The 144,179-nt window shown below is 41.1% G+C and overlaps 3 protein-coding genes and 1 long non-coding RNA gene across 8 annotated transcripts in view; 2 read left to right on the top strand and 2 right to left on the bottom strand.

Annotated features, from left to right (window-relative positions):
* fgf1a (fibroblast growth factor 1a) overlaps positions 1-5,572 on the bottom strand; it is a 5,945-nt gene extending 373 nt beyond the window's left edge. The window contains 3 exon segments of the mRNA NM_001200701.1: positions 1-258; positions 1,903-2,006; positions 5,395-5,572. The exon segment at positions 1-258 is cut by the window's left edge and continues 373 nt beyond it. Coding sequence (NP_001187630.1) covers positions 67-258; positions 1,903-2,006; positions 5,395-5,566 — 468 coding nt within the window. The 5' untranslated portion in view covers positions 5,567-5,572 and the 3' untranslated portion in view covers positions 1-66.
* On the top strand, positions 5,470-7,181 carry LOC108274679 (uncharacterized). The gene is made up of 3 exons (XR_001814522.3): positions 5,470-5,595; positions 6,196-6,279; positions 6,372-7,181. It is a non-coding gene; the product is annotated as an uncharacterized LOC108274679 (long non-coding RNA).
* A 3,200-nt stretch (positions 7,182-10,381) lies between these two features.
* Positions 10,382-58,990, bottom strand: nr3c1 (nuclear receptor subfamily 3, group C, member 1 (glucocorticoid receptor)). 5 transcript variants are annotated; one of them, XM_053685906.1, is made up of 10 exons: positions 58,611-58,990; positions 55,483-55,573; positions 53,068-54,203; positions 26,941-27,104; positions 25,354-25,470; positions 23,624-23,902; positions 20,446-20,590; positions 19,848-19,978; positions 17,692-17,849; positions 10,382-13,617 (listed from the first exon to the last, which is right to left on the bottom strand). In XM_053685906.1, the coding sequence occupies exons 3-10, from the start codon at positions 54,192-54,194 to the stop codon at positions 13,465-13,467; spliced, it is 2,274 nt and encodes a 757-aa protein (XP_053541881.1). In that variant the 5' UTR covers positions 54,195-54,203; positions 55,483-55,573; positions 58,611-58,990; the 3' UTR covers positions 10,382-13,464. The 5 variants fall into 5 exon arrangements, with proteins under 5 accessions (XP_053541881.1, XP_017341094.1, XP_053541882.1 ...); XM_017485605.3 differs by lacking the exon at positions 55,483-55,573; XM_053685907.1 differs by lacking the exons at positions 53,068-54,203; positions 55,483-55,573; positions 58,611-58,990 and adding exons at positions 42,341-42,484; positions 43,446-43,880.
* Positions 58,991-87,485: 28,495 nt separating this feature from the next.
* Positions 87,486-120,496, top strand: kctd16a (potassium channel tetramerization domain containing 16a). The gene is made up of 2 exons (XM_017484749.3): positions 87,486-88,731; positions 119,258-120,496. The coding sequence occupies exons 1-2, from the start codon at positions 87,933-87,935 to the stop codon at positions 119,713-119,715; spliced, it is 1,257 nt and encodes a 418-aa protein (XP_017340238.1). The 5' UTR covers positions 87,486-87,932; the 3' UTR covers positions 119,716-120,496.
* The last annotated feature ends 23,683 nt before the right edge of the window (positions 120,497-144,179 follow it).

Raw genomic sequence — 144,179 nt, 5'->3', positions numbered from 1 at the left:
ACAGCTGTGTCACAGGAAATAAGCGTCTCTATATATTTTGTGTGACTGTTCAAGCACATTTTAGTCTTATCCTTGCTCCACCTGCCGAGGTAGAAAGAAAATGGCCTTCTGTCCAATGTGTGTCCTCGAGCCTCGCTTTGGTTTCCCATTCTTTTTGATTCCAAGATACCAGTCTGGGCCGTACTTCTGGGATTTGTACGTGTTGTAGTGATTCTCCTCCATCTTCTCCAGGAAGTAACTTTCATCTGTTACCGACAACTGCAAAATGCACACACACGCAATTAGGCAGATTTTATCATCATCCCAGTGGTTCTGTGTATAATGATTTATTTAGCTGCCACCTTGTGATCTACAGATGGGTGACCAATTAAAGGAAAACCAACATGAAGTGTCTTAGTAAAGTGTTGAGCCACCACAAGCCAAAGGAATGGCTTTTTTTTATTTTATTTTTATTTTTTTGAAAGTCATTCAGGATGTATATTTCTTTCAATTACTTTCAGCGGGGGAAATAAGTATGGAACGCGTCAAGAAATCTTTTAGTAAATATATGTCCGTTGAGGGTATTTACATGAAATTTTCACCAGACATCAGTATTAACTCAAAAAATCCGGAAATATAAAGAGTTCACAACATTAAAGACCATGAATGAAGTTGTGTGTAATAAAGTGGAATGACACAGGAAAAAGGTGTTGAACACGCTAACTAAAATGTATTTAATACTTAGTGGAGAAGCCTTTGTTTGTAATGACGCTTCAAGACACTTCCTGTATGAAGAAATTAATGGGCCGCGGTATCCAGGTGTGATTTTGACCCGTTCTTCTAAACATATTGTCTTTAAATCTTGTTCAGGTGATCGACTGGGCCGTTCTAACACCCTGATGTTTTTTCTCTGAAACCAGTTGAGAGTTTCCTTTGCTGTATGCTTTGGATCGTTGTCCTGCTGGAAGTCCACCCACGTCTCACCTTCATCATCCTGGTGGATGGCAGCAGATTCTTCTCAAGAATCTCCCGTCTGCCAGTACCATGTGATGAAAAACAGCCCCACACCATGATGCTTCCACCTCCAAACTTCCCTGTTGGTGTAGTGTTTTTAGGGTGATGTGCAGTGCCTTTTCTTCTCCAAACACGGTGTGTAGTATGACAGACAAAAAGTTAAATTTTGCTCTCGTCTGACCAGACCACACTCTCCCAGTATTTCATAGGCTTGTCCAAATGAGTTGTAGTAAACTTTAAACGAGCTTCGACATGCCTTTTCTTTAGTAATGGAGTCCTGTGGGATGAGCGTGAGCAGTGGAGTGCACGTCCTATTGTTTTCTCTGTGACGATGGCACCTGCTGTCTCCGAGTGTTTCTGGAGCTCTTTCCGAGTGGTCCTTGGCTCTTGGGTACTCTTCTGACTATTCTTCTGACTCCCTGCTCAGAAATCTTGCGAGGAGCTCCTGTGCGTGGCCGGTTGATGACGGCGTGATGTCGCTTCCACTTTACTAACCCAGCTGATATTAATTTGCACAGATAGGGGGTATAATCACTTACGGATTTCAGCTGGTTCCTTGCTTTGGAGAACTGCTTTTTTTTTTAAGCGTGTTAAGTTTTTTCCTGTGCCATTCCACTTTATTACACATAACTTTATTTATGGACTTGAATGTTGTGAACTCTTTATATTTCCAGATTTCTCGAGTTAATACTGAAGTCTGGTGAAAATTTCTGGTTCAATACTTATTTCCCACACTGTATTTGTATCAAGCACTACACCTTCACTCATGTTTCTCCACTTATTTATTCCGGTTTTTTGTTTCATTTGTCACACTTGGGTATATTGGTAGGTTTACCTGATAGTAATTGCCGTTACAGTTACAGAGTAGGTGCATCAGCTTCGGGTATGATTTGTAGATAATGCACTTACTGATCCATACAGCTTGCCATCCTCACTCATAGAGAGGAAGCGTTTGGCCTCTGTTCCCTCGATGACCACCACTCCGGCGCTCACGGATTTAATCCGCAACACACCTTTAAAAACACACAGGAGGTTGTGTTTACTCAATACTACCATGGCACCCACGATGGTTTGTTTTAAGACTGTAAATTTGCGCATAATATTGCTGGTTCTATTTCAAATTTTATGGAGTTTAGACAGCTGGAATTCAGTGCATTCAAGAACGCCTACTTTTTTGGTCCTGATATTTTAATATGAATAACAACACTGGTATTTCTTTGAGTTTTAACTATCTCTTCTTTATTTGGATTATGTAAAGCCTGGCCTCATGAGTAGTGATGAGCTTCATGGCTCATCTCCTAACTACCCATTTAGCTGAATTAAATCTTACCATTTAAAAAATCTGTAAGTCTGTGAGAATTCTCCATTTAGCCCTTTGGTGCCAGTTGCAGATCTATGCTCTAAAGGGAACAGTGAATGGAGGGAATGTATATGTTTAGATTCCAAGTCTAAAAACAACTAGGTTCAGCTAATCACTAAACCCTGACCCTGGGGTTTAAATTGCCAAAACACACAGTGTCTAGTTTCCAAGAATCACAGCAGAAAAGGTTGCTGCTGTATTACATCCCGTTCCAAAACCATGGGCATTAATATTGAGTTCTCCTTTTCCTGTAAGAAGCTCCACTCTTCTGGGAAGGCTTTCCATTACATTTTGGAGCATGGCTGTAGGGATTTGTGATCATTCAACCAGTAGAGCACAAGATGTCTGGCAAGAAGGCCTGGCGTGAAGTTGCTGTTCCAGTTCATTGAGGTCAGGGCTCTGGTCTTCCAGTCCCATCTGGTCAAACCATGCTTTCATGGAGCTCGCTTTGTACACAGGGTCACGGTCATGCTGAAACCGGATTGGGCCTCTTAGTTCCAGTGAAGGGAAACTGTAATGCTACATCATACGAAGACGTCCTATACAATCGTGTGCTTCCAAACAGTTTGGGGAAGAACCAGGTGTGGGTGTGATGTTCAGGTGTCCGCATATGTTTGACCATATTGTTTAAAACGGAGCAGTTTGAGGGTAAATTTGCCCGATAATGTCAATCAGTGGTGCTGGGATATGAACTCACAACGTTCTGATCTTAACTACGTTTTGTGCTAATCAATTAATTCAATGTTTGGTCATCCAGTTTTATCTGAATTTCTGAGAAGGCCCTGGCTGCACCCTGGAGAACGGGGTGGAGATGCATTTTTGGCATGGTTACATGTGTCGCTCCGCCCATAACCGATTTCATTGGTTAGTGGCAATGTAATAACGTCGAAGCCTCAGCATGTTCTGATTGGTCTTTTAGTCTGAGGTGCATTCACACACACAGTGACTCACAGCGACAACGTGACTGGAGACCATTCATTTTCACTGTGAACTGCGACTTCTGGAGAGTGACAGCGACCATTGGCGACTGGATGGGGGCGTGTCCAGCGACTTTGAAAGTTGAGAAAGGTTTATGCAAATTTGGAGCGACTTGGTGCAGCGACTACCAATGGGAGTGAAGACAGTAGAGCAAACATTTGATACATTTTCTATCTAGTTAACATTTTTTTTTTTTAGATATTCTGTTTTTATAGTTGATTATTATATCTATTATTTAAAAAAGACCATACTCACATGTAGTGTCTTGCCTTAATCTAATGCTTACTTAAATGGATAAAAATGTTTTCCAATACCAGCCTGCTCTTATTTACTGTGCTGAGCTGCTTTGCTCAATCATGTTCATACTCGCTTAAAACAGAAAAAAAAAAAATGAAAATAGGAAATGATGGAAACTACGCCCAGAATTAAACCTTGAGGATGTGTTAGATAACAGGACACAGCAATGCTGAGATGATGCACCTTCATGCTGAACACATTTCTAGCAAAAAAAAATTCACAAAAATACTCTGCTCTCACGGATATCAAACAATTGCAAATAAAACACAGGTTTATCCAAAAATATCTTGTTAAATATAGGTGTGCAACAATTATTGGCACCCTTTTAGTCAATACGTTGTGCTACCTCTCTTTGCCAAGATAACAGCTCTGAGTCTTCTCCTATAATGGCTGATGAGGGTGGAGAATACATGGCGAGGGATCTGAGAGCGTTCCTCCATACAGAATCGCTCCAGATCCTTCACATTACGAGGTCCACGCTGGTGGACTCTCCTCTTCAGTTCACCCCACAGGTTTTCTATGGGGTTCAGGTCAGGGGACTGGGATGGCCATGGCAGGACCTTGATTTTGTGGTCAGTAAACCATTTTTGTGTTGATTTTGATGTATGTTTTGGATCATTGTCCTGCTGGAAGATCAAACCACGCCCCATTTTAAGCTTTTTGGCAGAGGCAGTCAGGTTTTCATTTAATATCTGTTATATTTGATAGAGTCCATGATGCCATGTATCCTAACAAAATGTCCAGGTCCTCTGGCAGAAAAACAGCCCCAAAACATTAAAGATCCACCAACATATTTAACCGTGAGCTGGAACTCTAGACATCTTTCTTCTGGTGTTTTTCAGTCAGTAGAAAGGTCTCTTTAGTGTCCTAAGTTATTGCAACTCTAACCTTAATCACCTACTGGCTGTAAACTCTTAATGTCTTAAGGACTGTCCCACAGGTGCATGTGCAATAATTGTTTATGGTTCACTGAACAAGCATGAAAAAGATCTGTAAAGCTTATTTGGATTTAACAATATGATCTTTAAAACACAGCCTCCTGAAAAAAGGGACGTTTCTTTTTTTTTCTTTCTGTCCCCCCCTTTTTTTTTTTTTTTTTTTTTTTTTTTTTTTTTTGCTGAGTCCAAATCAGCCAAGTAAATCAGTAAGTGGATTCTTGATTGGAAATGTACTTGTGAATAAACAAACCGACAGTGTATGAACTGTGGGTTGTAGCTTATTAATAACCCATAATATCAAACACAGTTTAATATCACATATGAGTTGTAAGCATACTGCATTTCCTATTGCTACTAACTGCATTTCCTGTGATAGTACTGAGGCGTCCGTGTCATTACATTACCACTAACCAATGAGACCAGTTATGGGCGGAGCGACACGTATAGACCCGCCCAAAGCGTAGCCCCGCCCCGTTCTGCTGGCTGGAGCTTGGAATTTCTTGGAATGCCATGGGGGATTTGAACACATGCCTTCAGCGCCCCCTATCTTCCCCTGAGTGCAGCTGATGACAGTAACCCCCTCCCACTGCCTCAGATTATTAGAAGAAAGTGCGTTTATGTGCAGTCTGAAGAGGAAACATGTTTGTTATAAACACTGCAATTTATGCCACTTATAAATATATAACAACCCGTTTACACAGACATGTTACACTAGACTTTAGTGTGCTGTTTATCTGACACTTATACATGTCTAATCTTAAACACCATCAGGTGTTTCTTACTAGATCTGCCCCAGTTAAGGCTGGGATTAAGGATTAAGGATCTTACTGTAAGGGTCGTGCTCGTCTCTGCTTCCTCTCACTGAGCCCTCGGGGAGAAGCTGCAGGTGGTGACCGCCTTTCATGCAGTACAGCCGGGTCAGCTCTGTGGGCTTCAACCCGCTGAGGTCCAGTTTATCAGAACCGCGGGGGAAATGTGCCACAACTTCCGCCTCCGACATTACTGCGAGTGTGATCCTGAAATCAGCAGGTCAGATCTGATGTCTTATCCACCAACACGTGATAGTGTCGAAATGTCCTGTGTGTGTGTGTGTGTGTGTGTGTGTGGAGGTGGGAGAGCTCCCTCTGACCCCCTCACTCCTCACACTCACAACACGCCTCTGTAATGACACAGAGAGCTTTCTTTCTTTCTTTCTTTCTTTCTTTTTAACTTCTTTTTATTAGTTTGTTTATTTCTTTATTTATTTTTGAACAGATATTGACTTTTACAGAAATCCAGATGTAGCTCCATAGGTGACAGTGGCCAGACATCACTGCTGAATAAACCCCTCAAAACAATAGAAACCCCAAATAGAATTTGTAATGGTTATACTGGGAATTGTATTGGTTTTAATGGAAGCTCTAATGGTGTCCTGTGGGTCTCTACTGGTAATTTGTTTCCAGACTAGAGGATTCCATTAAGGACCTACGATCTTAATACGTCTTACTATGTAATGGAAACCGTTGGGTAATGGCTTTAATGGTTAACAGCTGATGGTTTGTAATGGTATCTGTAGTGGAAACTATTAGAATTTCTGTGATGGTTTCTATTGGTGTTGTTTTATTTTTGTTGTTGTTGTTGTTGTTGCAGGGAAAACCCTGAAAAGAAAACTTGAGAAGAACCGGACTCAAATGTGAACCTCTTCTGGTTGAGACACATCTGGATTATCATTCGGTATACAGTAGAAGTGCAGAGATGTAATGATAAGGAGTCTTTATTGGTCACATATACATTATAACACAGTGAAATTCTTTTTCTTCGAATAGGTTGGGGTCAGAGCGCAGGGTCAGCCATGATACAGCGCCCCCTGGAGCAGAGAGGGTTAAGGGCCTTGCCCAAGGGCCCAACAGTGGCAGCGTGGCGGTGCTGAGGCTTGAACCTCCGACCTTCTGCTCAGTAACCCAGAGCCTTAACCGCAGAGCCACCACTGTTACATTTATTGAAATTGTGGCCTCAGATTCACGTTCCTGGCTGGCAGGAGCTGAATCCGATGTGGATTTCTGCTCCTGTAGTCCATCCGCCTAAAGGTTTGACACGTGCATTCTGCGATGCTTTTCTGCTCACCGTGGTTGTAAAGAGCAGGTATCCGAGTTACTATAGCCTTCCTGTCAAGTCGAACCTGCATTATACTGCTGCCACATCATTGGCTGTTTGGACAGGTGTTTCTCATGAAGTGAGAGTATGTGTATAAGAGTCCTGCGATGAACACAGACCAGGCTTTATAATTACAGCAGAAATGAACAGTATACAAGTGACATTATCCTCTTCTGAAGCAAACTAGTGTCTTGAGAACAACTTGTTTTTGGTAAGCGCAAAAATTTATCCGCGAGACGTACAGTAGGTTGTCGGCCCTTCGACCGGCTCCTTCACGCGAACCTTGCATGTATAAGTCATTTGGGTTTCTTCTTTTCCCTTTGTTGTAGATGTAGGCAATGACATTACTTTTGTTGAGCAATCGAATAAAAAAAAAAAAAAAAAAAAACTTCTATGGAAAACTCGTTTCAACATCCGAGCTGTTTTTTAGTGTGTGTCCGACTCTGTTGTTCGTGTGTTCATGAGGCAGCTTGATAGGGAATGAAACTTCCGCTTGTTGAAGATGTACACAAAGTGTATTACGGGAGGTGATCATCAGTACAAATCTTCTTAATAAAGTGCATGTACATGAGTAACATTAATGCACGTGTATTGGCTTGGTTACACAGAATCATTATTTATCTAGAATTCATACAATGCAGTGCAAAGAAGTGTTGTGTTGTTTTGTTAATTGGATGTTGGAGAAAAATTCACACACTTTGTACAGTTTAGAACAAAAAAAAAAGTCAATATAACTATTGAGGAGTTGAAACAGTTAGCTCTTATAGGTGAGCTACATGATCTGACTCACCGACTATCCACGCTGGAGGGTTGCCAGGTTTATGACGCAAAAGTAAACCAATAAAATGAGCAGTACAAACCAGCCCCAAACTCAAATTCTGCCGTTATTTCTTTTCTGTAACAGTGTAAAGATGCACCGCTGGGGTTGGGGGTTCGTATCCCGCCTCTGCCCTGAGTTTGCATGTGCTTCGAGGGTTTCCTCCAGGTACTCTGGCTTCCTCCCCCAATCCAAATACATACGCTGTAGGCTGACTGGCATCTCTAAATCAACGGTAGAGTGTGAATGTGTGTGCGATTGTGCCCTGCGATGGTCCAGGGTGTCCCCCGTCTCATGCCTGAGTCTGTATGCTTTGGATCGTTGTCCTGCTGGAAGGTCCACCCACGTCTCATCTTCATCATCCTGGTGAACTGCAGCAGATTCTTCTCAAGAATCTCCCGGTAAAGGGCTCCGTTCATCGTTCCTTCAATTATATGAAATCTGCCAGTACCATGTGAAGAAAAACAGCCCCACAGCATGATGCTTCACCTCCACACTTCACTGTTGGTGTAGTGTTTTAAGGGTGATGTGCAGTGCCTTTTCTTCTCCAAACATGGTGTCTAGAATGACAGCCAAAAATCTTTTTATTTCATAGGCTTGTCCAAATGAGTTGTAGTAAACTTTAAACGAGCTTCGACATGCCTTTTCTCTGGTAACGGAGTCTTGTGGGTGAGCGTGAGCAGTGGAGTGCACGTCCTATTGTTTACTCTGTGACGATGGCACCTGCTGCCTCCAAGTGTTTCTGGAGCTCTTTCTGAGTGGTCCTTGGCTCTTGGGCTTCTCTTCTGACTATTTTTCTGACTCCCTGCTCAGAAATCTTGCGAGGAGCTCCTGTGCGTGGCCGGTTGATGACGGAGTGATGTCGCTTCCACTTGCAGATAGACCCCAATGGTGCTTACTGGGGGATTCAGAAGTTTTGAAATACGTCTGTATCCGATTCCATCAATATGTTTCGCAACAATAAGGTTGTGAAGGTTTTGGTAGAGCTCTTCGCTTTTACGCATCATGTGATGTTTCTTGTGTGACACCTTGGTAACAAAAAGCCTTTTTATAGACCTTCAGTTTACTAACCCAGCTGATATTAATTTGCACAGATAGGGGGTATAATTACTTACGGATTTCAGCTGGTTCCTTGCCTTACCTTGCCTTGGAGAACTGCTTTTTCTTACCATGTTCAATACTTTTTTCCTGTTTCATTCCACTTTATTACACACAACTTTATTTATGGACTTTAATGTTGTGAACTCTTTATATTTCCAGATTTCTCGAGTTAATACTGATGTCTGGTGAAAATTTCTGGTTCAATACTTATTTCCCTGACTGTATTTGATGACCTTAATTAAAAAAAGAAATTGTAGCATGTGCAAAAGTTTGGACACTCTACTTAGTCAATACTGAGTAACACCACCTTTGGCAGTTCTCACAACTTGCAAAAGCTTCGTGTAGCCAGCTAGGAGTCTTCCTGTTCTTGTTTAAGGAATTTTCACCCACTCTTCCTTGCAGAATGCTTCTAGGTTTGACCGAGTTATTCTTACGCTGTCTTGCATGCACAGCATATTTAAGATCTACCTACGCATTAAAAATGTCGTTCAAGTCAGGGGACCGTGAGGGCCGTTCAAAAAGGTTCAGATTGCGTTTTGTGAAGTAGTTTTGGATCACTGTCCAGTTACAGAAGCCAAAGCTCTTTCAATCTCTTCTCCAATGTCTTGACCGACTGCATCACGTTCGCTTCCGATATTTACTAGAATCCGTTCTTCCATCTGTGCAGCGTCTGTGTGCAACGTTTCCCCTCGTCACTGGCGTTTCTTTTCTCCAAGCAAACCTTTGGTGTTTGTTTGTGACCCGAGTTCCATTTTTTTACGTCATCAGTCCACACTTGTTTCCAAAATGCCTCTCCCTTATCTAGATGTTGTTTTACACAAAACAGAAGTTGACTATTGGGAGGTGAGGTTCCCTTCTGATGACTCTTCCATGCAGATCATGTTTGTGCAATTAACACCGCAGAATAGAACGATACGCCACCATTCTGCGTCAGCGAAACCTTCCTGCAGGTCGTTAAGTGTAATTCTGGGGGGTTTCGCTATGTGTGTCTGCCAGCATATGAGCAGTTCTACCTGAAAGTTTTCTTGGCCTTCCAAATCTTGCTTTGATTTCCACAGTTCCTCTTAATTGTCATTTATTAATGACATTTACGACATGCAAGACGGGGCGTGCGGTGGCTTAGTGGTTAGCATGTTCGCCTCACACCTCTAGGGTCGGATTCCCACTGCGGTCCTGTGTGTGTGTGGAGTTTGCATGTTCTCCCCGTGCTGTGGGGGTTTCCTCCGGGTAATCCGGTTTCCTTCCCAGTCCAAACACATGCATGGTAGGTTGATTGGCGTGTCTAAAGTGTCCGTAGTGTATGAATGAGTGTGTGAGTGTGTATGTGATTGTGCCCTGCGATGGATTGGCACACTGTCCAGGGTGTACCCCGCCTCGTGCCCGATGCTCCCTGGGATTGGCTCCAGGTTCCCCCGTGACCCTGAAAAGGAGTAAGCGGTATAGAAGATGGCCGCTGCTTAGACGACGTTCAACGCCCCATCGGCGTTGAATGTTAGCACAAGGTTTGCTGAGAGAGAATTTATGATGTGGCACAATCACCACTTCATTTTTTTGTTTTTCTAGCAACTTTAAAACATCTCATGTATTTAATTAGTTAGACGCAGCAGTTCTGTTTACCTCTTCACACTTCAAAAATCGATCAAATTAAGACTGGTCAACAGAAAAATAAATAAATCATTACTTGCAATTAAATGTATAACAATTCGATCGCCGAAAAAAGTCATAACCTCGACGCGCCCCAATAAAACACCACACATCGTCACATCTCTTTGGAAGGCGTTTAATTACAGCCTGACAAACACTGACTTTTCTTTTATAATCTATCATTTTTGTCAGCTACTGAAAAGCTTCAAACAAATGAATGACTGATGAAGTAATTTAACGTGTTTATTACAAAAACCAAAAAACATCCGATCCAGTGAGAGATTTAGTGACCTGCAGGACTTACTGGTATTAAGGCATTAAAACACTGTTGGAACTACAAGCAAGTGTTTCCAAGCCTTAATTCCAGCAACCCCTGCAGGTCACTAAATCTGATCCAGTGATCGATCTATTAACCTGGAAGGTTTACTGGAATTAAGGCTTTAAAACACTGGCTCGTAGTTCCAACAGTAAAAAAAAAAAAAAACAACAACAACAAACAAACCAAACAAAACCACATGTTGTGTAAGGGATGATCATAGAAAGTGCTTTTTGTAAATAAACGTTACGAAAAGATACATTTTTTGGCTAAAGTCGCACCCCGGAATTTTTGGACCGGTGAATTTCAAAATGGCGCTAGAGAGAGACCCATAAACCAGAAGGTGATCGACAGGAGGATGTTTCCAACAGATTTTGAAAGGACTCTTAAAACCTGGTGTAAATAACACGTCCAGTATGGCTGCAATCACACAAAAAGAAGCTTGCGGTACAAACCAACCTGTACCTGCGTATCAGTCGGGCCGGTGTCATTCAAACCGGTAATTTGATGGCACCACCGTTCTAGATAGATCGATGACGTCCGACGTATTGAATTTTTGGCAGACGGATTACACAGGACGCTAGAAAAAGGTGGGGGGAAATGTTCAAACTTTTTAGCAATTTTCCAGTTCTTGGCTGACGGGAGCGGAACCCGATGTGGTCTCGCGGCTGAAGTCGGACACTGAAGCGGATGGGCTACGACGGCCGCACGTTGTGCATTCTGACATGCTTTTCTGCTCACCGTGGTTGTAAAAGCACGGTGACTCGAGTTCCCGTCGCCTCCCGTCAGCTCAAACCAGTCGGACCTCTCTCATCAACGATGCGTTCGACAGCTGAAAAATTCATTCCGTAAAACCATAATCCCCTTCACTACGAGGAACACTTGGCGATATCGTGTAGCTCCGAGGCGTGTTGTCCCGCTGCCCGAAGCGTTCCGTTTCTCCATCTCTGGAGAAACAGCTACAGCTTAAATGGCTCATAGCTTTGATTTCTCATAGCTGGCTGCTGCTGATCCCAGAGAACTCGGTGAACAAAGGGACACTAGGTATAATCGGGTCTTTTTATTCATGTATTAAACATGTAATAAGCTTTAACAGAGGAAAATGAAAATATTCCATCTTTTTTTTTTTTTCCTTTTCCTTTTTCTCCATTTCCTGCTCAGCAGAACTCTTGACAACTGTTAAGACAAGCACAGTTTTACGTGTCGAGAAATCAGGAAGTAATACACATTTTGGCACAGAAAGAGTAGAATACAACAAATACAGGCTTGTAGAAATTCCCCGAGAAGTGAGTATGAGGCTAGCACGTTGCTCGTTATCTGAGAAATGGACTGAGTAAGGTTATAACCACAAGTGTTAGTTAGACTGATTAAACAGCAGAGCGAGGATAACATACACGAGCGGCTAAGGAACAACGGCATTAAGCTGAGACGCGTACTGCGTGTGTGTGTGTGTGTGTGTGTGTGTGAGACTGAGAGAGAGAGCGCGCGAGAGAGCTCTATAATGATTGTACTGTATTTCATTCACTACCGTTCAGTGAGGCGGTCTGTATATGCGGGATGGTTCGTTCATTATTCATGAGTGAAAGTCTGTACTGTTTCGTTTGTATGATTGGCTTTTCCTCCGTAAAATCAGCAACGACAACACAAAAACAAAAAGGACCAAAAGATGAACAGAAATCATAAGCGCGATTCACATTGCATGAATTCATTCCTACACCGGTCGACAAACCACGAAAACAAATCCAACGTGGCAAACACTTAAACACACAAGCTCCACCGCTCGCACACAAACCTGCCGTCTTTCCTGTCTTTTAAAGCGTTTAAAAGGAGTGGAAAAAAAGTGCTTAAAATTGCATTTTAGTCGCGTCCGACGGGCCGACGTGGGAAAGATGTGACTTGCGGATCAGACTCCTAAATGTCCATACCGATAAAGATTTACGTTAGTTCACGCTATATCATCACGGAGCTGCCAGGAACTGAAATACGGCCGTGTCGGGTTCAAAGGAAAATAAAACCGCCAGTGCAAGTGGGTATAAAAATACAATCAAATATAATATCGAACATGATGGATGCAGAACGCTGGGTACGCACTGTTACAGAAAAGAACGGCTAAAATGGGACCAAGCTCAAAAAAAGGCACATATTTTCCCTTTTTGCTATAATCGTATAATTGTGAGATTCAGTAAAGCGGTTAGCAAATCGTGAGCATTACAATAGAAAAAAAAACAAAAAAAAAAAACAACAAAACAAAACAAAAAAAAGATATGTCTTGTGTAAGTACTCAACTTCTCTAATTTCAAGCAACGTCAAAGCTATATCGCTGTACACATTACTGAAATGATTCATTCAGACAAGATGCATATCAGATGACGTAATAAATCTGTATTTGTTTGGACAGAAAATGATGTGAAAATCGAGCGGACTGAGCATCGACAGTGTGCGCTATGGCATCGCTTTTGCTCAAAAAATAAACAAAAAAAATATATAAATCAGACGTTGTGTAGAGATAGCTTTACTACTTATTGTAATGTTGAGAATCAAACACCTGAGACAACATTTATAATATAAGTTGTTTTTTTTTTGTTTGTTTTTTTTTTTTCATCCACTACACTATTATTCTGACCGTAGTCACTGTCTAGTTTTCTGTCGTTTACCCGTCTTTAAACTTGTCCGTCGTTGTTCTGTGCTGGATCTGTTGCATACTGTTCCCCATCCATCCCCGACACCATGTCTCTTCCCCTCACGAGCCCTTCATCCACTGCCCCCGTGTCTCTCCGTCCCTCTGGGTGGTTCGCGAGGAACGCTTGGTGATGTGGTGTAGCTTTAAGGCATGTTGTCCCGCTGCTGGAAAAAAAAAAAAAAGTTTGGGGGTTTTTTCCTCCCCCTTTCATTTCTGGTGAAAGAGCAGCGGCTTGACGCTCCCGGCTTTGATTTTTGGTAGTTGGTTGCTGATGACCTCGGCGAGCATCTCGGGGAACTCCACGCTCAGAGACTTATTCACAAACGTGTAGAAGCAGAAGTTCATCAGTCCACCCACCATCTGGGGAGAGAGACAGGATGAAAGAGAGAGAGACAGGATGAAAGAGAGAGAGACAGGATGAAAGAGAGAGAGACAGGATGAAAGAGAGAGAGACAGGATGAAAGAGAGAGAGACAGGATGAAAGAGAGAGAGACAGGATGAAAGAGAGAGAGACAGGATGAAAGAGAGAGAGAGAGAGAGAGAGAGAATTAGGCGAGGTTGAGACAGAGGCACACTTTCTCCTTCACTGTAATACCTTCCATGACACAAGAGGGAAAAATACCTGGAAAAATTCTCTAAGCTCTTACCGGCGTTTTCCGGCCTATCAGAAACAAACGAATGCAGGTGCGACTGGGGGCGGAGTCACGCACCTACTGCAGTAAAATTCATCTCTGAGCTGGACATGCTCACAAACCAACTACTGCTCTGATCACATCTCACTGGACCATCGTACACACCCGTTCTGCTCATTTACTCTCGTCTACCTCGCCGTCTTATTTTACTGCACTGATGTACAGAATCACTGGAACCTTTCTACGTTTGTCCTACACTGGCACCTAGCACTCCGCCACTTTATTTTTCATTTTTATTGACATTTTATTCCAGCATAATTGTTGTTTTTTGAATTCTCCTTTCTTATGTAATCTGATGCTTTGGCGATATTGTATGTAAACAATCATGTCAGTAGAGTACTTTGAATTGAAATTGAATTAGAGAGAGAATTACAGAGAGAATTAGAGAGAGACACAGAGAGAATTAGAGAGAGAGACAGAGAATTAGAGAGAGACAGAGAGAATTAGAGAGAGACACAGAGAGAATTAGAGAGAGAGAATTAGAGAGAGACACAGAGAGAATTAGAGAGAGAGAATTAGAGAGAGACACAGAGAGAATTAGAGAGAGAGACAGAGAGAATTAGAGAGAGACACATTGAATTGGAGAGAGACACAGAGAGAATTAGAGAGAATTAGAGAGAGAGATAGAGAGAATTAGAGAGAGACACAGAGAGAATTAGAGAGAGAGAATTAGAGAGAGACACAGAGAGAATTAGAGAGAATTAGAGAGAGACACAGAGAGAATTAGAGAGAGAGAATTAGAGAGGAACAGAGAGAATTAGAGAGAGAGAATTAGAGAGAGAGAGAATTAGAGAGGAACGGAAAGAATTAGAGGGAGAGAATTAGAGAGGAACGGAGAGAATTAGATAGAGAGAATTAGAGAGGAACGGAGAGAATTAGAGAGAATTAGAGAGAGACACAGAGAGAATTAGAGAGAGAGAATTAGAGAGGAACTGAGAGAATTAGAGGGAGAGAATTAGAGAGGAACGGAGAGAATTAGAGGGAGAATTAGGAGAGGGAGAATTAGGAGAGGGAGACAGAGAGAATTAGAGAGAGACACAGAGAGAATTAAAGAGAGAGAATTAGAGGGAGAATTAGGAGAGGGAGAATTAGGAGAGGGAGACACAGAGAGAATTAGAGAGAGAGAATTAGAGAGAGAGAGAGACAGAGAGAATTAGACAGAGAGAATTAGAGAGAGACACAGAGAGAATTAGGAGAGAGAGAATTAGGAGAGGGAGAATTAGGAGAGGGAGAATTAGGAGAGGGAGAATTAGGAGAGGGAGACACAGAGAGAATTAGAGAGAGACACACAGAGAGAATTATAAAGAGGGAGAATTAGAAGAGAATTAGAGAGACACAGAATTATAAAGAGAGAGAATTAGAGAGACAGAGAAAGAATAAGAGAGAGAATAATAGAGAGAACGAATAAGAATGAGGGATAAGCAGACAGCTAGAGAATGAAAGTGTGTGTGTGTGTGTGTATTTATGGACTAATCACCTTCTAAATGGTACTGCGGTAACTGCTCATTAAACATGAATAAAAGCGCTGATGTGATCCTCCAATCAGTGATCGAGTCTAAAATACGGCTAATTTGCTCTGAACGTCCCGCTAACGTTTAAAGAATCAATTAAACCGCGTGACTGGTTTATGCTCTGCTGTAATTTCTCCACTAAACCATCAGCGTGTGCTTCACTACCGCTGGCTCCACTTCCTTCGTCAGCTGCCATCTAGTGCTCATCAGCACTAACTACCAAACATCAAGTGTAACAGGGTTATAGTATCAGCACTTCATACAGACTTAACCCAACACATCTTACACATGAACGCTGAGCTCTCACAAAAGTATATATTGCACAGAAAAGTATATTTATAGAGTCGTATATTTCATATCCAGTTAATGTTAATATATAAAAAGTGTATATTATATATTAGCAGTTTGATGTTAATGATGAATGAAATGCTTGTGTTTGTGCTGAGTGAAGGTGAGACTAACAGGAGGATCTTTACAACTCAGTCGATTCATTCTGTTCATATGAATTAATAACATTCACTAAGTTCATAATCTTACTTTAATCTTCAGAATTGAGTTCATGTGTCTGTAATGTTTAGAGTCATGTGTTTTGTGTTTATGAGACCGGTTACTGTGAAACACCTTGATGAAATGGAGAGAATAAAGTATTTATTTACATTTCTTTCAGAATTGTGGAATTAATTATTATTCATTTAGAAGAAGGTATAAAAGGCAGAACTATCGGTATCGGCCGATGTGACTCTGAATAATCGGTTATCGGTATCGGCCGAGAAACTTAGCATCGGGTCGTCTCTACATCACATGCGTGAGAACACTTCACACTTGCTATACTGAAGGATGAATCGTAAACAGTATTGAATAAAAAGACGGTGATGACGACGATAACGGTGAATAAACACAATCTTTTTTAAAATGCTTGACCTTTTAAAGCAGATGAAAAATGTATAGAAATGGCAGAGGCAGCTCAGTGGTTAAGATGTTGGGCTACTGATCAGAAGGCCGTGAGTGCAAAAATCCCAGCACTGCCCCAGTCCCTTAACCCTCAACTACTCGGTTATATAATAATAATAATAATAATAATAATAATAGTTAGATGAACGTAAGGCGCGTTGGAGAAGGGCGTCGATGCCGAATGCCATACGTGTGAATATAGATGGTCCTCCCAGCCCAAATGTACAGTGCTGTGAAAAAGTATCTGCCCCATCCTGATTATTTCAGTTTTTGTGTATATCTCATACTAAATAGTTTCAGATCTTCAAACTAAACACAACATAAAAAAAAAAAAAGTTCTATTTGAGTGCTGATTTGATTGAACAGGGTTTGCAGTAATCAGGTTGCGTCTAGTCCAGCTGAACCCCGTTATGAATGCATGTTCATATATCTGGGGAATTAGTAAATACGGGGGCAAATACATTTTCACACAGGCCCAGTTGGTATAGGGTAACTTTTATGCTTCAATAAATAAGTATCATTTAAAAAAACAAACAAACTGTATTTTGTCTTTACTCAGGTTGCCTTTGTTTTATCTTACGATTTTGTTTTCATTTCTGAAAACATTCAGTATGAGATATGCACAAAAACAGACGAAATCAGGATGGGGGGGGGGGCGAATACTTTTTCACAGCAGTGACATGTTTATTGTCTGACTTTTGCTTATTTATTCCTGCACTGGAGCTTTGAGGGTAATGTTACTTGTCCAGATGCTCGTATACACGCTTGGACTGACATTATTCATCTCATTTCTGAATAATTATGAACGACAGTACGAACTGTCCACATTTAAAAATGTAACTTTGATCTGAAACTATATCAACGTCTTCATGACTTTCAGCTTTCTGTCTTCAAACCGCCGAGATGCAGGCCCTGGGGGGTGATGATCTGATCTCGACCTGCAGCTGTCTTTACATTACCGAGATCAGCTACGTGGTGATGTTTATAGATTAGTGTCTCAGACCACAAGTGACGTTGCTGAAGAAGAGGTCGTGGTTTGAAGACAGATTCTGAGGGAGACAGACTTGTTTTAAACGTTCTCTGCATTAGCCTGGTGCAACACTAAAGAAACAAACACTTCAGACACTAAACATGCCTTGTGCTACATTGTACGTCGATGGAAAGACGGGTTTTGTGCATAACATCGCATCAAAGCTGGGAGGAGACGGATTTCGTATCAGAATTGTATCCCATGCTTTGTGTCTTATTTGTATCTAAGCGCAGAATCGCAGGACTCTTACATCGTGCATGGAGTCCAGTAGCTTAGTGAGCTGGTAGAATCGTTGCCAGTTCTGGCTGGAGTTCTCTTCCCTCCTCACGATGGCTTTTCCCAGTTCTTTAATGTACGACATCCTGATCTCATCGAACACAGCCTGGCTCTTCAGACCGTCCTTTGGCACTGAGGGAGAACGGCAAAGTATTATTTCATATAAATAGGGGTAACTTGTACATTTTAGTGAGCAATGCTTTTGGTTCATCTCCCCAAAAAACAAAACCCAACAACACGTTTTCGGCAATAACTAATCCAGCACAGTTACAGTCGCCTCTCAAAAGGATAAGCCAGCATGAAGATCAGAGAGCTGTCTATGGGAGAAAAGCAAGCCGGTTTGAAGATGAGAAAAGAGGGAAAGTCTATCAGAGGCATTGCATAAGCGTTAGGCGTAGCCAATACAACACTCAGTATGTTTACATGGACAACAATAATCCGATATTAACCTGATTAAGACGATACTCTGATTAAGAAACTAGCATGTAAACAGAGATTATTGATCACCTTAACCCGATTAAAGTCATACTCGTAGTAAACACAAATGGAATTTAGACGTGTGGAGTATTCCTGTTTTAGTCGCATTATGGAAGTGCGTTACAGACACGTACACACCTTAATCACACTATTAACGTCGTGTGGGAGTTTTCACCGCATTTTGCGACATGACACGCACACACACGGCAATATTGAAAGTGTTGAACACACTAACTAAAATGTGTTTAATACTTAGTGGAGAAGCCTTTGTTTGTAATGACGCTTCAAGACACTTCCTGTATGAAGAAATTAATGGGCCGCGGTATCCAGGTGTGATTTTGACCCGTTCTTCTAAACATATTGTCTTTAAATCTTGTGCAGGTGATCGACTGGGCCGTTCTAACACCCTGATTTTTTTTCTCTGAAACCAGTTGAGAGTTTCCTTTGCTGTGTGCTTTGGATCGTTGTCCTGCTGGAAGTCCACCCACGTCTCACCTTCATCATCCTGCTGGATGGCAGCAGATTCTTCTCAAGAATCTCCCGTCTGCCAGTACCATGTGATGAAAAACAGCCCCACACCATGATGCTCCAAACTTCCCTGTTGGTGTAGTGTTTTTAGGGTGATGTGCAGTGCCATTTCTTCTCCAAACACAGTGTGTAGTATGACAGACAAACAGTTCAATTTTGCTCTCGTCTGACCAGACTACACTCTCCCAGTATTTCATAGACCTGTCCAAATGAGTTGTAGTAAACTTTAAACGAGCTTCGACATGCCTTTTCTTCAGTAATGGAGTCTTGCGGGTTGAGCGTGAGCAGTGGAGTGCATTGCCTATGTTCTCTGTGACGATGGCACCTGCTGCCTCCGAGTGTTTCTGGAGCTCTTTCCGAGTGGTCCCTGGCTCTTGGGTACTCTTCTGACTATTCTCCTGACTCCCTGCTCAGAAATCTTGCGAGGAGCTCCTGTGCGTGGCCGGTTGATGACGGCGTGATGTCGCTTCCATCCGATTCCATCAATATGTTTTGGAGATGGAACACCATGATGCTTCCACCTCAGTGGTGATGTGCAGTGCCATTTCTTCTCCAAACATAGTGTGTAGTATGACACAAAAAGTACATGGATAAAAACTATATGAAGTGAATGCATATGACATGTTTATTAATTAATAATACATGGGTGTAAGGAGGAATAAAACTTCAAGACACTGCGTTATTGGAAAGGAATCCATTCCAAGCACCCGCCTCGTATCAGGTCACATCGCACCGTTGATTATTTTCCTATAAAAGCATGCTCCGTCATGTTTAATTCCTTTTTTTTTTTATCAAAGAGTACGGCCCATCATATGTATTTCTTGTCAGTTGTCTGGAAGCATATTTGACTTTTACCAGTCGCTTTAATGATAAATATTTATTTGGAAGTTGTTGGGGTTTTTTTCTGGGTGCAAACGGCACATCTCTTATCTATGAGGTAAGTTTTCTCTCTGTCTAGTTATGTTCCAACACGTATCAGATTAAAAGTTTACAAACTCTGTTGAAATAATCAGACTAGACTTGGTATAACTGCTACACTGTGTCACATGATCCTATAAACAGCGTGTAAACAGCTCTCGGGGTAAGGAGTGAGCCGAGAGGCGTGTGCCGTGGTGGGTTTCTCACCTGTGCTGAGCAGCAGAAGCACCTTCATGCACAGGTACTCCTCATTCGACACCTGCAGTCTCCCAAACTCATTGGAAATCTTCAGCATCTGGGCACACTGGTCTCCCATGTAGGGCATTTTCATCCTCTCCCTGCACACACGTTCACAACAGTTACTCTCCTGCGTTTAACTGCGAGTGCAACAATACTACAATGAAGTTTAAAAATGGAAATGGTTTACTAAAATGGATTATAGAGATTATGTTCAGGGGATTTGGAAATGAATGGAATGAAAGTGTTGATAAAAGCGAACGCGAGTACGACACAAATGGGGAAAAAAATTTATTTCCTGTTCCATTCCCTCCATCTCGTGCCTGAGCATACATACACCTGTCGTCAGAAGGACGTTGCGTGTTTATTTTCATTCTTTAATTATTATATCGGTAATATTCCAGATGTTGGTTATTGAAAAGAAAGGTATTTAGCTATAAAAATTAGACCAAATTAGTTGTTTGTCTTCTCATCTTAATCTCAACACCTAAACTGGCCCTGGATCAGCACAAAAAGGTCATCTACAGTCAGATCAGAGTGCGTCGAGGAGATCAGGAGGTGTACGTACTCATTGATCACCAGGTCTGGGGCGAAACACAGCATGCTGCCGTTACACTGCTGGTAAGATCTCCAGCCCAAACCGAACGACATGAGGAAGAGCCAGGAGGACTGCAGCAGAGTCATCTGATCATCCAGGTGAAGGTTTCGGAAACCTAAAGACAAGCAGGCGTTCATGAGCCGAGGTCGAGCTTTATTCTACTCTGTTTGAATTACAATACAAACTAATACGTGTATACAGAAGTGTGTGGGTTTTGCATCACAAGAGCGGCAATTCCGGTTTCTACCTCCATCACCGAAATGTCATCGCGCCAAAAGCTTCAATTAAACGCCCGTGGATGCGTTCAGCCGATAGGAAGCACCGAACACTGGATATGAGAGCACAGCTACAAACGCAGGACGGGGTCAAATGTTTTTAGTCTACTTCTTAAAGCATACGCAGCACGCCGTGGGCTTGTGTTCTGGTCTAACGTTGCACAGCAGGGCTGCCAGATTGGATTTCACCGAATACTACTGAAATTTTTATAAATACTGAAATATTCAAGGACAAAAACCCACAGTGAAATATTTATGCAGTTGATTTCCAACAGGCACTTTCTGGAGGATGTTTTTTTTTGTCTATAATTTATAATATAATCTATAATCTATAGTTTATAGGACATGTAGTGCACTGGGTCTAAACCACCATTATTTTATTCTCGGCGTGTAGGGAGCATATATAGTGAATAGGCGAGACGTTTAATATTTGGCCAGGTGAAGATGAAAATACACAACGGATCAGACAGGAAATGCAAAACCGAGCTAAATATAGCACGATCAAACATATTTCTATAATGAAATTAAAATACAAATGTATTATAAAGTGCATAGATATGTTTATATTAGACTTTTTTTTTTTTTAACTGAACACATTCAAGTCTCGAGTCTGTTTCTGCTGTTTTCTCCCCCACTTCATTTATTTAAGTGCTTCTAAATTTAGAGAGCTAAAACAACAGCGAACAACAAAGTTACTGCAAACATTATTTCAATTCTAATCCTATTGTGTTTTTATGCCTGAGGTGAACACTGATTGTTAGTTCTAAAACAGAGGAAACGGGACAGAAAAATGCAAATTACGTCCACAGTGTCTAAGGGTTGAGATCATTTTAGCTCGCTTTGGAGATCAGGTTTATCGTTAGCAGTAATAAAGAAGAAATAAAGAACAGTTTAAAGTGCACCTATTATGGATTTTCAGATATTACCTTTCATGTAGTGTGCTATAGAGCTGTTTGTGAACGTAAAAAAAGATTCAAAAATCAAAGCGCAGGACAAACGGAGTTATTGACTCCTAAAAGAAGGAATCGATTCTGAACAGCTGAAACGAGTGATTCCAGACTTTATGACTTTAGCACGTGAACAGAGATTATTGATGACCTTAATCCGACTAGTTTCTTAATCAGAGGATCGTTTTAATCGGGTTAATATCGGATAATTGTTGCCCATGTAAACGTACTGACTGACTCTTAAAAGAAGGAATCGATTCTGAACAGCTGAAACGAGTCGTTAGCGATTCCAGACTTACTTCCTGTACTAATCTACGTAGGTTTGTAACAAAAAGCCCCGCCTCTGGTCTTCATCGGCTGCTCGCTCACAGCGGTAGACCAGTCACAACAGACTGGGACACCTGACCAATCAGAGCAGAGTATGCTCTCTGAAAGGAGGAGTTTAGAACGAATCCTTTAGAACGGATCATTTAACGAGTCGTTTGTGACACTGAAGGGAAAAAGGTAATTCTGTAGTTTAAATTATGAGCACGTTAAAGTGTTTCTTGACCTTGGATGCATGTAAATCCATCGCATGAGAGCTTTAAAACAAAAATGAGGCACATTTCAAAACCATAATAGGTGCACTTTAATGTTGGCGATGGTGGGGTGATTCGTCTTCGCTGTAGCTTTGGCTGTATGTAACTACAGTTAGAAAAACAGATATGTTTTGATTCAGCACGCTGCAAATCTGTCCTCCATGTTATTGTTTTATCTTTTGCACCCCAAGCTGTAAACTGATTGAAAGGTTTAAAATAAATAAATAAATAAATAAATAAATAAAAACCCCACAAACAAAATAAATAATAATAATAATAATAATAAAAAAAACACTTAACGTTGGTGCTTCTCTGAACAGTTGATCTCATTTTGGAGCGTTCCGCTTTTTAAAAGCGCCCACATCCTGTCTGCTATCCAAACGCTTCCCACAGGATGACATGTAAAACGTGCACAGTGGCAGATTGGGGGGGGGGGGGGGGGGGGGGGGGTGCAAACAAAAACGTGTGAAAGTATAAAGTGTGAAAGCGACGTAACAGGAGTCTCAACATTCATACGAAGAACAGGATCATTTCATCTGACCGGGTTTATACACAGTTTGTAATTATGCTCGTGCACTTTGTAGGGGCTGAGATCATTTCTCCAAATTGTTCAGCTCTACACTAAAGTCTCAATGTCCACGCTCAGGCAAATCTCTGCTTAATACTAAATACTAAAAATACCAGATTTAGGTCTTTAAGGGTGGATAATAACACAATAATACAGGGTGTCCCAAAAGTCTCTTAGTTTAAGTCATACTTAGTTTTATATACATTCCAGAGATCCAGAAAGTCTTTGACAAAAGACGAATGTATTGAAATCATTCTCATGGCTGGATCAGGAAGCTGTCGCAAGGCTGCGATGGACTTTAACAGGAAACGTGCCGATCTCATCACACACACACACACACAACACGGCTGCCAAACTTATTGACAAATTCAAAAAGACTTGAAGTGTTGCAAATGGAGAAGTAGACGTCCACGAATATCCACTGCCGAAGGCACAACCGACGTGGTGCTGGCCAACACCGTCCCCTACTGTGTGGAGACTTTTGGGACACCCTGTACAACGGTTACGTTCAAGGTTTTATTTCATTCCATTTTTAATCAATATGTGCACTATATGGTATCAGTAATGACAGTCCTAATCTGGCAGAAGGGACACTTCAGATATTAACCACGGAATCACCTGACTCGGTTTAAAATGCAAGACGCAACACAGTGAGCATCTTTATCCACTGACCCTGGTGATGTGTGAATTTACACTATATTCTCCATCGATCTATGGCGTACGGTCTCGTGTGACTGCTCCTGTATAGGCTGAATAATGAAGTGTACGTGTTGTCCGTACCGGGCAGAGCTTTGGCCCACTTGACAGCGGAGACGAACTGGCGCCCTCCCAGTCTGTTCAGGGTGGTCATGAGCCGCGTGGAGGTGTCTGTGACTGTGCTGTCGTAGCCGGCGTAAATGGTCTCGGGCTCGATGGCTTTGAGCAGTGACAGCATGGTGGGCACCAGCTGCGGCATGGCTTTGGGCACCAGCGAGCGCGCCTCGGGCGCCGGAGGAGGAGTTACCTCGGCCGTGTTCGTCTGCTGTACACCTTTCATCTTCAGCTTCTTGGATTTACGTGCTGGGGGAGGAGATGATTCTCCGTTAGTGTTTTTAAACAGCCGAGTCAGAGTAGATAGTTAGATAAGTCAGTATTAGAAGTCGTATTTTGTGACCTTAGTATGGTAAGGCTCTCTCTGGGTTAAGAATAAATAGGAGATATATAAAACCCTACAATACTAAGTTTACGATTTGTACAAACTGACGGCTTGAGACTTGATCCCTAAAAAAAAAAAAAAGCTTGAACAGAGATAGCCCCTTGCTGCAGAACCAAAAGTCCAGGGGGTGGAGCTGTACTTGATCCAACTCCTCCTATAACCTCTAACCCACACAATGCTGTACAACACAAATCAACACGTTAAACACACATGTCCAGCCTGAAGCACACCCCCACACATGGACTTATGACTCGACTCGCATAGGTAGGAGGAGCTGGGTCAGGTCAGACTCCACCGCATGGACATCTGCTCTGCAGCAAGGTATACCTGTGGCTTCACATGGAGAACTCATGCGATATTTTATCGTCATATACATATATATAGACTTTTACTAAATACTCCTGACATTTCCAGAATATTTAAGACAAAAATCCATTTTTAAATATTTAAGCAGCTGATTTCCAACACGCACTTTCTAGAAGATGTTTTTGTGTGTCTGAATCTACAATTATGTCTTGGACACGTAGTGCACTGGGTCTAAACCACCATTATGCTATACTCAATGTAGCGAGCGCGTACTGTACATATCGCGAATAGGAAAGACGTTTAATATTTAACCTGCTGAAGATGAGCGTACATAACGGGTCAGACAGGAAATGCAAAAATCGAGCTCGATATACGCATTAAGAAATATCTAAACTGTTTATATAATGAAATTATATAAAAACTGTCTCTCGGCAGTTCTCTTGTCTTTAAGACGGTGACACGATTGGCCCCTTTTTGTTCTTTAAGTGACACGAATGTATACTAGAGCTGACAAAAGATATCAAATAACAGCAGATCGTGTATCGTATTATATAAACCCGAGGACATTTCTCGATGTCCTCGTGTTTCACGATGTGTTTTACGATATATAATTTAGCTAATAAACTGTCGGCGAAACAGTGGCAAAAGCAAAATTTAAAAAAAAAATAAAAAATACTTTCATTAATCGCTACAAAGACGAAGATTAAAAAAAAGTTTGTAAAAATAACTACGGCAAATCGATGGCATCTGTTCGGTACTATTTAACTTATATATATATATATATATATATATAAAAGAGTAAAAAAAAAAAAATACATTACCATACCAACGATGTCTCAGAAAAGCATATCATGTGATCAGTTATCACGATATCGATATTATATCGATATATCGCCCGGCCCTAACGTACAGCATAGCACCGCAGCTAATATTCCGTCTGTCTTCGGCGATATAACATCACAGACACATTAATATTCAACGCATACATCATAACACCATGGAGTTTTACCGTCCAGGTTCATGCCGGCCATGAGGCACTTGCGGAAACGGCACGCGGGACAGTTCTTCCTGCGGATTTTGTCGATGATGCAGTCGTTTCGCCCGGCGCACAGATAATTGTGTTGCCCTGTGAGGAGTCGAGGTAAAAATTAGGCAACAAACCAAGTACACTTGTTTAGAATGGACAGATATTGTCGTAAAAAACAACAACAACAACAACAACAACAGCAAAAAATCAGTTATCGGTATCGGCCGATATCACTCGGTTATCATATCAGCGGAGAAATTTAGTATTGGTGCATCAACACATCACACATAAAAGGACAGTTATTTATTTATTTATTTGTGCGTTTTAGAGACACTGCCCACTTTACAAAGCGTTAAATAACAAGTAGTGTTTAATCGATATTATGAAATAAGTATATAAGAAATTTGTGGATGAAATATGCATTTTTGGCATCTACATCCAAATAAGACTCTTCTCTAATAACACGCTGCAGAGATGCATTTTGCGTCTAACAGAGAAGAACAGCACGGTTCAATCAGCAGCCAGAGAATCTCTCTCTCTCACACACACACTTCGACATCGTGCTGGTAATCTCATCTTAACACGATGAGGCTCAGAGAGACGGCGGAGGCAGACATCAGCAGTATTTACTGAGTTTAGTTCCCATCTGCGTTCTGTCCTGAGCGCATGTCTGAACAGAACATGGACCTGTCCCTCAGACAGCCTTCAGAGACAAACACCGCCCTTATTAATGTCCATGTAAAGTCTACGACTTTATTATAATAAACGGATAAAAGACAGCTAAGGCCACGGATTCGGTACAGGGCACGAAATCATGGCAGAAGAAGGAGAGAGAGAAAAAAATATTTTAACGGGTGAACATTTTAACGGAGAAATAAAAAAATGAACGAACGCCATTGTGGTTTAATGTAGATGCCAGAAGATAATATCAAACTCGTCTGAGTGTTGGTGCTAGTGCTGGGTTTGGATGGTTTTCGAGACAGAAACGCAGCACAGATGAACCAGATCGGTAGTTTATCTGAGTGTCACGTCAAACAGGTTAACGTCTCGAAACGAAAACAAAAACAACAACAAAACGGCACAAATTAACAAACGCTATATTATTCATTTTCTGTTTACCCAGGGCACTGATATACGGGTGTAGGTGTAGGTGTGTGTGTGTGTGTAGATGTAGATCCACAGATCTACATCTGAAAAAAACCCCAAAACAATAGAACCCCTCATTACAATTTTAATGGCGTTAATGGTTATAATGGGAATTGTATTGGTTTTAATGGAAACTCTAATGGGGCCCCATGGGTCTCTACTGGTAATGGGTCTAGTGGATTCCATTAAGGACCTACGATCTTAATACGTCTTGCTACGTAATGGAAACCGTTTAGTAATGGTTTGTAATGGTATCTGTAGTGGAAACTATTAGAATTACTGTAATGCTTCTATTGTTTTTTGTTGTTGTTGTTGCTGCAGGGAAAACCCTGAAAGAGAGAGAGAGAGAGAGAGAGAGAGAGAGAGAGAGAGAGAGAGAGAGAGCGAGCAGCGTTACTCGGGCGATGTTAGAGAGCCCCTCACCTTCCACGGCTCTTTTGAAGAAGACCTTGCAGCTGCCGCAGGTGAGAACTCCGTAGTGGCAGCCTGATGCATCATCTGAACACACCAGGCAGATTTTGTGTGTGCCGCTGGCCTTCCCTGTGGCCGAGGATGTGGCGGTGTTGGCCTCGGGCCTGGCAGTCGAGCTAACAAACACACACAGAGAGAGAGAGCGAGAGACAGAGAGAGACAAAGAGGGAGAGAGAGAGAGAGGGACATCATTATTCTTCTCAGGTACGATCAGCCTAGAGGCATGAATTTGATAGTAATTCATTTCAATACCATTTTTGTCTCATGCCATTCAAGTCTTTCTTTCCCCTTTCTTTATTTCTTCTTCTTCTTATTTTTACAATGGGTTAAAGAAGAATACAAATGTAGATCGGTAAAAAAAATAAATAAAAAAAATTGCAAAATGTAGCATCAACTGATATCATAAATAAATAAAGGCAAATAAATAAATTAACAAATTGATAAATACGTAAATACACGAGTAAAACATTTAAAAGCTACATAAATACAAGCAAATCAAAGCAAGCAAATACATAAATAAAATAAAACTTTGTATTCGAGTGTGCAAATAAATAAATGATTAATTAGGCATGTAAATAAACAGTCTTTTAGTGTAGTTAAATCTTTTAAAATTGATTTATTTACGACTGCTTTTACTTGATGACTGATTTTTGTGATTTCATGATGATTATTATTTAATGATTATTAATAACTGAATTGTATTTTATTATGAAGTGTTTTGTTGATACATGCCTATATACTCTTATGTAAAGTGCCTTGAGAGTCCTTTTTAAAGGCGCTATATAAAATAAAATATGTTGTTCTTCTCATTATTATTATATAAGATCCACTTCCACTGCCTTGTACTAGACATTGAGATGTTCCTACAGGGTTGTATTATAAAGATTTAAAACGGACATTTCATGTAATATAAATGTTTCAGATAAAAACACAACTCTCATGATAAAAACGGCACATACCCCAACCCCCAGCTGTTCTCCGCACTCATCGCCTCTCTGCTTTAATCACTTCAAATCAATGACAGAATATCCTCAGCTTTTAATATTGTTCTCATCTTCGTTTATGCTCATCGTCGCACAAACCCGTTCGCTCCGCTGTGAAGGAGAAAACTGTCACTCGCACGGCCTACCGAATCGAGGAGCTGTGAATTAGCTCTGACATCTGGACACGCCAGAGTGTCAAATTCTATCCAAAGGTCACTTTGGAGAAGAAACAGCCATGCTGGTGTTGATGTGGCCAGCAGGGGGCGATGAGAGCCTGCAGCGGGTGAGCTGAGCCCTGCCCTGCAGCCACAGTGGCACAGAACTGACTGCACGAAGCTGCTTCAACAACCAAAAACACCCCCACACACACACACAGAGACAGAGAGAAAGAAAGAGCGTGAGACAGAGAGAAAGAAAGAGCGTGAGCAAGAGAGAGAGAAAGAAAACGAGAGAAAGAGAGAGTGAGAGAAAGAAAGAGAGAGAAGAAGAGATAGAGAAAGAGAGAAAGAGAGAGAGAGAAAGAGAGAGAGATATAAAGAAAAAGAGAGAGAGAGATAGAAAGAGAGAGAAGAAGAGATAGAGAGAAAGAGAGAGAGAGAAAGAGAGAGAGATACAAAGAAAAAGAGAGAGAGAGATAGAAAGAAAGAGAGAGAGAGAGAAAGAAAAAGAGAGAGAGAGAGAGAGACAGAAAGAGAGATACAGAGTGTGAAACGGATGGTGTACGTGCAAATGACGTGCTGCAAAAACAAAGGAAAAAAAGAAGCAGCTGAAGCACACTCTGATATCACAAGATTAAATCTTATATTTATATGTTCACATGCTCAAGTCCTGCAGGTTTGTCTCGTTCGCCACTAAATAAACGCTTCACTGTTTCAGTTTCTATAAAAGTACACCACTGTTCTACGGGCACGCTGTCAGACTCCGCCTCCGACGCTCTGCCCACAGGGAACGTTCCGTCTCCTACCTCTCTTCTAGCCACTAGTTTCACAGTCTTACCTCTCTCACAATCTCACTGCTCCCCCCACACCTGCCCTGTGTGTAGTGGGGGTGTAACACAGTGACACACTCCGCATCTCTGTGGTGCATCAAACACGTGTATCTGTTCAAGTGTAACCATACGCAGAGTTCACATTTGATACCATGTGATATGACATGGCGGTATCATGAGATCAGAATGTAACAAAACAGCTAACTTATACTGGTACGTCTCACGAAGGGGCGTGTCCGCAACTACCACTAGTGTGTAGCGTCCAACTGGATGATGCGACGGCAGCCATAGTGCTCCAGAACTCCCACCACACACCAGCTATTAGTGGAGAGGAGAGAGTGATGTAGCCAGTTCAGAGATGGGGATTATTAAGGGGCCGGGATAGAGAAGGGCCAATGGGGGAATTTCACCAGGACCCCGGGGTTATACCCCTACTCCTTTACGATAAGAGTGCTGGGATTTTTAACGACCACAGAGAGTCAGGACCTCGGTTTAACGTCTCATCTAATACACCAGTATGTTAGTATGCTAGCAACCTGACACGTGACAAAGCACAATGAATACCTGTATTCGGATTTAAACCGGAAGTGGGCGTGGCTTAAACTGGATATTTGTATTTTTATTTCGATATGAACTCCACCACTATTCTTCAGGAAAAAACTTTTTTTGGTGGGGTTTTGGTTGGAGGGATGACGGGAGGTGGGGAACAGTCTAAGAAAGTGTATGAATTCTGGTTCTGAGAGTTCCTCAACTCCAATTCATGATCAGAACTGGTTTTTAATCCTGCCTGTACATATATATTATATATATATATATATATATATATATATATATTTTTGTATCTTCGTACGATATTTTCCATCAAATGTAGCTGGTCCTACTTCCCAAAATATAAACAAACAACTAGTCTAATGTGAACCACCGTCACCCGGACCAGGTAGTTACTAAGGAGGAGTGTCTCAATACTATACTATACTTGATAATAAACGTTATCTGTCGTCATATCGGATCCGCCGCACTCGACTGAAAAGCTCGCGCTTGCTTGAGCAACTCTTTTGTTGGATCCAGCCTCGATGCACACCTCTAGTTTAAACCAGAGGCCATGTTTGTATCTGTGTAGAACACGTTATCTGTTTGTTCTGTATACTACGTATTCATTTCCAGTTACACCCCTACTGTGTATATATGCTCCTGTGTGTGTGTGTGTGTGGGGGGGGGGGGGGGGGGGGGGGCGTTTGAACCCCACCAGATAATGAGCTTTTCACAGCAGGATTGGTCACTGGACTTATAATAAGCTCACAGAATCCACTATTTAAAAGTTATTTAAGTTTTGTTTGAAGCAGTAAGTGGTGAGTCATGAAAGGAAAAAAAAAGTCTAGATCTTATATATGTTCACATCCTCAAGTCCAACGGTTACATAACTGCAGGTTTATTTTCATGGAGCCGTCCGGGGTGTGAGTCAGTCCTGCGATATTTACGCTCTCGCTAGGATTTTAAAGAACGACGGGCAGCGCTTGGTCTAGAATCGTTTCACTTCAGTTCATAGAAACAGATTCATAGAAAAACCAGAACGTTTCTGCAAGCAGGACCGAGAGATCTGTGCACAGCTGATCAATCCCACATACTGATCTCATGGCTCTGAGAAAGATTGGTCTCAAAAGTTTTCACACGGACAGCGGTAATCTAATCACTGACCTTATTCTGAATAAGACAATATTGTGATTAAGGTGTTTACATGAGTCACTTTTAGAATACTCCTTTCATGTTCCCGTGTTACATGTTATAGAACATAGATCGATTAACGGCACGTCATTACGTCCCCGCGTCACGCCGTCCGACGTCCCTCCAGAATTTCATGATTCAACAGACAGTTGGTCTTCGTTATGGGACCGTATACAGTTTTGGGTGTTTCATTTTTAATTTTACGAACGCTTCAAGTGCGGGTATTTATGTGTCATGCCGTACGTGCTAATAGACGACTGCTTGAAGCTGTGGGCTGCGTCCCAAACCCACTATATAGCAACCGAAATACATTTATTTCACCTACTATATACTGTAGTAGGTAAGCACGCGGTTTGGGACGCGGCCGTGCTCTCTCGTTTGTCGTTAAACGTTTGAGCGCTGCCGTGTGTACGTGTCCTGTCACAAAATGCGGTGAAAACTCCCACACAGCATTAATAGTGTGATTAAGGTGTGTACGTGTCTGTAACGCACTTCCACAATGCGACTAAAACAGGAGTACTCCACACGTCTTAATTCCATTTGTGTTTACTACGAGCATGAATTTAGCATGTAAACAGAGATTATTGATGACCTTAATCCGACTAGTTTCTTAATCAGAGGATCGTTTTAATCGGGTTAATATCGGATTATTGTTGCCCATGTAAACCTACTGACTGACTCTCAAAAGAAGGAACCGATTCTCAACAGCTGAAACGATTCGTTAGTGATTCCAGACTTTACTTCCTGTACTAACCTACGTAGGTTTGTAACAAAAAGCCCCGACTCTGGTCTTCATCGGTGGTAGACCGATCACAACAGACTGGGATGTCTGACCAATCAGAGCAGAGTACGCGCTCTGAAAGGAGGAGTTTAGAACGAATCCTTTAGAATGAATCATTTAATGAGTCGTTTGTGACACTGGGGGAAAATGGTAATGCTGCAGTTTAAATTATGAGCACGTTAAAGTGTTTTTTGACCTTGCATGCAAGTAAATCTATTGTATGAGAGCTTTAATACAAAATTAGGGATGTTTCAAAATCATAATAAGTGCACTTTAAGAGTTAAGCAAAAGTCCTTCAAACACATTTAACAAAGTATTAATAAAGTTAATAAACGAGTTTAATAAACGAGTTTTTCCCGGTTGCGTCCTTTGGGAGGAGCGGCTGAGAAGTCCGTTAACGTTTCCATAATTTCGACTCGGCCTGCACAACGTCAATATTGTTATAGCAATAATATGTACATTGTACGTGAGATACTGTAGGTATTACCAGTACTTCAGTTACAACGTTTCTCAGAGTGACAAGTAGCTCGCTGTACCGGACGGTTCATTTTCCCTCTTTTTAAACAAACATACACTTTTTACACTTTTCTAGTCACAAGCTTCAGAATCTAGAAGGCTTCAATCTGATTGGCTCTCCACACTTCTGCGTACGCAAACGTTCATGTGGGAAAATAAACTTCGGAACAGCACAACGCTGAGATTTTCATAGAAACATACTGTCAAATACGGACTGAAATAAAACACAGACTTGTTTAAAAATGAACGAAGATTCTTACTGTGAAAGCACGCAGCTTTTGGCCTGTTTATTCACTACTCTACTGCGAATGCTAGAAATCCGGCTCGCGATACTAGCATTTGGTTAGGGAATTATAAATATCGTGATGTGTTGTAAAAAATGTCTTCAAGTGCTATGATATATTTTTGCCATATCGCCCAACCCAAATTCCGACTCCAGTCAAAATGTTTAAATGTTCAGCAATATACACCGAACGTGTTTCTATCAAAAGCACTGCGAGTTGCCGGTATGGAGATCGAGAAGATCCCGCCGACACACCGCTGAGGAGCCATTGTCTGCTGCTTTCTTGTGTTAGAGTATTGCACTGCAGACTGGGACTGCTAGAACAGGGATTGGCGCTTATAAATAGACCTGCAGCAATAATAAGCGCTGGCTGTATGATGATAGTAAACGGTTATAAATAACACAACCCGTATGGGTGGGGACATTTATCACATACTGAATATGAGTGAACATAGCATTTTAACAGCTAATAATGCTCGCTTTTTACGTGGTCGGAGACCGCTGCCATCTAATACGGCGTGTGAAGGACAGCATGGAAAACAGCCCTGTCCAAAAGTACTGGAACAGTGGGGCTCAAACTAAGAGCAGACTTTCAGGGCTATTCTTATTCAATTAAAGTAAGCTATGCAATCAATCTGGGCAACCAGAAACACCGGTCTGTCACATGTTCTAATAGTTTTGATTACTTGAAGAAAAAAAAACGGTTGGGTGCCAGACAAACAAGTCCGATCCACGGAGGCCCGACCTTGCAACTTATAGGACTTAAAGGATCTGCTGCTATCGTCTTGGTGCCACAGACCACAGCACACCTTCAGAGGTCTTGTAGAGTCCATGCCTCAACGGGTATATGTGTGTGTGTGTGTATATGCACATACACACACACACACACATGTATGAGCAAATTAGTATCAGCTGGGTTAGTAAATTGATGGTCTATAAAAAGGCTTTTCTTTAGGTGTCACACAAGAAACATCACATGATGGGTAAAAGCAAAGAGCTCTTCCAAGACCTTTGCAACCTACATATTGATGGATTTGGATACAGACGTATTTCAAAACTTCTGAATCTTCCAGTAAACACCATTGGGGCCGTTATACGCAAGTGGAAGCAACATCACTCCGTCATCATCTGACCAGGGAGTCAGAAGAATAGTCAGAAGAGTAGCCCAAGAGCCAAGGACCACTCGGAAAGAGCTCCAGAAACACTCGGAGGCGGCAGACGAGAGCAAAATTGAACTTTTTGGCTGTCATTCTAGACACCATGTTTGGAGAAGAAAAGGCACTGCACATCACCCTTAAAACACTACACCAACAGTGAAGTGTGGAGGTGGAAGGATCATGGTGTGGGGCTGTTTTTCATCACATGGTACTGGCAGACTTCATATAATTGAAGGAACAATGAATGGAGCCCTTTACCGACAGATATTTGAGAAGAATCTGCTGCCATCCAGCAGGATGATGAAGATGAGACGTGGGTGGACTTCCAGCAGGACAACGATCCAAAGCATACAGCAAAGGAAACTCTCAAATGGTTTCAGAGGAAGAAAAATCAAGGCGTTAGAACGACCCAGTCGATCACCTGACTCGAATCCAATTAAACAAGATTTAAAGACGATATGTTTAGAAGAACGGGCCGAAATCACACCTGAATACCGCGGCCCATTAACTTCTTCATACAGGAAGCGTCTGGAAGCCGTCAAGTCTTCTCCACTAAGTATTAAATACAACTTCGTTCATGGACTTGTGAATCCTTCATAACTTCCTGAGTTAATACTGATGTCTGGTGAAAATTTCATGTGAATCGTCTCAGTGGAAAAATATTTACTGAAAAAAAAAACGAAGAAAAAAAAAACGTCGACGTGTTCAATACTTATTTCCGCCGCTGCATACACGCAAGGACCTTGCTTATCTTCGGTAAAAATGTACTTTAATCACTTAAACGTTTATAATCTACAAATATATGGCACACGTTTAATTCCCTTGACCTTGTCAGCAGGATTGAAAATCTATCCCCAGCGCTGTTCAGAGCACCATCTGTCTGATCACGTGCCCCGGCGGCAGACGTCAGGGCCTCAACGTGTCTGTGCGCTGGTAGCCACATATCGAACACTGGACATCGTGAAATCTAGGTCAATTACCAATTTCACCGCAGTGTGCTTCGCCAGCGAGACGAAGGCCTGACTCACAGCAATGCTTCTTAGCCTGGTCATGCCTCTGTGTTTGTTTAACTCACAACTGAACTGAACTGCAGCCTTCCATCAATAAGTGAAAAGAAATAGACTGTGTGCAAACTTTCTGCACGGGCAGACATGCCCTTGCAATCTCCGTTTCCCCCACAACACCAGCTGCCTTCATTTCCTCACAAAAGCCAACCATTTGGTAGATCAGATCGTTCTGAGGTGGTGAGAAGCAGACAGGTTTTTTTTTTTTCTTTTTTTCTTTTTAGCAAACCACAAAAACGTGACTTTGCTGAGACAACAACAGCTGAAGCGGTGGCTGTGCTCTGCAACACATCCGACTGTGGAATCTCCCTATTAAACAACCAGCTCCTGTTATGGCTTCAGCTATACTGTAATGCTTATACAACAGACCAATACTGTAACTGTTGATTTCATTTCACAGACCGTTCTTTCGCCTTATGATACGATACAGCCAGGACGGACAGATCACGTTAACTCGGCGTCGTCCGACTGACGCCTGCGAAAGACCTCGAGGTTTTTACCTCCGGTTTATTTTATGACATTTGGCCACACTTTTAATTTCCCGAGCAGGACGATATGACTCACGTTAACGGATTCATAAGCGCGTCATGAGTTCGGAAACTGGTGTACCCTCGAGAGGGATTGTATTTGCGGTCTGGTTTTTTTTTTTCTTTCCACTCTACACATCTCTTCAAGGCGCACTGCACCAGAAACGGAGGAAATGGTTATTCCCTGAGGTTAAAAAAAAAATTAAAATTAGAAACGTCATTGTGTTTTTGCATTTAGTTGGACATCGTTATGATGGGAAATACATCGAGGCTGATGTACAAAGTGCGATTTTGGAAAAATCAGCCATAACAGTAAAACCACTGCAATCAGCCATAACATTAAAACCACCGACAGGTGACGGGTATAACACGGATTATCTCGTTACAATGGCACCGGATAAGAGGTGGGATATATTTATTAGGCAGCAAGTGAACAGTCAGTTCTCAAAGTTGAGGTGTTGGAAGCGGGAAAAATGGGCAAGTGTAAGGATCTGAGAGACTTTGACAAAGGCGGTCAAGTCCCGAATGGGTGAAGACCCCTACTGTCTTCTTTAGTTTTCTTCTTATTCTTCTTCCGCTATCGAGTCTATTACAGCCCACAGAACCGCTTGGGGGAAAGTTATGAAATTTGGTCCACAGATAGAGGACAGGCTGATCTGTTACTACGGCAAATCTGGCGCCTCTAACTCAATCCGTCTAGCGCCACCGGCTGTCCGAATTTGCACTTACGTTTATGTTTATAACTTTCGAAACGAGATTCTTTTCCCTCCGATTCCTTCGCTCAAGACGATTGGATTTCCGTCATGAAAATCTTTTCTGCCGTTTTGAATTTTCTGATTTGCACAAAAACTGGCCTGCAGCGTGTAGAGACACTCGCAGCGAAAAAGTCGTTCACAGCATTCTGATGAACCCTACCGTTATTCGGATGGCGCTTCAGAGAAATTGACAAAAATTGGTGCATGTCATCAACATTAGGCCCTGAGGTTGACTGCAGAGATTCAGCGCACTGCCCCTTACTGGTCAGGAGATTGCAAAAACTGCTGTTTCTTTCTTGTAACTCTTCATGATAACCATCATGCCCAGATGCTACCTGAGCGGTTTCAGAACAGCACCACATACTGGACAAAAATCCTAAGTAGCTATTTTTAGTTTTTTAAATAAATGTTGTTTTTTTTATGATTGAAAATGTACTTTTTCTAACTCCTAATACACTGTTCATTGGACTCCAACCAAAAACATGTCACAAAGCTTCTTTTGTTGCTCATGGTGCCGATAATTGCCTTGACCCTGGTATTGCTGCTTGCAGCTATATTTATTATTATTATTATTATTATTACTACTACTAAAGAGCATACAATGAGTTACTTTCAGTTTTAAAATGATATATTTCAATTTTGTTTTTTTGAGATATTCTGCAATAGGTCATGGTCACAACTAGCTTTACAGCTAACCAATCAATTTCTCTTTTCATTCCCCCCCCCCCCCCCACCTTTCTGGTGATGTCACAAGTGGCTGCAGTGTCCAGCTGACCAATCAGCAGCTCTGTTTCAAATGTACACCATGCATGTGCACACTAATAGAGACTGCTTCTCTTCTACACATTCTACCTTTTCAATACTTTCACAGTCTCCATTTCTCTCATTGCTGAGGTCATAAACGGCCGCACGGCTGACCAATCAGCATCTCCGCCCTCGTCGTGCCTTCTTTTTTTGCATTTTCTTTCGTCCTGTACTCTTCACTTTCTCCCTCACATTTTTCTCCCTCCTTCACAGTCCTCATTTTCTTTCAAGCATTGTTTTCCTATAGGAAACGCGCACTCTTCTTCTTCTTCTCGTTACTATTTTATATTATATTATATTATTATGGCCTACTTCTAACGATTGGGCAGGATTACAGTAGGTTATGGCTGCTAACAATCAATCACTGCTATCTATCAGTGGTATATTATGGTGGAGTGTATCCTGTCATGGTATCGCCCCTGCTTCCGGCGTTATTAATATCCCGTATCAGTGTACAGTTTTCCCATCAGCCCCTTCCCATGAGTTTGCTCATCATAGCAGGGCCAGTATACGCCCGTACATGTTGTCAGTCAACAGTGTCAGTGACCTTCCTGTTCCTGGCCTCTTCCCCTTCCCCTTCCTACTGGTCTACTCTCTCTAAACTCTGGACTCTTGAATGAAGTGCTTCATGCGTGGAATAGTTTCGAACGCTCCACTTCCTGTCTTGGCCAGCTTATTATTTATACAGTTCGGTATCTGATTCGTGTCAGGACGAACAGTCCCCAGTGTTCTACGGGACATTCTGTTGACGATTTCTTCTTCGCTGTTATATTTTGAAGATGCTTTATGAAATATTATGACTCATTGCTTGCGAGAAACACCTGAATTTCCTTTAAGACAAAAACGAAGAAGACAATACCGACAATACGCTTCGCGGGTTTTGTTACGCAGATCTTTCTCCCTTAATACGAGCAACTAAAATACTGTATGCAGTGCTAAGATATTAAAATCATAACGTATCTGCTCACGTGCCCAGCATTGGTCTTTTTACAATGCTGATTGCTTTATTACAGCTTGTCCATTTATAACCTTGTGGCACACTTCCTTATGCCGTGTCGCAATATTTCTCCACGAAATAAAACCTGTATAAAGTACATAAAAAAAACCTGTTGCTCTTATAAACACCTCTGGCCTCCTTCCTAACCTCTGAACAGGTTTTTACACAGAAGCCAGTTTCACTACTAAACGACGAATCCTCGATTTGTCTCGTCACAATGATGACTTAATTAGCTCATAATAATAATAATAATAATAATAATAATAATAATAATCAGAAGAATCTCCTATAACTATCGCCAGGTTTAGAAAACGCCTCTTAATTACGACTTGGCGTAGTTTATCATCACAACAAAAGATTTACTCCAACATAACTTACTTTCTCAAAGTAAACACTTTCTTATTTATTTATTATAATGATGAATTCTCAAATAATTGAGATTATTTATTATTAAACAAATGAAATCATTATGATGATGAGAAAATGTTTTTTTTCGATTTTTAATTCATCTCTTTTTTTTATTATTATTATTATTATTATGTGGAAGAAATGGACTCGCGTTGCTTTTCAAATCCTCTCATGTGCAATATTTAAGCCGTGTCTCTTTTCTAACCCGGGGCACATTGCCTGGTTAAAAAACAACAACAACCAAAAAAAAAAAAAAACTCTGCCAGAGGTCACCGTCTTCTCCAAACCGGCTCTGAGGACAAAAAGAGCTGCGGCGAAACACCGACTTCTTTCTTTTGGTTCTTTTCAAAGAATATCTTTATAGCTTGTGCGTTTCTTTTCATTCAGCCTTATGTTTCAGATGATTCTCTCATTGCGGGATAGTTCTGCACTCGACTCTAGAAGTGTGTTCCTGTGATAGCTGCTTTATCTGAGTTTTAGCTGTGGCAGAAATCCATTCATGCGAACAGGAAAGGCAAAAACAACCGACACCCACGTGTCGAACATCTGCATTTGGCCCGTGTTCGCGCTGAATAGTTAAAACGTTTGGGGAACAACCAGTCGTTGTTCTTAAGATCTAGGTCAGATTTATGCACTAACCAGGTCACGGAAATGCCTTTGCAGCAAACACGCACTGTAGTTCCTTCATTTTTAGTACTGTACTGCGAGCTGGCAGAAGTGGCGGTTAAAAGGATACGGGAAACCAACAGTGCATGTACACACATGCGTGCATGTACAAAACACCACACACACACACACACACACGTGCATACGCATAGTAAAAACAGTCTCTAATGGGTGCTGCCATGTGGGCTGCCATCCGACTGTGAAGAAGAAGAAGGGAAAGCAGGTTAGACGAGTGACAGTCGGACTCCGTGCGCGGTCCGCTAACGCCATGTTGATCGATAGCCATTACACACACACACACACACAAGACACCAAAACAACTAGACGGGAGACTGCGTCTAATTTACATTCAGCTCAGTATTTGCGTAGTGCTTCTGTCACAAAGCAGCGTTACAGAAATCCAGATGTAGATCCCTAATGAACAGGCCAGAGGTGACGGCCGAGAGGACAATCTCCAGTAAGAAGAACCAGAATCAAACGGGAACTCGGGCTGCGACTAACCATTCTTACTTCAACTAACCATGACTACACTAAGCATGCTCAGTATGAGCAGATTCTGAATAAGAGTCCTGGGATGTGTTTATGATTACAGCAGCAGGTACAAATCTACACCATCCAGGTGAGATTGTCTCCCGACCCAAGGGTGAGACTTGGGCATGAATTGTTGTTTTTTTTGAAAATCTGCCTGTTTTAGTGAAGATGTAGACGCTAGGGGTCGACCAATTGATCGGGTTTGTCGATTAATCGGCATCAAAAAGACGATTGCTGGAACTATCGGTTATCAGCGAAAATCCACAGCGCTAGCTTTTCCCGGTCGTGTCCGTTGCAGGGTTGAGAACGGTCCGCTGTCATTATACGGTACAAGGTCAAATTTCACGGACAAATTTTCTTGTGTTATTTAAAGTGTTTTTTGATTCATTTTGGAGGTCTCTATTTGTATTTGTAATTTGGAAATGTGCGATATCTATCTATCTATCTATCTATCTATCTATCTATATTAGGGCTGGACGATATGACCTAAAATATAAATCTCGGTTAATTGAACATTTTACGATTAATGAACGATTATTTTGTTTTTGCTTCGTTTTTTTTTTGCCCTCATAGTTTACCGACGGGGTTCGTACTATAAATATGTTCAACTGTTAAAGGTGGGATATTTTTTTCTAATGAAAGCGTGCATTTCTTATCTTTGTGATTTTAAAAGATTCGAAGGAAACACAAACTATTGAACTGTATATAAACTATCGTCCTACTTGCCCAGAGATCAGATGTGGCTGCAAAGTGCAGACTTCAGTTCAGCATCCTTTTCTTCACGGCATGTTCTGTACATGTTGGCCGGCGCATTTTGGGGGAAAAAAAATGGTCGAAGTAGCACAGTGTATCTTCTATCGGGGTTTTAATGAGGTGTTTAAACCCACTGAGCTCCGGTGTAGCTCTGGGAGCCATGTAGTAAGACACTGGCGTCCTTCCATCTTCTTGAATCCTTTCCATATTGTGCGGCATTTTTTAAACGCTCGTGTTATTGACACCTGCTCTGTGGAGGCACTCGTTACTCTGCGCTTGTCAGTCTCTCTTCTTTTGAGTTCATATTCAGTGACATGATTGTGTCGCGAGTGTTGAAACAGATTGGCGGTATCAGCTTTGGTCGCTGCAATGTTTACACCTGACGTCTTTTCGTTCGGTGTCGCCTTCACCGAAGCCAAAACGCGTCCAAATGACGGACACGGCGTTCTTCTTCGGTACAAGATGTTCCTCTGTGTTCGAGTCCGCCTCCATGCCGCTGACTGGACGGCGCGGAGTCACGTGACTACACACACGTTAGTATGTTCTTAAGGGGAACGTAGTAACGGGATTCAAAAGGAGATAATCGGGGAAACCGAAAAGGGGGAATTGCGTCGGTTAGAGGTTCTGAATTTCAGTTTCGATGACTTTCCGATTCATCGTCCAGCCCTAATATGCATCTCATTTTAAAAAGTACACGGTACAGTCAGTACTGTTTATTTGAGTTCAGAAATATTTTACTTTGAGTGGTATATTGTAATACAGTATCGATTTTAAAAACCATCGTTGATTATTCTGTTATCGACAGGTACCGCCCAACTCAGTTATCCGTATCGGTCAAATCCACTACCGCTCCACCTCTAGTAGACACTAGCAAAGTGTACTTTCTTTCTCTGCTGTCAACATCTTAAATAAAACTGACGAGCAGCAGTTTTTCTTGCTGGTTTTTTTTTTTTTACCGTAAACCCCTCCCACACACAAGTACACTCTGTTCTCTGCTGCAAAAAAGCGTTGGACTTTATACTTGGTTGTAGGCACATCTGTCTATTTGTCACTTGGAAGAAAAAGTAGCATTTGCAGCCAAAGATTTTCAGCGGCGTCCCTAATATACACGGCGAACTGATAACTACATACTTGTCTGACGTGAGAACGCGTCGAACAGACTTCGGTGGATTTTCTTCCACGCGAATGAACCGAAAACCTTCTCCGTTTAGCTTGACAAGAAAACGGGGCTGGATCGATCGAGCGAGAAAGCTGCGAGGAGACAAGAAATGACTAATGTGAGGGGGCGGGGCTTCCAGGACATCAGTTAAATATTCGAGACGTCAAAACACTTGCGCGACTGTCAATCGTTCCAGATTCGGATGAAAACTGACATTTTCATTGTGTCCGTGGGGTGGGTGGGGGTGGGGTATTATTCTCCGAGTATTATTTCTGCATGGAAACCTGTGACGACGTACTCCGCTGTTAATATGCGGAGCTCCTACACAAGACGTGTAACGGTTGGCATGTGTTCAAATCTTCAGGGTGTCCTCATGGTACATGACAACGGCACTGTAACGCCTGCAACTTTAAACATCTACCTTCTAATCCTAAACACGGTTTAATCGAAGTGGATTTACAGTAGGATTTATTGTTTTTAAAGGCTGGAATCTGAGGTAGCCTCTGTTTAGATTGTGGAGATGTGAGACATGTCTGGGCAAAGACTCGGAGAGTGCGGTTCAACTGTTGAACAAAAACAACGAAAAAGAAATCTGTACAAGAGGAGCAACGGCTTTGGGATCAACAAAAGCGAGCCGAGTACCGAGTTCAGATCAGGAGAGTGAGACTTTAAAGAGTCTTCTGGCTGATTTCCCGCTCAAATCCACCAGCGGCTCATTAGCCAGGCCTTTACAGGGTTAGGGTTGTCACGGTACCAAAATTTCAGTAGTCGGTACCAATACCGGTAAAATTCCACGGTACTCGGAACCAAAGCACAACACTTAAACATGCAAATTGAACACCACACTATTTTATTAATACAGTTATAAAGATCAGTATAAAATGTATTTTTAAAAATGCCATTCTGTATACTTCAAGTATCTCATTATTAAAGCTACTAGTTTTCCAGACAAGAGTAGAAATGTGTTTCCGACGGACATGTTATTTTCTGACACATACCTTTCAGATATATCGCTCATCAGAAAGCCTCTGATGTGTAAAATTAGTACACCCCATCACGTCTTCCCATTTGTTTTACCCCAATAAAGGGTAAAGCATTAAACGGTTAATAAGGACTCCTGACTGTATTAGCGTTAAACGTGCGTATGCTAACCATTACGTAAGCAAAAACGAGTATTTTTTGTTGTTGTTGCAATAATACACTGGAATTAAACTATTCTACATTCATAATGCAACCGTTTCCATCGTCTTAAACTCACCTGCTTGAACTGCTTGAATAAATACGGCGGTTCTTCCTGAAAGCACGGTTCATCTATCCGCGCTGAAATTTTAGAGGCGCGGCTTTTACACACTCGGCGGTGACAGCGGCGTAAGGAAAGCAGAAAACGAGTGTCCGCGAGCTCCTACGCAACAAAAGCACATTAACAACCATCGTTTAAAATAAATAGGTAACAAAACCAAAACTTGACAGAAATCTGGGTGTCGGTCTTTAAGGCGCTTTCGCAGGTTCGATGTGTTTCCTCCTTTCGTCACGAAACTTTGGTTACACCGTTTGCAAATCGGTTTTCGGGTTACTGACGACTTTCTCTTTGTGGTCTGCTCCGCCGGTCGCCATGGCCGCGTCTGAAACCGCATGCGTTTCGGCTACTATATAGTAGGTGAGTAGGCGGTTTGGGACGCAGCCGATGTCTTGTCGCACGGTGCAGCCGTGAAAAGTTTCCGACCTGCGTCACGACCGGGTCGACCCGGTACTTATGAAAATCTGGTACAGTCAACTTTTTTCCTTTTTAGTACCGATACTTATTACAACCCTATTACAGGGAGAAAGTGAGTTAGAAGAGAGAGAAGAGAAATATTCCGAGCGTTTTTTTACATTGTACAGCCGAGTCGATTCGAACTCAATTTTAAAAAATGCTACTCGACGTCGGGAAGGGAAAAACAGGGAAAAAAAAGACTTCAAGACCACGAGGTGAACTAGCTGGAGCAGCTACCTCATGTTTTTTTTTTTTTTTTTTTTAACCTAACCCTTCTTCCATAGCAGCTAAAGCGAAGAGATATACACAGTACTGTGAATATCGGCACAGACCTAGCGACCCCCGCTAGGCCTCACTGACGCCACGTGTACGTGATTATACCCAACACACACGTAAAGTCATGCACTGTGGTGCAGCGACACGGTGCCGCAGTTCTTGTTTGTGTGGCGTGACGTTGATTAATTGTCTCGCCGTGGCAACACCGTTCGAGATTTTCTCTTGTTGCCAGATTTGCTGTATAAGGGATATTCAAACGTTTGGTTTACTAGCCTCGCCTTCCTGCTGGTCTCGATGACAGTTAGGTGAAATGATATGGTTAACATTTACTTACGATGAGAAGACGTTATATTTGCGCTCGCATATTTGCATGATGTAATCCCTTTCAGAATTTGATGATTTTAAAATGATGTAATGGTTATGTAACAGCCGTGACGAGCCTTCCGGTAGACTTCCAGTACTGCTCTGGAGAAACGGGATGTTCGATGTCCGTCAGCAGAGAGGACCTCGGTAAAAACACTCCGTCTGTTGAAATTTCAGTTGGTTTTGTTGATTTCTTTATTTTTACGTGCACTCTGAAACCCTGCCAGTGAGACTCGGCTTTACGGTCCAGTTACCAGCGTCCTCCTCAGAGACAGACAAGCTAATGATTCCCGATTTATGTGCACTTAAATAAAGCTCGACGTGCACCGCACTCTCTCTCCCTCTCCACCAGCGTCCAGGTGTATCTCTAAATTCAGGTCTTTTACCAGCCTGAAGACCCATTACACAACAGTCAGGCAGGGTAATGTGTAACTGAGCGCTGATAATCAGTGACAGATTAAATATAGACCCTTTCGTAACACTAATATTAAACCAAAATGTTCAAGTAAAAGATGGGGTTGGTTTTTATTTCACAGTTTCCGACAGCTAGTAAACAGGGAGAGTGAAGGCTAGAGCCTGGCTCGCACCGCGCCGACAGACGCTCCGGTCGGATTTTTCAAATTAAAAACGGATGGTTCTTTTACCGCAATCAAAAATCTTACTATTACTCGTGTCGTGAAAAGGAAGAGGTTGTGGGCGGAGCCGTGGTTGTCGCTTGCTTACATTTATGCAGAGAACTGCCGGCAGAGGATGTGCGGAGCTTTTCAGATTTAGTTTGGTTTGCCCCCAAGCAGTTTCAACGACTACTTCAGATGGTGATGCCGACCGTTCAGAGGCGAACTACACACTTTACAGACGCCAGGACACACAGTGAAACGCCTAATGATCACATTTCGCTTCATGGCAACAGTTAATAATCTTCATCATTACAGTCAAAACAAACGGCTAATAATCTTGCTTCAACTTTAAATCTTAGCGGTTCTACAAAACGCTTTACGCTGTGTCTCATTCACCGCTTCACACAAACACACTCACACCAGTGGTAGCAGAGCTGCCACGCAAGGCGCTAGCTTGTCATCGGGACCAACTTGGGGTTCGGTGTCTTGCCCGAGGACACTTCGGCATGTGGTGTCACGTGGGCCGGGAATCGAACCGCCAACCCTACGATTAGTGGGTAACCCGCTCTACCACCTGAGCCACAGCCGCCCAAGATCTTTAAGATCTGTACTCCTAGCACTTAGCTAGGCTTTCCTTTCTATGGAATTTCCATGGACGCTTACCTCATCGTCATGGCAACGGTTCGTGCCCAAGACAGATTACGTCAGAGTTTGTTGGAAAATCACACCACACTTCTCAGACATCACACGACCCGACAAACGGCCAATTTTGGAAGAGGAGACCAGTGGTGGCTTGGTGGTTAAGGCCTGGGTTTCAGATCAGAAGGTCGGGGGTTCAACCTCCATCGATGCCAAGCTGCCACTGTTGGGCCCTTGAGCAAGGCCCTTAACCCTCTCTGCTCCAGCGGCACCGTATCGCCGGCCCTCTGACCCCGGCCTCCTAACAAACTGGGATGAAAAAAATTTCACTCTGCTGTAATGTACACGTGACGCGTCTTTTTCTAAAAATGTTGCTCTCTTGACTCCAAAAAACACGGACAGCGTCGTCAGGATTCGTTCTCCCGAGCGTCGGACGGCGGGGCAACCGCTCTTCTCTTCTGTTGCGCCCGACGCTCGTATGAGTGAAACATTATTGCACTATGATAACCGGACGACTCACTATCGAACGTTTTGGTCCGTCACAGTGTTGGCTTTACAAAATCGTAACCAAAGGAGTGACGACGCGACAGATTGTCAAGTTGAATATCTTTCAGAACTCCGCAACGACACTTTCGGGTCATCCCGGTCCGAGACGCAGGGCGGCTCCACAGCCACACAAAACAAGTATAGCGAGTATTAATGAAATTTCTGTTCATCAAGCTAGAACACGAATGATTCATTAAAACCCTATAATTATGCATGACTGGCATTTCATTTATTTTTTTACAGTTGACAAATGAAAGCATTTTTAATAAAGTTCCTCTGACTCATCCCGTTCATCTTACCCTGAAACTTTCCTTTCCTGATCGGCGTGATCTCTTCCACGGTTGCAAAATATGTACAGTGTCCTGAGAAAACCGTTCACGGGATGGAAGTTTCCCTGAACAAGAGGTAGAGTTGTAGCATACATATATATTGCCTCGCCTCACTCTCCCGGTCCCTTGCCTCGCCTCACTCTCCCGGTCCCTTGCCTCGCCTCACTCTCCCTGTTGGTCGCCTCGCCTCACTCTCCCTGTTGGTCGCCTCGCCTCGCCTCACTCTCCCTGTTGGTCGCCTCGCCTCGCCTCACTCTCCCTGTTGGTCGCCTCGCCTCGCCTCACTCTCCCTGTTGGTCGCCTCGCCTCGCCTCACTCTCCCTGTTGGTCGCCTCGCCTCACTCTCCCGGTCCCTTGCCTCGCCTCACTCTCCCAGTCCCTTGCCTCGCCTCACTTTCCCGGTCCCTTGCCTCGCCTCACTCTCCCTGTTGGTCGCCTCGCCTCGCTCTCCCTGTTGGTCGCCTCGCCTCGCCTCACTCTCCCGGTCCCTTGCCTCGCCTCACTCTCCCGGTCCCTTGCCTCGCCTCACTCTCCCGGTCAGGAATGAACTCTGACTCCTGCGGATCTCTGCTGCGACTCTGACTCGTTCGGCTCAGGCTGAATTGAGCAGACGCGTTCGGTTTTTAATTGCAATGCCCGTTTTCACGTCTGTGTCAGACTCCTGCTGCGCGTGTGTGGACAGCATTTATTGCGAGTTCTACAAATCGGTTTAAACGATAATTAAATGCGTCACGGTAATACTAACCGTCGTGGAATTTTATCGTGGTTTATCGTGCAACCGGTTCGTCCCGTGTATACATAGGAGTTGCAGGAGTAGGAGCATTATGAGCTTACGACGTCGTAAAAACAACAATCAGGACCACATGATCACGAGTCATTTTGCCGACGCAGCTGATCCTAATGAATCACGTCCACATGCAGCTTGTGCAGTATCACTCCGGCCAGAGAACCGCCAGACAGCTTACAGTCCAAAGTTCTTTCTGTCAACGGGTTAGAGAGTGTTAAAATGACATCCGTGGGTGTGTGTTTGGCGGAGGAAAACCCGAGCAAAAAAACAAAACAAACCAAAACAAAACAAAAAACAAATAAAGTTAGCTACGCTCTGAAGGCAGGGCCGTCTCAGTCAGGCTTGTGAGTCAGGATAAACTCAGTGAGGGAGGATCGCCGGAGCTGGAGCTCATCTACTTACACACCAGCACCTGATTCACACACAAGAAACGGTCGCACGAGTCGTAACCACGCGCGTGTTAAAACAAACAAACAAACAAACAAACAAACACACAGTAAGGTTGCGATCGTGTGCGTGCTTTTCGTGAGAACTCGGTGCCGTCTCTGACCCGATGCCAAGCCATTAAGCTTCAGAGCGTAGCCTAGTCTGGCGTTAAATGTCACGCATGTACAGACTCCTCGGTGAAAACACAAAACCTGACTCCCACTCGAATCCTGCGCACCAAAAAGGCTGGATAATCAAGCCCACATGAACGCTTAAGATGAGTCCACCCTTCTGTTTCGCCATCTGTTGCTGCTGGCCGTGAGCCGCCGCACGACTGCGACTGCTTCCCTTCGACCGCCAGATCCTCGCAGTTTATGATGTATTTACAGAGCGGATTGCTTTTTAAAGAGCGTCCCGACCCTCCGCAGCTCTTCTACAGCTTTCTACCAGCGTTCACGCGCCGGACTAAAACAAGCACTTCGTTTTTGGATATTTATCAAAACACAGTTATGTCCATCGAAGGATTATTTTCTTTTAAACATAGGGGAACTAAACAACCTTCGCACGCGTGTAATCCACGCAAATTATCCGGCATGGCATCCAACTCTCACCTCTCTCCTAAAATCACTTCGGATGCCAGCTCCCTTCAGCACGCACACCTTATGATTATACAGCGCTGAAATATCTGCTAAACGAAACCGCATGCTGTTGAAACGGTGAAGCCCTGACACAGTTTACGCTCCACATCAGAGAACACAATAACCTCAAATGTCATGGTAACAAAGTTCAACAAAACATCAACCCTTTTTTTTTTTTTTTTTTAAAAAGAACTTTTCAATCTAGGGCTGGATGATATAACGATACGATATTGATATTGTGATAAAAAAATTAAAAAAAACACACGTCACGATACGTTTTTCTGAGGTACTGTGCTGATTTGACTTTAATTTTGTTCTTTATTTGGCGAACGGTTATTAAAGATATTTCCCACTGTCTCATAAGTCGAGGGCGCGGATGATGTTAAAACGTCCGGGATGTGGGACTAGGCTTGGGACGACTGATGACGGTATCGGGAATCATCGACGGATTCCGGGTATCGTGACGGCTGTAAACGTCGGTCTGAAATCACAATCACAAGCCGGTGGATTTATTCTTGACAAAAAAAATAAAGCGTGTTGAATTTTGTGATATGAATTCTGACAGAGCTACAGACGTCTCAAAACCAGCAGGGATTGGGCGATATCTTATGGTTTGAGATATACCATAAATTCTCCCCACGATAAGAATGAGTCTTCCCGCGATATTAACGATAAAGCCTAGTTGATGACGTGTTTCTGTGTGCGACCCGTTCGCAGCTCACGTGCGGGGCGAAAACGAGTACGGCGGAAGGCGGACGTGAACCTGAGGAGGAGTTTATCGCTAAACGAGGAGCTACCGCTACAACCTGGAACTGGTCCGGTTACAGAAAATCAGTTGTACTTTTAGATCAGTGTTTGTGTTTCTGAGGCGCTCAAGATCGCAGCCATCACTTGCAGCTACAAACAGTGGTGCACGGTACTGTATTTATATCGTCACTGATATCGGTATCGCAATAAATAACAGAAAATATCGTGATACAGTTATAAGTCCATATCGCCCGTCCCTAATCCCCAGCATCTCGTATTTTTTTTCTGCTGTAATGACATAACTCGTACATGACACCGATCAGCCATAACATTAAAACCACTGACAGGTGAAACTAATAACACTGATTATCTTGTTACAGTGGCACCTGTGAAGCGGTGGGATATATATTACATTAGGCAGCAAGTTGATGTGTCGACTGGGTCAGAGCATCTCCGACACAGCGGGTCTTGTGGAGTGGTCCTGGTAAACAGTGGTTAGTACTAGGGCTGTAACAAGTAATCGATAATAATCAGAAACTAAAATAACCGACAACCAATGTCGTTATGGATTAGTCGGGTCTGTGACATCACTGTGGATAACCCCCCCCCCCCCCCCGTCAGTGACTGGCCTTTTAATCCAACTAACCGAAAAAACAAAACAATCGACAGATTAATAGATTATCAAAATAATCACTAGTGGCAGCACTAATTAGTACCGATCAAAAGTGGTCCAAAGAAGGCCAATCAGTGACTCGGACGCCCATGGCTCATTGATGCGCGTGGGGATGTGATGGCTGATCGGTGTATGTCTTGCCACAGCCCCGCCCTCCAATATCATGCTCACTCACACTGGGCGGAGCGTTGAGATGTGTTACACCTATGTTGCAATTTGGTTAAAAGAGAAGAAATACTCAAGAGATAGTTAACAGTTCCTGTAAAATTAGCCTAAAAAAACCCCACTATCCTTCTGAAAGGTAAGTGCTACAGGTATTGAGTAATAGAAGTTTCAACACAATGAAATGGAAAAAGGTTTTTTTTTTTTTTTTTAAATCCCACCTGATTTATTATTTGTTTTGCATACAGATTCCTGCAGATGACTACACCTGGGATCTATTAGCTGGAAAACACAACTGGACCCCAGCATGAACCCTTACCTAATCCAAGTTCAAATTTGATAATAATACCAAAGAAAACTGATATTTTACACATGTTCTTCTAAGGGTACGTCCAAGCGTTTTTACCAAAAATCACCTCTTGGAGACTCCAAAGGGCCTTAGAGGTAACCACGTACACATACAGAGAATAAAAAGCCCACTACTTTGGATTTTTCTCATAATTTTGAGCACTAAATGCAATCATATCCCATATCCAGCAATCTACAAAATGTGTATTCATAATTTAATGGACTCTCATTGGCGATTGAAGGCTATGGACAGGACTCCTCCTCCTATTGGTTCAAATGAGGTGCCAATCGAAAGGTCAGAGTCCGGCGGCCGTTTTGAAATCAACCGATAAGGAACATGACGTTATAACGGCGAATGCGTAAAAAATTAGGCGTATCCGCCGGTCATTTGAAATGGCGCAGCAACAGTCCGCGGGTAAAATTGATTTCGTTTCGGATTAAATATGCTTACGTAATTGGATCGTTTGGACCTTTGCCAGTGTAACAAGACTGTTTTTGTCATGATGCTATGGATCAGCGGACTACTACGAGGCTTCATAGGCGAGTTGCCTCAGTTTCGTAAGTGTTTGTATGTATGTTGGTGGTCCGACAGAAACGATGTCTGTAGCTGCTGTCATGATTGTATCTTGAAATCTTAACTTTCCAAAGGAATATCGCATGAGCGCGTACGTACAGACAGAAGCTGTGTACGTATGCATAGTTTTGCTCAAAACACGGTGCCGGTCCACTGGAATTTAAACAGGTTTATCTAGCTAACTGGGTCACAAAACGCTATTACATTACATTATGAACTTTGTAGCCTAGTCAATTAGGTTTCTGGGCAGCCACAACACGGGACCGGGTAATCACATCGTGCCTGATGAATTAATGAAAATATTTTCAAATGATTTATCCATCCGCGAACGCTAGTCGTTTACTGGCATTCTCCAATCACGGAAATGTCGTCAGGTATCGTGGCTTAACGTTTTTCTTCAAGATGATATTATTTCACATTGCCCACTCCTACTTGCAGCTAGATTCTTCCGAGCTTCGGAAGATCTCGTTACTTTTAGTGGGCGTTGAAGAAAAGACTAACTCCCACGCCGCATCTTTATCACACAGTGGAGACCGTGCACTTTTGCAGCGTTATCTGTGACACTCGACGGCTTCCTGGTGAGATTTGCGACCTCATCAGCTCGAGGTTATGTTTACCGCCGTACTGCGTGCTACATTTTCTGGTGAGATGATGTCTAGATCGTCTGGCTGACTGCTGGGTGCTTAGTGGCTCCGGGAGTCTTGCTTGAACGGGAATGTCCGTTGCTTTGGAGTTTCTCGAACTCAAAAGATATGACTTTGAAAATAAAATCGTATCCATGTCTGTCTTCAGGAGTGAAGCAGCTTCAAAAATAAACTTTGATCTCCCCCGTATTATCTCCTGAATAAATCTCGTGCAGTCATTAGCTAACCGGTCGGTGTTTTTTCCTACTCGCTTCCTCGTTGGCACGAGGACAAAAATTCCTGCTCTGGTTCGGAGTCTCACACAGGCGCTCTGGCGTTTATTTTCAGCCTGACACGGCTCTGTGAGTGAGAGGGTGTGTCTCGGACGGCCTGCTGACATGCAGCACTACGAATACTATTCAGTTAATATGCAGAGTAAACAATGTAATCAGTTTTAGGAGCTTTTCTTTTCATTTGTTTTTTGATAACAATTTGGATTTTTTCCAAGTGGTAATAATATTTTGACCATTTAAAAAATACTCGTGATTATTATGGGTTTGTTTTTTTTTTTACCCCCCCTCCCCTCCCAAGTGTCGTGTTCACCTCTTTCTGCAGTCCTGATGGCATGTGATTATGGAGCTGATGCATTTTTTGATGAGATAATTATCATTTTTTTTTTTTTAGACGTGCGTAAGTAAACAAGTGTAAGAAATTCTACTGATGAGCGAGTTGGTGCTTCGTTGGGGATTGTTCGGGCTCTGTCTGATCTGGGAAAAGACGTGCACTTTTCAGACGTCCCCCCCCCCTTTTTGCTTGCCGTAGCAAGGGGTCAGAAATCCTAAACGCTGAAGCTTGACTGTACATGTACATGTTGGCACTCTGTAACGGTAGTGCGCGTTACAGCGGTTAATCCGATATACCGCTTTCGCTTCTTTGTAAGGTATAAATTGTATATATTACGGGGGGGGGGGGGGGGGGGACTCCAACATACTAACACATAATCCACGGAGAATGAAACGTGACGGAGCAAGAGCTACACAAAAAAAAAAAAAGGCACAAAAAACCCCCAGCTGATTTGTTTTTTCGACTGCGGTATTCAAAACGATCCCGAAATCCCTTTCGCGGTCTCTGTTTCAGTGGCTCGTCTACTCACACCTGCTGTCGCAGCTCGATCGCTAATCAAATTCGTCCGACGTGGCGAGGAAACCATTCTCAAAATGTGTGCGTACTGAAGGGAAAGCTAATGACCGTGTAGTCCTGCGCTGTGTCTGCACGGTAAGATCGTTCGCCTTAACGATGCCACCGAGTGCCGGTAATCACAACGCAGTGTGGAGAGCGACGAGGAAACAGGAAAAAACACGCCGCGTCGGAGCTACCCGCGTACACGTTTTGCACGTTCTCGTGGTGTGTGGAGGAGGACGAGGAGACGTTTGCACTCATCACAAACAACACAACAAAACGTAAAGCGCAAACGAAGAGGACGATATAAACCTAAAGGTAATACAGGTCGATACGCGTGATCCTTATAACGTCACGTTATAAAGGTGCGATATTTCATTACCGTGAGGAGAAAGAAAGAAATATACTGCGGTGTGAAGAGTAAAAGCCTTGATCTATGACGCGATAAAAACACCAAAGCCTCGGTTTCAGCCGTGTGAAAACGAGTGTGGGAGGCTACGAGGCGATACAAAGCTGATGTAGGTGAACATGTTGGCAACGCATGCATCGGAACCCACTTTAATCAACCGTCTGACCTCTTTATTTCCTGACTGCACATTTGGAGGAAATGTACTGCACTTTTTCCTTCGTCTTAGCATTTACCACAGACCTCAGCGTACGTGACCAGTTTGGGCCTGGTTTTTTTGTTTCGTTCGCAAGAGTGCCCGGTGGGTGTAAACTGAGTGGAACTTTGCTGAAATAAACCACTGTGGAAAAGCCAAACAACACATTTCTGCTTCCGAGTGCCAAAAAACCATTCGTTTCTGCATGCTGCGTTAACATGCTCGAGGTACACGATGACGGTCGGCGAGCGACGGTGGCATCTAGCCATGTACAGGTCATAGCGTCATGTGTTCCACCTACGGCACGTTTTCTAAGCTCTACTTACATCGACAACTTAGAAGTTATAGCTAGTCACTTCCGATCGACTTATTTTTCACTCAAGGTTATCGTTGTCAGACGCGGTTACCTGGGCTTAGCTAATGTCGGCTTAAACGAGATGTACTACCGAAGAGATCGCTACATAGGTAGCGTAGGGACTACTGACCGGGAGGTCGTGAGTTCAAATCCCTGCACCACCAAGCTGCCACTGCTGGGTCCTCGAGCGAGGCCCTTAACCCTCAACTGCCCAGTTGTATAAATGAGCTAAATGTAAGTTGCTCTGGATAATGGCGTCTGCCAAATAGCGTAAACGTCATAATGAAAGCGGCACTGCGTAATAAGCTGCACACAGACAAAAAAAAAAAACCCTTTGTCTGTACTTACCCGGTGTAGTTGGTGCTGAAGCTCTGGGTGGCGGTGAAGCTGTTGCTGGCTCTCTGTTGCATCGCACTTGCGTTTCCGAATCCCTGGCCCCACTCGTTGCCCGTCGGCTGCGGTGTGTACACGTTAAAAACAGGTTTCTGATCTTTCTGCTGGCTGCCGCTGGATACAGGGCTTCCGAAGTGGTAGCTCTGGCCGCTGGACGTGCTGACGCCACAGATGGCAATGGAAACGTTCCTGACTGGGCTCGGCAGGTCTGCGGTCATCTGACAGAAGCTCCTCCCGCTGGCGTTCTCCTGCTTGATCACGCCCGGAGTGCACAGCTGGATCATGGGCTCCTTCTCTTGCTTGATCACCAAGACTGGGCTGCTTGTGGACACACTGGAAGGAGTCGAGCTGGCGCCGCCGTTGACGTTGGCGATGGTGCTGGTGCTCAGCGAGTCCACAGACTTGGAGTCCTTGTCGGAAACCATGACTCCTAGCAGAGCGTCGTCTGCTATCGGCGGGAACTCGTCGTCTCCCAAGTATAGATCTGTGGGCGACTCGGGCAAGTCGAACTCTTCCAGGAGGTCCATGGTGTTCTCGCCGAAGAGCTTCGGATTACTGCCGTCCACGTCTTTCCCGAAAGGATCTTGATCTAGATCCATTTCCCCTTTCCCCATTGGTGAGAAGTCCTCGTTTTTCAGTGGGAACAGAGTAGGGTCCCCTCCTCCGATTAAAGAGTCCACGGACGTTAAGGAGCTGTTGAGATCAGCAATGCTGGCCTCCAGACGTGAGAAATTATCCCCCAAGCTGTAGAGCTCAAGGGAGGACTGCTGCTGAAAGGACTGCTGAGACCTCAAGTCCTTCCCAACCATTTTCAGGTCAGGGTCCTCCACAAAGAGCTCCAGAGGGGATGGTAAATTGATGGTGATATCCTCTGGAGAGGGCGTGTTGTTCACGCCGTTGGGGAGATCTCCAGTCACGGGCTGCAACAGGGGGCTGACAGGAGGCACTACAGTAGTCGGGGCAAATGACATGGTGTCGCGTGCTCCGTTCTGCAAAACTCCCTCAGCTGGGCTCTCGCTGAAACTCCGCGTCATCAAATGCTCATCTCTCTTCGCGCCGTTCTTCACGCCTCCCTGCTCCATCTTTCAGTGCTGTGGTGAAACCCAACGAAACAACTTTTGAATGATAAACTCGGCAGATGTGTCATATAATTACCTTTAACCGTGCTTTCAATCAGTATTGCTCATACTCCTAAACTCCAGAATTATTGGCACCCTTGAAGAGTATGGGCAATAATGACGACACAATAAATGATAAACACACCGATTAAAATGTTCCAGTAAAACAGAGGTAGAAACTACTTACAACATATTATTATTTATTTTTTTCAAAAAATTGTATTCTTTAAAAGAAAAGCATGCAGAAAAATATCAGCACACCTAATAAACTTCTGACATCAATGCAAACTGGTTTTCTTCATATGAAAAAAAAAAAAATAGACTTAATTTAATATCCTTAAGCACAATCACCGACATCGTTTGAAAATATTAATAATACTAATAAGTAAGTTTCAGAAGTCTGGAAGAACTGAATATTTTGCCAGAGGAGCGGGCGTGAGCATGGGGCAGATATGGGATGGTCTAGCAGCTGAAAAGGAGACTCAATGCTGTTCTTCTCTTCAGGGGAAGCTTCAGCAGATATTAACTACAAAAACCACTGGCATTCACTAATCTTCATGAAGGGTGCCAATAATTCGGTGTGCTTTTGCATGTGCTCATACAGAAATGACAATATGCATGTTAAAAACGTAGGTCACAACTGCACTAAAAAAAAAACAACACCTATTTGTCCTACAAGCAACCAAAAACACCATCTCTTCTGTAGCTGATTCGGTTGGAGTGAATTCTTGCATGTTATTTGTATTTTTTTCAGACTGACTGCTGAAACACTCCTATAGTCCCGATTCGAACAAACACTCGAGGGGAAAGTACAATGACCGCGACACGTTAATAGCGCCGAATGCGATTATTAAAGACAGCGTTAATATGACGTCATGTGATGAGGGTGAAGTTACACCAATGTCGTATTATGTTGTATGATGACGTAGTTCTTTTTGAAACTGATTTACACGCCACACCCCCGATACACCAACTAACCTGACAGTAGCTTGGTGAACTAGCTAAATACGGAGGACAGTTTAAAAAGAGGCTTTATTTCAGTCCGTACATGAGTGCGTTTTTTGTTTTTTTTTGTCGTTGTTGTGATTGTTGCGGCCAAAATTGCTTTTTGAATTTGCTGCATTTTTTTTTCCTTCATCAAAATTTGTGATGCAACCAGCAGAGATTTTTTTTTTGTTCATTTCATTACTTCAGCTGGCGAAACTGTTTGTTGGAAATTGAGACCTTTAAGCCGTACTCGTGTTCGACGCACCTGAATCCGAAGAGGGCTTTGGCTGTATACGCGCTGTGATGACGTCACATGACGTGTCTTGGCCCAAATCTGTGGGAGATCTGCGGTAATTCTTAAAAAAAAAAAAAAAGAGAGAAATTGCACGCTCCTACGAATATTGCTTGATTTTGCTTTCGTTTCTGCAATCGTAAAATCCACCTTCACCCTTTTCTGTCGACTTTAACGAGGGTGACATCCAGTGTTCGGTACGTTACTCAAAAAAAAAAAAAAAAGTCATCCACTACAGATTAATTACTAGTTTAAAATTGTACTCGGATTACGCTGCTGATTACTGCGTGTAAAAAGTAATCGGATTACTAAAGACGTTACTTTCACGTCACTTTCAAACCCACACAAATACACTACAAAGTGAAACCTGGAGTTCTGTCAGTAATTTTACCGAGCGTTCTCCGGTGATTCATTAATGCATGCTCATTACTCATTAACTGACGCAGACTCCACGCCACGGGCCTTATCTGGACTGTTAATCATCCGGGGCTGAGCCCAGATTCTTCTCCGTGCGTTTTTCCCAGCTCAGCTAGTAGCCTAAGTTTTATTTTACGGACGCTGAGGAAACTTAGCGGTCAATGTATGACACTGTAGGACTAGCAGACGGATAAAACAGAAAACTTTTCTATCTAGGTTAGTTTGGTGTCGCTGGCCAAGGGGAGGAACAACTAAGCTCTCATTGTATGGGCTACAAAGTACATAATCTTTCCTTTCGCTCTGCTCAGATCACGTTCACGTAAACTGGAACTCGTATAGACTTTTACACACCTCGTTTCCCTGCTCGGCATCGGGGGATGTTACCGTTTCAGTTTCTTTACTGGTTTAAAATATAAATCACCGTATATGGATTTCCCCTCACACTCGGTACGTTTACATGGACAACAATAATGCGATATTAACCCGATTAAGACGATACTCTGATTAAGAAACTAGCATGTAAACAGATTATTGATCACCTTAATCCAATTAAAGTCATACTCGTAGTAAACACAAATGGAATTAAGACGTGTGGAGTATTCCTGTTTTAGTCGCATTATGGAAGTGCGTTACAGACACGTACACACCTTAATCACACTATTAACGCTGTGTGGGAGTTTTCACCGCATTTTGTGACAGGACACGATCACACACGGCAGCGCTCGACCGTTTGACGGTAAACAAGAGAGCACGGCCGTGTCCGAAACCGCGTATTTACCTACTATATAGTAGGAGAAATACACGTGTATCAGCTATTACATAGTAGGTAAGTACGCGGTTTGGGACGCAGCCCACGACGCCAAGCAGTCATCTATTAGCACGTACAGCGCGACAAATAATTAACAGCACTTTCGTAAAATTAAAAATAAAAACACCCCAAAACTGTATACGGTCCCATAACGAAGACCAACTGTACGTCGACACGTGAAATTCTGGAGGGAAGGTCGGACGGCGTGGCGTGGGGACGTAATGACGTGTGACGTTAATCGATCTAACATGTAAAATGGAACATGAAAGGAGTATTCTAAAAGCGACTCATGTAAACACCTCAATCACAATATTGTCTTATTCAGAATAAGGTCAATAATTAGATTACTGCTGTCCGTGGAAACAGTCAATGACTGTGAGCTAGCGTTTGGCAGAACTGAGAGACTGTCAGCCAATAAGACAAGAGTATTTGATTGGTCTCGCCTGCGTTCACTAAAGACATAAAATCACAAAACCGCCGGATTCTTTTACTGACGTTCAGTTACGTAGAGACAAACCGCACCAAGTGGAGAATTATTCAGGGATAAAAAAAAAAAATAAAAAATCTTCAGGACTACAGCCCTGAATGCCCAGTCCGGGTTACGCCTCTGGACGCCGCGCAAGACCCGATTTATTTTTAAAAAACGCATTTAACTTAATACTGTTTTCTTAACAATATATTTGTAACGTAATTGTATTGACATCAGTAACTGTAATCAAATGACATACATTTAAAATGTAATGCATCACATTACTGCGTTATCAGAAAAAGTCATTAGATTACAGTAACGCGTTACACCCAACTCTGGTGAGATATCTCAGACGACGGCACGCGGCGTGTTCTCGGAGGTGCGCTACATGTTTGAGACGAGGTCTGAAACCGGACAGACCCAGAGTAACCCCCTGGATCGGACACGTCTGAACGGTGGACTATACCATACAACATTCCAGCACTGAGCGGCACGAAACTGGTGTAACGCTTTTTCTACGAATTTAATCAACTCTGCTTTCGTCAACGCAGCCAGAAACGCACGTGACGAACGACGAACCATGTACGTTTTGCTGCTACCGTAAAGCAAAGGGGCGTGGCATATATGATCTGGGGAGCATTTAATTGGACAAGCACAAGACTGGTACAGGATGAGTCGTAAAAAATTTTAAATGCTTTCCCAGACGATAAACAAGAATTTCCGAATCTATTTTTTTTCCAGCTATGCTACAACACCTATAGGCTATAATAATAATAATCTGAAACACCAGTTTTGATTTCAGAGGCGGTTTTTAATCATGGACAGGATCACCTGAGATTACCTGCAACACCCCTGCCTCAATCACAGCTCAATAACAAACCCTTCATGAACATTAAACAGTGCCGCGCATTGATAAACAGGAAGCGCTGTGCTATAATCCAAAACACAAACTAGTACAGAAGTACAATGCTTGCGCAGTATGGGTTTTTTGCGCACTATTTAGTACACTTGCACGCGATAGAACGCGGTTTGAGACGCAGCCACAGGTTACGGTTAACGAAACTAAAGCTATCGTGGTAACTGATCCCATAAGAGAGAGGCCTGTTTTTAGTCATGGCTCGCTCTCTCTCTCACACAGGAAAATGTTACATATGTAAGCATAATAGTAATTTGTACAACCACCCCTGCACGCTAGACTATATTTAAATTAGAAGGTCAAAATGACAACAAGCCCAGCAATGACATGGTGTCACGGCCAACGCAATGCAGCCCCGCTAGCTAAGCTAACCTGGCTAAGTAGCACCGATTTATTTCGAAGCAAATTAAACACAAATACGGCTTCAACATTCTTTTTCGAGGTGCAACGCCTAGAAAAATCAGCCAAAACCCGTCAAAAACAATACATACCATTCGATATTTAAGTTCCCGTTGTGTTTTGGTGCATCATCTGACATGGTTTGGTTTTGTTTGTGTTTTTTTTTTTCCTGGTTATTTTCTTCCCTCCCTGCTGCTGCTAGCCGTTAGCAACACCGAGCACTTCTCTCTCCTGCAGCCAGTCCGTCAAGTCGTTTCAACAAACTTCAACACAGCGCAGGAAAAAAAAACCCCACAAAAAAACAAAACAAAACAAAACTGCGCAGTCAAAAAACAAACAAACTGTAATCCAGAAACGCGCCCCGTGATTAGAAAAATAAAACTCCTGCGTCCACTTAGGATTTCGTGAACAGCTGCGAATAGGCGCTAACTTTCCCATAAAAAAAACAACATTCAAAATGGAGATTTTACAGTTAGAGCTGCGTGTTTACAACGCACACTGCGACCTAACGGCTACAACGCGTCATAACAACCGCACACGTTTCATAATAACGACACTGGCAGAAAGTTTCCACTGTTTTCGTGCCATTCGTGTGGCAATCAGTGGTGAAAGTGAACAGGCATGTCAGAAATATCAGACAAACACTGAAGTAAACCTGATCAAGGGAGGTCTGATCTGTGTGATATAATCCCTCATCTATAATTCCTCATCAACAAAATCTCCCTCTCCAATTCTATTAAACATCCTATATTTATACATATATATATATATATATATATATATATATATATATATATATATATATATATATATGATAAATTATATACTCTAGTTTAATTCTATAAAACATCCACTATGTCTACTTTATCACTCACACACACACACACACACACACACACACACACACATATACATATATATATATATATATATATATATATATATATATATATATATATATATATAAACTATATATGAGAAACTATATATTGAACTACCTATATACAATTTTATTTATATATATATATATATATGATAAAGTATAGGCTCCAGGTTCCCCCGCGACCCTGAAGAAGGAGTAAGCGGTAGAAGATGGATGGAAAACATCCACTATATGTCTACTTTATCACATATAAGATATATATATATATATAGAGAGAGAGAGAGAGAGAGATAAACTATATATGACTATATATATATATAATAAACTATATATTTGACTTCCTATATATAAGCTGTACAATTTATGTATATGTGATTATATATATATATATATATATATATATATATATATATATATATATATATATATTTACATTTATTCACTTAGCAGACGCTTTTATCCAAAGTGACTTACAAAAGAGAAAGATACAAGCAAAGCGATATCAAGCAGAGAACAATACAAGAAGTGCTACCATACGAGACCTATTAATTGAATTCCAGAAGAAACAAAGTGCAGAGTAGAGGTGTAAGTGCAATTTTTTTTTTAAAATTATTTTATTTTTTTATTATGAGTTTGTTAGGTGTTCATTGAAGAGGTGGGTCTTTAGCTGTTTTTTGAAGATGGTGAGAGATTCTGCGGTCCGGATTGATATTGGAAGTGCATTGCACCACTGAGGAACAGTTAGTGTGAAGGTTTTGGAACGGGACCTAGCGCCACGCTGAGTTGGAACTGCTAAGCGTCGGTCGCTAATCGATCGCAGATTGCGAGAGGGAACGTAGGCCTTCAGGAGAGAGTTGAGGTAGGAGGGTGCTGTTCCTGACTAGGTCTTGTACGTGAGCATCAAGGCCTTGAACTTGATGCGGGCAGCTACAGGAAGCCAGTGGAGGGAGATGAAGAGGGGTGTGACATGGGTTCTCTTGGACTGGTTGAAGACGAGGCGCGCTGCAGCATTCTGAATCATCTGAAGGGGTTTGATGGAGCTCGCTGGGAGGCCTGAAAGCAGTGAGTTGCAGTAGTCCAGTTTATACATATATATATATATATATATATATATATATATATATATATATATATATATATATATATATATATGTATAAATGTACGTGGACCATCACACCGTTACGTGGTTCGTCCCCAAAGTGTTGCCACACAGTTGTATAGCTTGTATTACTGTATCATTGCAATTTCCCTTCACTGGAATTAAAAGGCCCAAAATCAAATGTTCCAGCATGACAATGCGCCTGTGCACAAAGCAAGCAAGCTCCATGAAGACATAAGTTGTTTACTACATACTATACACTTATACTATGTAGTACTTAAGCCAGGTTCACACTGTGCAATTTTGGCCTCGATTTGGTCGTCAAATTTTGAGAATCCTAAAAGATTCCTGTAATCCTAGACCAAAATCGGTTGTTTTTGATATCTAGTTTGACACGTTCCCCAACACCCGATTAAAGGCCGTTGCATTCAAATTTTTCCTCCGATTAAATTCTGGCAGTGTCAGAAGATTTGAGGCAAAGTCCTGTAGTGTGGCTTGTCCTACGCTGCACGAGTCTTCTTGCGTGTATCCGTTTTTCATGTCTTGACTGTCGTACAGTCTGACATTAATAACGGCTGAGATCCTACAGTGTGACATGGCCTACAGTGGAGATCATGTTCTTACAGTCTGACCAGCAACAACCACGAAGGACTATTAAAAATTGCACAGTGTGCACCTGGCTCTACTCTACCGTCTAATGTATGAAGTTTAGAAGGGTAGTGTAGTCTCAAATGGGGCAATTTAAAAGCGTTTTTTTTACTAGCCGTTTCCCAGTTGATGGCAAATGACGTCAAACATGCGTAATGCGATGCTGCTAGCTTTAGCAGAATACCCAGAGGGTTTCTTCATTTCAGATGGAGGTGTTCTCCAGCAGACCCTGCTGAAAAAACAACAATATAAACCCTCATGTAATGGTTTTAATGGTTACAATGGGAGTTGTACTGGCTTTAATGGAAACTGTAATGGTCCCTCTGGGTCTCTACTGGTAATTTGTTGCCTTCTATTGGTGGCATGTTATGTCTAGTGGATACCATTTACGACCAATAATGGCACTGGTAAAGGTTTTAATGGTTAGTATTGATTGATTTTCTATATCCGCAGCTCTGACAGTAGTGCAATATAAAGCACTTTAATATGATATTTTTTCTACAGTAACAACTTATTTTGAGGGACTTAAATGGCCACGCGATCTAATCCTAATAATAAACTGATTAAAAACATGTGCTCTTAATTATCAAAGAGAAGCATACATGGCTGATCGGTGTTTAGTCAAAAGTCCCACACCAATATGATAATTTAATGTACAGGCAATCGGATTATGTACGTATCACAGAGAAAAGACTTTGGATTTGAAAACAACAACAAACACAAACTAACTAACTAACTAAACCATTGCTCCTTCTTCTACTGTATATCAAATATTACCCCAATGCCAGACCACGTCTTTCAATAGTGTCATGATAGTAACATACAGTACGTCTTATATTAAGTACTACAGCAAAACCACAGCAATGTTGCAGTCAAGATGTATGCTATCTGTTATGATTTTGGCATAATAACCATACCCTAAAGCATCACTGTAAAACCCATAAAACAATATCATGGTTAAATATGTATTAAACATTATTTTAATTATCTTAATGCACCACAGTAATATCATTGTAGTGTGATGGTTAAATATGTAATAAAATGAATTACCTCAAAGTCTAAGCTTATTATTCATTTATTCAACTTAAATGATATTTTTCAGTAACTGCATTTTTTTTTTTTTTTTTTGGTAACTACAGTGACAGTTATGGAGAAAGATGTGTAGTTAGATGTGGATCAGCTATAACGTTAAATCCACCGGATTAATATTGTGTAGGTCGGCCTTGTGCCGCCAAAACAGCTCTGACCCGTCGAGGCATGGACTCTACAAGACCTCTGAAGGTGTGCTGTGGTATCTGACACCAAGCCGTTGCTATTAGGGAAAACCGTGTCCATGAAGACGTGTACTTGGTCTGCAACAATGTTCAGGTAGGTGGTACTTGTCAAAGTAACATCCACATGAATGCCAGGACCCAAAGTTTCCCAGCAGAACACTATCCGGAGCATCACACTTCCTCCGCCGGCTCGCCTTCTGGACACGTGGCAGATCAACATCCACCCCAATCCTATAATCACAGTGTTTGCAAAATTGAAAAAGAATCAAGTTGTTCAGTGAAGATGTGACATCGTCCATGGCAAAACATGTATCCTTATTTTGTGTGTTCTTATTTTGTAAGTTCACTTCATTTTTTAAAATTGTACTCCGTATATTTTATTTTTTATTATTGTTCACTACTTTCAATACTGAGCTACAATGTGTATGAAAAGTGATATAAATTTTTGCTTTATAGTATTATTATTATTATTATTACTATTATTATTATTATTATTATTATATTCCCTTTATTGAACTAATCATTTATGTATTTTATATGCATTACTTGACTTACACAGGTCAACAACATTGCTTCGCTTCACACGATGTACTCATGTTCAGACCTTTAATCCGTAACCACCTTTTTATTTTAATCCGACAAATTGATGGTTGCTATTTTCTCCAAACACATTTCTTTTTCTTATTCAGACATGCCTCTGCCTGAACGAATAGCAGTGGTGTGAAGTTAAAAGAAAGCTCACTTAGGTGTGTTATCATTGACATCTTAAACACTGGATAGATTCCAAGATAAAACTGATAAATGTGCAGACTTGCAGTTTCTGATCGCTACACAAAGAGCATGGGAAAGAAGACAAACAGCACTGAACTCACTGAATTCTGAGACCTGACTATTTCAGGCACTGAAAGGCTTTAATATAAAAGAGAATAACTTCACAACACAAAATCATTATTCTAACAGCTCATTTTATTTTCTCAGATTACGACTAAACAGCGCGCTGTAAATCTCAGGAAAATTAGATTCATTTACAAATTACGGAAAGTTTGCAGCCCATGACGAGGACAAATTTCATTTATACCTACGAGACATTTATTATCATTTATTATTTATTATATAAGTAAAAACGCTCAGTTAATGTATCTTAAGATATTGATTGTTCAATCATTCGTTCCTCTTTTGCTCCTGCTTGTGGTGGAATCGGGAACACTGGACACATGGCAGGAACACACCCTGAATTGGACAGATAGGGAAACATTTAAATATAACCATTTCAAAGTTTGCATCTCTCTTTCTGAATGCGATACAAATATTCTCAAGTTATTCGTATTGTCTTTATAACCACTTTCATATCCTTTAAACAACACTGAATCCACTCAGTTGTAATATTCTCACCTGTCCTGCAGCCATCTCTGCTTTAACACTACTAGAATTGACTGGTTAGCTATCTATCTTTGAGCTTAATTAGATTTTGGGTCTCAATTTCAAGTGGATCACATTTAATCGAGTTATGTCACCATGGTAACGTAGGCTGCACACCTAATATGCTCCAGGGCAGTTTGAGTTCAGGATCATTGAGTTCTTAAATAGCACTTATTTTCTTATTGTACTAAAGCTTTTGCAGAGGAAATGGTGTTACGGTTCCCTGAACAGTCGATTTAGGAACTTACATCATGAAACAATGACTTTGCACTTTAATGGTATTTAGATCGGCGGAAATCTCTTGGATTTTCCTGATTATTTCTTATTTCGGAGATGTAGAATTTCCACAGAGGAAACTGCATCTTTGTATCTTGGATGGTTTCTGTGTCATTATATATCGCCCAAACCACACACCACTATGTTCTCGAAGTTACGCAATCTGCACACATTTTTAAAGAAACAAAGAAAACACAATGTATCATGGGAAAATAATCAGTTATCTTGATGACTGTTTTCAAATAACATCACAAGGTGTTTTATTTCTCTTATACCACAGGTATTTATCAACAATTGAATATATATTTTTTACATTTATAATTACATTTAATATGTGGAACCTCCATGAAACAAGTTACCACTTCCGTTCTAGCAGCTATAAATACTCATTCCCTAAGTAGTCGCTCTCTTTTACTCTCTCTTGCAGTTAATAAGACATAAAATGCTATAATAGCAGTAAGTACTGAGAATAGAGTAGTTACTGAGCATCAACTTCTCACCGCTGAAGACTTTCCTGTGGTGGAAAACTTACTGACGTTTACAAAGCACTGACACTGGAGACTCCTTCCATAAACGTTCAATAAACATCTCCTTTGTTAAATAACAGCACATCATTAAAGTTTATTAGATTTGTGGAAAGTCTTAGATTATGTGGAAAGTCTGCTGTACTTGTGTGAACGAGTTGTTAATACAGAAACGATGAACGTATTAGAACGAACGCATTGCATAACTTCCTGTATTGAGTATTCAATATTGATGTACTATGAAATCCATCCATCTTCTACCGCTTACTTCTTTTCAGGGTCACGGGGGAACCTGGAGTCTATCCCAGGGAGCATTGGGCACAGGGCAGGGTTCACCCTGGACAGGGTGCCAATCCATCACAGGGCACAATCACATACACACTCACACACCCACTCACACACCCATTCACTACAGATACTTTGGACATGCCAATCAGCCTACCATGCATGTCTTTGGATTGGGGGAGGAAATTGGAGTACCCGGAGGAAACCCCTGCAGCACGGGGAAAACATGCAAACTCCACACACGCAGTGCCACAGTGGGAATCGAACCCCCGACCCTGGAGGTGTGAGGCAAACGTGCTAACCACTAGGCCACCAACTTATATAAATTTATATAGTTTATTTATAGACTAGCTATGAATAATGAATTAACAGCAGCTTTTCAGTGGTTGTTATGACCTTTTAGTGGGATTCCCAAGAGCACCTATAAAATATAAATCACAGTCACATTCTAGTAGTAGTGAAGCATTTCACTACAGTCTGTACAGTATATATTACAGTTATACAGTTATGTAAAAAAAACACTTAAACTCTTTCCAAGGGCAGAGCAAAGGTTTTTTACTTGGTTTTTATATCTTGTTGTATAATAAAAATGCAACCTCAAACATGAATGGACACACATGTATCTATTCAACAGTGTGGAACGGCAAACCAAAACAATGTAGGCTAGGCCTAGGTATTGTGTTCAGCAATCTTTCAAATCACACACGTAGTACACACAAACGGTCAGTATCGTTGGTTTATTGTTTACAGAAACAATACATTCCATTTAGGGTCCCAAAAAAAACGTAAAAAGTCGTTCAGCAACGATTAGGCCTACATTAGACCAAAACACAACGTTGCAGTATTACCAACTACAAACAAACAGGTAACTTAAAAATCCATCCAGCTCCAACCTGTGATGTTATCGGCTCTAAAAAATCAGACAGTCTGATTAAGAAAAATGAGCAACTGAACGAAATAGCTCGGCAGTCAGGCACAACTAGACGTGACAGAGTTTTTCCTCTGCTGTTCCTCCAACCTCCGCTTAAATGCGCCAGATTTATATCTTTTCATGTTTTCTAATTTTTCATATTTTCTTGCCGAGCAAAGGCTAACAACAGTATCTAACGGTAATCACACTGTTACTGTTCTAAAGGGAAATGATGCATATGTAAACAAATTGCCACATACAATTGAGTAGCCTGCGATGTAATGATTTTGTAATAAAATGATTTGGAATGGACATTTGATCTATGTTCTTTTACTAAAAAAAGACAATAAATTTACAAAAAAAATCTTTGTGATCAGTAGGGATCCCCCTAGAAGGTACAGGGTTGTTCGCACACACCCGCCCCCAACTCCGCCAATGACCCTTTCACATTGTTACTGCATGTGGATATCTTCAAACTAACTAACTAATGCACCTGAGGAAAACTCCATCAACCATGACCATCCAGCTGTCAGAATAATAATAATAAAAACCTATTGCACTTTTTTCATGGAAATGTTTACAGTAAACCGTGTATTGTAATACAGGCAGGTGACAGATGAAAGAAAAACCAACTTAAAGAATTTTGATGCACCTTAGGTTCTGGAAATGTGCTGGAGGGATGAACACCCTTCTTCAAAATAATAGTCCTTCAGCTGGTGTTTTGATGATGATGATGATGATGATGTGATGATGGTGATGATGATGATGATGGTGGTGGTGATGAAGAGTGCAGTCTAACATGTCACTCCAAAATCTTCCATAGGTGTTCAGTTGGGTTGAGATCTGGTGAGTGTGCAGGCCATAGCATATGTTAAAATTTATAAATTAAAATGTAAAAATTTTCCGTCAAGCTGCATTGTGACAACATCAGTTGTTAATTGTTAAGTGCTATACAAATAAAATTGAATTGAATTGACATTATTTTCTATCTCATCAAACCATTCAGATTTCTGAAAAAATAAATTAGGAGTTGACAGATGGTGTGTTCTTTTTTTTTTTTTTTTTTTTTTAAATGTGATGAGCGGCTTTCATGTAATTGATTGGTTGGTCATTTAGGGACACATTAACAGTTCAAAAGACTTTCGAAAATTCTGTAGCTGGTAAGATTTGATGTGTAAGATGGAAAAGGTCCTGGGTCGAGTCCAGCAGAGTGGATTTAAGTAGGAATAATTAGTTGTTATTTTGTGCATGAAGCACAGGAATGTATCTTATCAAATTAGAAACACTTTTACTTTAAGTTACCTTTTTTCGTTGGTTTAATTTAACATCGATACCTAAAACTGGATGTAGATTTAGATCCATAATGAGCAAGCTAGAGGCAAGCAAAACTCGCTGAAGCAACATGTCGGTGAAATCGTGAGAGGACCCAAACTCACCTCGTCTTCTTCTGGGTGAAACTCTACAAGTAACAGGATTGAGTTAAATTCAGAGCTGAGTATGGTCCATAAAATTGATTGCAACCACTGACAATATGAGCGTACTCTTGCAATTCTGGCATCACACTTGCATTTCATTTGCATTTAAACTGAGAAAAACATTTAGCCACAACATAAATCTTTCAAAATGTAAACTATTTAAAATCTAAGATGCTGAGACATGAATTAACTGCCAGAAAGTGAAATGAAATATATTGCAAAAAGGCAGATATTTGCTTCCGTATTCAATAATATGATAAAATGTCATAACAGCCAATAATACATGATAACATGATAAAATTTTTAATTTTTTTTTTTGCAACTTAGCACCTTTTATTTGATCTGATTAATTAATGATTTAGAGTGTCTCAAACAGAATAATAATTTATGTACATCATTGATTTCATGTCAGTGGAAGTGATAAACAAATACACACTCAGCTAAACCGAGCTGAAAGTGTTACTGCGTCAATATTCCTGGAGGAGTTGAGTCTTTGAGTGTTTCTTGAAGGTCGAATCTGCAGAGCAAATGAAGCACCAGTCTGGTTTTAGAGCATGCAGTGGTGGTTTCAAATGGTGACATTCATTTGCAGTCTGTATGTGGATGGGTGAAATTTTGTTTTGTATTCCTGCATTAGTGGCTTGGGCTGAATTTGGGACAGATACAGCGAGACCTCAGTGAAACCTTTAGTGGTGCTATAAAGTGCCTGCTGTTGTGTGAGGAGTAGTGGCTCAGTCGTTGTCTTTGGGCTACTGATCACAAAGTTGTGAGTTTAAATATCAACTGCAGATAGCTTAGAATAAAAAAGTGTCAACCAAATATAATTCTGACAAGTGTAGCCTGATTCTTTTTGTGACCGAATCTGTCATGTTGGGATGAAGTTTGTGAGGCTAACTGGTCATCAGATTTGACCCCTGAAGTAAAAGTTGGTGGCAGTAGCAATTATTTCCTGAGCTTGATAGTGATGTACTGAACACTGACACTTGTCAGGAGGACAGAATGACATCACACTGTTTTTAACAGGTTGAGTTGGAGATGGTGATCCTTCAACAAGGTTGAGATGTCTGTGAGGCATGTGAAGACCAAAGTGTGGCCCGGGGGAAATTACAGTTGAGTGTCATCAGCATAGAAGTAATACAAGAAGCTGTAAGATTGGATGATTGCGTCCTCCAAGATTGTATACAATGAGAAAATGTGGGGGCCAAGCATAGATCATTGACGTACACCTGGTTATTAGCTGATATGACTTTCAATCCTCCCCCTTATGCAATAGGGACCTCATTGTATTCTAAAGTAAATGCTCTGCACTTATATACCACTTTTAGCCTTAGCAGTTTTACACTGTTTCTCATTCACCCATTCACACACATGGCAAGGCACTAGCTTGCCATCGGGAGCAACTTGAGGTTCAGTGTCTTGCCCAAGGACATTTCTGCATGTGGAGACATGTGGGCTGGGAATTGAAGCACCAACCCTATTATTAGTGGACAATCAGCTCTACCGACTGAACCACAGCTGCCCCAAAAGTGAGTATGATTAGACAAAAGAGAGAATCAAAGAGAATCACGATATGAACATCTGCAGATAGATCCAACTGGGTAAAAAAAAAAAAGGCCATGACTTCAGGATTTTAGCCATTCTTCTTGAGAAAAAAACAAAACAGAAAATATTGAAAATATTCAAAAGGTTCAAATGTGATAGAAATGAGAGAAAGGAGTTTGTGGTTTGGTGGTGCCATACAGCTGCAGTACCCCTGGTTCAATCATTAGTTTGTGTGAAGTTTCACTTGTTCTCCCGATGTCTATATAGGCTTCCTGAGTTCTCTGGATTCCTCCTACCTCCCAAAAACATACCAGTAGGTGGAATGCCTATGCTAAATTGCCCTATGGTGTGCACGTGTGTTCATGATGCCCTGTGATGGACTGCTCTCCTATCCTGGGTGTATTCCCACCTCATGCCCAGGGTTCCTGGGATAAGCTTGTATCCACCTTGACCCTGACCAGGATAGCGTGGTTCCTACAGATGAATAATTGTAAATAAATCTAGCACAAAGCCCCCACTGACACCAAAGTCCTTTTATTAAATTGTCCAAATAACTGAAAGTCATACATTAAGCATATTTAAATTATATGTATATTTTAGTGGGTGGCTTAGTGGTTAGCATGTTCGCCTCACACCTCCAGGGTTGGGGGTTTGATTCCTGCCACTGCCCTGTATGTGCAAAGTTTGCATCTTCTCTCCGTGCTACGGGGGTTTCCTCCGGCTACTCTGGTTTCCTCCCCCAGTCCTAAGGCATGCATGGTAGACTGATTAGCATGTCCAAAGTGTCTGTAGTGTATGAATGTGTATGTGTATGTGATTGTGCCCTGCGATGGATTGGCACCCTGTCCAATTGGACGCCTTGTGTCCCATGTTCCCTGGGATAGGCTCCAGGTTTTCTGCGACCCTGTAGGATAAGTGATATAGAAAATGGATGGATGTATGTTTTGGTATCAAAAAACAGAAAATCAGAAAAACAGAAATCCACAAGCAGTTCCAAACTTGACCATGACAGATCTAGACTGTTTAATGAGCCTTTATAGAGAGTGAGTTAACACTGTAAGAATAGTGTTGGTTTATGGAGTTAGGATTGGTCTCTGTGAGCTCCAGTACTTATTCTGTATAGTACTTTTACATTAATATTTTTTCCAACATTACAGCTTAATTTGGTGGGCTGATCTTCAGGGCAAAGGTACAAACAAACAAACAAACAAAAAATCGGTTGTGATTTCAAAATTGTCCCATTGGTTTTTAATATGTAAAATTAAACTGCTATTAAATATTATAAATGCGTGTTTTTCCACCTAGTTTAATTAATTATTGAATTTTTTATTTTTTGTAGAAATGAAATTTAAAGGGTCCTTTATCTTGACAACTAAGACTGAATTATATATCCTGTGTTAACAAACCAGAGAGAAAAAAACTTGCCTCATTGGGCAACTTCAGGGAACTTTGCACTACATAAACTCAGCCTTCATCTGTTTTTAAAGAAAAGGTAGCAAAGTTCTCAGCAGTGAGGGGAGGGTGATACAAAAATGAGTTGTATTAATAGTATTGCTAGGATTTAAAATTTAGGATATAAATTTAAAACTTATACATTTTTCTTTAATGAGCAATTGAGATGCAACAGTGGCGAGGAAAAACTCTTTGAGACGATATGAGGAAGAAACCTTGAGAGGAACAAGACTCAAAAGGGAACCCATCCTCATCTGGGTAACAACGGATAGTGTGATTATAAATAATTTCCCTTCTATAACTGTTTACTGTGCAATTGTGTAACCAGGAATTTGAAAATATGAGCAGCAGAGTAATTGTATTTCTGAATTCATTACAGTTTTAACATAAAGTCTCTTTTGTTGAAGTTATCAACTGTTCAATGATGAAGACTTGCATGCAAAACAATGGGTTACTGTACATAGCACCAGTTCTATGAAACATTGAGTGGAGAGATCTCCTATGGGAAGGGCATCATTACCTCTGTAGAATCATCCAATTGCACCTTTTCCTCAGTGAGCAAATTTGCTTCTTGTGTGGCAGGCGGGGCAAGCTTGGTGGATCTCTCCACTCAATGTTTCAGAGAACCGGGGTTACGGACTGTAACCTATTGTTCTCTTTCATCTTCTCGTGTTTGAGATCCACCTATGGGAGAAATGGACAACTCCCCAGTTGCCCATCACACTCACATTAAGGCCCTGTAATCCAGGGGATGGTCACCTAGATAGGTGGTGCTTGACGCATCCCATAATGACGTGCCTGGTTACACCATGCACGAAGGTAATAGTGGTACACAGGCAGAACATGAAGGACATGCTGGTGACATGAATAAGCAAAGTCTGACAGTCCAAGCTTCAAGATGGAGAAGAGGGCTCAAGGGAGAAACGCTACGAGGAGCTCACTCCTAGGACAGAGTGAGCTACAGGTGTCCTGGTGCCATTGAGCCGGCAGTATCTGATAAATGTATGGGGAGAGGCCCAGCTTGCAGCAGAACAGATGTCTTGCAATGACACAAGGCACCCACGCCCCTAGTAGAGTGTGCTCTAAGCCCCTCGATTCATATGCCAAAGGAATAGCTTCCACAAGCCAATGGGATAGGCGTTGGGGGGGGGGGGGGGGGGGTGTTGGCAGAAAATGAAGAGCTGGCCACTTCTCCTAAAAAAAGCTATCCATGTAGGCCTGAAGGGCATGCACAGGACAAAGAGCATTCAACCGCTGTTCCTCTCTGAAGAGACGGGAGGAGGATGAAAAGTGGAAAGCTCAATCACTTCACAGGTGAATGCTGGAAAGCATTTAGGCATAAAGGCAGGGTTTGGCCTAAGAAAAACCTTATGTCAACTAAGAGAGAATTAAGTGCATGAGGAATGAACAGAGAGTGCATGAAAATGAAAAAAGTTTGCATCTTCTCCCCGTGCTGCGGGGGTTTCCTCCGGGTACTCTGGTTTCTTCCCCCAGTCCAAAGACATGCATGGTAGGCTGATTGGCATGTCCAAAGTGTCCATAGTGTATGAATGGGTGTGTGTATGTGTATGTGATTGTGCCCTGCGATGGTGTACCCCGCCTTGTGCCCGATGCTCTCTGGGGTAGGCTCCAGGTTCCCCGTGACCCTGAAAAGGATAAGTGGTATAGAAGATGGATGGATGGATGGATGGATGGATGGAATGAACAGAGAGTGCATGTAAATCACTAACACGTTTGGCTGAAGCCAGGGCTAGGAGTAAAGTTGCCTTCATGGACAGAAGCTTAGAGGAAATGTCCCCCAGGGACTCAAAAGGCTGTTGCGACAGAGCCTCCAGCACCATGGAGAGGTCCCACTCTGGAACAGCTCTTCCACTAACTGGAAGTGAGCGACGAGCACCCTTCATGGACCAACGAATGAGGGGGAGTTGACCGACTGTCGTACCATCGAACTCAACATGGCATCAAAAGTCGCTAGGTAGACTTGATAGTGGAAAAGGATTTACCACCATCAATAAAGTCTTGCTACAAACATAAAATGTCCAAAACCAAACACTGATATGATATCAGGCGGCACCCACTGCACCACTCCTTGAACTCGTGCCACCTACAGTCATAAAGGGAACGTATGGAGGATGCCCTAGCACTCTGTATGGTGGTGACCACATGTGGAGGAAGCCCCAATGCATTCAGGTTTGCCCTCTCACGGGCCAAGCCCAGAGGGCCACATGGACTGGGTGGGGGTGATAGATTTCTCCATTCACCTGAGACAGGAGGGCTGTATAATCGGACAGGCCACCAGAATGAGGGTTAGGCTCTGAACTCTTACCCTGGCTATGGTGGGGTCTATTAAGCAAAGGGAACGGAATGCCTAGAGCAGCATGTTGGGCCATAAATGGGCCAGTGCGTCCATGCCAAGGGGTGCGTCCCTGTCCCTTAGCGGGAAGAACATAGGACAATGGGTGTTTTCGCATGAGGTGAAGAGATCTCCAGCATCCTGGCCGAATCCCAGCCAAAATAAGTCCACTACTTGCAGGTGGAGGTGCCAATCTCCATAGAGTAGGTTCCCCCTCAACAGGAGGTCTAGGCCCCTGTTCAAGATGCCCGGGAAATGGGTTGTATGGAATGACAGAAAGTGCTGCCTGGTCCACACTGAAAGCCTGTGAGCTAGAGCATGAAGCTTGGGGGTGTGCATCCCTCCTTGGGGATTGATATGTGCTACAGCTGTGGTTTTGTCACAGCGTACCAGCACATGATGCCCCTGGAGGCGGGGCAGAAAATGTTTCAGATCCTTCCACGGTGTAATGAGCTCCAAATAGTTTTTGTGTGGGCTGAGTGGAGTTCGTTTGCCCACACACCATTCACTGTTCTGTCCTCCTGGGTGGCTCCCCACCCCATTGAGGATACATCTGTTGTCACCACTTTTCGCAACATGACCACCCCGAGGGGAGTGCCATGAGTGTAAAACCCTGCATTCCTCCAGTGGCTCAGGGCTGCTGAGTACAAGCGCATCACTGTGATGGAGCGGCCGAGGTGACTTAAACGGCTGAGGTGGAGTGATAAAACCCATTTCATGATGCCCTCATTCTCAGAAGGCTGAGAGGCAAAACCATAAGGCCCTGTAGTGTGTGACATGTGCAATATTGTACCCTCACCTCCTCCCTGAACTGTGAGAGGCAATTCATTAGGGAGAGAATGCGCTCTTGCAATAGACACGCATGCATGGTTATTGAATTCAGCTCCAACCCCAGGAATATCACATTCTGAGAAAGAGTGAAATTGTTTTTGCTCACATCCACTCTGAAGCCGAGCAATGTGATGTGCGCGAGCACATGATGAGTGTCTTGCACCACTTTCTCTCTGGAATCGACTATGATAATCCAATCATCTATATAAGTTAGGATTCTGAGACCTGTCATTCTCAGAGGGCCTAAACTCACCTCCGCGCACAAACAAAATACTCTTGGACTCAGTGAGAGACCGAAAGGAAGAACTGTGAATTCGTAATGTATGCCAAAATGAAGGAATTTCCTGTGTCGGGGATAAATGCTTACATGGAAAAAAGCATCTTTCAGATCAACTGACATTAACCAGTCGTTTTAATGAATTAAGCAAAAAAGATTGCTGTGTCAGCATTCTGAAAGCGTATTTCTTCAAATGCTTGTTCAACACTCTGAGATCAAGAATAGAATGAAATGGGCCGTCCTTTTTTGAGACCAGGAAATACCAGGAATAAAACCCCTGATGACGTAGATGCGGGGAAACCACTCAAATCGCCCCTCTCTTGAGGAGGGAGAATGGTGAATGGTGAAATGAAATGGTTTTGTGGACCTCAATTCCACATGAACAGTCTTGCTGTGGTTGCTGGGACTACGGTAGCTAAAATGGCCTTGGGACTGCAATAACCACATGCAGTTTTGCACTCAGGTCTCCTTTGGTGAACAGTGGACTAGTTCAACAAAACAGATTTCATGTTAAAACCATAATGAACTTTCTTTTACTTTCACACTATCTGTTGTTAGATGAGGATGGGTTCCCTTCTGAGTCTGGTTCCTCTCAAGGTTTCTTCTTCTTAGGGATAAATTCACACACTTAAAATCTGTATCCTCTATTTATATGTTTCTGTAAAAATGCTTTTAGACAATGTCCATTGTAAAAAGCGCTATACAAATAAAATTGAATTGAATTGAATTGAGGGAGGAGATTTTGTCTTTCAGAATATGAGCGGAGCTCTCCTATGTATGAGAAGAGATAACTCAGCTGAACCACAGGGGTTTCTTCGCAAACTGAAGCCTGCAGCCTGTTATGGGACTTTCGAGTTTTGCCACCAGAACTGCTCAGAACTGCGCATGCACCTGATTCGTCCATTTGCGATACAGTGGCGCTATCTAGCAGACAGCTTGGGGGTAACATGTGGGGCTGCCAGGGGATGTCATCTCCTGGAAATGAATTAATTTGATTTGTTTTTATTTATTTATTTATTTATTTTTGTGTTTTGGAGAATACTGGGGCCGAAGCCTTTATTAAATGTGTGGAAGCTGTGTGTGGGAAGCCGTTTGGTGACATTTCTTGTGCAGATCTCCCTGAATGCCACTAAGGTAAAGCCACTAAAACACCTGGTGGGCGCCCACTGGTATGGGCGGGGGGTGGGGGGGTGGGGGGGGTGGCTGACCCCACTGACAGAAAGCCTCCTTCCCTTGGACGGGTAGGATAGGAGGGTAAAACTGGAGTCCAGAGGGCTGGCCACCCGAAAAAGTGGACTCAAAGCCCCCTGGGGCCGTGCATCAGGCCGGCTGCTTTCTTTTGGCGTTAGAAGGAGCAGGGCTAGGGGTTTTCTTGGCTGTGGCTGCAGCGAAGGACTTTCTCCCCCAAGGCTTTGCAGAAGGAGGATTACCCTGCTGAGCCGGAGGGTTGTTCTGAGGTTTCGGTCTGCTGGCATTCTGGAAATGGCATCCCCCAGGTGGAATAGGTGACCGCACAGCGGGGGCCTGGTCTGGCATGGATTTCCTTGGCAGACACAGCTTGAGAGCCTCGTTCCCCATCTTTTTGTTGTCACAATGTTGTTGCATCAAAGCAATGGCAGGACCGAAAAGGGCCTGCTCCGGGCTCCACCAGCTCTCCAGCGACGCACTGCTTCTCACTGTCAGGGAGATCCAATAAGTTAAGCCACAGCGCACACTCGCCAACCACTGAGAAGGCCATGGAACGCCCGCTTGCGTGAATGGCTTGACGTGCATCACACAGGGCGAGGTCATTAATAGTGATGATCTCCTTCCAGAGTGAGGGTAAGGGACGCCCTTTCTCCAGTTGCTGCCCCATGTCAACAAGGAGCTAAGTCTGACAGCCAAGACTGAGGCCATATAAGAGGTCTGGTGGATGGATGCAGAAAAACGCCCCATTTTGCTGGGGAGAGTGGGCTTGGGGGGAGCGAGCCATGGAGGGCTCAGTGCCGGGGGGGGCTGTTTTCTGGGGCCAGGAGCGGCTCGTTAATGAAGGAGTGTTCACCTGGTAAGATGCCCTTGAGGAAAAAAGGGTCACTTTGGTTGGCCCAGCTCGGAGAGGCCGTGCCTTGAGAGATCCCCGAGAGCACGCCGTCATCGGCATTTCCCCAGAGTCGGACTGACTAAAATCTACGCTCTGGGTCGCGGCCACTTTGAACCTTCGGCGCAAGTTTTTTGGGAAGTGCTAGGCAGTGGCTACAGTTGCTGGGGAAATCAGTAGCCTCTTTGGAGAGTTTGAAAGCCATGCAGTCTATGCAGAAGGGATGAGAATCCCTAGCTGTGATGAGAGCACTGCACACATCTGGGTAGGCATGCAACTGGTTATTCCCGGCGGAAGCCGAAGCTGGTTTAGTATGCACCATGATGGCAAAGCACAGAGCTCAGTTGGGTCTGTAAGGCAGGCAGCCATAGGACAGTATTAAGAGGAAGTGGGCAGCCTAACAAGCAGTGCGAGCGTGGGTGGCTTGCAGTGAGTAACAGCTAGTGAAAAACACTTCCAGTGGAGGCTGATCTGAGGGATATTTCCTCCTGCAGACAAAAAGTGCAAGTCAGCAAGTGAGCTGTGCGCACAAAATAAGCTAGAGGTCGTGAGAAGCGAATGTCAACTGAGGAAGAAGAGCGTGTGCAGGTCATTTATGCACTTATGCAGGTCGGGTATGGGGCGTGCCCTTACCTGGCCTTGGACACACGCTCCTGTCTGTCACAGCCAGACTTGGTGCAATTGGATGCTTATACAGAGGTCAGGTACGGACACCCTTCCCATAGTTGGCTCTCAAACATAAGATGATGAAAGAGAATTGTTCGTAGCAATTGCAGTCCTAAACCATCATAGCAAAACTGTTTGTAGCAATCGCAGGCCTGAGTCATCTTCATGGTTTTTAAGTTGTACCATCCACAGTAATCTCATTGATCTTTAAGCTATCCATATGGTGCCATCCTCTGGAGCAGTGAGTGGATTTCGAATGATGAGAACTCCAACCAAAACAGGGTATCAGGATGGATCAGGCAGGTCTGGAGAGTAGAAGGGGTCAGGATTTAACAAAAGGCTTGACTCAACAAATATTTTCAGCCTAGACTTAAACACTGAGACAGTGTCTGAGTCCCAAACACTAATTGGAAGGCTGTTCCATAACAGTCGGGCTTTGTAAGAGAAAGCTCTGCTCCCTGCTATCTTCACTGTTCAAGGTAAATTGTGCTCATAAATTTACTGTACCACCATATTATTGAAGATTATTCCATAGTTCTGCCTGTAGCTGACACTGGTTTTATGGTTAGCGATCATTTGCGATAATTATATCTGTCCTTCATATTCTCTTTGTTCACCATATACCAGAAGGCATGACTATATTGCTTGCATGGACATACAAGCAAGAACAATTGATAAAACACACATACGGTTTACATGTACATTTCCTCCCTCTCACTATTATACAGCATAATACTATTATGCCATTATTAATATACTATTAAAGAAATGTAAATACTTCAGTAATTATTGTTATTCCTAAATACATAACTGACATATAATTGTTTCTCCATTAAACTAATTAGAGTGTGTTGCAAAAGTATTCACCCACTTTTCCATTTTTTGTAGTGATTAGCACATTTTCCTCATACTTCCGGGGTTGGCAGTTTGATTTGGGAGTTTCCTCCTGGTACTCTGGTCTCCTCCCCCAATCCAAAGACATGCATTGTAGGCTGATCGGCATGACCAAATTGTCTGTAGTGTGTGAGTTTGTGATTGTGCCCTGCAATCGGTTCGCAGCCTGTCCAGTGTTTACCCCGCTTTGTGCCCTATGTCCTCTGGGATAGGCTCTAGGCTTCCCTCTACCCTGTGTAGGATAAGCGGTATAGAAAATGGATGGATGGATGTCATGAATTTACACAAAATAGCTCAAAATACTGAAGTCAAAAATCCTTATAATTTGACCCTGAAATGGTTCACATACTTTTGGCCCTATAGTGTATCGTATATGTAATATTTCTATTTATTATCTGTTTATTTAACATTTCTCTTTTGGTTATTAGTTACATAATGTATGGTACATGCTGCACCACACTTATGCACTTTACATTCTTTGACTGCCATATCATGGCATTTTCCCTTTCTGCCTTTCCTTTTCAAGGTCAAGCTCAAGATTACGTCTGTAACCAGGTACATGAGTGCATTAGAATGCTTATTTGTTCAAGCTATGGTATGTAAAGTGATAACAGGCAAAAAGAACATAAGATACAATATAGAACATAGTACAATGCAGTATTTATATACAACATAAAGTAAATAAATAGGATGCATATGATATGAAATTTACAATGAGAAATGTCAACTCAAAGAAATGTCAAAGTTTTGTTTATTTCTTTTGTTTTCTTTGTCAGTTTGCAATTACTTATTAAATACTTGTCTGTTAATGTGTCTGGTACATTCTGTCACTAAACATTGCCAAAAACCACCCACGTTAACAGGAAGAGGTAGTTAGAATGGCACTGCCAAAACTTTTCTATGGCTTGTCGCAACATTGCGACATTATCTATCTAACCAACACTAACCCTAACTAACAATACAGTGTAGAAAACAAAACATATCTCTGGTTACTTCCGTGTGTGTGTTTTTATTACCAGAGCTGTATTATTCCTGTATTTTATTATCTAATATGTTCATGTTGATCTCCAGCCTGTCAGAACATTAGGCAAGACCTGGATAGACTTAGCACACTGCCAAAAAGACAGCGTAATAAATATACACAGACACTACAGATGACTCACTCGCCTGATATAACCGAGTTTGAGATACAAGTATACAGAAAAACACACAAACCCATCCTGCTTCTACACGACTTCCAAACCGGTTTCTGATACAACAGATGGGCTATGATATCCTCCACAATGAGGAAACACGGGATGATGATCATTCACTAGCTTCCCACAAAATTACAGAACAATTAAATGACTTAATGTATCTGTTCAGCAAGAAAAACACTAAACCCCATCAGTCCTTATACTGTAGTATTGGACTCTTTCAATCTTTCAGATAATGTTTGCTACATCTAAGCTGGCGTATGATGCATGAGTACAAATTTCTTGCCATTTCCCAACACTTCTGACACAGAGCTGGCTGTACACTGGTGCTTGAAAGTTTGTGAACCCTTCCGAATGTTCTATATTTTTGCATAAATATAAGCTAAAACATCATCAGATTTTCACACAAGTCCTAAAAATAGATAAAGAGAACCCAATTAAACAAATCAGACTAAAATGTTATACTTAATCATTTATTTATTTAGAAATCCAATATTACATATCGGTGAGTGGCAAAAGTATGTGAACCTTTGCTTTCAGTATCTGGTTTGACCCTGTTGTGCAGCAATAAGTGCAACTAAACATTTCCGGTAACTGTTGATCAGTCCTGCACATCGGCTTGGAGGAATTTTAGCCCGTTCCTCAGTACAGAACAGCTTCAACTCTGGGATGTTGGTGGATTTCCTCACATGAACTGCTTGCTTTAGGTCCTTCCACAACATTTCCTTTGGATTAAGGTCAGGACTTTGACTTGGCCATTCCAAAACATTAACTTTACTTTTCTTTAATCATTCTTTGGTAGAATGACTTGTGTGCTTAGGGACAGTGTCTTGCTGCAAGACCCACTTTCTCTTGAGATTAAGTTCATGAACAGATGTCCTGACATTTTCCTTTAGATTTTGCTGGTATAATTCAGAATTCATTGTTCCATCAATGATGGCAAGTCGCCCTGGACCAGATGCAGCAAAACAGGCTGAAACCATGATACTACCACCATCATGTTTCACAGATGGGATAAAGTTCTTATGCTGGAATGCAGTGTTTTCCTTTCTCTAAACACAACACTGCTCATTTAAACCAAAAAGTTCTATTTTGGTCTCATCCATCCATAAAAAGTTTTTCCAATAGAGGGCATGCATTGACGTCATTTTCCCGCTGGAACACGGCCCCTCGGCCAGAATGAGTGGCAAAACATCCAGCAAAATGGTTTTAATACGGGAAGCTGCAAAAACGCTAGTATAATTAACGATAATCAGCTTAAATTAAAGGCAGTTGGCCTTGACAGTGACCCTTACAACTTGCCCTGTGGGTCATGAACATTGGCATGTGGCCAGAAATCGGTTTTCCCAACATTTACCTGTTTATGTACCTGAAGCCTGAAGGCATACAAAAGCCTTGACTACTTCAAGGCGGGATTTGTTGGAGAAATTAAAGTGATAAGAACACCTATAAACATTCTGGCTGTATGTGGACAGGTATGTACAAATATTTTTATTTTATTATATAATTTTATCTGGTAACCCGTAAGCTAGATAGTCCTAGTTTGTTTGTAACTAACACTGTTTCCACTTATTAACATTATATATATTTGTGAAGGTAAAACACAGTCAGAGAATGAACGAGCCCCCGGTATTCATCAATGGAAATAGGTAGCGTTTAAAAACAAATATGTAGCAAATTGTTAATTATTGTCCAACATGAACACCACATGCCAAAAGAGCTTATACTTACACTGCTCAACTAAGTAAAAAAGGACTGAATGTTTTTTTGCCACTCTGTAAAAAGATAACTCTGAATTCTTGTAGAATCTGTTAGCACAGTCAATCACACAACAGCTTTTTCCCATTTTAGATGCGTTTTCCCTGTGTTTTTGCGGAATTCACGCTGTACACTACTGCTGCCGCTCAGTCTATTTGCCGCTCAGTGGGCGTGACCGCGGCAAGTTCCGGCTACCGTGACATCACGTCATACCCTCCATAGCCTTCTGGCTTGTCCGCATGATCTTTGAACTGCAATTGGGCAGCAATATTCTTTTTGGAGAGCAGTGGTTTTCTCCATGCAACTCTGCCATGCAGACCATTGTTGTTCATAGTGTTCCTAATGGTGGACTCATGAACATTAGCCAATGTGAGAGAGGCCTTTAGTTGCTTAGAAGTTACCCTGGGGTCCTTTGTGACTTCGTGGACTATTACATGTCTTGCTCTTGGAGTGATCTTTGTTGATCTCCACTCCTGAGGAGGGCAACAATGGTCTTAAATTTCCTCCATTTGTACGCAATCTGCGTGACTGTGGATTGGTGGAGTCCAAACTCTTTAGAGATGGTTTTGTTACCTTTTCCAGCCTGATGAGCTTCAACAACTCTGTTTCTGAAGTTCTCAGGAATCTCTTTTGTTTGTACCATGATACACTTCCACAAACATGTGTTGGGAAGATCAGACTCTGATAGATCCCTGTTCTTTAAATAAAACCGGGCGCTCACTCACACCTGATCGTCATCCCATGGATTGAAAACACCTGACTCTAATTTCACCTTCAAATTAACTGCTAATCCTAGAGGTTCACATACTTTTGCCACTCACAGATATGTAATATTGGATTATTTTCCTCAATAAATAAATGACCAAGTATAATATTTTTGTCTAATTTGTTTAATTGGGTTCTCTTTATCTACCATTTAGGTCATATTTATACAGAAATATAGAAAATTCTAAAAGGTTCACCAACTTTCAAGCACCAGTGTTAATTACTATTACATGATTGAGAGTATTTTCCCCCTACTTCAATCATCAATGTTTTTAACAAACAAATAAATAAAGCATGAAATACATCTGACATAACGGACACATCATGACCTTAACTTCAGTAATAGAAAAAAAGCGCCTTTTATTTTCATTGTTAATTTATTGATTATATATCTTTTTAAATCAAAACCTTTCCTCATGTTCCTCATGTGGACCAGCAAAAAGTCCCAACATGGTGTCAGATATTCCTGTCTTCAAAAGATTTCAATATTGCCTCAACCCTTGATCTATTATTTAATTTCTTCCTTAATGTATTTCACACTACTTCCCAGCAGTCCAGCAAACCGCAAAAACAGTTGTAGACAAGGTCGCTGTGATGAATGTTTCTGTAGAGAGCAATCACATTATCGATTACACTCACATATGTTTCTGCTGATGACCACAGTCCTAGACCAGATTAATGGGTGAGCTTGCAGGATATGAATCATTTAACACTGCTTTCCAGGTGCTACGAGCACTGTTGCAGTGTTATACCTCATAAAATGTTGTTAGGTTGTTATCTAATAAGTTTAACCTTTATAAAGGTTGTCATAACAAGCTTTGCACACTGAAAAGGAACGTAGTAGTTTGTTTTTTACAAAGAGATTTCAGTCTATAAGTTGGCGCCTGTATGGTTTCCATATCCTGGCCAAACTAAACAGTATATAGTTTAGATAATTATGTCTATTGTGATATTATATCTATTATATAGATATCATATCTAATGTGCCATTTTGCCAGAAACGAAAGAAATTATAACTCTGTATAACTTAGATCATTTTGATAAAGATGTTTGAGATACAGACTTGTATACATTAATATGCATGAGTGACTAGCAGTACTGACTGCAAGCTACCAGGAAGGAAAAGCACTAAAATATGGTTAAATATGAACCACACCCGAGTCTACTGAAAGCCAAAATCAACTGATTAAACAGGTGATACACCGTTTAAGATACACAGAGTCACTCATACCAGGATCAAGCATACATAGCATTTCACATAGATTCTGTAGGTTCTTTGTGAAGTTGTTGTTGTTTTAACATGACACTGGGACAAATTTCCTTGTTAATTCATTGCCCATGTCGACGTATTAAACTCAGCACTGTGATTGATCACTGAATCACTCTAGGCGTTAACGCTAGGTGTTAGACAGCTAAGACACTGATCCATCACATGGCGTTATACATGCACAAGCTCACTCACACCTCCACCGCCAGGGATTTCTACAGTATACTGTGTTCAAACCAGTATAATGCTTTAAATGTGGTTTACAGTTTGATACAGCAGTCCAACTGGGAAAATATGTACAGTACAATCAGGTTATCAAAGACCTTACATTATGCTTAGTGTAACGCCACTGTATTGATTCTGTAAAACACAGTGTCATTAACTTTACTGTAAAACTAAGCACAAAAGTACTGAATCAGCAAAGGCTCTTGTATCTACTGCCTTTCTTATTATTCAGTTTTCAGTCTTATATTAGTTTTTTTTTTTCTTCTGTATTAACATTTCATTCTAATGTTTGATAAAACATAGCTTCAGTAATATCAGTAAAGCAAGGTAAATGCAACAAGTTTAAATCAGGGGCAAAACTATAGCTACAGGAGTCCTGCTACCTAGCAACCAAACAGCCTGCTAGTTTAAATAAATTATACAGTAGTGCAGCTGGTGATAGCTACTTTAATATAAATTATATATATAAAAAAATTATAACTGACTTTCCATCTAAAAACATATTACTGTTCTGAACATAAGCTAAACTGTCACTGCATCCTGCACCTAGACATTAATTAAGGAAAACAGCTAACATAGCTAGCCTTTTCTGACACCCCCCCCACCCCCCCCCCAAAAAAAAAAAAAAAAAAAAGTTCATATACCTAGCTAGCGAAGTTACCTAGTGATCTACTTGGAAATAAAACGACTGCTTTAATAGCTATATGTTATTAGATATTTATTTAGGATTATAGACTATTTTGCGATGTATACTTGGCAATAAAAGAGTTAAAACTGCAGTATAACACCACTTTACCTCGTTCACATGCCCCCTCAGCACATTTTTTTTTTTTAACACAATACAGCAATTCAAATTTTAGGCTCATTATTCACATGTGTGCATTAATACTGTGGTTATTTATTAGACTCACAGAGCTTTTCATTTTTTCTTTTTATTTTCCACCAACAGAACACATTAGGCACAAGTTGACGTTATTTATATCCCGGCTATATATTTATATATTTTTGTCTCATTTAATTCAATTGAGCAGTCAAGCAGACTAATACCTGTAAGATCTCAGTAATAAACATAAGACCTTGGATTAAGATGGATTATATTTCCACCAAAGTAAAAAAAAAACAACAACAAAAAAACAAAAACTATATATATATATATATATATATATATATATATATATATATATATATATATATATATATATATATATGTGTGTGTGTGTGTGTGTAAAAAAACAAAAAAAAGCACAGGCTCACTGTCTCCACTTCCTTAAGCCTACTTTAAAAACGATTTCTCTTACCAATATGTATTCATTTAAAAATACAATACAATACTCCATTAATGTACATAAATCCGCAGGGTATTTTTGTCACTCTAGCATCTATTTTAGAATGGATAATTCACCTCCAGAGCATGTTTTTGGGTGGAAGAACCAGTAGGAAACCCATATAGACACCTGGAGAACATGTGAAACATGTGCACAGAGCGTAACCTGAGCTCAGGATGGAATCAGGGATGATGGAGCTCTGTGATGCAAAAAAAAAGAAAAAAAAAAAAAAAGAAAAAAGCTGTCTTCATTTAAAAACACTTGTATAAATTGTCATTATTGATTAATTATTGAAAGTTGACTGCCTTGGCAGATGAAGCTGGAATTGAGTGTTTTACTGAATGCTGCCATCTTGTGCCTCTTCATATATCTTACATAGCAGCTGGATTTTAAAATTTTTATGTTTTAAAAAAAATGCTGATATGTAGGCCTATACAATAAGACCGCAGATTTGTATTTATTATATAGCACTGTGTTAATATATTATTAAAGGATCTGATCATTCAACACAGCACATGGTTGCAAATTAGGTACTAATGCTGAATAATAAAATGATCAATCCTACTATTTAATCATATGTTTAACCATATGTCCTTTCTCTCAAAGCCATGTTACTACAAATGCAAACAACAACCAAATTGCAATGATGTCTTGCTTTTGTGTAGCTTCAAAAATCTTCACATCCAGGACCATCCGAATCCATAAAAAGCAGCTCCTGCACTATCTGTGTTACAAGAGTGGCTGAAATCCAGAAAATCTAGGTCAATGGATTGCTGCATGGTGGTGATAGAAGCTCCCTGCTCTGTTTTATGCCTGCATGTGGAAAGAAAAAAGCCTACAAGAAACCATATGACCTGTAATGTCAGTGATGAGCTGGACATGCAATCGCTCATATATGCAATGCAAAGGTACAGAACAAGAGCACAGCAATTATTTCTCCTTTCTTCATACTGACAATTTCTACTTCAGAATTCACTGATTGCAGAGCCTCCTCCATACAAACATCTGTGGAGGAGGAGGAAGAGTACAGGGGCTGTTACCTGACTAGTGTGTTTGCATAATGCAAGCGTTTTAATGCCAAGAGCTGCAGAGCTGCAGAGCAGCCATGAATGTTTTTTTTTGTTTTTTTTTGCATGAGACAAACTCATCCAGTTGCACTCAAACTTCAATAATTCATGTGCACTTACACTGGCCACTGTAAAATTTCTGCTTTTGAAAGAAGACTGCATAGGCAGAGCAAATTCAGCTCATATTGTCTGATTGTGGTGATATAAAGCAAGTCCAGCATATACGAAATGACTCAGTTCCCCAGGGGCTGTGTATTTTTAGCACTCGGACATTGGTTTGAATTTGGTAGACATCGGATAGTCTGTGCAAGATTGATTAAAAAAAAAAAAAAAAAAAAAAAAGTCAATGTTTGTCATGAGAAAAATGAACCTGCAGTACATTTCACCATTTGGATCCCACTGTGTGTCTCATCACTGGTGCTTAGCAACACTCGTTCAGCACAATGTTTGTGATTACCAGAGAAAGCATGACCGTAAGCTCAAAGCCAACGCTCAGAGATGCTCGAAAACCAAAAGCTTACTGCAGAATCACTTTAACTGGGGTGTTACATAGACTCCTGGAGGGCAACAGCCCGATTACACACAGATTTGTGTTTGATCTCGTCTAATACACCGGATTAGGCCTGGTAAAGGAAACCTCCACCTTACACATTAAATATCTTTACATTGAAATATTTGTGATGAGCTTGGTGATTCTTGTACTCATTTCTTGCTCGGTACTGTATTTGAATTATGTCTAAGAGTAGTTAACAGTTGTGTGCCGCAGTGATGTCACAGGGAGACATTGTTAGTGCAGTTACAATGGCATTTAATAGGGAAAAAAAAAAAAAAATCATGAAGGATTATGGCCAGGTTTTGCCTCCCACAAAAGGGCAAAAGCTTCCATTACTCACTCATCATTTTAGAATAATGTCCTGTTAATGAGAAATCTAATGCAGAATTAGTGGAGACAGCAAACTTTGGACTTCCTGAATGCAATGCAGCTATACGGCACCGTTTCCTCAAGAGACTCCGCTTGGCTAATTAGCAGTATATGATATGGCGAGTGTGGTGTTGCTGACGGCAGTATTAGCATGAAAGTTCATGCTCTGGAAGCTGATCTGTTTGAGCTGAGTGTACGGATGACGACGTGGGAGAGCTGGATAGATTAAAAGGACTAAAGCACTGCTGCAGCGCTCTCTTTACACAGTAAGAACTAATCCCACTGGTAACAATCACAGCAGGTAGTCATTACCGGATAAATCTTGGATGTCACTGAAAATCACAATCAATCTGCCAAGTATTTAACTGATGAGTGGATGTAAGTGAGTAAGACAAATCAAACGTTTTCTTGGAATGTATGTTCCCCGTGCAATGTACAGGATAGTCAACACGTTTTGGTGTAGTTTATCCTGTTTACAGAAGCTGAGGTGCCACAGAGACCAGAGTTTCTCTTCTGAGCAGATGTTTCGTGGACTGGAATGTGAAGAGAACATGCTAAATATTACACAAAACAGCACTGTTACTATGAGGCGTAGCTCTGGAAGAAATGTTTATCTAAAGGCGTATGTGTATGTGGAGGAAAATGGAATGTTCAGCATATATGAGAACTATGATTAGATTATAAGATTAAAGGAATTGATGCGTACTTCGAACCCCCCCCCAGCTGTTATAGGCCACAACTGTGCAGCAGTTTGGCATTTAATGAATTAAGACTAATACCTCTGCTGACTTTGTGGTTTTTTTAAATGAATGATAATGAGCCTTTATTGGTCACATATAAATTACAGCACAGTGAAATTCTTCTTTCTTCGCATACCACAGCTTGTTAGGAAGTTGGGGTCAGAGTGCAGGGTCAGCCATGATACAGCGCCCTGGAGCAGACAGAGTTAAGGGCCTTGCTCAAAGGCCCAACAGGGGCAGCTTGGCGGTGCTGGGGCATGAACCCTTGACCTTCCGATCAGTAACCCAGAGCCTTAACCGCTCTGGTTTTAATTTCATTCCATTCATTCATTCATCTTCAGGGTCACAACAGATGCAAAACCTTTCCCAGGGAAATAGGAATTCACAGTGGAATCCACACTCATTCGCACCTGAGGGAAATTTAGACTTTCTGATTTTTCACCGAAAGCCATGATTTTGGGAGGTGGAAGGAAACCAGAGAATATGGAGGAAACCCACACAGACGAGGAGAACATGTGAAACGAAACCCCACCGGATCTCAGGCTCAAAAACCTGGAGCTGTCAAGCGGCAACGTTAGCCCACCTGCTGCACTATTTATTTATTTATTTATTTATTTATTTTTAAATGAAATGGTTGGAATGCATTTGCTCTTTGATCGGAGCTATTAATGCGCATGAGGTGCGCATGCGCTGTTTGCACGAGCTGTCAGTCTCCTTTAAGATGATGTAAGGCTTCACTCCCTGAGAACGGTCTCCCCTCCCTGTACTGCTGTAGCAACATCATCATCCATCCAGTCCCCGGGGCGCGCGCACTGATCATACACAGTCGACTGAGCTCAACTTCTAGCTGCACCCTCCAACACACACACACACACACACGCACACACGGACTCATTTCTAACGGAACTGATAGTACACATGACAGTGCACACATCCCGCAGCAGATGTGCTCTAAAAATGAAATGTTATTAAATCCGTAGACAGAAAGGCGCGCCTTGGGAACAACTTGGGAGGCTGAGTGGCATCATTCTCAGCAGGACTTTAAAGCACTTTTTGGAAAGCTGAAGGAGAGAAAGGTAAACACCTTGCTCGGGGTGTGTGTTTTGTATTGTATTGTAGTGTGCAGGGATTTAATAGTTACCTGGCTCGTGGTTCTAACTGTGATGTCTCGTGCGCACTGCGCCGGTTTGCGCGTCGCCTTTCATAAACCTTTGCTAAGCACAACTTTGTGACTTTGTGATCCGTGTGACACATCACATCAACATGGCACTGACTGAAAACTGTAGGATTTATCAGGCTCCTAAAGACAGCGGCTCGACCCAAACTTCCGATGTGATCGAGCTGAACGTGGGTGGACAGGTGTACTACACCCGGCGCGCCACCCTGACCAGCATGCCCAACTCCTTACTGGCCAAAATGTTTGCCTCCAAAAAGGAGACATCAGAGGACATGGCTCGAGACACGAGAGGACGGTGCTTCATTGATAGGGATGGATTTTTATTTCGATACGTGCTGGACTACTTGCGAGACAAGCACGTCGTCCTTCCCGATCACTTCCCGGAAAGAGGGCGGCTCAAGCGCGAGGCTGAATACTTCCAGCTTCCAGATCTGGTCAAGATCCTCACAACTGATGACCTTAAGCGACCAAACCATGACGAATACCCTCACAGTGATTTAGATGATGTATCTCAAGGCAGCGATCAGAGGTCGTACCCGTCATCCCACAGGCGCTACGGGTTCATCACGGTCGCATCCGCGCGCGACGCGTGCGTCTCAGACGTGAAAGGCACCAGACTGCCGAAACTTTTCGTCTGCGGAAGGATCGCCCTGGCTAAAGAGGTCTTCGGTGAAGCGTTGAGGGAAAGCAGGGATCCTGAGCGCCCTGCTGAGCGCTACACGTCCCGGTTCGTCCTCACTTTCGGGCACGCAGAGAGGGCGTTTGACCTGCTTGCGGAGAGCGGCTTCCGGCTGGTGGCGTGCAGCTCGGCGCTCACCTCTCCCCTTTACGCATCGCATACGGACAACAAGCAGTGGTGCAAGTGCACAGAGTACGTCTTCTACCGTAAGTCACTAGGCAGAGGGATTTTTAAGAAAATGTATTTCTTTAAAGCTTTAGTATCATCATCATCATCATCATCATCATCATCATCATCATCATCATCATCCTCATCCAGCCAGAGTTGGCAGATTTGCATTGCATGCGCCCAATCCATTTAACAGCTATAAATTCACCACATCTACTCAACCTGGTTTAAATTTCCCAAAGGTATCATAAAGCTAAGATTGTTTTAACAGTGACAGAGTGTTGTTCTCTCTCATCCTGCTTGCTTTGCCATTTCGAATCAAGCAACATCAATTTTTGTGGATTTTATATGTCTTAAGTCATAAGAAGAGACATGGCCACTAACCCATAAGCGTGTCCAGAGACATCCATTATTGAGCCATAATTCAAACTGGCCCATAAAAAAAGCATGTCGTTATTGGTTAAACTCCCAGGACCCATCAGTGGGTCCAGACTTAGACTCCTTACTCACGTAAACACGTTTCTTTCTTATTAGTTTGCTGTTTTCATTTTGGACAAAGGCTATTTGTCCCATTGAAGTCCAGGGAAAATGTCTTTTCATGCATTGTAACATGAATTGAGCTTGGGAACCCTGCCCGAACCCCAACCTTAACCTTTCTAATCTTAAAGTAGTTTGAACAAACTTTCACACGCAAATCCATGTTGATCTGCTAACTAAAGTCCACTTTTTAATCCAAGGGTAACTCAGAAATATCCCACATTAGACAGCAACACTGTCCTTCAGCTCATATGATTCAGAGCACAGCATTTTCCCAAATCCCAGTCCTGGAATCCCCATATGCTTTTGTATTTCCGCTACATCAACACATCTGATCTAGACCCTGATCCCTAATTAACAAGCCCTTAATGACTGAGGTGTTTTAGAGCAGTGGACATGCAATTGCACACATTTGCACAGAATTGGGTCAATTTCTCTGCCTAATTTTGTATTTTGTAATTTTCTATCCAGCCACATCTGACTCAACTCCTGATCTAATTATCAAGCCTTTCAGAAAATGAGGCAGGTGTGTGCGAACCAGGAAATCCATAAACGTGCAGAGATTGCTGTCTCCAGGGCTGGGATTGGGAACCACTGAGGCGGAGAAGCAAAAGCTCGGGCTGGAAAAAGTCCTGATTGGTGCTGAACGCTTTGAAAGTGCTGCCAGTTCAGACCACTAGGGGGCACACTGTTATAATCAGCTCATCTTTATTAGGAGTCTGCCCTGCATTAGGCCTTCGATGTCTGTGATAAAAGAACAATAACTTTTAGAGTGGTCAGAGGTTTTTTTTTTAAAAAACAACAACAACAACAAACAAACAAACAAAAAACATTTATTATAAGCCTAGTTATGAAGTTAATATAAATATTTTTTAATTATATGTTGTTTAGTATTCTAGAAATTCTGGATACTTCAAAGACCGAGTAGAAGAAGAAGCACAATAATCAGACAGAGATGATGCAGATGCTGAAAAAGCCTATAATTACTTTTTTAGACAGGTAATCAGTCCATGATATTAATATTTTAGTGCATCATTTGGATAGTCAGGCCTCCTTTTCATTTCTGTCTATTTATTTATTCTCCCAGGTTTTGTTTTCTCTAAATGAGGCATTAGATGTATCAGTAGTTCATGGACACACACACAGTGGTGATGCACCATCACCTGCCTTCATTAGTGACTAATCCTGCTTGTTTCTGTTTTAGCTGAGCGACAGTGTGGCATATGGCCAATTAAAAAGCATTTTGTAGATAATTGTGAATGAGTCCCCTTGATAATTATGATGAAAAAAAAGTTGAATTGGAGAACTAGGTAATCAGAGGACAGGTAGGGCATTTAGAGCAGATAGGACATATGGTTGGTTAATGATTTGCACTGTGTACTCAGTATAATTACCACAGTAAACAAAGTTTTGGACTCTTAAATAGAAAACAAAACGAAGTGAAATCCAGACAGGCAAAGACTTTACGACAGCATCTAATTAGAACAGCATGTATCCTGCAAAATCCTGCAGAAAGTCCTCCTTCTTAGGGAAAGGTAAAGGAAGCCAGGATTTCGTGACAATTAATTGCTGCAGTCTCAAAGTTTAAATGAAGCTCATTTTTGGTGGGATTTTTACAATTTAAAAAAAAATAAAAAAAATAAAAATTATAATATATATATGTATATATATATTTTACAAGTATGGCATCAAAGTCTATTTGTGGCTCAGTGGAAAAACAGGCCTAAGGAGAGAGTCTATACAGAGAATCTATACAGTAAGTATCTATAGAGTATCTATACAGTCTGTACAGAGAATCTAAACACAAAGTCTATGCAGAGTCCATACAGAGCATATATACAGTCTATACAAAGTGTCTCTGCAGAAAATTTATACAGAGAGTGTATACAGAGTCCATACAGAGCATATATACAGTCTATCCAAAGTGTCTACTGTATACAGAGAGTCTATACAGAGAGTCCATGCATAGAGTTTATACAAAGAGTCCATACAGAGAGTCTATATGCCTCAGAGTCTATACAGAGAGTCCATACATAGAGTCTATAGAGCCTAGAAAGAGAGTCCACACAGAGCATCTATACAATCTATACAAAAGTGTCTATGCAGAAACTTTATGCAGAGAGTGTATACAGAGTCCATACAGAGCATTTATACAGTCTACACAAAGTGCCTACTGAGTCCAGAGGGTCTACATAAAGAGTCCATACATAGAGTCTATAGAGTCTATAAAGAGTGTCCATACATAGAGTCTATATAGTCTATACAAAGTGTCTATACAGAAGATTTATACAAAGAGTGTATACAGAGAGTCCATACAGAGCATCTATATACAGAGTAGTAAAGGCACCGTCTATCGAAAATAGTACTAACATCGGTTCTTCTAAATAAAGGATATTTAAACAAACCATATCTTTCGCAACTTGAAATGCCACTGCAACTGAGAAGACTACCCCAAGCTGACTTGAGTAACTATGAGTTCCTTCCCCATTTATGGAATGATGTCAAATCAGCCTGGCTGCGCACAGCATCAGCAATAAACAAAGTAGAACTTCTTACCTTTAAATGAATTGTACTGTATATTCAATAATTATCTTTAGATTAATCAACATACAGATATTTTCACTTGTTAAATCTAAAACATCGACTATACAGTTCGCTGTTTGACAAGGAAAATAATCTACATCATTCATCACAGTTAGCTGGCTTGCTTTTTGCTAACAAAAAAGTGAACATAGGGGGCGTTCATTTTTCCACTTCATCGGTCGAACGTACCGAGGTCGAAAATGACATAATTCAGACAGGCAAATTACCACTTAGGAAGTAAGTCGAATGTGGCATTAAATTTTACATAAACTTGTTAATCTGAAGTGATATTTCAACCTTCCTTTGTTACAAGCTCAGGCCTTGGCAAAGTGCTGCCTGTGTCTATCTTTTTTTTTTTTTTAAACCTAAGCACACACTGTTTGGAAGTAGCACAGGCTGTAGGAGGTGACATTTATTCCGTTAAGAAGGCTGTGTTTTTCCTTTGTATTGATTTCAAATAATAGAACGAGCATTTAGCATTTGTGGATTTTTTAAAATAAAAAATAAATATGGTTATGTAAACAATTACAATCTCGATTAGAACCTTTTGAAAATCATGTTAAATTTTTTTTACAAAATTAACCAAAGTAATTGTCAAAATCACCCAGCACTACAATCTATACAGACAGTGTATATAGCAAGTGTCTATACAGTTTCTATACAGAGTATATACTGTATAGAGTCTATACAGAGTCTATACAGAGAATCTATACAGTAAGTATCTATACAGTATCTATACAGTCTGTACAGAGAATCTAAACACAAAGTCTATGCAGAGTCCATACATATACATACAGACATATAAACAGAGTCTATACAGAATCTATGCAGAGTCTATACAGAGAGTCTATATAGAGTCTATACAGAGAGTCTATACAGAGTCTATACAGAGAGTCTATATAGAGTCTATACAGAATCTATACAGAGAGTCTATATAGAGTCTATACAGAGTCTATACAGAGAGTCTATATAGAGTCTATACAGAGAGTCTATACAGAGCGTCTATATAGAGTCTATACAGAGAGTCTATACAGAGAGTCTATACAGAGAGTCTATACAGAGAGTCTATGCAGAGAGTCTATACAGAGAGTCTATACAGAGAGTCTATACAGAGAGTCTATATAGAGAGTCTATACAGAGAGTCTATACAGAGAGTCTATACAGAGAGTCTATATAGAGTCTATACAGAGAGTCTATAGAGAGTCTATACAGAGAGTCTATACAGAGAGTCTATATAGAGTCTATACAGAGAGTCTATGCAGAGAGTATATACAGAGAGTCTATACAGAGTCTATATAGAGTCTATACAGAGAGTCTATGCAGATAGTCTATACAGAGAGTCTATACAGAGAGTATATACAGAGAGTATATACAGAGTCTATACAGAGTCTATACAGAGTCTATATAGAGTCTATACAGAGTCTATACAGAGAGTCTATACAGAGAGTGTATGCAGAGAGTCTATACAGAGAGTCTATACAGAGAGTCTATATAGAGTCTATTCAGAGTCTATATAGAGTCTATACAGAGAGTCTATACAGAGAGTCTATATAGAGTCTATAAAGAGTCTATACAGAGAGTCTATACAGAGAGTCTATATAGTCTATACAGAGAGTCTATACAGAGAGCATATACAGAGAGTCTATATAGAGTCTATACAGAGTCTATACAGAGAGTCTATATAGAGTCTATACAGAGAGTCTATATAGAGTCTATACAGAGAGTCTATACAGAGAGTCTATATAGAGTCTATACAGAGAGTCTATATAGAGTCTATACAGAGAGTCTATACAGAGAGTCTATATAGAGTCTATACAGAGTCTATACAGAGAGTCTATACAGAGAGTCTATACAGAGAGTCTATATAGTCTATACAGAGAGTCTATACAGAGAGCATATACAGAGAGTCTATATAGAGTCTATACAGAGTCTATACAGAGAGTCTATATAGAGTCTATACAGAGAGTCTATATAGAGTCTATACAGAGTCTATATAGAGTCTATACAGAGAGTCTATACAGAGAGTCTATATAGAGTCTATACAGAGTCTATACAGAGAGTCTATATAGAGTCTATACAGAGAGTCTATACAGAGTCTATACAGAGAGTCTATATAGAGTCTATACAGAGTCTATACAGAGAGTCTATGCAGAGAGTATATACAGAGTCTATACAGAATCTATACGGAGAGTATATACAGAGAGTATATACAGAGTCTATACAGAGTCTATACAGAGAGTCTATACAGAATCTATACAGAGTCTATACAGAGAAGAAACAATGTCAGTACTGTGTCTATATAGAGAGTCTATACAAAGAGACTATACAATTTATTTATTTATTTTTTTTACCAGACAGAACTCTAACAGTGCCAATAACGTGTACAATAGAAGGCTGCGACATTTTATTAGAAACTGAACAGATTCCATCCTCATGCACTGATCCGATATTGAATATGAGAGCCCATTGTCCTGTAACTGGATCTGGATCTGAAGGAACAGGCTCTATAGTTTTGCTTGAAAATAGCTGAGTGTGGTAGAGGGTAAGTGCACAACATGATATTATTGGTCAGTATTATTTGTTTCCTGCCCACACGTACATATTGACAGAGTTAAACTTTAGAAGATGTTTCGAGGCAGGTACGCAAGTGCAAATCTATATTTATTATTATACTTATTGCAAAACGATTATGTTGATTGAGATGCACTAATCCATTTTCAAAATGATCTCCCACCTCATCTCAGAGGGCGATATCTGACACTGTTCCAATAATAACATTCAATCAAAAGATTGTCAAGTTATGTGAAATGTCACAGGCGTGATGGAGACAGGCTTTAGGACAGTTTGCGTCGTGTGTTCCTGAAAAAGATCTGTGTTGTGTCAGTTAACATTACACTCTTATAAAGCGTGTCAGTGGACTGAAAAATATACCAAATCGGTTCTGTTTTTTTCAGGCCGATATTAACCGTATGATAGCATCGGATCATCTATAGAGGCAGACAAAGGTCAATATATTTTGATGAAAAATTTTACAAAAACATCTATTTTGTGCAAACTTTCTAGTGACTAATAGTGACCTAGGTACAGGAAATAACGAGATGAACGTTACCATAGCATCTGTGGCATTTTGCATTATGTGGCAATAAAGACTTGTCTCAGTCACTGTGATGATATCAGTATCAGGCCAGTATGAGGTGGGATCTTTACCCACTCAGTCATTCTCTAATCTAAAATCTTTAAATCTTACAACCTTGTAAAGAAGCCTCTTATTCTTAATGTCTATACCGTCATCTGACCACAACCCATGTTTGTAAAGTCACTCGGTCAGTAGAGTAGAATGAAGCCCAGCGGTGAAATGCAGCAGTTGTGTTTAACTGACTTCAGTTCCTCATTTTAAACAGGTGCTACCTTACCATAGCATCATCTAAAGGGGACAAACTGATTGATAATGTCTTAATTGTGGTGACATGAGGAGTCAGTGGTGGCTGCATATTTCTCAAAATGTCTTTCTCTCTCTCTCTCTCTCTCTCTCTCTCTCTCTCTCTCTCTCTCTCTCTCTCTCTCTCTCTCTCTCCCCATGTAGGGATTTGCCGCAGGCTGTGCTTGACATTTTCTTCTTTTATTTATACACATTTGACCAATCATTGAGTTGAGGTTTTGATGCAGAATTAATTAACAGACACGATTTGTATTTGAAAATTTAATCACGGTCTGTTATTTTTTTTTTATGAGAAGCAGAGTGCTTTGCATAAGAGTCACTGGGTTCATCAATACATCACACACCCACGTCCATGCATCATCGGGACTCGAAATGAACTTTTTCACTTGGTAGCACCGGTGCGCCCAACTTTACCACCACTCGCGCTTAAAATGTATGGATTCAACCGGTGTTCCATGTAGTGCTTACGCCGGTTGAAATGAGATTCGTTGGCGATTTCTCTAATCGTAGCTCGCCTCTTGCGCATGTAGGCAGCTGCAGTATTATAAAATACAGGATTTAACTGCACAGTGGCTGCTAAGAATGACAACAAAGCCAGCAACGCTTGCGGTTAAGTCACCGTGTTGTTGTGTATACGATCAAGGTAGCATAACGGTCATACGGTAGGGGCTTGACGAATCAGGGAAGGATACGCAATCATCCAGAATACCCAATCGGGGGGTGAATGTGAGCGAAGTCACGCCTTCGTTTTCAAAAGTCTTCGTTTTGGTCTGTTTACACTGAAACGCCAGCTTGGAGTTTTCAACTAAAACGGGGTCTTTCCGAAAGTCTCCGTTTTTGACGGAGGAAAACGCCGTAGTAGTGTAGACGACAGGTATAACCGTAGCAACAGTTATGCGTTTTAAAACGAAAACGCACTAGTGTAAACAGGGCCTTAGTGTTACCTGCAACCTCTGTCCCACAGGCTTTACAGTGAACCTTCTTTTCCGATGGTGGATCCGCATACACCACATGATAACCATTACCAACTCCAGGTGTTACATTATCTGTAACTGTTAGGATTTGTGAATCTTCGGGTTACGATTCTGAAGAAGAGAGAAAGAGAAAGTACACAAAAAGAAGGCGCCCTCGCCCCGCCACACACTTCCCGCACCAAGGCCTTGGTGTTACGAAACATAGACTGGAGGCGGATGCAGGTGCAGGTCACCGTCTTTACTAGACATAAAACTCAATGATTAAAGTAAACGCGGTCTTCACCGGGAAACGAGAACATTCGCAGCATGGAAAACAAACGATACTAACCAACGATCCACTAAAGACATGATATAATACTGAGCGAAGTGCTCATTCACCCAGGCATTTACATAAAGAACATGATTAACTCAGGGCATGGACACCTGGGGCAAATTAAAGTCACTTAATACAAAATGCTCAATCCAGAAGCGAGCGAACAAAAACAATGTCATGTGACTCGTCAGGAGCCGAGCCAGTGCCCTCTGCTGGCCGTGGCGTAACACTTGGGAGAGTTGGTCAAATGATACACAGACACACAAAACTCGAGTGGCAAGATCTCTCATTTATTCAAAGAAAGGCAGAGTATATATATCGTGCTTGACACACAGCAGAGACAATGGGTAAACTATTGATTGGCTAGACGGAAGGGCATATTTGCATACAAAAGGAAGCATATCAACGTAAGACAGGAGCAACTCCATATATGGTTTTCAAGAAGTCATAGGAATACGAGCAAATGTTATTCGGGAAGGTATATAAATGAGTGCAAATGGTATTCGGTGAGACAAAAGAATGCGCAAATGTCGAGGGGCTTTATCTGTCTGTACCGGGTTTGGAAGAGTCACAGAGGAACAAAGGGGAAAAAGTGTTCGCCGTAAACTTATCAGTAACTTTAGGCGGTTTACAAAAGAAATCTCTCGGTGTTCTATTCATCTTCTCTCTTCAGCTCTTTACACTGTGCGCGCTAGTTGGCTCCCTGTCACCTGACAACGGAGCGCAGTGAAACGGAGTGAGTGACAGCTAATATTAACCAATCTAAAATCTGCATTAAAGTTAAGAATGTAAAGATGACGTTTAATCGGTTATGTAACGTTGGATGGAACGGTGGACCGCTCACTGTATCAGCTCACAGCTGGCACATACTGTGCAGTGAACATTTTGTAGAGAAATGAGAACAGGTCGCACCACAACAATTATTTGCGCTCGCACAAATGCTCCCGAATATATTTTGAGGTCGCACAGATTAAATGTCGGAAGCATATGCGACCAAAATGGTTGCAATTTCGAGCCTTGATCATGCTTCATTTTTGTATCAAAAAAACACCCTATTAAAAAAACTGGTTAGTAATCCGTGTGTATGCTTCATGATATAACGGAAGTGGCAAGTTTAAAGCAGGTGCTTTTTGGTACAGATTAAGCAAACTAAACTATAGATATGGGGCTGAAGCAGCTCAACGACATTGGAATCAGGGTTCAATTCCAAACCAGGTCATCAAGAAATATTAACATAGATTTGAAAGGCTGCAGGTATTAATGCCCTTGCCTTTCATCTGAGCACAGCCCATGAGCGAGACTTCAGGCAATTTCGGTGCTCAGAAGGTGTTGCTTCTTGTTCCTTCCCCATAGTGTGTGTAAATTAGAATACACTTTTTGTCCATTTCCCCTGATTAAACTGTAGATATAAAAGAATCTGTGCAAATCCTTGGTCTATTTATATTTCCTTTATAGGCTTATGTAAATCGAGGCATGAAACTATTCCTTGTTTAAAGACAATTATGACTAGGAGGCTTTTAATATCAATTGGCATTACTCACTGCTTTGATAAATGAGCTTAACCTGATTTCTTTACTCATTATAGACTGGAGCCTTATAGCTAATTATCTTGTGGGTCTGCTTGAACGCTCTCTAATTAAAACGCTATCAGATGATTATGAATATTACTTTCACTTTAATGCACCAGAGGATACAAAATGATAATCAATGACACATTTTGGGTCATAAAGCAGAACCATAGATTAAATTGATCAGGCAAAGCTTTTGCAAAACACTAAACGGATGTGGGACCATTATGGATTTTTAAAACCAATTTATTAGACATGATATTGCTGATAGTATTCTCATTTGTTGTGAAACACATCTTTCAAATGTCTCCTCCCAGAATTACCAGAATCATGTTTTTTTGTGTGGTAAATCGGGATAGTTTGGGATCCCTCCCTTTTCCAATGCTAGAAATGTTTGGCTAGTTTTTTTTTTTTTTTTTTTTTTTTGCTTTCGAGACGTAGTTAGGCTGTGACTCTGTGATTTCCTATGCTTGATCCTGAGAATGGACCAGTTCAACATGCTTTTAACCAGCAAAATTTGTCCTGACACAAAAGCATCAATAGAATCAGTTCACATGTACATTTTATTACCTTAGCCTAAATTTCATGCTAGCAACTGAGACACCAAGCATCATTATCGAACTAGCTAACAGCAGTTATCTGTAACATTAGCAAGATAAATGAAACAACACACCCTACACACCCTTAAGCGAAGACTTTCTGCTAGCATTAAATAACAAATAACAGGGTAGAAACCATTGACAATTGCATTTAGGTTTCATTCTGAAATAAATTCCCTCTGAGTGTCAAGCTGTTCTTTAAACGTTAACAGTGTACAAAATGCTAGCAAGCTATCCAGCACCAGGTAGCTTAGGTAGCTCCCTAGGACACTGCCACATTCAATATAGCTAACAGCAAAGTGTAAAATTCACTATAAGGTCCTGTTGTCTTACTGTGCTGTTGGCCACTTTGTGGTCTTTCATTTTTTAAAAGAAAAATGCAAGATATAGGACACAACCAGTAAAATATCTATGTAGCTTACACTAATTTTTTAAAAATAAGTGCAAGGAAATCATCCAGAAAGTGTGAAGAGACTGCTGAATACCTGTTCAAACCCACTGTTCTTTTGATGTGACAGGAATGTCAAAGCAGTCAGTGTCACACTGTTTCCACACTAGTGCAGTGAGGAAAGTAGTTAGGGAACAGCAAATTAAGACTACGTCGCTGAATCCATTTTCGCTGTTAGCAAAAAAAAAAAAGTGTAGCAAGGCTTGTCAAAATACAATGCATGCCAAGACTGAGGGAGAGAGATGGAAATGAGGAGACAGGGATGAAGAAGAAGAAATAAAGAAAGAGAGAGAAATAGATTGCACTGGCTACTTCCTCTCCGAGCTTTAATGCCGAATCACAGTTTTCATTATAACCCCGAATGCCGTGATTTGCAGCCATAATGGAGTCTGTGCAACGGCAAACAAGGCGACGACAGGTGGCTGGCTGGAGAAAATCAATCTTATCAGAGTAACAGGGAGTGAGGCAGGACTGGAGGTGGATGGTGTGAAGTAAATAGCATGAGGCTTGGGCCACTGCTGGTTAACTGGGATAACAACATAGCAGAAAAATCACATAACCTCCCTCAGCGCGGTAATAGTATCCACGCTTCAGAGCCTTGTGAATCTGCTGCTGCTCTGACAAATTCAACAGTGTTGGCGTTGATGTAAGTCTTGTGACTAGGCTTATAGTCAGAACCATAATGGGTTTAATTGGCTTCACACTAGGAATTTCACTTGGCAGTAGCTCACATTGGGTGTTAGAGATCTAATGTGGCACAACACAGACGAATGCGGTTTTGTTAACATTTTACCCATGTGGCCAACTCTTTTCAGGCAAAAGTAGCTAATTCATGCTGAAAAAGTCACTAGACTAATGTGTGTTTTCAGGAAATCATCAAGATCATTTGTAGTTAAAAATATTACATGCAGAAGGAAGATTTTCTGAAGACACTTATAGAAAGATAAAGTCTTTGGTCATGCCACCACAATCTAACTAGAAGAGAAGAGAACAAGAGAAGAAAACAAAGAATGTTGGGATGCTGTAGGGAAAAATTAACGGTGATCGTTGATTGGTTGTTGGGAACATTGGGGATCAATGATTGGTCTTTGGGAACAATGGTGATCAGTGATTGGCCTTTGGGAGCAATGGTGATCAGTGATTGGTCTTTGACAACAATGGTGATCAGTGATTGGCCTTTGGGAGCAATGGTGATCAGTGATTGGTCTTTGAGAACAATGGTGATCAGTGATTGGTCTTTGAGAACAATGGTGATCAGTGATTGGTCTTTGAGAACAGTGGTGGTCAGTGATTGGTCTTTGAGAACAATGGTGGTCAGTGATTGGTCTTTGAGAACAGTGGTGATCAGTGATTGGTCTTTGAGAACAATGGTGGTCAGTGATTGGTCTTTGAGAACAATGGTGGTCAGTGATTGGTCTTTGAGAACAGTGGTGATCAGTGATTGGTCTTTGAGAACAATGGTGGTCAGTGATTGGTCTTTGAGAACAATGGTGGTCAGTGATTGGTCTTTGAGAACAGTGGTGATCAGTGATTGGTCTTTGAGAACAATGGTGGTCAGTGATTGGTCTTTGAGAACAATGGTGGTCAGTGATTGGTCATTGGGAGCAAGAGTTATCATTGATTGGTCATTGGGAACATCAGCTCATGTGAGCGAAACTCAGTCAGGCTTTACACACTGGTGGTGAGTCGACTGAACCTGCTTTGTTTAACCAGCAGCTATGAAGTGATCTGGAGAGTCATGTTGAATGCAGGACAGTTGCCAGAATCTGCTCAAAAAGTCACTAGATCTGTCACTAAGAGCCGAAAAAGTTGCCAGATATACGTAGCTAAGATGGCAAGATTGTATTTTACCCAATATACTATGTTCTATCAAAAGAAACTCAAACCTCTTGCATCTCATAAAACATTAGAAAGTTTATTTATTTATTTTTATTTTTTTAATGGAATGTTTTAGAAAGACGCTTTGCTTACCCAGGTTGTTATCTGGAGAACATCATATTTGTGTCCAATTTGACTGACAGTTTCACAGTGATGGTCACTGACTTGCTAGTCAAGTAAAAACAATGCCATTCAAGTGAAAATAATGCCATTTAAGTAAAATAAAACAGTGCCATTCAAGTAAAAACAATGTAACCATGCCACAATGCCACAGACGCAGCATGGTGACATTACCACCCCACAGCTCCAGGGTCCGTGATTCAATCCTCAGGCTAATATAATTGTGGAATTTTGCATGTGTCCAAAACCATTCCAGTGATAGTCTAGATTGATTCTGTTGCCCCAAGGTGTGTGTGTGTGTGTGAGAGTGTGTGTGTGTGCGTGAGCCTGCCATCCCTTCAAGGATGTATCCCCCCAGTGTTCCAAAGATGGACTCCTGGGCATGAACGAATTATATTATCTATAGTTTTGTTAGTTTTGTTTAATATTCAATGGCATAATTGCCCCATTAAGCTTTTAACATTGTTTTCAATCAAGGTTTTCTTGATGGACTTAAAAAAAAAAAAAATGCACATAAAAAAACCCACGACTGGCATAATTTAAAGTGAAAATGTTCAAACTTGTTATTTGAATGAAAACACAATAAGAACTAAAACCACTGAGCCAGCAAAGGCCAACAAAGCTGTCATACATTCACAGCTAAATCTGCTATTTGATTTGTTGTGATGCATGCAGTGGATTTGTTTTTAATCGTTCTGTCCTCAGACGCAGTATGCCAATCAAATTCTCTGCAGTTTGCATGTTTGCAGAAAAAGTCTGTTTGGATTCACTTTGATTGCAGATTCCACTTGGGGTCTGTGAAATAAACTGCGAGTGATATGCCACTCTTGAAATTCATACTGGACCAGTTGTACATGGTTAGTAAGTGACATCTGCTTTCCTCATTGATCTGAGCGAAATTTATTGTAGTAAATCCGAATGTTGGAGCGCTCAAAATACTATTGGTCAATGAGCACATATTTAAAAGAAAGTTTCTCATACATACATACATACATACATACATCAGATACTGGTAGGTTTTATCTGACTCTATCTGTCTGTATCTGTTGATGGCCTAAATTTAGACTTGCTTTAAATTCAGTGGGATGATGAACTCTAAGGTAAGAGTGAAAATTTGTCATGTCTTCTTCTTACAATCGTGGAGCTGTGAGTCAGCAGTGCTACCCATTTTGCCAGCACGTCACCTGGACTACTTTCTGCAATGCTTATTTAAATCTCGCTTATTATTGGCTTGCTTTCATACAGCGTTATATTGAAATCGACAGCAGACGTTACACATAATGTGTAATCTTTGTGAGTTTGTATTTACTGTTGCCTGATTTCTATCAGGTTTTATGGAGAGTACATGTTCCGAATGGGTGTGGTCTTTTGAAAAAGCCGAGATGTAATCCAGAAACAGTGTAAACTGCATGCATCGAGTAAATCAAGTTAAGCAAACACTTAGAAGAGGTTTGAATCTAGGGGAACTTCCCCTCAGTATCTACTGAGATATGTATTGAACTGGCCTGATGGGAGTCCAGGGAACCCTGTAAAAGAGCCTGAACAGCAGGAAGGGATCTCAGCTTGCATCATTTTCTGCACCAAAATGTAAAGCCATTTAAAGCCAAGAAATTCACTTCTAACTTCAAAAATCATGTTCTTGTGGGATTTCTATGTGGATCTGGGGTAATTACATCATTCGCAGGTGCTACTCTGTGGTTTTATTTTCATCCAGACTGGCCATGTCTGTGTTTTTCTACTTCCTTCCTCTGAGAAAATTCCAGTCTGAATTGCCTTCTGTTCTTCAACAACTCCAAAGTGATTGGATCATTTTAGTCCCATCTGGGGGTGGCTTAGTGGTTAGCATGCTTGCTCACACTTCCAGGGTCGGGGGTTTGATTCTCTTCCTGCGTGAGTGGAGTTTGCATGTGCTCTCCCTGCCTCAGTGGTTTCCTCTGGGTACTCCGGTTTCCTTCTCTGGTTCAAAGACATGCGTTGTAGGTTGATTGGCACTTCCAAATTGTCTGTAGTGTGTAAATGGGTGTGTGTGTGCTTGTACTCTGTGATGGTCGTCCAGGGTGTTCCCCACCTCATGCGCTGAGTCCCCTGGGATAGGCTCCAGGCTCGCCGCGACCCTGTGTAGGATAAGCAGTATGAAAAATGGATGAATGGATAGTCCATTCTGGATGATCATCCATGATTTTACAGGCAGGTGCAGGTGAAAATGTTTTTTAGATGTTGCTACCTTCAGTATTTAATCGTCGATTAAGAGAAAATATTTCTGGCAATAATGCAATAAATTATGTTCAGTAAGACTCTAAAACTATAGTTTTAACTACTATCATTTAATCTATGTACTGTCTTAACTCAGAAATTCTTAGAAAAAATGTCATCAAAAAAGTCCCAAAACTTGATTAATGCCACACTTTATATTATCATATGCTACAATATTATGATTGTAGAAATGAATTCACGATCCAACACAAACATAATCTGAATGAAAGAGTTTTATTTATTTATTATAGATGTTTTCCTGAGAAACTAATCCCGTCCTGACAGGGCTTAAGCACAGTGGGGGAAATAAATGTAACCAAGTGGTAAATGGTCTGATTATTGCCTAAGTTGTCCTAGAGGTGTCAGTAAGTAGCGATGTTAGGTACAAGTGAAGGGGCTAGGCATGCGCACACACACACTACGCAATGTTCTGTGAGATGTGCGGGAGAGAAGTCCGCTCTTGGGTTTGCTTGGTAGATTTCTCACCATTCAGTGTGTTCATCTAAAATGTTGGGAGTTTCAACTCCTGGGAATTCATCTAAATTTCTAATAATAATTGAACTAAATTTTCTAATTTAGATTTACTAAATAAGTAAATCTAAATTTCCCTTTAAATGTGTTCCTGATATAAATCCACGGTCACATAAATATTGAACGCATAAACTTTTTTTTTTCAGTAAATATATTTCCAATGAGGCTATTCACATGAAATTTTCACCAGACATCGGTATTAACTCGAGAAATCTGGAAATATAAAGAGTTCACAACATTAAAGTCCATAAATAAAGTTATGTGTAATAAAGTGGAATGGCACAGGAAAAAAGTATTGAACATGGTAAGAAAAAGCAGTTCTCCAAGGCAAGGTAAGGCAAGGAACCAGCTGAAATCCGTAAGTAATTATACCCCCTATCTGTGCAAATTAATATCAGCTGGGTTAGTAAATTGATGGTCTATAAAAAGGCTTTTCGTTACCAAGGTGTCACACAAGAAACATCTCATGATGCGTAAAAGCGAAGAGCTCTCCCAAGACCTTCGCAACCTTATTGTTGCAAAACATATTGATGGATTCGGATACAGACGTATTTCAAAACTTCTGAATCTTCCGGTAAGCACCACTGGGGCCGTTATCTGCAAATGGAAGAAACATCACCCCACCATCAACCGGCCACGCACAGGAGCTCCTCACAAGATTTCTGAGCAGGGAGTCAGAAGAATAGTCAGAAGAGTACCCAAGAGCCAAGGACCACTCGGAAAGAGCTCCAGAAACACTCGGAGACAGCAGGTGCCTTCGTCACAGAGAACACAATAGGCAATGCACTCCACTGCTCACGCTCACCCTGCAAGACTCCATTACTAAAGAAAAGGCATGTCAAGGCTCGTTTAAAGTTTACTACAACTCATTTGGACAAGCCTATGAAATACTGGGAGAGTGTGGTCTGGTCAGACGAGAGCAAAATTGAACTTTTTGGCTGTCATACTACACACCGTGTTTGGAGAAGAAAAGGCACTGCACATCATCCTAAAAACACTACACCAACAGGGAAGTTTGGAGGTGGAAGCATCATTGTGTGGGGCTGTTTTTCATCACATGGTACCGGCAGACTTCATATAAAAAAGGAAACACTCAATTGGCTTCAGAGAAAAAAAATCAAGGCGTTAGAACGGCCCAGTCGATCACCTGACTCTAATCCAGTTGAACAAGATTTAAAGACAATATGTTTAGAAGAACGGACCAAAATCACACCTGGATACCGCGGCCCATTAATTTCTTCATACAGGAAGTGTCTTGAAGCGTCATTACAAACAAAGGCTTCTCCACTAAGTATTAAATACATTTCAGTTACTTTTTTCCCGTGTCATTCCACGTTATTAAACTTCATTTATGGACTTTAATGTTGTGAATTCTTTATATTTGTAGATTTCTTGAGTTAATGATGATGTCTGTTGAAAACTTCATGTGAATAGCCTCATTGGAAATATATTTACTGAAAAACTGTTGACGTGTTCAATACTTATTTCCCCTACTATAAATGGTATTACTGAAAACATGTCCACATTAAAATGGAAAAGTTTAGGAAGGATTTCTTACGTTATAGAGCTAACGTGCTTCCTCTCCCTACTTCACTGTCTTTATATTGTTCACTGATAGCAGAATGTCAAGCTTTCTATCTCTACATAGAATTTATTATGCTGAGGACTGGGGCTCGTCAGGCTGGAGATCTTATTACACTTCATCAGCATTTTGTGAGGTATCGGAGACAATCCGGACTCTCCAATCTGTCTACGCGGCCTGTCTCTGTGCTGGTCGTATTCACAGACAGGAGATGGTCACACTTCTCATTATCATTAAGAAGATGAAATTATCACAGAGGGAAAAATACCAGGAAACACTTGGTCTTCCTACTAGGACAACAAGTGCTTATTAAGTCCGGTGAGGGAATCGGCGAGACCCTTTTGTCGCCCATTTTCATTTTAAATCGGGTCTTCGGCACGTTTCATATTATCACGCTTGATTAGAAATGTGATTGAAGGAACAATTGGCTATAATTTGAATCACTTTCTAAAAATCATCACCACGTTATGCTGAGTGATTATAACGGCCTGGATGATGATCACAGAGAATGATGCTGCTGCACAAAGGGTCATGATGGGCCTTGTCCTACACACCGCACAAGCTCCCTGCGGTGACTGTGTGTCTGTTAGATATTGGGTTTCTGTGCCATATTGGGAGGTAGTGCATCAGTGGTGCACTGCCTCCTTCTCCAAGGACAGACTGGCCTAATTTAGGCCTGAAGATAAAGGATAGCATAGCTGAAGGCAGAGGTTTCTGTCAGTGGGTTCAGAGTTACATTCCTCACTTGTAATTACATACCTTCCCTATGAGATTGAATTCAGAGGAGTTACTGAATAATATGTTTAACATGAATACCTGAATAATGAGACAGGAGCTTAGGGGTTAACACTAACCTGCGCGGCATGCAAGAAGCAAAGCACGCTAACAGAAAAGCAAATTGCGTACAGTATCTGTGTGTGCTGATTTGATCTGCAGATTGTTGGCAGGGCGTCGAATGGCACATGCACGCAGCCAGGATTCATCAAAGCTGCTTTCAACAAGCCAGCTTTTAGTGTCCTGAAACCATTAGCTGTCGGCGCCGCTTGCATCACAGTGCTTCTTTTTTCTCCACGCGACAGTGGAACTCCTCTCCTGCATTTTCTAAAACGGGAACATGCCCGGACCGTTCTAGAATCTGGGCTTGGTTTCCTAAATCCATTAGAGCCTAATGAAAAATATAGTAGGCAGGGTATCATGAACGTTCTCTATTATATTAATCTGGTTATGGTTTCGGGAAACTGGGCCATGCCTAGGCTCAGAAATTAGGCTTGGGTTACAGCTGGCATTCAGGTTTTGAAGTCTGCTTTCATATGGAGCAATTAGAAATCTCTTGTAAATGTATTTTTCGATGTTTGAAGTCTGTACATTTGGATTCTTTGAGCGCAGTCTCTGAGTGAATGTATGTAGTGCAGATAGAAATTTAGGCTTATGCACAGTAAGATTATTTTAAAATGATGTTTGGGACGTCTGTGTGTGCTGAGAGGGTTTCCTCCGGGTACTCCGGTTTCCTCCCCCAGTCCAAAGACATGCATGGTAGGCTGATTGGCGTGTCTAAAGTGTCCATAGTGTATGAATGGGTGTGTGAAGGTGTGTGTGTGTGATTGTGCCCTGCGAAGGATTGGCACCCCTTCCAGGGTGTACCCCGCCTCGTGCCCAATGCTCCCTGGGATAGGCTCCAGGTTCCCCGTGACCCTGTAGGATAAGCGGTATAGAAAATGGATAGAATGGATGGATGGATGTTTTGGAGAAGAAAAAGAGTGCAATCAGTGAGCATAACTGAAATGTTATCCTGATCAAGTCAATATATCAAATGTTAACCAAAACAATGGAATCTTCAGGACTTGAGGTATATGTTTTAAACTGTATTTTAATCCCTATGTATTTTAATGATTATTTTATATTAATTCCACAGTGCTGTTGAATTTCTGAATCTGGCTGGATCAGAAGGTACTTTCTATGTATTTCATTTTCTATAACAGCAGCTCTGACAGTAGCACTGCAAAGTAAATCACAGTTTATATCCATGCACACATTCTAATATGTTATCGTTTCTATAGTAACAGCTTAGGGACTTGTACTGTGAACGCTGGTGAACACTGACTCAAGATATGTGAAACTGTTAATATGAAGTTTTCTGTGATTTTTTTAAATTTTTTTTTTAGCATTTATGGAAGGAGTCTCCAATGTCAGTGCTTTGTAACAGCCAGAGGTAAAGCTGCAACTTTAAGTTTTGAGAAACAGGAGTGTCTTCAGCACAGGGTTGTGATTGCTTTGCGATTTGTGTTTTTTCATGAGAAATGGCACTTTTTGTCTTATTAACTTTAAAAGCAAGAATAAGGAGAGGAGAGAACAATTGTTTATAGCTGCCGAAGCGTAAGTGATAACAGGGACTAACAATTATAAACGTATGAAATGTACGCGTTGACCTTTAATATTGGAAGATAATCAACTCTGCGGTGGTAATCGTGAATCCACTTCACCTCACACTGCATCACGCCACACAGTCATTGATTATTTTCCTATAACATCACACTCTCAAGTGTTTTATTTATTATGACATGTTGTGAATGTATTGGCAATGTATTAAGCAGAGATTAAAGTGCACCTATTATGGTTTTGAAACGTGCCTAATTGTGTTTAAAGCTCTCATGAAATAGATTTACATGCATCCGAGGTTAAAAAACACTTTAATGTGCTCATAATTTAAACTGCAGCATTACCCTTTTCCCCCCAGTGTCACAAACGACTCGTTAAATGATCCGTTCTAAATGATTCGTTCTAAACTCCTCCTTTCAGAGAGCATACACTGCTCTGATTTGTCAGACGTCCCAGTCTGTTGTGATTGGTCTACCGCTGTCAGCGTGCAGCCAGTGAAGACCAGAGGCGGGGCTTTTTGTTACAAACCTGCGTAGGTTAGTACAGGAAGTAAAGTCTGGAATCACTAACGAGTCGTTTCTGCTGTTCAGAATCGGTTCCTTCTTTTAGGAATCAATAACTCCGAATCACAAACAGCTCTATATATAACACACTACATGAAAGGTAATATTTAAAAAAAACAAAATAGGTGCACTTTAATTCAATTTTAAACTATTAAATTTTCATTTTGGTTCATTCTGAACAGAAACCACATTTTTATAACTAGTTAAACTAGTTATAAAAAAGAATGGTTAATAACGGTTAGAAAATGGTTAATAATTGTTAATAATTCTTTACATACTCTGCTTATAGGAAGTCTAGGTTATAAATCAAATCAAACAATGCATTTAACCAGAAACATGTTTGCAGAGCATCCTTCTACAGTACATTGCAGCGTGATTTATTACTTATGGAAAAGCAGGCTACTGTATAGTGGTTATCTACACTGCCCAAAAAGGCATCTTAGCAAGATGCCTTATAAGATCATTAAACCTTTTTATAGACATTATTACTCATTTCAACAACATTTCTAGTTGTTTTTTTTTTTGTTCTCTTGGCAGATAATTTTGCTCCTTTTTTTTTTTTTTTTTTTAGAAAGAAACGCTTAAAATGAGTAAAATTTTCGGCAATAGAACAAGACTATTAGAAGAGAAATGACTACAAATGGCTTGAAATAGGTTTCGTAATCTTATATTTGGTTTATTGTAATCTTGTAATAGGAAGTAGTAGATAAATTATTATATTCAAGGTATTTCCGCTTGCAGTGTAACGCCATATCTTCCTGATGCCAGGCGTGCAAGAAGTGACGAATTCTAGACAGGAATTTAGGCTCATTATTAAAATGCTCTCCATTGGTTAAGTGCTTTTTAAAATAACAATCTCAATCTGGAACAGTTTAGAGCAGTGGTCACCAACCCTGTTCCTGGAGATCTACCTTCTTGAAGGCTTTAGCTCCAACCATAATCGTGCTCATCTGACCATCTAATCACTGCCTTAAGAAGTGCTTGATCAACTAAAACAGGTGTGTTAGATTTTTGGTTGAAGATGAAAACCTGCAGAAAGGAAGGTAGATCTCAAAGAAGAGGTTTGGTGATCACTGGTTTATAGGGATTTTGTTCATGTGTGTGCGTGATTGTATTAAATGAAGAATTTTGTATGCATTACATTTTACAATCGCAATCTGTGGAAATGGAAAAAAAAAAAAAAAAGATGAATAAATGATTTAAAAATATATTATGAGGCACATGCAGTTCATGCTGGTCAGTTTGGTAATATATTGTTGCTGTTTTTTCTTCTTCTGAAAGCACTCCCTGGATCAAAGCTGCAGAGCACAGAAAGGAGAACATCTATTTTTATCTGAGTGAAATTGATGGTTGTTATTGGCAGGGTGTTCTCCCTGCAGGGGGGAGACAGAGGCAGAGACCCGGTGTGTGTGGTGTGTGTGTGTGGAGTGTGTGTTTGTGGCCTAGGCTGGAGAAACTCGCTGTGCTCCATAAATGCCTGCAGAGTTGTGACTGGCGTGATTGGTGGACCTGTCAGAAATGAAAGCCTGGAGCCACATCTAGCGAGAGCTGTGGATATTCAATCATCTCTAATACTGTTTTTAGGTTGAGCTGGTGTGATCTAGGTGTTATTCTCCTCATGGCTGGGGAGTAACAGAATACAAGTAACAGGATTATGAATTTTGAATTTCTAAAAAAAGGCACGGGCAAGAGGTTTCAGTTACTGGAAAAGCCCCAGCAAACAGATTAGAGGTGCTCGGTGATCGCTGTGGGATAACATTGAAATCCATAGAAACGTTAATAGAGAATAGACAGAACACATAATGGAGAAAAATTTCAAAGTTTAAACTTCAAAGTTTAGACTATGTCACTGGCTGCCATTTCAGTAAGGTCAGGAGTCGTACTGAAGTGCATTCTTTTTGAAAGCTGCCTACTCAGATACGTGAACATTAAGAGTGATATTTTGTTGACTGAAAGTAGTTTTGACCGTTAAGTAGAGAGCTGTTCTTGTTCAGAAGCTATATATATATCATACTGGCAGTTGATTATACGTTCCAATCGTTTCTTAAAAATTCACATCACCTGGAAAAATGGCTCTGTTGTTTGTGCCATAGTGTAGACCAGGGAGGCAATTCTTACGACTGCAAATGACCATCATTAGCCAACGACTACCCGATACCCAACAAGACTGAAATTACGACAGAAATACCGTATTGAACAAATCTACTTTACTGAATGACATGAATATTATGTTATTGTAGCACATGTAGTTAGCAGTAACATAGCCTCCGTTTCCCAATATTTAACATTAGCTACTCTAACTAAATCTAGTAATGTTGGAATTAACTAAACAACTCTATTCATAGTTTGTCACTGATAGGATTATGGCCTGAGGTAACTAGTAAACCTAAGTAGAAGAATACAAATTTATCACTAGTTAATTAAACCAAAACACAACTAGTAGCTACTGTACATCCAAGACTTTTCTTATACTGCTGTAGCTAACAGAAACAGGTGAGCCTACATTTACTTTCAGTTTATTTGTAAATTATATTTGTAACAGTGAAGAAGTTTGCAAAATGAACACAAAAGCCAACAGTAGTATGTTCAAAATTGTGCTACATGCTAAGTAGCCTAATAGTTCTTGTTGTTTAAGGGTTAATCTAGTAGAGTCTAAATCTGATGCAATTACAGATATTCATTCATCTTCAGTAACAGCTTTGGGCAGGGTCTCAGTGGATCTGCAGTGGATCCGGAGCCTACATGTGGTGCGAGGTTGGAATAAACCATAGGTGGGAGGCCAGTTCATTACAGTGCACCATACGCTCACATTCACACCTTCAGGAAATTCAGGCCCTGTTTACACTAGTGCATTTTCGTTTTAAAATGGCGTTGGAAATTGAAAATGATCTCCGTCCACACAACACGATCGAATACGCATGTCACATGACCATGTGTGTGTAAACATACGCATGCGTGTTTACAAGTGTAAACAAGAAGTTGGTTGCAGGTCACTGGGAGGCACAACAAACCGGCGTTCCATGTAGTGCTTACGCCGCTTGAAATGAGATTTGTTGCTGATTTCTCTAATCGTAACTCGCCTCTTGCGCATGTAGGCAGCTGCAGTATTATAAAATACAGAATTTAACTGCACAAAGGCTGCTAAGAATGACAACAAAGCCAGCAAAGTTTGTAGTTCAGTCTCCGTGTTGTTGTGTATACGATCAAGGTAGCGTAATGGTCATATGGTAGGGCCTTGACGAATCAGGGAAGGATACGCAATGATCCAGAAGACCCAATCAGGGGGCGAATGTAGGCGAAGCCACGCCTTCGTTTTGGTCTGTTTACACTGAAACGCGAGCCCGGAGTTTTCAAACTAAAACGGGGTCTTCTGCGTTTCCAAAAGTCTCCGTTTTCAAGGGAGGAAAACGCCGGAGTAGTGTAGATGACAGGCGTAACCGTAGCAACAGTTATGCGTTTTAAAACGAAAACGCACTAGTGTAAACAGGGCCTTACTGTAGCCAATCTACCTACTGCCATGGTTTTTGAGAGGTGTAAGGAAACCGGAGAACAAGCAGGAAACCCACTCAGAAATGGAGAGAACATGTGACACTCCACACAGACAGTAACCTGAGCTCAGGATTGACCCAAGGACTCTGGTGCTCTGAGGCGGCAATGCTACCCGCTCTCTGCTCTTAGCCTCTTAAACTAACAGTAGTATAATAATGATCATATGCGACCATTTGTAAAAGTAAAATACTTACTTTTTCATACAGGTGCAAATCACTACACTACAGTACTTCATGGCAAAACATAACGCAGTTAGAAATGGTTCATTGTTTGAAGGCATCGATTGGGAATAAAGAGAAAAATGTCTGATTGCACAGCAAAGCCATTATAATAGAGAACTCATTGGAAGGGACCCACCAGCCCTAACAGGACGGGTTTAGTTGCACTGGATGACATCTATAATATATAATAAGTTTCTCCTCCTGTATAAAACACTTCCGTCCAGATGGCAATTAAATTAATGCAGAAGGGACGAGTTTCTGCCAGGTTGTTTTGACTATGATCCCAGATGAATGCGTCACACCTGGTCATATGATCGTGTTTATATTTATATGCCAGAAGCTAATGTTAGATAATGAATGAACTTAGAGATGCAGCAACTAAATGTTGCATTGCATTGTGGGATATGTGAATATAAAGTAACTTTATACCTGTAGCTGACATTATAATAGCCTCTTTAATCAGCCTATGGGTCCTACTCTTCTGATTGATTTTATTTTCTTCCTCCTGCTAATGGGCTCCGAGTGTAGGCAGTATGGAGAAGAAGTTATACGATCCATACCAAGTAAGCTGTTGAGAGGCATCTCTAAAGCATTCATCTTTTTGCAATTTAGGAAGTGGATATGTGAACTAGGTGGATAAATGCAGCAACTAGCAGCAGTGGAAAAAAAAAACAAAAAAACTTTTTACAAATGTGAGAGTTGGCAGTACCAAAGTTACAGCATCGGGACATGCGCTACTGTATAAAATGTTATACAGCTTTATACACTTTGCAGTACACGTAATCCATTAGACTCTATACAGCCGGGTGGACCAGTTTCTCAAATCAGTTTCTCAAATCCCTCAGATCAGGTCGAGGGAGAATGTTGACTTACGGTACAAACTGCACTTAAATCTCAAACATTTATTGGAAATGAATTTGATCCAGGGACACTGATTGAACAAATGACTTGTCTGTTAACCATTAAGGCAAGACACTGAAGGTAAGTAGGTAAATAATATTTTAAAACAATAGATATCACAATCAACATTGGCCTGGTGAATAGCCTTGGTTGGATATTCTTATTTTTGAGTATTTTTCTTTGTATTGGAATTTTTTTCCCTAAAAATATTATTTATTCAAATGATGCTCCATTTAATATTTAATGAAAGAAAACAACACAAAAAAATAGTCTTTTGATGTTGTTAGATGAAAAAAATGTATTTCACTATGAAGAAGCTCTCAAGAGAAAAACCTTTACAGAGCAGTTGGTTAGAATATCATTCCTACATTGTGTAATCAAGAAAATACTATGCACTGTTATTAAAAAAAAAACAAAAAACAAACATTTATGACATTTTTAACAACTATAAGCAACTTTTGGGGGAAATTCCGCTTTAATTTAGGGATAAGAACCAACGTGTAAAATTTCGTTAATGCAGGTCGTCTAGAAACAGATTTTTGTCTGGGAATGTAGAAACAAATACAATGTTGATTAATGTGTTTCCACTTATATTGGTTCATTTTAATAAATTAAATTGACATGTATGGTACATTTTAATGACACATAAATGGACTTCAGGAAACAAGCTATTCATGGTTAATTAATGATGACGTAATTGTACCAAGTGGGCAGATCTTAAAGCGTTCTACAAATTTGCAAACTTTCACATAATGCGGATGTCACGAGTGGACAAAAGAATGAAATACAATTTTTGTTGAGTTTACTATTATTATTACTACAGTTCGTGAGAAAACATTATAGATTCAGAAATCGTCTCGCTACCTGTAGTGCCTGAATTAGTTAACATCCTTACAGCACTCTCCTTACAGCGTCATCAAGTGAGAGCCACTCTGAGGAAGGTTGACCTCCACAGAGCTGCCGGACCTGAAAGGGTCTCGGGCCGCACACTCAGAACATGTGGTGACCAGTTAGTGGGGGTGTTCGCAAACTTCTTCAGACTCTCATTACAGCTTGCCACGGTTCCCACCTCTCTCAAGTCCACCACTATCGTTCCGGTGCTCAAAAGGTCTGTGGTGGATTGCCTCAACCACTACCACCCAGTTGCCTTAACCCCCATTATCATGAAGTGCTTTGAGAAAGTTATTCTGTCACACATCAGAAACATCATCCTCAAGGATGTAGACCAGGGGTGTCCAATCTAATCCGGAAAGGGCCGGTGTGGGTGCAGGTTTTCAATCCAACCAAGCAGGAGCCACACCTGATTCCACCTGTTTAATCAGTTGATCTTGGCTTTCAATAGACTCAGGTGTGGTTGGTTGGAATGAAAACCTGCACACACACCTGCCCTTTCCAGATAAGTTTGGACACCCCTGATCAAGGCAGTCATCACCAAGCAAACAGATCTATGGATGACGCAATCGCACTCCACATAGCCTTAACACATTTAGAGCAGCCAAACAGTTATGTTCGCCTGGTATTCATTGATTTCAGTTCTGCTTTTAACACTATCCTTCCTAACAGACTTATATGCGAAATAGGCAACCTGGGCCTAGAGGTAGCTCTCTGCTCATGGATCATGGACTTTCTCACTAACAGACCGTAACACGTCAGAATAAGTAATCACACCTCCTCCACGCTGGTTCTGAACACAGGTACGCAAGGCTGTGTGCTTAGCCCAGCCCTATTCACCCTCTTCATGCATGACTGCACCCCAATCCATTCTTCCAACTCCATAGTAAAGTTTGCTGATGACACCACCATAGTGGGACTCGTATCTGATAATGAGGAAACCACCTACAGGGAGGAGGTACAACATCTAATTCAGTAGTGTATGGACAATAATTTAATCCTGAACACCACAAAAACCAAGGAGATCATCATAGACTTTAGGAGATCCAGGAGGACCACCCATCTCCCTCTGCATTTAAATGCAGAGGAAGTGGAGAGTGTGAACAACATCAAGTTCCTTGGAGTGTGCGTGATCTCACGTGGTCCGTCAACACCTCTCACCTGGTGAAGAAAGCACAACAAAGGCTATTCTTCCTGCGGAAACTCAAACAGAGTTTGCCAGACTACCAAGAGAGCATACTGACATACGGTATCACAGTGTGGTATGCTAGCTACACTAGGGAAAACCACAAAGACTTGTGTCGTGTAGTTAAATCAACAGAGCGCATCATAGGCACTGAGCTCCTGAACCTGGACACTGTATATGCTATCCGGCTGCAAACAAAGGCCTGCAGCATCATTAATGACTCCATTCACCCAGGGCACAGAATGGTTCTTCCCTTGCCATCTGGAGAGAGGTACAGGGCCATCAACTCACACACAAACAGACTGACATGCAACTTCTTTCACAAAGCTGTAGCTGCCGTCATCCCGTAATCATCCCAGTAATTCCCTAGTTCTTTACAGCTGTTAAGGACTAAGGACCATTTGATAATAAGCTTCCCCTTTGCTGCTTTGCTGTTACATGCACCATAGTGCGCTTTGTCACTTGTGCAATATAAACATCTCAGAACACTTTTCAATAATTAAAGCATCACATTTATGTGCAATTTTGTATATATTTTAGTGTGCGTTGTTTATTAATTCTTCATTCTTCTTCTTTTTTTTGAACTTTTTAAAATTCCTTTCAGAGGTTTATGTTTAAATGCTCTTGTGAGAGTTGCCAAAGTAAATATCGTTGTATTGTACACAATGACAATACCCTACCTTACTTTACCTATCCCGAAATACATCTCTAATTTAGACTGAATACTTACAGTATACCATTGATGTATTTTTGAAGCAGAAATGCAGACCCAGCTTCTTTGTAGTGATATCATGTGCGTTGTAAAGAGAGCTTTTTCATCTCAGCTCAGAATTCTTGCAGCTTCCTGTTTTGAATGTGTCTGAGGCATTAAGAGCAGGTTACACGAAGGGAAATGCAGAAAACTAGAGAGTGGTGGTGGTAGTGGTGGAAGTGAATCATCGGGGGTGGAGGGGCTGAATAAGAACAAATACCTCCTGTGTCATGACCGTCTGAGCCCAATCTCTCTGCCAAATGCGTCTCATCAGCCCTTTAAGTGATTCCTCTGAATGCTCACATATAGAAACTAAATTAGGTCCAGAGACAAGCCCGTGCTCTAATGGGTCTGCAATACGATCCGGACAGCTGAGTCAGAGAGTCAGCGAGAGAGAGAGAGAGAGAGATTATAATAAACAGAGAAAATGCGATCAATGATTGGGCTTAGAGATATTGCAACAATCTTCTGTATAATTATAATGAAGTGATTATATAAATGCGCTTCCTAAGTATACATTCAATAAACTACCCTGAATACTTGCTGAATAAAGCCATTTTCAGCCTACCCATTTTCGAAAGCCAATTTCAGACTCCCTATGTACAATATTTACCTAAGACTGTACTGTACTCTACCGTGGGGAATAAAATACCTTCCATATGTAATACAACTGTAAATGAAACAATATTAGAAGCTATAGTGTGATGTTCAGCAGTCAGCAAAAAATGCGTAGCTGGCAGCATATGGCGCAATATGACTCTTATCAGTATGAGATGTATGTGAATGGTTTTGCAAATCCGCACTTGGGGGAAAAAAATAAAAGAGGATTCTCAGAAACCTCTGCTGCATTCCAGTTTGGCACAGGGGGTGAATTGTCAAGGCGTTCGATGCAGTGCACATTTCCCTACTGCAGAATGAAAGTTTTATGATCTTTTTCGCTGGGCTTGGCTCGAGTCCTAGACTGGAAATCCCGACGGGCCGCGCCAATCGCTCGAAAACAATGCGCACAGCCGGAGCCCTTTCCTACAGAGCGCTCCACTCGGAGAGTGTCAGAGAAGCTGGCTTAAACACATATAGTGAGAGAGATAGGGAAGGAGTGAATGGAAGCTGATCTAATTTCTGTGAAGTGAAATTGCTCCACAGCTTCCTTTGCACTTGCTCTTATAGATTAGCCATTAGGAAGCTGATTCTACCTCTCCCTCGACCCTTTTTCCCAGCCCAGGGCAATCACAGAACCGTCCTTCAGCTCATTATTGCACTTGGTGCCAAGAGACTGCTGCCCTATCCAACACTCCAATGCTTTTTGATTGAACTTGGGTTATTATGAGCTCCGACAGAACAGCTGATGGATTGTAGTCCAGATCAGGGGATAATCTTTGAGGGCACATCACTGTGTAACAGGACACAGCATGGTGTAATAGAAGACAAACCCAGAAACATGAAAAGGAGAAAACAAGAAATAAGAAACCCCTGGGGAAGGTGTATCAGATTTATTTTATTGAGCTTCTGTTCAGGAGATAAGGTCTTCGTGTTCTTTAAAACACAGCGAGGACCCTTGAGGGGTGGACTATAAAAGGGCGACGCACACACACATATGCTCACACGCTTTTTGTGTGTCCGTACGATTTCTAGATATGTTATAGCTTTGGAGATTAGCAAACTATCAATAGATCTTGCTGTTAATAGAATGTGGTTTGTGCTTCTGCCAAGGTCAACTGTAGAAAAGAAATCATTCAAGCCAGAGGAGAGGTTCCACCTTTCTAATGATTTGTAATAGTATAAAGCTCCCTGGTTCTAATAAATAGACACAATATTACTGTATGCATTAAAGTTCATTAAATCATATCACCATCAGGGACCAACAGACTTCTGTAATACTCTTTAAGCGTCCTAAAAACAAGACAAAACAAGGGAACCCCTCCGCTTAGAGGGAAGTGGTAGCTCAGCGGTTAAGACGTTGGACTTCTGATGAGATGGTCCTGAGTGAAAAATTCCAGCCCTGCCAAGCTGCCACTGTTGGGCCCTTGAGCAAGGCCCTTAACCCTCAACTGCTCAGTTGCATTAAAATGATTTAATTCTAGATAAGGGCATCTGCCAAATGCTGTAATGTAATGTAATGTAATGTAATCCTAAAAATCCCTCAGTTGTAGGGTCCTCCATAGGGGTTTTCAGGGTTCTAAGTAAAACCCTTTAGGAAGCTCAGAGAGAATTGCAGAAGTCTGATATCTCTGAAGTGACAATAAGCTAATTTCTAAGACTGATTTAATGATTTCACTTAGTGGATCTGTAATCTGATCACGTGTAACGATCCTGAGCTTTGTGCCGTCTGCTAGGAAACAGGAAAGCGCCACCAAATATTTAGGAGATTCAATAATATGGCTGACTACATGCTTATTGAATCCTGCGTCTGTAACTTTAACACGTTTGAGAATAATTACATCTTGATGGGAATTTTTTTGAATGGAAACCATTAGCCTGACTCACACTAGGGAGTGAAGCAAAATGTCCATTTTGTTCAATAGCACAGGAGTCCAATATGGGATTTTGCAATTTGCCACTAAGTACATTGAAGAATAAGTTACTGTCAAACAGTGAATGAGGATTTGGGAGTTCTGTGGAGATATTAGTGATCATATCTCATATCTTTGTTCGTTCAACTCTGCCTGCACTGATACACACCTGTCTAACAGAACACAAAAGGTGTCTGATGTTCACCGTTATCAGTGACAAGCCTTAGACCATTTGTGACCGAACCTACGTTTTTATCCCTAAACACAATACAAAATCAATCCTATTAAAGTTCAAACTGCGATTTAAATGTTGATTCCTCACAGTATAATGTCACTGATAAGGTCAGATGCGTGGTGCAACCTTTCAGTGATAAGTGATTGGTTTAACGACTCTGTATGCATGCTGATGTGTTTGGCTTAATGTCAATGCCTTGTGTTGATGAGACTTATTTGTTAGAGGATAAATGCTCATTTTGTATGGCATGCCATAAAGCTAGGAACGAACAGTAATGAAATGCATCATCTACATCAGAGAGGCGGCTGGAATGTAACTGTCCGCTAATGGTGTCATGAAACTTTTCACTGCTTTGTCTGACCACGGTGACCTTTGTTACAGAGTTGCATACATCCACTTAGGAACGAATCCTCTGCAAGATGACACCAAATGTGCACCTGATGGGCCTTGATTTGCAGTTGATCTTCATAAATATGGATGTGATAGCCGATATATATCTCAAATAAGCATGTCTTGATTGCTCCAGAGCTTTTCTGTCTTTTCTGTATGCTTTCCAGGTGGGCCATCAGCTTGGTCGTCCTCTCACTGCGAGTGCTGCTGCAAGAGCCAGAAGAGTGAGAGAGAGGGTGAGAGTGGCACGTCCTTCAATGAACTCTCCACTTCCTGCTCCGAGACCCAATCAGAGGCCAGTTCCCCTCAGGAGACAGTGATCGCCCGTCCCGTCTCCCAGCAACACCACCACCACATCCAGACTCTGGAGCGTACCGTGAAGAAAGGCCCGGCCCAGGCCATGCAGACGGAGACACGTCGGAGGACGGAGCTTTTGCGCACTCGCACCACAGGTCCCCGTGACCTCATGACCCCGTCCAAGAGGAAACCTGCTAAGGAGAAGCTAACACCAGAGCAAGAGCTGCAGAAATGCATCCAGGACTTCCGACGCATTCGGATTCCTGAGCGCTTCCCGAACAGGAAGAACACGTGGCAGTCTGACCTCCTGAGGAAGTATCACCTGTGAAGCGAGAACGAAAGGAGTGGGAAGAGAAGGAGAAAGGAGCAAGGAAGAAGGAGGAAACACAATCTACCTATCAGTGCTTAAGATCACACTTCGATTTGCACTTCACTTGAGCACAATCTCTTGGTCTAATCTTTTAGCAAGTCGCATAAAGCACAGCAAAAGATGCAGTTAACCTTGAGCGACTTGTACAGGTTCTGTTACAAAGCACAATTACTCAAGCTGCAAATCAATTTCACAGTGTCTAAATGAACCAGCCTTGTAAAGAACACAGTGGAATGGCTTGGACATGCACTAAACGAGCACTTATCAACACTGCACGAATCAGACACTTCTGCCTGTAGTCTCGAGTACAGGATTTATGTGTGAACGTGGAACAAAAAGCACAAAAGAATTCAGTGTCGTATGGATTGTATGTTAACACAAATCTCTCCCCTTTTGCCAATTTTTGTTTGCTTATGACCAACGTTCCCTGTTCCCAGTGCATGCTTAGGCATTACGATTGCAATATAGAGTAACTGCCTCACCTCCTAATGGATTAGTGCTATATATTACACCCTGTATAATTCGCTGACGTTTAGGGAAAAATATAACATAAACATCACATCCTCACAAATGACAATGTATCCGAAACAATAGAGCAGCACAGATTTGCTAGATTGTGTTCTCGTCGTGAACATTTTTGTCGGGATTATTATTTGTAGTGTATCTGATCTGGTTTTGCCTCGGGGTGTATGAAGAATCCCTTATTGTGAATGTGCAATGATTTATTAAATGAACGGAGTTTAAACGCAATTCTTTTCGTTTGACTGGCTGTGTATCTGTGACTGGCGGTGTATAGTGAGATTTCACATTGCATTTGGAAAGGGCACAGCTTTCAAGTCAATCACAGGCTTGAGCAGAACAAGCAAGTGGCCAATTTTGCTTGTTTGTATCAAATGCACCTTTCAGCAAACTGGACCAGGAAAATCACGAGAAAAACTAAACAACGAACCAGAAAAATATGCAATTTTCCAACCGATGTAATATCCGAGTGCTCTCACAATTTTGACAGTCTTATTGGATCCATTACAAACCAGACTGAAGTTAATCTGCTGTGTTTTTTTTTTTTTTGCTCCCTCGTTGTTTGAGTTCATTGCTCATTACAGAGGTGGGATTTGTAATACAGTTTTCCTCGGTTTTCCGTGCGTTCGACGTTCCTTCGTTTTTAAACCTAGCGAGAGATACATGCGTCATAAATATCGTTTTTAGACATGACTATTTATATTCGGGAGAGAGAATCTGCAGTGTCACCACATTTCAGCTGAAACCGAGAGGCTTTTGCTCTTATACACCCAAAAGTCTGATGAATATGGATTTATACATGTGAAGGTTTTTTGGCCCAGAAATGAACTAAAAATCTAGTAATCGTGGTATAAATAGGCCTGTATGTTAACAACTCCTCTGAAATGCTCGGTAAAAGTGAATGCAGTAGGATTTACATGCAAAATCTCTTTATTCCAGCTACTAAGAACTGCAGATTTCGACTATAGCAGAGGTCAGATCAAAGGCAAACAGACTGAACAGGGGGAGATTCATATTCATAGTCAAATCAAAATGGTAATAAACAGATGGCCAAAACATGACTTGGGATAAGCAGCGAAACTAAAACAACTCGGAGCTAAAGAATCAAAGAAACACTTAAGTCGGGCATGCACTGTATGCACAATTTATACAAAAGTTTACTGCCGCCAACAATTTTTTAAAATCATGGCTAAAAAGCATGTGAATCGGTATTTAAGCAAAAAAAAAAAAAGAGACATTAAGATTTGTATTTTAAAATACAGAGAAATTGTAATAATGAAAATTAAACTACATTTAATTCATAAAGCCTGTGTGCGGATTGGCCAAATATCGGTTTATTGCATTCCAGGCCCAACAAACGTTTTCCAAAGCGAACTTTGAATCTGAGCAATGGAATGAGTAAAAAAAAATAAAATTGGGATGTTGAAGATTTTTGAAGATGTTGAAGATGACCCCTGACATAACCTTGGGGCAGCACGGTGGCGCAGCGGGAAGCATCACCGCCTCACAGCTCCAGGGTTCCAGGTTCAATCCTGAACTCGGTTTACTGTCTATGTGGAGTTTTGTATGTTCTCCCCGTGTCTTTGTGGGTTTCCTCCAGTCTTCCAAAAATCAATGCTGATCGGAAGTGGATTGCTCTTAAATAAATAGACTGATGTTCCAGTCACTGTTTTCCCACATCGCGACCAATATTCCAGGGATAGCCTGCAGATCCACTGCGACCCTGACAAGGATAAAGCGCTTACTGAAGATGAATGAATGAATGAATAAAAAAAAAAAAAAAACAACTATTTAAATATAAATTCATGAATTTTAAAATCTCTGAGCACTGAAAACAAATATGTATGGTTTTTGAAGTAGTGTATTTTATAGTTGTGAATTCAATGGTGTTTAAATGTCATGAGTCTATTAAGAATTCTTTTTGCCTTAAGAAATGCTCTTAACAAGTCTCTATGCTGTATTTTTGCTTCCATAATTTGGATGGTAAATCACATGTGAATCACACAGTGTGAGTGTCACGTATCGGGAAACTCTGGACTCCACTTCCCATCAGCCACTGCACTGCACTAGTTGTCACATGACCACCTGCACCTGATTCACGTTTTGGTTAATGAGCACTCATGGGTATAAATAGTCCTTGTCTGCACCATTAGTTGGTCTTTCGTTCTGTCACAATTCGGATGGTTGAGCCAGACGCAGACGCAGACGCAGACGCAGACGCAGACGCAGACGCAGACGCAGACGCAGACGCAGACGCAAAGAAACGTACTAAGAAACAAATACACTATAACAACCTTGAAACACACTGTGGCAAGAAACAAACGTCGAGACATGGACAACGAAAGACCAACTAATGGTGCAGACAAGGACTATTTATACCCATGAGTGCTCATTAACCAAAACGTGAATCAGGTGCAGGTGGTCATGTGACAACTAGTGCAGTGCAGTGCAGTGCAGTGGCTGATGGGAAGTGGAGTCCAGAGTTTCCCAATACGTGACAGTGAGATGGTAAGCAATGCCCAGTTAAGGAGTTTGATCGACCTGTCGGAAAAGTTTCTGCATTTAGTCGGACTTCACGTCATGCGAGTATTGTCACGATCCTATATAAACACCAGAAGCCTAGTTACCAGCATTAGATAAAATCCATCATGAGCATAGTGTGGTTCCTATAATCTCTAGTATAGTCGGTGTGTGTGGTGAGTTTCATGAGTTTGAATCCAACAATCACTTTGGCTAAATAAATGTTAATCTAGATCAATTTGAAAACGCGAGTTTTTCTCTAAGTTTTCTCTAAGTGTTTCTGTTGACTGAGCTTCTCGAAAATGCTCGCCCAAGCGGATCAATTTTAAAAACGCTGTTTTCGCGTTGTGTTGAATACCGAGAAAACGGAGATATTCAAAAACCATGACGGATTTGTAGTTACAGTATGTGCCGCAATCATGTGACCCATTCATCTCAACACAAACCAGACGGTGGACGATGTTGTACTGCAGTTGTTGCTGTCCGGTTTGAAAGTGTTGTTAAAGAGTGATGCCACTTTGTACAAGCTTCAAAGGGATCGTCCACTCGTGATTGCAATTCTGCAGTCCAATATTTCAACCGTATTCGTTTTTGGCACCATTTCTACTCTACTGTACATTTTCACCTGCTTTTGCAACTTCCCAGTCTCGGGTTAAACTCAGCAACAACTCCGCCCCTTCTTTTGTCCATTTCGAAAACTCTGTGCTTTTCCTTTGGCATTGCCACATCAATTCAAAGAAATGGAGAGTATATAAACTCCTGATGGAAAGCTTCTTAGGTTTTTACGCATGCGCAGTATTGGGATGTAAGCGTTTTCAGAAGTTTCAATGTGGGCAAGCAAGTTTTGGAAAATGTTCGAAAACGCCAGTGTTGACGGAGAGAGAGCGTTTTAAAACGAAAATACAGTTTTCAGATCTATCCGGATGAATGTGGACGTAGCCTTAGAGGAAAAAACCAACAAACAAACAAACAAAACCACCCAGGTAATGGAAAAGTTCCATTTCTTTTGAAGTGCTCAAACTGAATGCTGTCAACATTTTCAGACTGAAGTGACCAGTGGCATTTAACCTGTCAGCACCTTTTTTTTGGTGATACCATTTTCAATATCGTGTTGAGAGTAAGACCGGCTTTAAACATCAGTAGACCAAACTACAACGCTTCACGACACAGAAGAATAAATAAGCGGTGTAAATGCGCTGACTAATTAGAGTCATGAACAGGAAACAGGAAGTAAACAGGCACGATTTCAGATGTTACGGAATAATGTATGAATTAAATACTTGAGGAGAAGATTCCTAACTTGAATACTGATACTGCACCTACAAATTCACCTTCAAATGTATGTAAATTTCCATTTCTGCTGCTATATGTTATCTATTATGCATAGTGAATATTTCCAACCGCATTACAGGAATCCTTCTGTAAATCTCCACGCTTGAGCTCTCACTCCCACTGTGCACTTCTGCCTCATCCCATAAGCCTAAATGACCCGCCGGATATCCCTGACATCCGAACGGATCGATGCTACTGTAAGAGCATGAGACAGCTTTGGAATTTGGCCGCGTGGACTGGCTGCTAATCTGTGTACAGAATCAACAGCAGACGATCCGTTTAGTTAAGAATGAATGGCCAGTGACTCGGCTCTTTGTTTCAGTCCAGCTCTCTATAAATGGGGCAAAACAAGGGGCAGAGCACAGTGATGAAGCACATCTGATATCAGAGTCTTAATTTGCCTTTCGAATGGATGCCTTCAAAGGAATACTCCTGATTCTTTTTTCAGTCTAATACCAAATCCGCTGTCTCTGCCGTATTTGTGATTATCACATACACTCAGTTCCAGAATTATTGACACTAATTGGTACAGGTTGCCAAAAAAAAAAAAAAAAGGCTTTGTGGTTATTTAGCTTAATATATGAAATATGGGTGAATTCTAACCTAAACCATGTGTCACGATTTACATTTACATTTATTCATTTAGCAGACTCTTTTATCCAACGTGACCTACAAATGAGGAAATACAAGCAAAAATGAGGAATTTCAAGCAGTTATTGGCATCCTTGCATAATCAGTATGTATATAGGGTCACTCCATCACACGTGGTCCGATGCAGATTGCTCAACTGTTTTTAACTTTTCTAATGATTTTTTTTGAGTGATTACCTCTATGTATTGGCATTGCAAAACCTCTATGCACTGTTTTGGTATTCATTTTTTTTAAACATTTTTTTTTACTTAATTTAACTACGGCGGCCATCTTTGTGTCCTGGCACACAACAAATTTTGGTTATACATCTTTTCCATGGAAACCTCAATATCTCAGCTCAGCATGGTCCTAGCTCCTTGGAACAAATAGCTCATTACAAGGTACATATATAAATATAAACATTTTGCACATTTGTGTTACTTAGACTTAGAAATTAAGTCCAATTGTAATGTTCAAGATTGCCCACAGTTCCAGTTTTATGGTCAATTTATAACAGGAAGGGTTCGAGTCTCAGTCTTATTTTTTATTTTTATTTTTTTTATTTTTTTCAGTTGCGATCAGAAGTTTACATACACTCATTGTGAACATGAATGTCATGGCAATATTGGGCTTTCAAGAATTTCTTTGTTATACATTCATTCTGCCCCAGAAAAAGAACAGTTCAAAGAAATTATTGAAAGCCCAATATTGCAATGACATTCATGTTCATGATGACTGTATGTAAACTTCCAACCGCAACTGTAGGTAAGTATTGTTTGCATGTAGAACATTTCAGACTTTCAGGCTTGAGACTTGTCTTATTTTTATTATTTTATGGGGGTGAGAAAGTGCAATTAAAATGGCACTTTCGGGTTGAGTTTCTTTGGTGGGGGACCAGATACAAACCTGAAATTTTCACAGAAAGAAGTCCTCCACAGTAGCATTCTGCTGTAAAAATTGTGAGATTGAGATTGGAGGTAAACTCTGCAGGACAGGGGACCAGCCTGATCTATCGTGTTGGTACAGGTGTACAGTTGGTATGTGTGAATAGACTTTAACAGTGTCATAAACAGAGCTGTGGTGTTGTTTCTCCTGTGATAAAAGCAGTAGGTGACTATTATATTATTATAAATCCTTTATTCTAATATTTTGAGATACTGGTTTTTTGATTTCCATGAGCTGTAAGCTGTAATCATCAGGATTAAAACAAAAACATGCTTGTGTTCCAGGGTTCTCAAGAGTACTGTACATGTACATTTAAGAACATAAAACCATGTAATAATATTACTAAAACTTAAACAGGAAAAGGAAAAACATATTTATAATAAAACGCAAAGAGAGCTTTATATAACTATGACTTAAAGTTAGCATGCACAATAAAACAGATGCATATGAATCATAGGGTGGGTGGAAAATAAGTTTTCCACAAAAGGAAGGGGGTTGCAAGCACAGAGATGGAAAGGAATAGAGTTCTACAGTTTTGGGGCAGCCTCACTAAAAGCCCTAACTCCTGTACTACAGGGTAGAGAGAAATGGACAGACAGCAGATGAGTGTCAGGGGATCTCGGAGTGTGTGCAAAGATCTGAGAGTACTTTGTGTGACCTTCTTTTGCCAACATAACAGCACTGAGTCTTCTCTGATAATGCTTGATGAGATTGGAGAATACAGAGCAAAGGTCCTCGGTTCTCTCTTGTGGATTCTCCTCTACAGTTTACACAGGATTTCAGTGGGGTTTAGCTAGGGGGGATGGGATGGCCATGTAAAATGGTTGATAGTGTGGTCATTGAACCATTGTTGGGTGGATTTGGATGCATATTTTGGAATACTGTCCTACTACAAGGTCCGACCATGACTTCTTCATAACTTCTTGGCGGAGGCAACCTGATTTACATTGAGTATCTCCTGACATGTCATGGCGTCCATGATGCAGGTATCTTAACAACTTTCCAAGACGAAACAGCCCAACATCACAGACCCTCCAAAATACTTAACAATAGGGATTAGGTTCTTTTCGGTATACCCATTATTCTTGAGTGATTATTACCAAAAGGCTCTATTTTAGCCTCATCTAACAATAGATGTTCTAGCTGTATAAAGCAAATGCCATGTGCTTAAGTTTGCACCTAGATTAAAGAAAAGGCTTTCTTCGGGGCACACCTTCCAAAGAGTTTTGCTGGCGTGGTGTTGTTAGCTAAAATGTAGAACTGGAGACATGACGATGTCAAAATACTACCATCTTCTCCGACCGTCATCCTTGGAGAAATTTTTGCCTCTCTACCCATCCTCTTCAGGCTATGAACTGAATACAATTTGGTAGCAAATAAATAAGGTCTAAGATATAATAAGAAAAATCCAATGAAAGTTGAATGCATCCTTTGGTTATGCTTCAGCCCGGTGAGAGTTAGTGTTCACAGAAAGGCTTTCTTAATCATGCGCCTGTCAAAACCCATGCATCACAAGGATGACAAGTTCTATGCTAGTAGAAGAGAAGAGGGAACATGTTACGCAATATATTAATTTTAGCTGTAGCTGTGTCACTGCACCCTGGCTTTGAGAAGATCCGTACTCGTGGCAGCTCCTTCTTCACAATATAACATTATTAGGTTTGGTACAGATGAACCGCTACTGATGGGGGATGTGGGAGTGTATGAAAAATGAAGCCAGGTGAATGTCACAGAATTTTGCTGTCTGCCTTTTCAGTTTACCTTAAAGGAGCTTTTTTATTATTTTTTTTCCCTTCCAAATTTGAAGTCTTTTTTTAGTCATTTTTTTTTGTACTGCCTTTGCTGAGTTTGTGCTGGTGGTCATGGTTGAGCATTTTTCTGAAGAGTTCTTTGAGGATGAATGAAAACAGCAGCCAATTAGAGTCGTTCTGGCGACTTTTGTTTCTTCTGGGTGTCCCAGAAACCCCCCCAGCTTACTGCCTGTCTGTCATCTTTTCTCTCTCTTGCTCTTGTTAAGTGTTACAGAGAGACTGTAAGACAAAGAAGTTGGGAGAAAGTTTGCAAGCTTACACTAATCTGAATCTGTGCGTGTGTGTGTGTGTGTGTGTGTGTGAGAGAGAGAGAGAGAGAGAGAGAGAGAACGAGAAGAGAGAGAGAGAGAGAGAGAGAGAGAGAGAGAGAGAGAGAGAGAGAGAGAGCATACTGTATGCATGCACATGTGTGATTAAAAGAGTGAAGAAGGCTTCAATAAGTGGGCAGGTCAGAGGTGTATCTGGCTCCATATCTGTGCTGCTGACAGTAGCAAATCTTGTGGCACTTGCACGGTGCTGACACTCTGTTCTCTCCTCTGACAGCAATAAGCTTCCAGCGTGCAGTGAGAGAGCTCTCTCACACACCCACACACACATATTACTCCCCCACGGTGAGCTCCAGCAATCTTTCTATGTGGCTCACCTTTTTCTGTTAGCTCAGCAGTAGCAGTCGTCTCTTGGTCTTCTCTCCCGAGACCCCTCACACTGCAGAGTACAGAGATGCCAAACCTGCAGGTAAGCAGCCATTAAAGTAATACTCCAGAGTTTCTTTTTGTTTTTTTTTTAATCTACTCTCTATAAATTACATCTGTAGCGAAAGGGCAATTACTGTGCACAAGATTTTCGACATGTTCCCCCGTACCAAGGGACAATATAAACGAAAAACCCATTTACAAGGAAGTCACTTATAATGTACGGCAATGTAAATGTGGAATGCAGATTCAAAAATACAAACATTACAGTCTAAAAATGAAGGATGAGACAGGCATGAATTAAAGTCTCCATAAAGCTCTTCTTATGTAGCTTTAACAAAGAAATCAGGTGGAACAGGGCAAAACAGGGCAAAACAGAAAAAAATATGTAGTGATAAATAAGATTTCTGGTGAGCAGGCCTATTTGAAAGGTGAAGATGTGAAGTAATAAAAAGTAGTTTTTCATGGAAATGCAATTGCGTGTGAGTACAAGTTTTCATTGACTACGTTTACACGGACAGCGGTAATCTAATTACTGACCTTATTCTGAATAAGACAATGTTGTGATTAAGGTGTTTACATGAGTCGCTTTTAGAATACTCCTTTCATGTTCCTGTGTTACATGTTATAGAACATAGATCGATTAAGGTATACAGGTATAGATAATGACATTGCATTACACCCCTATTGTATAGACATAGAGCAGTTGACATATTTATCAAGAGTGCCAGTAATTCTGGGTCTATTCTGTAATCATTTCATCATCTTTCCCCGTAATCAGAACAATGGCAGCTGGTGGTTTCTAAAATGGAGGAAGCACAATTGCCTGTTATTGAAGTATAGATGTATCTGATGCGGTAAGAGCATCCAAAGGCTTTCCCAAAACCAGGAAGATCAAATGAGCAGTGTCTGATTTGTGTTCATCTGATTAGAGTTGATATGTTTAAGTTTGAGATGTCAGTCATGTTCCTTACTGTTTTAGTGATTAACAGTTGGTTACGAGGTTCAACCCCTTTAAGAGATCTCCCAGTTATCATATGGAGAAGCTGGGCAGCACAAGCAAAGAGTGAATTGTCCAACAAACCTTGAGATTTTATTTTTCTATGCAAAATTCTCCTGCTCACACTACCATTCACATCAGAGATGCACATGGACCCAAAATGACCTATTAAAAGCCTGTTGTCCAATGAGCATTCATGTTTCCTCCCATTAAAACACAGAGTACTTGAATCCTCCGTAGATCTCTATAGAAACTGCGCTTCACTGGGAGCTGCATTCACGTCGGGGGTATTTAAGGAGATTTTTACGCAGCCTGTGCTGTCCACCCGAAAACAGTTTGCGTTATATGATTGAACAGCGAGGTATTGCAGTGAGATACTTGATAATCCAATTAGCTAAAATAACCAATAACCAAGAATGATGATTAATATACACACATTTCTACATTTCATATAGAAACATTTCTTTGCTGGATTTTAAATACATTTTAGGGGAGGCCGGCGTTCCCATGTAGTCTTAAAGCAATCACCTGTGACTGAGAAAACCTGTTTACTCGAGGGCATTTGTTGGGAAAGTCCATAAATATTATGCAATGGTTTTGTTTTTTCACATGAAAAGGTATGTGGACACCTGATCATCACACCCCTATGTGCTTCTTGAATATCTCATTCCAAAACCATGGGAATTAATATGGATTTAGTACCACCATTGCTGCTACAACAGCCTCCACTATTTTGGGAAGGATTTCCACTTGATTTTGGAGCATGGCTGTAGGGATTTTTTGCTCATTCAGGCATAAGAACATTAGTGAGATCAGGCACTGATGTTAGCTGATTAGATGCAGTCAGTGTTCCAATCAATTCCCAAGGTGTTCAGTGGGGTTGAGGTCAGGGCTTTGAGCAGGATGCTCGAGTTCTTCCACTCCAACTCCATGTCTTCATGGAGCATGCTTTGTGCACAGCGGCATTGCCATGCTGGAACAGGTTAGTTTTCATCGCCCTAAGACTGTTAGTTTTCTTTTCTCTGAATATGGGAACATTTTGAAATTCTTGTCTGTGCTAATCTTTGTGCTATGGGTGGCTGTGGCTCAGGTGGTCGAGCGGGTTGTTCACTAATCGTAGGGTTGGTGGTTTGATTCCCAGCCCACATGACACCATATGCCAAAGTGTCTTTGGGCAAGACACTGAACCCCAAGTTGCTCCTGATGGCAGGTTAGCGCTTTGCATGACAGCTCTATATAAGTGCAGACCATTTACCATTAATCACACATATAGTACAGATACTGGGGGAAGTGGTGGCTTGGTGGTTAAAGCTCTGGGTTACTGATCAGAAGCTCGGGAGCTCAAGCACCAGCACTACCAAGCTGCCACTCTTGGGCCCTTGAGCAAGGCCCTTAACCCTCTCTGCTCCAGGGGCGCTGTATCACGTCTGACCCTGCGCTCTGACCCCAGCTTCCTCACATGCTGGGGTATGTGAAGAAAAGAATTTCACTGTGCGTATGTATATGTGACCAATAAAGACTCATTATCATTATGCAGTGGACAAAGATCATGTTGAAATGGACTGGAGTATGCCTTTCAGTAGAGATGTGCTTCTGGACAGTAAAAATATACTGAAGATTTTTCACAGCTTGTCTTCACTGTGTCAAAACTTGGCCAAACATCTTCAAGGTTCAAGTCCAGATATGTTGACTTACTGGACATTCATAATGGCCGTGATGACTGAAGACTTTCACAGACATCCAGCAAACTCAGTTATCCCATCCGTCTCAAACTCAAGCTGTGAATTACTGTATAGCTCTGTGTGGGGATGGATAACAGAAGAAAGTGATGAGATGCCTTTTAAAGATTTTCTGCCAGGCTTGCAGAGCCCTCGTGGCCTTTCAGACATGCCCACACATTGCCTCCTTCTACATCTCACTCCAGGGGCTGTGATTTACAGTCTGAGCTGCTGCTGCTCGTCATTTCCCCCCTCATTACCTGATCCTCTCTCAAGGACTGTGTCGGAATTTACAGAAAGTCAACTAAGCTATTCGGAATGGAGATCACAATGGCTATAGATCAACTCCACGAGCTACTAATCAGGCCCGTGGAGGATTCGGAGACCCCGCACCTGCCTGACGTGGAAACTAAGCTGTAATTTACGGAGCCGCTATAAAAGAGTACTACTGAAAAATGGAACATGTTGATGTGCTGGAACAACAGAGGATCTAGATGTAATCAGCATTTCCTCTGGCAGTGGTGCCTTGTAATATTTACACTGGAATTAAGATTCCACTCAATAAAACACCCTTTGCTACTTGATGGTGTCACTAAACAGTCATCACTGTGATTTATGGAAATGCAACCATTCTGTATGAGAGCTTTGTGCCAAGCAGCTCAGGAAAACCCTAGGGTTGTTTGTGATCATCCCAGAGCTCGGCTTTAGTCAAGCATTATCTAAATTTATCCAAAATATGCAAAGTCTGTCCTGTGTCTCAGAGCGAGAACGGCAGCGGTGATTGAAAAGACGTACAAGAACTGAGGAATGACAGCTGCAAAACTCGTTTTCCATTAGATCGGGGTTTAATGCGTATTCCTTAAGCCGTGTGTTCACGGTAGAGAGATGTCAGGATCAGCCCATGTGTGACACATCCATCAGTTTGCGTCTGAGGTCTTTCATTTTTTTATCAGCACTTTCATCTTTGCTTCTATCTGCACCTGGGAATAGAATCTTGGAATAGCAACTTTTATCTCTGTAGTTGAGTGACAATTTTTGCGTGTGTGTCTGTACGCATGTGTGGTGTAGGATGGGATGGGCAGGGGGAAACGACATTAATACGATGTGTGTCTCTCTGCATTCAGAAGCCTTGTTTCAGTGTGCTACTTTACATGCAGGGACAGATTACTGACCGGGACTACTGGACACTGACCGGGACTACACGTGCCTGACCACTAAGGAAAAGATGTGAAGTGAATTATTATGCTGTTATGCTGACACACACGACACAGTGCGTAGAACTTAAGCCGATACATGTAAACTCACGGAATCTGAAATAAATTCAGAAATTCTATTGGTGTGTGGGTCTGAATTTGTAACCAATGAGCAGTCAGTTAGGTCCTAACTTTTTTCAATTCAATTCAGTTTTATTTGTATAGCGCTTTTAACAATGGACATGGTCTCAAAGTAGCTTTAAAGAAATATATAAACAGATAAACAGGATAGAGATTTTAAGTGTGTAAATTTATCCCTATTGAGTGAGCCGGTGTCAACGGTGGTGAGGAAAAACTTCCTAAGATGATACGAGGAAGAAACTTTGAGAGGAACCAGACTCAGAAGGGAACCCGTCATCATCTGGGTAACAACGGATAGTGTAAAAAAGTTCATTATGGTTTTATATGAAGTCTGTTTTGTTGAACTAGTCCACTGTTCACTGAAGGAGACTTGAGTGTAAAACTGCATGTGGGAATTGCAGTCCTAAGGCTATAGCAGCAACCGTAGTCCCAGCAACCACAGCGAGAACGTCCATGTGGAATTGAGGTCCAAATCCATTTCCATGGTACTTCAAGCGGTACCGTCCTCAGCAATCTCCAGGCTGCACTGCTTGGGGTCGTCCTCAGTGGCAGAATGTAGCCTCCAGTTGATGAGAGCTCCATCCAGAGGTAGGGCATCAGGACGGATCAGGCAGGTCCGGAGAGCAGAAACTGGAGCAAGATAAAAAAATAAAAATAAAAACATGGATAACCGTAAACTCACACTAAGTATGTTGAAGAAAAGAACATTTAAAAACAAAAGAGAAGCCAGAGTATGTTAATTTTCTTCACTGGGCCAGATTAAAATGAACTCAGAATGAAAATGGGCCAAAGAAGAATCAACATGCTATCACATATGGCTGTAGATTTGAAGTTTGTTAAAGAGCTGGATGATTTGATGGATGAGTTTGCGAGGTGAAAAACAAGAAAGAATCCATAGATGCATTAGGTAAGATTAGTCTTTTTTTTTCTTCTTTTTTTTCAAGATTAGATCTCTAATGGTTAGGTGGGTTTGACATTTGAATAATTTTATTTTACACCCTGAGCCCTCTCCCCATTCCCACCCATGTTCACGAAGCTCCGCCCTCAGGATTTTAGGTAGCCCTATTAAAACCTCTATAAAATGATTGGAGGCGCATACAAATACAACATTGTCTGGACATTCTTGTATTCAAGTGTTTTCTCAGCTACTTAATGCACTTTTTTATAAGCCTATGCTTTAATCCATAGTTGTTTTTTTGTATTTTTTATCTTGTTCTAGATATCTTCCAGGTTATTTTTTTTTTTAGACGTAAGAATAAAAAAAATGCACCTTTTATAGCACTGAGACTACTCCAATACTCATAATGGATGTATAATGTAGTAATGTGTGTTTTATTTTGCATATGTTGGGTTGCAAGGTGGGTAGAAGGTAGTCAGGGCTCCAGGCTTGTATTCCCACTCAGGGACCCAAGATTTACTAGTCTGTCCCCGCCTACGTGGATGATTCCATGAACAGAGTGCTACCCTTGTAAACTTTATTTTTAGAGCATTTTCCAACATTGAATCTAAGAAACCAGGCCATTCGAAAATGTGTTAATCCATCCCAGGCATCTATTTCATTTTTCCCACCCTTTTTTTTTCGTGCTGTGTCCCAATTTTCACCCACTATCCATTCTAACTAGTGTGTCTCAAATGGTACAGTAGTATGTTGAAATGAGTATCCAAAGGTACCCAGAGGGTCTTCTATTTCCGGTAGATTTTCGAAGTGTGGGTCCATGGAAACTTTTTCAGCTAATATTGCCCACAACTCCTTGTGTGAGGCAGGAGGAGTTTTATGATGGTTTCCTTTGCCAAATTCGACCTGCCAACATGGCGGACGAGTGTGATGTCAGTGATGTGCATTTTAGTGAGGTGCAAATGAAATGTGGAAAAATAAATCAAGGAATTGTAAATTAAACAATATAGTATAAATTATATAAGGAATAATGAATGAAGAAAAGCTGAAATGCAATGAGGAGTTTGTTTACGGTGAGTAATATGCGTAACTAGGCAACAATGTTCTCTTCCATTACATGACATGTTAGTTTTAGTACATACTGTTAGTACATACTTTTAGTGCATAGTAGAAGGAGGGGAATTGGGACACAGCTAATGTTTCTTTTCTGACAAAGTCTGCATTGGGGAACAAATGAGTAAGAGGGCTGAAAGTAACAGGGTTGAGTAGCATAGACATGTGGTTAACTAGCATCAATGCTAACAGCATGATGTCACCTTTCTGTAATTAATCATTTACTTTCGGTCTATAATTCGGGCTGTACAATAAGTTGTACTTTTAAGGTAATCTTGTCAGTCAATATCGCAATATCATTGGACGGAATGAGAGAACTTACTCTCCTTCTTACCATAATCTTTAGGAAATGTAGAAGATGCAACTTCCTGTTGTGGAATATTCTAAATATCTCATAGGGGTGAATGTGTTCAGGTATCAGTGTTGAGTGGGAATAAATGTGCATTTAAAAAAAAAACTGTAATGGATGGCAAAATGCTTCAGGCATGAGGTGTTTAATAGATGTACACATTAATGTAAAGTATTGTAATGATTATATTTCAAGGTGAAGTGTAGTTGTAATGGGATGGAACGGGCTAAAACGCTTTTTTAAAGTTATTATCTGAAATATGCACATAGGTATTTGTAAATACTATACATGCTGTATTTACAAATGTATACATTACATATGTATTTGTAAATGTGATATCAGTGGGGCACAAATGGCACCCTGATTGCGAAATCAACCACATGTTTCTCACCACCAATATAAACCTATTTATATAGCACTGGGTCTAATTGTTTGTTGTTCTGTTAGCAGGGCATGTCATCAGCCAGTCATTTGCATCCAGTCAGTACAGTGTGATTTCTAAAGCAGTATGTTTTGCAAGACAGCCTTCTAACTATAGCTGGAGAGTCTGGCCATTTTTAGCGTCAAGCCTGAATAAAATATGCCTACTTTAACAGAACAAGGCAATTTACTTGACATTGCAAACAACCTGAGATTTTTCCTCTTACCTATGAAAGTATGTCCTTTACTGTCCACAAACTGCTTCAAACAAAACACTGGGATAACTTTTAAAGATGGAATGTCATGATCTATTGATTATATCTTGCTCTGGAAAGCTCAAACGTTTGTACATTTCTTCTCCGTTTGGAAAATATTGAATGGAAAAAGGCATGAATAACCAATCAGGTGGTCACTAGAAAAGTCATTATAGCTGTAGCCAGTTAACTGTATAAAATATGTAGATGAAGTATCTTGAGGCTACGACTATAACTCAGGCCAAATCCGTGATGGGGTGGGCAGAAGGCCCACCATTAAAGAAACTAGGGAGCTAATCAATTTTTAGTGTAACATGTTTGGCATCAGATAGACAGCGGTCAAAAATATCACTCGAATTTTTCATCACATCTAGAAATAATGCATTTGCCGACCTGCCTTGGGCTTCGGATCTTGGTAATATAAGCCTTCTCTAAATAAATTAGGTACATAATACATTTCTGCATGATACCCAATTCAGGTCATGCACGTGACAGAGCCAATAATACCAAGATTGACAGTTTGGTGATTTATTATAGAGGCTTATTTTTAGCTTCTGGATCTGTAACATTCTGGATACATTATTTTCGGTTTCAAGACTGTAACCTAATCCAGAAACAGGAATCTTCACACTGAAAGTCTTATTGATAACTCATCCCTTTGTGAAGTCTTGAACCCAGCAGGTTGCCCTTGTCAGATTTATTCCATAGAAAAGACCAGCAAGGGGGTTTTTATCATGTATTGATTCACACAAAAATAAATCGTACTGAAGGAAAAACGGAAGATATCTCACACTCTTGGATGAGATTTAAAGGCAGTCAGGCCTTTTCTATAGTGTTGCTGGCCCAAGACTATAAAACAGTTCATCAAGTCATCACCCACAACAGACAGTTTTAAATCAAATGTAAAACCTTATTCATTCTTGAAGGCTCTTCAGTCTTCCTACGGTCTGTAGCACAAAATTGTCTCCTTTGTTTTGTCCTGCCACTCTTGGTTTGTCTCTTTGAGAGTCCTTTATTTAGACATTCTTCTTCAGTAAACGCTTTATCCTTGGAGATTCCGGGAACAGTGGGTGCAAAACAGGAAGGATGGGAAGCCAGTCCATTACAAAGCACCACACACACATATTCACACTCAGTGATACCTACGGGCAATTTAGCATAGTCAGTCCAGCGTGTTTTTGGGAACTGGGAGGACACTGGAGAGTCCAGAAGAAACCCATGTGAACACGGGTCCACATAGACAGTAAACTTACAATGAAACCCTGGACCTTGGTGCTGTGAGGCAGCATCACTACTTGCTACATTTTTTTTTTTTAATTCAATTGATTTCATTCCGATTTGTATATTATTTTGTTTAACTTGATTTGGTGACTTATAAGATAAACATAAACTCTACTGATCCATCAGAGATCAGGCAATACAATGAATATTTTGCTTTTCATTGTGGTATGTTTTCTGCATGTCACTAATGTAAAGCAATACAGCCGGGTATTGTATTTCACAATTGTTTTTTTTTTTTTTTTTTTTTGTAAAGCAGTAAATCCGTGTATTGTACTTCAAATATTTTTCACTTGGCATTTCACTTGGAATCCGAGTTGCTGAGGCCTTCTCTCTGTGTGGAATGCAAAAGAACCACTCAGTCTCGGTCCGTCTGCTACTGTGACCTTCTGCCAGCAGGGGATGATGAACTTGGCCTCCTTCTCTCTTTTCATCTCGGTGTCAAAAAAGATGGTCTCCATCTTTTAAGTTTAATACTATTCTGGTCTTATCACTCGCCATCCAGTGCCAGATTACCAAACCGAAGAAAACTATTTAAAATAAAATCAATTTTACTGTGAACTTCATACCGTTACGAATTCTCCCTCTCTGCAATGATGCGGCACCCAGAGTGAGTAGCGCTTCTTCCATGTTTTGTTTATATATATCCATGCACGTTTTGTTTCAGTCTTGTCTCCACCACTGTCTTGTCATTGGTTTATCTCCCTATTGTGTCTTGATTGTGTTTACCTGCTTTGGGTTTAATTCCTGATTAGTTTGTCTATTTATACCCATTTGTGAGTTCGGTTCAATGCAGTGTCTCGCCGTTATACTGCATGTGCGTTATTGATACGTAGATGGTTACTAAAAAAATGAATTCAACATGACCATTGGAAAACCCATGTCAGTCCGTGGGATGGATTACAGCTAACCAGACTTCAGATTCTCATTATTAATCAGGCCACATAAAATATGCGATAATCTACCAATCATCAAGCAAACTTGTAAAATATCAGTGCAGCTCAACGGTGAGTCAATGCTAACAGTGATACTGAGCAGCCATTCCTAATATCTCCTGTTTTTCTCCGTTGACAGCAAATCCATGAGAAAAATGTGGCTGAACTCCTTGTCATTGCAGCGCTTCGATAGAATTAATTAGTTTTAATGGGTGCATGCTAATGTAGCTATAAGTTCATTGACCTTTTTTCTGAGGCTTTTGGTTTGTGTTCTCAAAACAGATGTGGCCATTGTCTAAATATAAAACAGAATTTTCTAAATAAATGCCAGATAATGGTCAGGCGGCAATATGTGTTTGCTGTCAATCTTGGTCTTCTTGAAGGCCTTGATTAAAAAAAAAAAAAATAAATTCTATAAAATGGTCTGAATCTGATCCCAACTGGTCCTCCGGTTCTATTCATGTAGGTTGTTAAGCAGAGGTGTTAATCAGATGTTGCACCCTTGACCATATGGGATTCCTCTGAGTTGCAAAAATAGAACGGCGGTTCACAGCACATCATTCACACTCAGTAAGTTAGACCTTCCTATGAGGTCTAGACCTTCTGATTTCTTCAAGTTCAAAATCCATGATGTCATTTTAATATGGAAACTCCCGTAGTGCAATGTATTAAGAAGAAATTAAGTCATGTTTTTACCAAATGTTAGCTTACTTTGAACATCACTTTTTGTTGAGTTAAATTGTTGTGGTTGTGTGAATGCTTTAAGGCAAAAGTTGGATGCTCCTCGTGGGAAAATACAAAGGTCCTGGTTGTAATGAATGCAGCAGAAAGCCTTCTTCTGTTTCAACTCTTTAATTCTGAACCCATGGAGAAACTTGGCTTGGCTGTACGTGTCTAGACACCGCAGACGGAAAAATCCTGATCGAATAATTTTCTCTTTGGCATCATAAGATGTTAACCCTTTCATCATATTCATCCACAACTTAACAATGAAAAATGCTTGTGATGATTATACATATAAAACAGAAGTGTTCAAAATAACACATCGTGTGTTAATTTTTAACACATTTTGCATTGCTTTTCATACAATCAGTGTTTTGGAACATTTAACACATGTTGTGTGTTAATACATTTCCACACAAAGATGTGCTAAGAAGTAACACAAAATAACAGAGAGACGTGTTGTTTACACTTTTCTCCCTACAATTGTACTCAAATGTAATTGGTTTGTATGCTAAATTTTTAAATGCTCACAAAATAAACAATCGCATGAAATTCAGGTGACATTTATTAAAATCAATAAGACATTTGACAGATGTAAGAATTGGAGTTGATGCATCTTCTTACAAATCTCTTGGCCATTTGGGAAAAAGTGCGTTGGACAAATATACAAAATATGGACAAATGCCTTTGGGCTTTAAGTGAGAAATTGTGTTACAGAATCGCAAATTGTGTAATTTTGGAAATGTGACCCCTAATCTCCTAATGAACAAAATAGCACTGTGGACTCACCAGGAGAATCTACCTGACTTGCGAATATTTATTTTCCAGCCTTTAGCACCTCACCGCCAATTTTTTGAAAAAGTCAACCGACATTACAAACATAGTGAAAAGCATTACAGCCTACTCTAACCCCTATCCTCTCCTTTTGTCAAGTTAACCTTGTGGAGAACTTTTGGCCTCGACATTACTGAGCTAGCTAAGTTCCGTTAGCCACTGACTTTCTGCACCTGTTACCCAGCATTAACATTCACCGAATGCATGAAGAAACACGGCCCTGACCCATCCTCCTAATGCTAATTACTACAGCTTGCCTTGTCCAAAACACTTGCTAAATGTAGTTAAATTTAACCCACTCTCTGTAATACATCTTGGTGAACAACTGTAATGTTACGTTATCGTTAACTCTCAAAAAGGTAATGGGAATGTCTAACATTACCGCAAGCTGTATGCTAAAGTAATGTTATCAACTCAAGTGAGAGTCTAGGTTAGCATCACTCATCCCTACTGTGATTGGTGACAGCATCCAGCTAGCTAACCCTAATTTGGAGCCTGAGATAAGATGCAGACCCAGAGAATTATATAATAACCTTAGTCCATATTTCACATCCGACATAAACACATGGCACTAGTAGTGTAACTCCAACACCGAGGAAGCAGTACGTTCACTTTTGAAGCCTTCGTGATAGGTAAAGTTAATTATCACCTGCTGAGTTATTGTTTTCCAATGAATGCATTTTCGAGAGCTCCCGGCTTAAATATCACAGACTCTTCCAGACATTTTCAGCAGCGTTAACGCTAAATAGTCATGAACGCTAACTTACCTGTGGTCATTTGGTTTCCTCGCCTCAGGACTCTGACTCTGGGGTCACAGTCAAAAGCTCAAAGCAACGAACATTCATTTGAGGTGAATTAAGATTCAGATGATGATGTCAGCACCGCAGTCCGCAAGGTGATTGGACGATAATTTAACAGTAACTCGTGTGAAATTTTTGTCTTTCTTAACACATTTATTGCGTAATTTAACGCAACATGTGTTGAAATAGTAATAACACAAAAAGTGTGTAGGATATTAACACATCCTTTCTGAGAGTGTAACTTCCCCCATGTTTTCCGGTTTTATTCCACATGCAGCTTGAATTATCTCACCTTGCATCCAGTGTTGCTGAGGTTGGCTCTGGATCCACCGTGGTCCCGACCGGGATGGAGCGGTTACTGAAGATGAATGAATGATAAATGGAATAAACATCATGTCTCAGCCAGGTTCAAGATCAGCCCTGCCCTCAGCAGCACACAATCAGCGCTCTGTCTTGTCTGCGTATGATCACCTAGAGCTTGTTTCTCGGTCAATCAAGGACTCTTTATAAGGCTCTCTCATTCAGTCTGTTGTTGTACAGCACTGGACCTTTCATGTGTTTCGCACTACCATTTCGTTGCCACAGAGCAAAACCTTATTCTCAATACACACTCATTTTCTTAGTCCATGTATTTATTGTTGACTTCTAGTCTGTTTTAGTCTGTTGGAGTTTGGGGATAATCTTCTACATAACTGGCATAAAAAAGACGTCATCATAGTGAAAGTGAAAAAATCTTATATACAGTCAAATGTATCTAATATTTCCTATTATAAGTTTATAATCAAATAGGATTATTAAACCTATTTCTACAAATTTTCTCGCTTTTTTTTTCTTCTATTGTCGGGTAAATATTCTAATTTTAAGCATTTCTTTCCAGTAAGAAGCAAAATTACGTATTTACCTAACATCTATCTAAAAGCATCTAAAAACAGGTAGAATAATATTATATTTAGTTTCATAATAAGAAACGTGAGATACATTGGTCCATATTCAAGATATTTCATTTACTACGACATCATTTTTTGCAGTGTAATAATCAATCATACTCATATATATCTCTTTCCAGTTCTGCACATTCCAGGACGGCTCAAGATGATGCTGTGAAAACACCCAGCACCTCAGTGTTGTGTTCTTCAGAGCAGCACTTATGAACAACACCCATCCATCCATCCATCCATCCATCTTCTATACTACTTATCCTACAGGGTCACGGGGAACCTGGAGCCTATCCCAGGGAGCACTGGGCACAAGGCGGGGTACACCCTGGATGGGGTGCCAATCCATCGCAGGGCACAATCACATACACACTCACACACCCATTCATACACTACGGACATTTCGGACATGCCAGTCAGCCTACCGTGCACGTCTTTGTGGGAGGACACCGGAGTACACAGAGGAAACGCCCGCAGTACGCTGGAGTACATGCAAACTCCGCATACACACAGGGCAGTGGCGGGTATCAAACCCCCAACCCTGGCGTTGTGAGGCTAACCACTAATCCACCGTGCGCCCAACAACACCCAAGATAGTAACCATACAAATATCTGCATATGAATCATAAAAAAAGAGAATGCCAGGACCAATTTTTTCGCCCTATGATGTTTTTTTTTTTTTTTTTAAATTTGGCCATTGAGATGTGTGTCCCTATGCAAACTAATTGCACACTTCAGCTGCAGCAGTTCCCCCTGCTGAGATTAGAGATGCTGGAATCATACCTCGAGCTAGAATTGTTTTTTATAAATCTCTTCTAATTAGATTTGGAGACCATGCTCCATGCTGCTGTTTTCAGCCTGTATGGAGATAAGGGACACAATTTCTTCCATGCTTCTTCACAGAGGAGAAGCCTTGAGAAAAACAGACTGGACTCCGGAGTCACTGCTGCTCCAAACGACAGACATTAACTATTCTGGTAAATAGAGCACTTCATTTGACTGGGAAGCTGTTTAGCGGCTCGCGTTTAATTAACTAAATCCCTCATAGGGTCACCTGGCATGTCAGTGTTGTAACACTTGGTTTGCAGGTATCTGCAGTAAACAAATGAAGCAGAAGCAGCTTTGCTAGTTAATGTAGCCACTTCCACCACTTAACTATTTTTATGATCCTTTCTTTAAGAGACAACATATGACTTCAATATTTTCACCAAAATTTGCACATCAATCCAGCAGTACGGTGTGCAGTAAGCAAGCAGGCTATTAGTGGAATGAATGAGTAGGACAACAAAATGCTGCTTTAAATTTGTGTTTATATCTCACAGATATGTCTGAATGTTTAATATGTCTCATAAATGGTGTAAGGTTTTCTTTCGTTCTTTCTTTCTTAAATCAAAGCTTAAAATGAGCACAATTACCTAGCAATTGAACAAGACTATGTCAAGCTTGAAATGAGTAAAAATGTAAGTAAGACAGTAAGTAAGTCAATTTTATTTAAATAGCAGGTTTAACACAGCAAAGCTGACCAACGTGCTGAACAGAGCAAGAAGAATAAAACACAAAAAACAGAATTAAACCAAACAGAGACAGACAATAGACAGTAGGGAAAATGAGATTAAAATGGCTGGGAGAAAAGATACGCTTTCAGCCTCTTTTGAAAAACAGTAATTGAGGGTACAAGTCCAGTGGCGATTGATTCCATAAACGAGGGGCGGGGACTGAATAAGCTCCATCCCCCCTTAGTTTTTAAACGGGATCGAGGGACATCCAGAAGAAACCTATCAGAAGATCTTAAAAATCTGCTCGATGAATATAGTGTAAGAAGATCTTTGAGGTAAGATGGAGCTTGATCGTTAAGAGTTTTAAAGACAGACAACAGAATCTTAAACTGGATCCTAAAATGGACCGGGAGCCAGTGGAGCGAGGTTAAAATTGGGGTGACATGATCATATTTCTTCGCCTTGGTCAACAGCCTTGCAGCTGCATTCTGAACGGTCTAGAGACGAGCAAGAGATCGTTGAGGAAGACCCAAATACAATGAATTACAATAATCTAAGCAGGATGTGATAAAAAGCATGAATAATCTCCTCCAAATCTTGGGAAGACAAAAATGTTGTAAGTTTGGAAATAATCCGTAATTGATATAAACTATTCTTAACGACCAAATTTATTTGCTTGGTTAAGCGTAGTTCTGAGTCCAGGATGATACCAAGTTTCCTAACCTGAGAAGAAATTGAGGGGAAGAGATTACGAAGCGCATTAATGAGACCGTCTCTCAATCTCAGGGGACCAAAAACAATTATTTCGGTTTTGTCTTCATTAAACATGTGTGTTTAAATATGTGTATGTGTATAAATGTGTATGAATATTTTCTTGAGCATTAAGGGCCCCAGTAGTGACAGATTAGAAGTGCTGGGGTTTGAACTCTTGACCTTCCAATCAGTAGTCCAACATCTTAACCACTTATTTATTTATTTATTTATTTTTAAAAACACTTGGGAAAACTTTGCCCGTTAAATCATTAAAAGAAAGTATTTTATTATAGTAATACATCTATTTTGGTTAAATGCACAAACTTCTTCTTTTTATTATTATTATTTATTTTATTTTTTTTACAGTTCAATCACAGAATATTATTAATACATGACAGATTCGATATGCAACCCATTAAAAATGTAATATTTTTGGAATTGCATATTTGAACTGTATCAGCTGACACTAATCCATCTACATTTCCTCGCTGAAGATTGAGGGTCCGGGAATTAGAAGGCACAGCTGCTTGTTCCTCATGATAAATTGATTATTATTATTATTTTTTTTTTAGTAAATATCATTCCACATGAATAGCAATTGCATTGTAGCCACAGATTTATCTAAGGAGATGAATATATAGAGTTACGATAAAACTTGGCAGTCCTATTACCTTGTCAAGCCTAGTAGATTAGCTTGTTTTCTGGTTATTCTTGTTTTGTGAAGAATGTGATGCTGATTGGTGGTGACCAGGTGAAATACTGTGTATTCCTGATGAGTTGGGCTGTCAGCCCACGCTCATTAATCTCAATTGGTGAGAATGTCAAGGGGATAAGCAGGAGAGTAAATTGTTCTTCCTTCTTCCTGCTGGGTTTCATTTATCCCCCTGATGTGAGTTATTATTGACTCAAAAGGGATAAAAACTCCTGAAACAGATGATGTTTACCTCTCAGACTTTGTGGCAGGATATAGAGAGGAATTGTTTTTCATATGTGTTTGTGTGCTTGGGCGCAGCTGAGAGAACTACGACTTGGGACCATGTTCATCTCTCAGAGAATTACCAAATTTCTTTTAAAAAAAAAAAAAAGAGAGAAAGGAAGAAAATAAGAGCAAGCAATCATATTCTGTAATTAATTAG

This window comes from Ictalurus punctatus, chromosome 14, assembly GCF_001660625.3.
Source record: "Ictalurus punctatus breed USDA103 chromosome 14, Coco_2.0, whole genome shotgun sequence".
NCBI classification, from domain to species: Eukaryota; Metazoa; Chordata; class Actinopteri; order Siluriformes; family Ictaluridae; genus Ictalurus; species Ictalurus punctatus.
Note: the sequence above shows the minus strand (reverse complement) of the source record. Positions and strands in the feature narration are given on the sequence as shown.

Coding starts and splice junctions, on each gene's coding strand:
- kctd16a (XM_017484749.3), top strand. CDS start 87,933: ATGGCACTGACTGAAAACTGTAGGATTTATCAGGCTCCTAAAGACAGC. Junction 88,732..119,257: donor CACAGAGTACGTCTTCTACC/GTAAGTCACTAG, acceptor TATGCTTTCCAG/GTGGGCCATCAGCTTGGTCG.
- nr3c1 (XM_053685906.1), bottom strand. CDS start 54,194: ATGGAGCAGGGAGGCGTGAAGAACGGCGCGAAGAGAGATGAGCATTTG. Junction 25,471..26,940: donor CTTCAAAAGAGCCGTGGAAG/GTGAGGGGCTCT, acceptor GACTCCTCACAG/GGCAACACAATTATCTGTGC. Junction 19,979..20,445: donor CCAGACCTGGTGATCAATGA/GTACGTACACCT, acceptor ACGTGTGTGCAG/GGAGAGGATGAAAATGCCCT.